Here is a 123,506-nt window from a genome sequence, read left to right on the forward strand (position 1 = left end):
AATCTGGTTTTATGGTTTTTCATGAAGGAGTCGGAGGCGGCGCCTAAAGCTCGATCAGTTGGGTTTAAAAACATTTTTATCTAATCTAAGAAATCTTCAAAAATACATAAATAATCAGAAATAGACACTTATTTCCCTGATAAGTTGGAAACTGTCGTGATTGGTCCTTCCGTCCACCACTTTGGCTCGCAGCATGAAGGGACATTTGGCATGACTCCAAATGTTTTTTAAGCTCTCCTGACCTTTTGTCCGATCCCAAAACAAAGATTTACAACTTCCAGCAGGTCGACAAGCAACTCAAAAGGACGATCACTGCTTCCTGTCCGGGATGAAAACCGTCCCTTAATTAACCACTGACATTCAGAGCCCGTATTAGTGCGGTGGACGTGAAGCAGCCACTGATGGAAGAAGGAGGAGGACGCCCCCTGCAGGGATCCGAAGGAGGACCCTGACCCTGCTCTTCCTCTCTACGAGCACGAGACATGACTGCCTAGCTGTCTTTGAGGTTAGCGACGCCTCACCTGGCTCCGTAGACGTAGAAGCAGTAGATGTGGAAGGTGAGCAGGGCGACCATGTCGGAGAGCAGCGAGAGGGCAAAGGTCAGACCCAGGCAGGCGGAGAGGCCTCCGTACCACAGGATCCCCTCGATGAAGGGAGACATGAGGTGGATGTAGCCTGCAAGGACAACTCAAGGTCAAAGACGATGTCATTTCTTTCATGTTCAGATGAAGAACCTTTCTGTGCTACGTAAAGCTCCGAGGACGTCGTGCTTCATGCGCTGGGACTCACTGATCCACAGGTGAATGTGGTAGAGAAAGAAGCGACCCAGGACTTGGTCCAGGGCCCGGTTCATCTTCAGCCCTGCAGGAGCTCCCATCAGCCACTGCAGCAGCTCCTCCAGCTCTTTAGCCACATGCTGAGGAAGAATGAGACGAGTTCAGCAAGACGATAAAGAACGTTTTTTTTTATCTCAGCTGATAAAACACACACGCACACACACACACACACACACTCACGTCGGCTGCAGGCACCAGTGCGTTGGCTAACGTGCTGATGTGGTTGTCTCTGTAGAGCCACCAGACGAGCAGCATGCCGAGCGCCACGTCGACCAAGAAGGAAACCACGATGTTGGCTTTTCTGTGAATCACACACAAACATGAAGAGCAGGGAAAAAAGAAACACAAAGAAAAGGTCTCTGCTGCTTTTCAAACGTTTACCTCATGAACTCGGCGTGTCCTGCGGCTGGTTTGGTCGAGCTCAGTGTCCTCATGTGTTCGGTCCTGTAGCTGAGCTGGACGCAGGTGGACAGCTTACCGGACAGGAAGCGGAGCGGATAAAGACTGAAGATCCTGAAGATGAAATAGGGTTCATATTTAACATTATTCTGGAGCTTCGTGAGATGCTGCTGCTGCTCTTTGTTCCTCTCACCGCAGGTCACAGATCCAGGTCCATATGGAGAGCAGCCAGCTGATGAGCACGCAGAGCGGGACGGTGGCCTGTTTGAGCAGCTCCACGATGATGCTGGCCTCTCGACCGTCGGACTGCCAGTGCGTCGACTTCAGCGGCCCGTCATCGTATCTGTCCAGGAAGAAGAGCGGCTGGCTGCCGGCCACCGTCTGGAACACCTGCACCAACGAAGAAGAGGAGTTGACAGAGGACAAATAGGACGACCGATGACCTGAGTGACCTCATTCTAAGGCACTCGGTCATTTACCCCCTTCAGTCTAAATGAACAGCTTTCACACAGAACTTGTTTTTTCTCCTCCTCGTACCTGTCTGAGCTCAGATGGCGTTTCAGTTTTGGGGTCTGGAACGCCATTCTCGACGGGGTGAAGCTGCGACAGCATCACCTTCCTCTGCTCGTAGTGGACAAAGATCACCTTCTCCTCCTCCTCCTCCTCCTCTTCCCGCTCTTCTTTTTCCCCTTCAACCAGTTCTCCCTCCTCCTCCACCTTCTGTTTCTTCTTCTTCTTCTTTAAACCGTCCGGCTGAGACGACTTCCCGTCTGGTTGTAACAGAAAAATCAGTTTTTAAATCATCTGTCAACGTTTCCAACACAAAGTCCTCCTTTATGAAGCATTTAAACACTATAATCTGAGCAGTTTTTCACATTTCCAGGTCTTCTGTATAAACCCAGTGAATAGAAGTCTGAGGCTCTCTGACCCCGGTTGAGGATCTGGCAGGTGAAGCCCGTCTTGCCCAGCTGGCGTTTGATCTGGAGCCAGCGCTCCTGAGGGAAGATGGTGCTGAGGTCTCTGAGGAAGCTCTCCATCCCCTCCTGACCCTCTTTAGGTAAACTCCATGAACCCAGCACCGACAGCTCCACCCCACTCTGAGCCTGCATCTGGGGAAGAAGAAGAGGAGGAGGAGGAGGAGGGGGGGGGGGGGACAGATGTTCAACTTCTACTCTTTCGTCCGGGCTTCAACTTTTTACATTTTTGGTGAAAGCTGCAGAAACTTTTGCACGAGTTCTTCTGTTTCAGAGAATCGATACAGACAGACTTAATTTAACCCTTTAATACTACCATAGAGAGCACAAAGGTGTGTCCCTCACCTGTTGGATGTACTGTTTGACCTGTCCAGGAATGAACGGGTAGTGGATCACAGCCAACACCACGGCCGAGTCGTGACCGGAGATCCAGCGTCCGACCAGCAGCCCGCTGTCCGCCCGGTTACAGCACTGAGGGAAGAAGATCTTCAGCACCATGACTTCACTGCAGCTCAGCGCTCAGCCTCCAGCAGCTCCGAAATACCTGAAGAAAACAGACGAGGACTAAACAAACCCCCCAAAATACAAAGTTAGTCTGTTTCCACATCTGCAGGACAGAACAGAAAGTCACCTGGTGCGAATTATGAACAAATCCAACAACCTCATGGTCTGTTTCTCAACGTTAGCTGACTATAAAACTGAACACACAAACGATAAAACATAAAGAATAAATGTTTCATTTGTTCGTTTTTGTTTTTTAAAGTCGATTTCAGACTTTAATTTGGTGTTTTTCAAACAGAGTCTGGTGAACAAAAGGAACAGTCGGTTGACCTCCTTTAATGCCCTTCACGTATCGAGCTTGCAGCCCGTTGCTATGGCAACAGGAAAAGCCCCAGGCCGAATGTCATTGATGGCTGTGATTTCAACCAGAAGGAAAGTAGGTTAGCTGTAGAGTTGGTTAAAAAAAAAAGAGATTAAATGGTTTTTTTTTAAATACGACAAACACGGTTGGTTATATCCGGAACCTGTTGTCAAGTTCATCGCAGGTATTTCACCCTCAAAGTTTTTCAAATCAACCCGGATTATTAAAAAAACAACGAAATAATTCAGTGGAGAATAAACTCGTTAAAAAGACGAGAGATGACACAAAATAAAAGCGTGTAAAATAAATTCTATACCTGAAATATTAAATCTGTCACAAGCTTTCTTCTTTCATTTATTCCGCCGAGTTGGGTGAAGCTACATGTAGAGAGCGAGCGGCGCCATGTTTTTTGTTGACAGTCCGTCATATTAAATGTTCCGGGTAGAAAAAGGAGAAAAACTATTTTTCCGTTTATGTGACTTCAAAATAAAACACATGTCATTTTACTTTGGAAGATTGCACATCAAATATAAACAATTTTCGACCAGTATTATATTTATAATATTTATCATCCATTAACTTGATTTATGTGATTGTTTAAGCATTATCACTTAACATTAATACAATAATTTAATTAAAATTAGGTTAACTAAGCGTTAATACATTCATGCAATCAACATTACCGAGGATAAATATGTGATTCTTATTCAGAGGTTTTCTAACTGAAAATATTAAAGTCAGTGCTAATTTAAGATTAATAATAAATTCATAATGACACATATACGAATCCCTAACAACTATAAAAAAAATCTATAATAACCTGTGTGTTACTCACCAGTGTGTGTGTCTTTGCTGTCAGAGTTTATGTTAAATGAGGAGTTGGCCCAACTGTTAAACATTTATCTCCTCCTGCAGTGACACAGCAAGAAAAGAGCGGCAAGAAGAAAAAAACCCTCCAGACTGAAAACTGCTGCTTTTATTAAACTGAATGTTTTAATGTCTTTCTTTCCACATTGACAGACGCTGCTGTAAATAAAACACATGACAGCTCTGAATGTCTTGTTTTTGCTTCACTGAATGATTTTTAAAATGTGCTGACTATTTCACAGTTTATGGTATTGACAGGCCTTTTATAATGAATGTTAATACTTCAGGCAACCCCAATGTAATAAGTGTTTGAAAAATACATCTTCAATAATGCTGCAGTTTACACATGCGTCAGATTATGTGGACAGTAAATGCCTCCTTTTACCATTTTCATTACATTTGACTTGGTTTATTTTTTACATTTCAGCTTAATAATAGGGATTTAATGTTTACTGCTTAATTTACATTTTATAAAAAACATTCAATTCAATACAGTCCAATGTGATGCTTGTACACGATTCCAATTGTATTTTTAGTGTTTAACATTAATTTACTTTCTAAAGTTTGTCTTCACTATCACTATAAAATGTCTTCTATAGCCTACATCGCTCTCATGTTATTATATATATTTTCTATTTGTTTATTTGTATATTGGTGTATTTATAGGTTTTATTTTTGCTTGATGTTGGGTGCTCTTTTATGACTTTTGGTGAGTTTGAAGAAAGAAAAAAAAACGACATTACCCAGTTGGTGTAGCGAGTAAGACCGCGGTGCATTCTGGGTAGCGACACGGTAAACAGAAGCACGTTGTAGCTGGATGAGTTGTGAGCGGATCCAAACCGCTGACAGAGAAAAGATCCAACATGTCGGATGTCTTACGAGCTTTTCAGGCGTCTTTCTTCGCGATGTCTCGTCTGGTTTCGTTTCCCTGGGCGGTGAGTATGACCGAGTTTGATCCTGGCTGGCAGAAACTTCACGCCAAACTCCGTTAAAAAAAAAGTGACTATTGGGGATTTTGTGCGTTACTGCAGAACATGCTGATGGTAGATTATGAGTGACAACTTGTCACCAGTCTGTGGACCTTTCGGCGTAATTCGGCACACATTTGACCCCCATTCAACACCAATAATACAGTGTACAGTATAATACAGTTTATGAGTGGTTCATGTCTGATTTTCAGTTTTTAGAAAAAGACCTCGAAACCAACAAATCATCAGACTTCATTTTAGCCATCCTGAAACAGGTAAGCAGGCCTGCAGAGGAGCAAACAGTGTATTTCATGTATTCATTGTGCACTCTTGATTTCAACAACCAACACTTTTTTTTTTGTTTCCTGTTTTTGACAGACTTGTCTTCACGCTCTGTGTCAGAAGTTTCCTCCATCAGTCAGATTCAGGAGGTTGTTCCTGTCAGAGATTATCAAACGGGTCAGTAATCTGTGTGTGTGTCATGTAACAGCAAAGGCTGCTGGGTATTTATTCATCTGTACAACCAAAGTGTTTCCTCATTTTAATTGAGGAAGGGGGATACTCATATTATAAAAGGAAAGCAGGCCCATCCATAGCCGACTAGTTAAAGAATGAAAGCCTCTTCTTGTGTGGACTCTGTGCAGCAGGAGGCTGCAGGCTGCGATCCTCTGGACGAGCTGTACGACGCGCTGGCTGAGGTGGTGGGAGCCGAAGAGACGACGGAGTGCTACAAGAGCTACTTACTGGTACCAAACACACTCACACCGGTCACTCAAAACTACAACCAGGAGCAGCGTGGAAGACTGAGTTCCTTTTTTAGCTTTCCAAAATAAATCTGTGAAACCTGCTGTAGAAAAAGTCAAACACTGATTTAGTTTAATTAACCCATGAAGAAAGGAGTGGGAAGAAGAATAAACTCGGATGAAAACGGGAAACCCGACTGGAGTCCCTCTGACCCGGACGTTAACTTTTCCTTGATGTTTTTTCCTCGTGCAGCCGAGCGGTGGCGCCGTCAGTCTGCTGGAGAACGTGGCTCTGATCTCACAGGGGACCACCGGCCTGGTGACCTGGGAGGCAGCTCTCTACCTGGCTGAGTGGGCTCTGGATCACCGGCAGGCCTTCACCGACAGGTATATAAACCCCCCCGTCTCTGTGCCCTCCAGGATCAGCCCGTCTCGTCTGACCTTCTCTTTCCTCTCGTTGTGTTTTCAGGACGGTTCTGGAGCTGGGTAGCGGCGTGGGCTTGACCGGCATCACCGTGTGTCGCTCCTGCAGCCCGGACAGATTCATCTTCAGCGACTGTCACCCCAGCGTGCTGCAGAAGCTGCGAAGCAACGTCGAGCTGAACGGTCTGACGGAGCGGACGGCTCCCGCTGTCAGCGTGGAGGAGCTGGACTGGGCGGCAGTGACGGAGGACGAGTTACAACGGATCGGCGCCGACACCGTCATCGCTGCAGGTCGGATCTCTGCTAATGAAATCACATGAATGAACTGTTACAGCTGTACTTAAACAACTGTGAGTCACTCTTCTGACTGACGTGACTCCTCCCCCCCCGTGGTGCAGACGTGGTGTACGACCCCGACACTGTGGGGATTCTGGTGAAGCTGCTGTCGAAGATCCTGAGGTGTTCGTCTCGTGCGGTCCTCCCTCAGGTCCTCATCTGCTCCACCATCAGGAACCAGGAGACCTACGGGGGCTTCAAGCAGCAGCTCGGTAAGAGAGCACAGTTTGCTCTGAAACAAACGAGTCCTTTCACATATTCGAGGTGTCGCCTGTAACGGATCTTCTTCAGGTTTCATTTCTCACCCGTCTTGTTTTTAAGCCCATCTTCAGGATACAAACGTTGTGACTGTTGGATGGTGTTAACGCTCCGTTTGTTTTAACGCCGACAGAGGATGCAGGAATCAGCCACCGTGTGATGGCCGAGGCCGTCAGCCACGTGTTTCCTTACAACAGAGACTCTGCCATAGAGCTGATTCAGCTGCACACGTGACTCGGCTGGAGAACAATAAAGATTTTTATTTACAAATGTACACAGTAACAAAGTGTCTTTTTTTTATACATTCAGTGTGTGCTTTGAAGTGGGAATGAAAAGGTTTACTGCCGTGTTTCACTTTCTACACGTTTGAAAAAATCTGGACGTCCCCGCTTCCAAACATCCCAAATATTCTGTCTCGATGTGTCTGCTGTCGTTTCCTTTTAGTTTGTCCAAAACAAAAACAAGCTGCAGAAAAACATGGATGGTTAAAAACACGGATGGTTTTGGTCTGAGAGTTTCGGAGCGATCCGTTCGTGTTTTCCCTCAGGGAGCTGTGATCAGAGGCAGGACGTTCTGGTCCCAGTTGTCGTCCCAGCACTGCCCTCTGCTGGCGCGGAGGCTCTTCCTGAAGGCGCCCAGTCTGCCGTCTGAACTGGGAAACTCTGACAGGAGGGACTGGAAACCCCCCCAAAAAAAGACAAATCCACAGTTATGAAACGAGCATCACATCTCCTCGTCCTGTAACGGGCGCACGGAGGGCGTTCGGGGGTTCCACTCACCTTGAGCTGGTCGGCGAGCTCCTGGGAGTCTCTGAAGGTCAGTCCGTTCTCCTCGTGCTTCACCAGCTCGTGTAAACTGACACCAACACAACATCTGTTACTCCTGAGTCACGTTTAAACAACAAGTGTGACGCAAAGTGTCCGCCTTCGACAGTGATGATGAATATGAAACATCAAACACTGCCCATCGTGTGTGTGTGTGTGTGTGTGTGTGTGTGTGTGTGTGTGTGTGTGTGTGTGTGTGTGTGTGTGTGTGTGTGTGTGTGTGTGTGTGTGTGTGTGTGTGTGTGTGTGTGTGTGTGTGTGTGTGTGTGTGTGTGTACGTGTACATATAATGTGAATGAGACTCCGCGTTCGATGCTCACCAGTTGAAGTTGATGGCGCAGACGGGCAGGCAGCAGCCGAACATGTCGACCACCTTCATGGGCAGATCCAGACCGCTGGACGACATGTGGAGACAAACACCCAGGTCCGCTGAACCTGAACACACACACACACGCGCACACACACACACACACTGAATCTTTTGATACTGCACCGTACCAGCCTCCTTTCAATGTTTTAAGTGTGACCTCAGCTTCCTCTCTTCACAGCAGCAGACCAACACGTGTGTTGAAATGAACACACAGGAGGAGCAGGTCGTGTGTAACGTTGACCTTTAACCTTACCTAATAAAACTGGATAGTCCTCGGCCTCCAGCCACGGAGTGCAGATCTTCACATGTCGTAAACTCAGAGAGTCAATCAGCTTCATGTAGTGTTCCTTCTGAGGACCTTTACCTGCAACACCAAAGGAGACGCACTCCGGTGAAGACAGAGGAGCAGCTCAGACGTCAGACGCGTAGACGGAGGAGGACGCCTTACCTGTGATCACGCACACGAGAGACGGTAAAGAAGCTCCTCCTTCGATGAAGCCTTCGTACTCTGTTAAAAGGACAAACGGGCGAGCGGTGAAGAAACACAAAAACACGTTTCACCCTCGTCGATGGAAATCAGAGGAAACGGGTTTAAAACCCTCTCTCACCTTCGAGAGCCTTCAGGAGGACGGAGAAATCTTCATCCTCTGCGGGGAGAAAAGAAAGACGTGCGTGTGTTTAGAACCACTGGAGCCTGAGATGATGGCGGCTCAGATTCAGTGTTTGACTCGTTCAGGTCGTCTAAGGAGCGAAAGCTGAGCGGCTTCCTCTCACCTGTCCAGCTGGTGCTGCTGAGCAGCAGCGCCGGTCGCTCCGCCCTTAGAGTCACCGTGTCACCTGTGAGGTCACGAGCCGAGAACACCGTCCTCTCCACCTGAACGTCCCCTTCATCAGAGCTGAAAACAAAAACAGAGTTACAGATAACTGGAGGACACGAAAGATCCCGCTAACAGAGAAATGCACGACTTTAGAAAGTGGACGGAGCCGAAGGTCGGTCCTCTGTACGTGGCGTGTGTAACTAACCGCTAGGCCACTGCTGCCACTTGATTAACTGATGTGTGTGTATCATTGCTTTTCTCACCTTTCACTCTGGAACTGAGGATACGTGTCGGCCAGTCTCATGAAGAGCTCGTGCTGCAGCTTCACAGGAGTCTCTCTAAAGATGGCGGCCGGTCTGTCGTACAGCGTCGTCGCCCTGCAGAGACAAAAGACGGTCAAGAACGTCTCTGCAGGTGAAAGACATTCACTCATTGACAGCTGGATAAAAACATCATGCAAAATGAGGATACACATTTCTTTATAGCCATCACAAGCCTCAAGTGCTGAACAGAACATACTTGATGCCCCAGTTTTCCTGCAGGTCGTCCTTCATGGCGTTGGTAACACACAGGTTGTGAGCGGCCAGAGGTCCGAAGAAGTGTTCATACCTGGAAGAAAACAAAATAAAACCCTCCTCACTTTATATGACCAGCAACACTGACAAAAGACCGACAGATCTGATCTAAGATCTATCTGATTTAAGATTTCTCTTAAAAAAAAGAATCATTTACGATCCAAGGACGAAGTCGAGACAAACATTGATTTTGGATTAAAAATGATAAAAAAATGTTTGTTATAAGAGGTCATAAAAAGTTCAGTTAACCGACCACTTTGCTACCCGGACCAGCGGGTGTCTCTGTCCGTGACTCAGAGCCATGATGGTGTAGCCGTAGTTGTGCCAGTCGATGATGAATCTGCTGCCTCGCAGGACGCTAACGAGCCACGCGACTGCGATGCTGGGCAGTCCCGGAGGATTCTGGGACATAAACATGATCATAAGTCTCATGCACTCCTTTTTGAATGTGTCCGAGGATGAAGCTGAAGTCGTCTTTGTGAAGTTACCTGCATCAGAATGTGAGACTGAGTGTCCATCCTCAGCAGCACAAAGAGAAGCTGCAGCACCTGAAGGATCACCTTCGTCACATATGTGAGGAGTCTCGGCCCCCCTGAAAGAAACAACGCCGTCAGTTTCCTGTCACCAAACAGACACAGTGTGTACGTGTGTGTGTGTGTGTGTGTGTGTGTGTGTGTGATTACAAACCTCGAAGACCTTTCACTTCTGTTATAGGAAGGATCCGTATTTTCTCTTGTCTCAGGACGTCGGGATGAGGTCTGGAATCTTAAATGAGGAGGAAAAAAACACACGTTTCATTTCACAGCTCATCGGAAGCAGGACTTTTCTGGATGAATGATCTCCTCTTTTTTTGACTACAGAAAGTAAAGTGCTGCTAAAGCAGTAATGATCATCTGTAAGAGACACATTAGAATCCATGTAAATAACTAAAAAGGATTGTGCAGCTGCTTCAGCTTCAACAAATCTCAGCAGCAAGATTCTTAACTAGAACTCACATTACTCCATGTTAGTTTAATGTTGTCTCAGCCCATTTAACCCTTTACATCACTACACATCCACTCCACTCTGCTCATTTTCTGTTTTAGTTTCAACACTTTAACCTGAAAGAGGGAACGATTATAATTACAATTAGAAATATTCCCGCTTCATTCTCACCATGAAAGCCGACAAAAGTCACATTAAATCCGTGTTTGCTGAGGGACAAGGAGTGATACTGCATCCGAGGGCTGCGACCGATGTCCCCCAGCACCAGCACGCACACGCGCCGCTCGGTCTCAGCATCCCTGCGCCGTAACCATAGCAACGCGAGGACGGCAACAAGAGTCAGAAACACAAGCGGCCACGTGACGCCCGAACCCGAGAGGAAACACGCCGTTAAAACGGACGAAATAAGTGTGAATACAGCCAGGAGAGCCGTGCGCGTGCAGTGCGCCGCCATGTTTGTTTGGGATTTGTGATGACGTGGCTCGATCAGAGGGGGGCGGGGCTACAGATTTAAAGGGGACTCACGCTGTAAGATGCGTTCAGGTACTACTGATGTAAAAAACTGTAATCATGGCTGAATTAAAGTTCAAATATGTGAGATATCTACTGTATTAAATCGTAAAATGATCTTATAAATCTTACTATATTATCACATATTAAGGAATCACGTGTTGAAGTGCTGGCTGGTTCTGGTGCAATGGTTTGTTTTCATTTTGACCAGAGAAGGTCTGAGATTAACAGGTGTTGCAGAGATGGTTCAGATAGAAGTGATTGTACCCGAGCTAAAAAGCCTCTGCATGTTTCTAATAAGCTCCAGCAGCAGAAAGCTGCTCAAACTAGGATCAATGTTGGAGATGCTTTTGAAACATGGAGAGAGGTTAGAACGCAGAAAGCTTTACAGACCCATGCAGAGCTGGCTAAACACTGAAGCTACAGTGTCCACCACATGCAGAGCTGGCTAAACACTGAAGCTACAGTGTCCACCACATGCTGAGCTGGCTAAACACTGAAGCTACAGTGTCCACCACATGCAGAGCTGGCTAAACACTGAAGCTACAGTGTCCAACACATGCAGAGCTGGCTAAACACTGAAGCTACAGTGTCCACCACATGCAGAGCTGGCTAAACACTGAAGCTACAGTGTCCAACACATGCAGAGCTGGCTAAACACTGAAGCTGCAGTGTAAGCGACACTACAACCTGTCGATGTTACAGATCCGCTTCAGTGTTCCATAGACATGTTTAATTACCTAGCCTGGTATCTTAAATTTAAACTATAAAATACGGGGAAAAAAATGTTGGAAAATAAGTTGCTCTTTTAACAGATAATTGGTTTGGTAACTGATGAGAGTTTAGGTTTCAAAATAATGTAAAATTTAACAGCGCGAGAAAGTTGAGTTTGTAGTGTATCTTTAACGACCTTTTTTTTTTTTTTTAAATGTTAAGAAACAAATGTGAAAATGTGGATCAATGCATTTTCTTGTGTTTTTGACACTTTAAAGGGGTTATATGTGACTAATGAGGCATGTGAGAGGAGTGTGAATGTGTGAACTTTAAAATAAGCCAACTGAATTAAAAAATGACTTTTTTTTCTTAGTCAGGACCCGAAGGACTGACCATATTGTGATTTTACTTGATTTCGTAATTGTAACCCTTCTGACGTCACAGCTGTTTCCTCCCCTATCCCCTTCTCTCCTCCTGTTGTTTAGAGGACAGCCCATCGTCCCAGCAGCACTCTTCTCTCCCCCTCGTGTTTCTGTCGGAGGATAAAAGCTTCCCGGAGCCTCCAGGCTGGGACTATCCGCGTGAGAAGATGCGGGCAGCGGCGCACGCGCTGGCCGCAGTGCTGGCTCTGTTTGCCGCAGTGTCCGGCTCGCAGGCGGAGGTGATCGATGACATCCTGAGCAGCCTCAACAGGGGAGCATCCTTCCTGGAGCGACAGCACGAGCACATCAACCTGGACGGGGTGGTGGGCTTCCTCATGCTGCAGGGTAAGTAAACAAGTCTGCAGAGGAGACGAGACAAACACCCGTTTGTTGTCGGGGTTTGGTGCAGCTGCACTGGGTCAGCTATTCACTCAGGATACGAGACTACTAATCCTGGAACATTTGGAGGGGAATCAAATGCATTAAGGATGAAAAAGGATAACTAAACAACTTTAATTTAATCTGCTGAAAAGTAGATTTTATTTTGAGTTTGTATTAAAGCTTACATCACATTTGAATGAATCTGAACATTTGCTGAAACATATCACAGGTATAAAAACAAGCTGTCATCATCTGCACTTTTCTTGGTCTGAAGAAGCTTTTAGTGTTTTACAACACATGGTCAATGATTTGTACAGAAACGTGATCTGCAATGTTCAGTTGTTTTTGTTTCTTTTGTCAGTGGAGTCTGTCCGTAATGTTTCTGGTCTCAATTTATTTGTTTGATTTTAACAAAAACAAAAACTCAGCTGAACTGAAGGAAGCAGTTCGGACGTGGCCTCACACCGACCCGGTCAGCTGGGCTCAGAGGACCACCGCCGTCGCTCTGGTCAAGCGTCTCGACCAAAGCTTCGAGAAGGCCGTCACCGCCCTGCAGCAGAACGACCCCAAATACTACAGAGGTGAGAAAGGAGTGTCATGTCCGCCGTGCTCTTAGTGCACGACACATGTGGATGTCTCAGCAGCGTGTTGTTTCTCACACCCAGCCGGTGGACCCGCTGGTGGGCGGGTGGTTTGTTTGCACGCCCCCTGTGGAGAGGCTGCAGTCCTGGAGGCCGGCGTCCCCACTTAGACTTGTGGATGTCTTTCTCGTCCAATTTCCAACTCGATCCTCTGTTTTTTTTTCTTCTTCTCAGCAGCTTCTAAATGTTTCCTCTTTCTTTTTTCTCCGTCATGTGACTGGCAGAGTTTGAGCCCCTGCTGTCGTGGAGTTTCTGGTTGATCCCTCAGACGTGGAGCGCCACAGACCCGAGCCTGGTCTACTCCTCCACCATGACCACCGAGTGCTACGACGAGCAGCTCAGTGACAAGTGTCTGACCCTGCTGCTGGGAACCTGGTACGAAACAAACCGGCGACACGCTTTAATCATGACGTGAAACACACCGAGGTTCACGGATGCAAACAAATGAAAATCTTTGTTTTAGTCGACAAACGTCAGAAAAGGCTGGTAGAAAAAGCTGCAAACGTCTGGATAAGACGAGCTCTCGAGGGCTGTCACTTTTGTACCATCATAGATGACAGCCAGGTTTTTCCTGTCCTCTCATTGGACGAGGTTGTTGTGGCTGTGTGCAACTGGACGGGATCTGCAGACACTACTAAAGCAAGTCATTAGAATGAAAAGAGAAGGACGTTTTGATCTGTAGTTTTATCAAAAAGAACATCATTTTTTTAAAGTCCCAGGGGATCATTAACGTTTTCATCCATCCTAAAAGTTTAGTCCTCAGTCAACAGAAATATTCAAAGTGGACTTTTGTGTCCAACGTTTCAGTGTAAAGGAAACTGTCTGTGTGTGTGTGTGTGTGTGTGTGTGTGTGTGTGTGTGTGTGTGTGTGTGTGTGTGTGTGTGTGTGTGTGTGTGTGTGTGTGTGTGTGTGTGTGTGTGTGTGTGTGTGTGTGTGTGTGTGTGTGTGTGTGTGTGTGTGTGTGTGTGTGTGTGTGTTTTCAGGAAGATGAACGGGACGCCCTGCATTGTCACCAAACCCTGCCGGGACACCATGACCCAGTTCGGTTGTCCACATTACTCTCTGTCTCACCAGCTGCTCTACTTCATGATCGGAAAAATGGTGAGACGTGCGACTTTATCATCACAAATGACACAACCAGCGAGGGGCCGATTCAGCGCTCAGCGGTTTAGAGACAGCACGGACAAGTGTCATAACCATTCTCACATGCACTTGCACTAGTTCAGCAGGAGCGAGTCACTGCTTTGTGTTTTGCTTGCGATCAGAAAGGATGCACCAACCTGCTGAAAGGCGACACGCGGCCGTCCCGAGCCAACATGACCGAACGAAGCTACGAGAAGATCTTCTGCTCCAACATGATGAAGACCAACCAGGACATCATCAGAGACGGCCTGAGCGAGCAGACGGTGGACATCTTCATCGAGAACAGTGAGTCCAGTGTCTCTCAGTCCACCCTGCACAGATTTGACTCAGGCTTGTTGAGAAGCTTCATCAGAGTGGTGAACACGACCTGAGCCGCTCTGCTTTCTGTCAACAGTCCTCATTTGTGGATTGGCTGGTTTCTCTGACTTCTACAAAGCTGATTGGCTGCAGCACATCCTCAGGCTGCAGGATGAGGAAGTGGGCTGCTTTGGGAGAGACAGTAAGTGACTGAACACAGGTAATCGTACCGGTGTCAAACAACAGTTCAATGCCTTTGAATCAAAGATGTTTACTTTGCAACTTTCAAGTTTTAGGTCTGATATTTGATCTCAAAATGTCTCTGAATCTGGTCCAACTGTCCGAGTCGTTTCTCTCTGTGTGGCTCAGAGTTCATATCTATTATCTAACTCTAAAACTGAATTGAAAAAAAGAGTTAGGTTACGTGGTTTTTCCTGACACTTGAGACTGAAAAAAAGCTGGACTTTCTCCTCTTCTGCTGTTATTGTTTTTTCCTTCAGAGAGCATCATCTCTCAGATCATTGGAGACGAGCTGCTGGAGCAGCTGCAGCCTCACCGCAGAGTGAAGCGGAGGGAGAAAATACTACCAGGTCAGTTTGTGTGACGATGCTTCCTCCGCCGAGGGCGTCGCACTGCGTCGTGTTTTTACATCGGTCGTCTCGTCTCCTCTCTCCTCTCACAGACGGCTGCTCCAGTCACATGACCGCTGTGGCTGTCGGCGCTCTGGGAGGTTACCTGAACTACTACCTGGCAGAGCAGGACATCACGAAGCGGCCGCTCTCCTGAACGCCCTCACCTGCTCTCCTCCCCCCCCGTCCCCCCCCCCCCCCCCCCTCCTCCTCCTCACAGGTGCTTTCCTCTGATAAACACTTCCACAGGTAGAGATGCTCTTCACGGCTCAACTTGTCACTTTATGAACACGGTCGTAAGATGATGAAAATGCTGAATAAACTCGGGGATGTGGCGGCTTGACAACAGATTAGACTTTTTCTTCTTCTTCCGGAGCGTGGTCACACAGAGGGAACTCCTCTCCGTCGACGTTCGGTTAGCGTTTCCGCTGACGTTTTGGAAAGTAGTGATCAGATTTATCCTACGAATCTCAGAGAGGAGGAAGAGGAGATGATTGATGATCTGAAAGGTCATTTATCGATTTAGACTTTTACTGCAGGGTCTAAACATGCTTAAAAACTAAACTTTCTATCAGTCCCACTCAGTCTGATTAATGAACCCCTGAAGCTTCAAAGTAAAAGACCTGCATATTGTTTGTTTTCCTCCAAAAATAACCGTCTGTATTTTATTTAAATTATTGCTTTTTACAAACATTTTATCTACTGAGAGGAAACACATGCATGAACTTTGTAAGCATGTAAATAGTCGAACATATAAAAGATCATCATGTATTTTATGTTAGCAGAATAAACAAGCAAACAAAACAAAAAAGTGTTAGTTTGTTTTTGTTCGACCTTTTTCTCTTCGATGACATTTAGTCACAAATCCTGTCAGAAGTGAAGCTTTGGTTTAAATGAGTCCGAGAAACAGAAAAAGATTATGTAAGATCTGTTTGTGCCAAACCCCCGCCAGCTCGACTTCAAAATAAAAGCCTCCCCCTGGGATGTCTGTGTGTGTGTGTGTGTGTGTGTGTGTGTGAGAGAGAGAGAGAGTCCAAAATCTGCCCAAATGAAGTCAGGAGCTGGAAGCCCTTTTGATTCCCAGGAATTTAAAGCTTGCACAGCAGGCTTTACTCAAAATACATCTGTCTGTGTGTGTGTGTGTGTGTGTGTGTGTGAGTGTGAGTGTGAGTGTGTGTGTGTGTGTGTGTGTGTGAGTGTGAGTGTGTGTGTGTGTGTGTGTGTGTCCAGTCCACAATCCTTCATTTAAAAGCACATCAGGGGCTGGATGTGCAAACGTCTGAGTGACACCTGTGTGATGATGTCACTTGTTCCAGCCAATGACCTCGTAGAACAGCGCCTTCAGCAGCCGAGCCTCGTAGGTGACGGTGTTCTTGCCGATGTGGATGTGGACCTCCTCCAGAGGCTGCTCGATGATGGCCGGTACCTCCTTACCGTACGCTGCGGACCGAAGGAACAAATCACAGAAGAGTGAACAGTCCGTACCGTGTGACCTTTCATTTGTTCCTTAATGAGCTCGTCATCATCTGGACAGATATCAGCAAAGTTGATGAACATCTGATCCGAATACACTGATTGATTTTGATCGTGGAAGGAGATTTGACTCTTTCCCAAGTTAGACAGGGAGCAGGAGTTTGCTTGTTTTTGTTGGATGATGGACTCCCCTGCTGTACCTCACCCCCATGATTTGGGGATGATTGTGTGTGTGTGTAAGTGTGTGTGTGTGTACGTGTGTGTGTGTGTGTGTGTGTGCAGCTCACCCTCGCAGTGCTCCAGGAACTGAATAGACTCCTGGACCACGGCGTCCCGCAGCATGACCATGTGTTTGGACATGTTCTCCAGCAGAGACAGGAAACAGCGCTTGGCGTAGAACCAGGTGTCTGTTCCCAACTGCACACACACGAGAGAACACACACACACACACACACACGCACACAAAAGAACACAAACAACCAAGAGTTACAATATTATACAGAATAGCATCCTTAAAAGACCTTGTGATTTAACCCAGTTAGAAAATGAATGACACGGTATGGCATAAAAAAAGCAGCGGATAAGATGAAGATTAGAGATTCTATATTTATCTGAACAGATTATTCAATCGACTGGCTCGTTGTAGAAAACATTCTTTCCTTCTGTTTGAGCGAGTTCAGTGTGTTTGGTCAGATTTAGAGAAGTTGGCGTGACTGTGGACGAGGCTCTGCGCTGCATGAGGGGAGGAAACAGTCAGGAGCGACGGCTTGTGTTCTCAGCTGGAGCTCAGTGGACTCAGCTGGAGCCGGGCTTCACTGTTGTGACTGGATCGGATCAAAAGGTTTCCAAAAAAAAAAAGTCTCCTCAGCGGGAGACTCCTGAAGGGCTCGGATGAGTATTTTTGGTTCAACTCGTGATCTTTTAATGCCAACCACCTCCCATATTCAGAGGTTCTTTACAGAAACATCTGTCCGCTGCCCTTCGAATGCCACGACGACTGAACTTCAAACTATGACTTTATCCTTCAGACGCTGTGAAAACATCTTTTAAACATCTTTGTCACCTTCTTGTTGTAGGGCTCCAGGCTCTTGATGACACGAGTGACGCCAAACTCGTAGTTCCCCTTCGCACAGTACAGCGTCCTGAAAGAGACGTCAGAGGGACACAGTGCTGTTTGTTTGGAGTGGGACGGTATCAGACACGTATCAGTGTTAGGTGGAGCACATGCAGGTGAAGCTAATGAATGCTGCAGGAGAGGTCGAGAGCCCCACGTGTTGCACACAACATCAGAGCAGCTGTTTGAATCTGCAGAAATGAGACGACGCGACACAGACGAGAAAAACACTAAAAATGTCGTTTGCAGTGGAGAAAAACGATATTTCAACAAACTGTGTTTGACACGATACCGAAGGACGTCTTTGCTCTTTCATTGGCTTCATTCACCTCTGCTTGTTTCTTCAGTGTCATCTCGTCTCAAAAGCTGTGGGTACGCAGATTCATAAAACAGCAACGAGGTGAAGCTCGACCTCGGCGAGGAGCTCAGAGCGCTCTCTGCCGTTCTTTGTGAAATAGATAGATACTTTATTGATCCCGAAGGAAATTCAAGTTTCCTGAGTCGTAAATAAAACAAACTGTGTGACCGAGTGTTGACGTGAAGGAAAGCAGAATGTTTATATTTATAAATGTTTGCACAGACACTCCCATGCTGATGCTCCTCCTTCTTCTGTGTTCATCAGGCTCTCAGAGACTCTGTGTCGTTTGCATACACATGCTCTTCCACCAGCCTGAACACTGGGTCGTGTTTAAATTCACGACGAGGTGCAGAGCAAAGCAAAACAACAGCAGGCTATATAAAGCTTTACCCACAATCCTCTGCTGTGATTATCCTGGCCCTGGATCTGCTTATTCGACGGTGTGGAACTCACCCGATCACCAGGTTGACGATGCAGAGATGGAAGACCTTCTTCTCGGGGTCATCGTAGGAGATCTGCTCCTCCTCTTTTTCGATCTTTTTCATCAGCTCCTCGGCCTGTTGGCGGAGAGACAAGACGACGAGTGTCAACCACGGGGGGGGGGGGGGGGGGACGAGTGTGCCGCTCACTTAAAGGCAGAGAGAGCGCCTCAGTGTTATCACAGTACCTCTTCATTCTGACTCGTCATGATGTAGGACACACACAGGTTGGCCAGGACCACAGCGCTCACGTTCAGGATCTACAGCAGCAAACACACACACACACACACACACACACACATTTAGAATCACATCGTTAACCCTTTCTTCTCTTAGCTCACAACGATGTTTGAACACTGGATAAGAAAAATAAAAAATGACAGAAAAAAAGAATCCTTTGGAGGAAGGAACCAAGGCTGCATGCAAGTGTCCTAGAACATCTTAAAGAAAAGTTTGGGTGTTTAACTGAGCCACAGAGAGCTCGATTGGTTTATTATAGTTCTTTTAACTGTGTTTATTTAGACGTTGTCCTTCCTTGTGTTGTCTTTTGAGTGATCCTTGTTGGACGATAAAGAATCTGAATCTGAACCAAGTTAGCACATTTTTCGTGGCTTTCAGTTGGCAACACTTCAAGGTCTCAGCCGAGCAGATGATGCCGTACGTTTGTCTCGAAACGTCAACATTTTAGACTCCAGAAAAAACAGCACTGCAAACAAGTGAAAAAGGGAATCGAAAACAATCCGCACAGCGTGAGAGAGAAGACTTCAGAAAGAATCAACACAGAGCGGTCGAGTCTCCGTTTTTACCGAAGGTTTGCACTTGCAGGGACATTCCTGAATGTTGCACTGCTCCACCTGGACAGAAAAGGCAAACTGTTCAGACCTGCCCTCACTCTCTCTCTCTCTCTCTCTCTCTCTCTCTCGCTCTCTCTCTCTCGCTCTCTCCCTGTGGCCGACACAGAGGGCGGGGCCGTGAGGTACTCACGTTGTCGTAGTGTTTCTTGACGATGGGCTCGTAGAAGCCGATGGCCTCCTTGTACTTGTTCTGCATGAAGAGCACGTGGGCGACGTTCAGCTTCCAGGTGTCGTCGTCGTTACAAACCTCCACCGACTTACGGAAGATCTTCTCCACCATCTGGAAGTTCTCCCGGTTCCAGTAGATCTTCGCCTGAGCCATGAGGACCACGATGTACCTGGAAAAGTCAAACCAGAGGTTACTTAAAGGAAGAGACACGAGGAGAGGAGGGAGAGGATCGTTGATTTTAAAGATGTTATTTGTGAGGACGATGCTCGGCCAGCCGTGAGGTTGTGCCAAAGGTCTGTACAGGTATCCTGCAGCTCTCTACCGTCCCATCAATTAAGACATAAAATGGCCCAAAAATATCTAAATCTGGAGAGCGTGCACAAACGGCAAAGACAGAATAAAAAGATCTAAACTTTTAAAACAGTAAAAACTGAAGTGGAGAAAAAACTAATAAGAATGTGAATGATGTTAATGTGTGTGTTTTTGTTTGCGTGTGTCCTCACTTCTCCTGCATCAGGTCGTACTCCTGCAAAGCTTTTTTCTGCACCTCATCGTCTCGGACCAGCCGAGCGTCCTGGACCTTCAAGGAAACGCACAAAGATGACGATAATCAGTCAATAATCAGCCAACGTCCGTGTTCTTCTGCGTAATAATACAAGTAACCGAGATTCACCTTCTCAAAGAATGTGCTCTAAGATTTTTAGGGTTTTTTTTGTTATCAGGAGAAATGCTTCCCACGCACACAGGTGCTAACGTGGGAGGAAGTCAGACATGTGACCTGGCACCTCTCCAGCTTCCACACTTGACTTGGATGTGGAGACCATCTCGTTCCCTACAGAGTCAGACTGAACAGAACCAGCAGGCCTTTCATTGAATCAAAGAGAAGGAATCTACCTGCTTGGCCAGTTTGCGTAACTGCTCTGTCAGTTTGCCGTTCATCTCATCGAACTTCCTGAAGGCCTGAGAGGCAAACAAAGAGGAGATCAAACACGGGACATGTTGTGGCTCTTATCATTCAGCTGCTTGGTGCAGAGACAACGACGACAACACACGACAAAAACCATGAGCTGGAGTTTTCTGTACCTCCTCTGGAGCCGTCTGGCAGGTCAACAAGGCATCAAGGAACTCGTACATGTACTGCAAGAGGGAGACAAACACAGACGAATAAGGACGCAGCCATCGGACACGTTCCATGATTAATGAGTACATGTGTGCGAGAGAGTAGGCGAGAATATTCATGGTGGAAATGTGAGAGAGCGCAGAGCTCGTTACCGGGGTGAGGAACTTGTAGGTGAGATGAGCGTTCTCTGCCAGGACGTCAGCCGCCAGGTCAAAGTACTGAGAGAGAGAGAGAGAGAGAGAGAGCGAGAGAACGAGCGAGAGATTCCAGCAGTGTTATTAATGCCATTTTAATTAAAGCACGACACATGACTGCAAATCCTTTTGAACACACTCGTACTCCCCGTGTGGACGCTCTGTGTTTTACCGTATGGTGGAAAATGCTGACACAGCGACACAGAAGGGTTTCATAATTTTGAACGAGAACAACATGTTGATAAATCTCTGTCTAATAAAAAAAGCTCCGGGAGGTTCAAATGAACATTAATCATCAACCTGGGAGTAAAAAAAAAAAAAAAGCTTCTTTCTTTGGACGCTGACGTCGTCACAGTCAATCACGGGGCTGAGACGGACAGCCGGCCACACGATCTACGGACAAGTTAGAGTCGTCGATTAACCTAATGAGCATGTGTTTGGACTGTGGGAGAGAACATGCAGACTCCACAGAGAGAGGCTCCTGTCAGACGGAGACTCAAACCAGGAAGCTCCTCGCTGTGAGGAAACAGCGCTAACATACTGCTCATCATGTTAGCATATTGTTATGGTTCCCTCCAGCTGCAGGTGTGCAGTGTGTTTGTGTGGACTGCTGTGTTTGTACCTCGTGTTTGCAGTAGAGCAGCAGCAGGTTCCCAAAGGTGATAGGAGGGAAGGAGGGCTGCTGCAGGAGGAAGGCCAGCTTCTCAAAGCCCTCAGACGGCTTCGTGTCCATGTTCACCAGAGCCTGGTTGTGGAGGGTCACCGGGTCAAGCTCCTGAAAAACAGAGAACACAAATCAGGGTTTTCAATGATTTTCCATTCTTTGTATTCCAGTTTCAAATTTGGCACTGAATGTGTTTTGTTATGAAACATAATTATGTAAAACTGTAATTTATAAAAACATGTCATACTTCTCTTAAAGGTGATGTTAGAAGCATCGAAATTCAAGCTAAAAAAAATTTGACACCTACAAGATGCAGTGAGTATTAAATACCACAAGGGGGCAGTAGTTGTACACGTCCCTCATGTTTTTTTTTTCCTGGTTTAAATGACATCCTGACCCATTGGGTGGCAATTACAGACTGGACCAAGGACAGTGCCCCCGTCTGCACATGAATTTTAATGAAGCAGATTCAAGACGATAAAACCATCATCATTATGTCCGTGTAAGCCTTCACACCTCCGCCTCTAATATCCTATTCATCTGTGTTATCTGCAGGCTGTCGGAGGGGGCACGTCCAGACAGCGCTCATTCTCTTCACACACATAGCCGGGGGGACGTGGAGACTCCAGCTGCGCGCGCACACACACACGCACACGCACACGCACACGCACACGCACACGCACACGCACACACACACACACACACACACACACACACACACACACACACACACACACACACACACACACACACACTGGAAGTGAAGTGGTGCTGATGCTTACCTCCTCTGATCGGGGGGGCATGTCTGTCAAAGCTTCCTGAGCTCCTTTCACTGCACGACAGCAAAGAACACAGTTTTTGTTTTCATCTTTCATGGTGATGCTGTGTTTGTTTGTTTGTTTGTTTGTTTGTTTTTATGAACAAAACAAACCTCCAAATGATTTTGAATCAATAATCAACTCTTAGAAGGTGCTCTGAAGAGTTTCCAGTAAACACAAATGTTATCACACTTTCAACACAATCTTTGCATCCCTGTGGTCTAACAAGTGTGCCCCATGTATTTCCCTCTTCTCATAGAATGTGCCAGACCTGGTTCATAAACCTCCACAAGGACCCTTCAGACTGACGATCATTTGCTCCAAAGATTTCCTAAATTAGGATGTAGCTCGATCTGTTTTTCAAGAAGCCTGGGCTCTTTTTTTTTTATTTTATTTTTTTACATAATTTGGGGAATAAATGGAACAATGGGTGTTTAGACTTTAGGAGCATACTTTGGTAAATCTTTGCAATTCACTGTTGAGTTCTCTGAACGACTGTTGATAGCAGGCAGGAAATGAGTGAGAGAAACAGAAAGAGAGTAAATTAGAGGGACAATTTGGGGACATTGCAGCCTTATGGTTAAGTCCCTTGACCGCTTGGATATCAGGACGCTCCTTTAAACTGCTTTCAAGCTTTACATGAGAGATCAACTCTGCAGCCTCGGTTTGATCTCGTAAAGGAGTCGGGGAAGGAGGGAGGAAGAGCCCGCTTTTGAAGATAAAAGGCGTTACAAGTTCCTCTCCAGGAGATTTTCATCTCTCCTTCTGTCTCTCTAACTACATTAAAGAAAGCTGGAGGAATTCAGCTCTGTGAGAGTGATCTGATTCACAACAGAATCACATAAGCTGTGGTGGTGTGAGCCGAGGAGATGCATATTAACCTGAGCCATATTGTTACTGTTGTGATTCTGTAAGTTTGTGGAGGGAATATGGCGCCCTAATCCATTTTTTTTCCTGCATTTTTGTGACTTGAAGTTTGGCTGTGAGACACTGAGTGAACTTCTTACGGTTCTTCAGTTGGTACTCGATGGCAGCTTTGAGGTTGAAGGCTTCGATCAGGGCGGTCTGATGAAGTACCAGAGTGTTCCCCACGCTGTGGACGTCGATGCCCTCAGTCGTCATCCCCACGCTCAGCTCTAGAAGGTCGGATATAAAAAAAATAAAAAAAAAGATTGCAAGTTCGATCAATAACGTAGCACCAAATGATCCCTCTGATTCAGAGATGAAGGTTTTTGGCTCATCACACGTCAAACAGACATGTGATGAGCGTGGTGCACTGAGGTGTGCTTTTACCTGGATGCTCCCTGATGCCTCGTTCGATGATCTCGCCGATGTATTTGAGCGCCTGAGCGTAATTCTTCAGGTTGTAGTAACACAAGGCGATGTTGTACGACAACGCTGACGGAGAAAACAGACCAAAAACAAGTCGAGCAGTCATGATCCCACACCTCACTGCATTTTTAAAACGTAACTTTGTTTTCATATTTTCACAAAAACAGATTTTTTTAAACATGTATAAAGAATAATGACGGATGTTTTCAGTTCTGCACGACGGAGTGAAAAGCATGAAAGCACCCGTGTGTGTACCTGGCACATATCCCAGCACTTGCATGGCAGACCTGAACTTCTTGCAGGCTTCTTCATGCTTGCCGTCCTGGTAGAGCAAACAGCCCATGTTGTGGATGTAGTCGGCGTCCTCCTGAGGAAGCTGCTCCAGCAGCGACTGCACACAAACAACAAAAAGGTGCCGTTTCGTCTCTGCACATAGAAACGCTGTCATTTTGTGTAAATGAAGAGACAATGTGAGGGAGCTCGTCACCTTGGCAGCAGAGTAATCTTCCTCACAGTATTTGATACATGCCTGCAGCTTGATCATCTGAGGGTGAGAGAGAGAGAGAGAGAGAGAGAGAGAGAGAGAGAGAGAGAGAGAGAGAGAGAGAGAGAGAGAGAGAGAGAGAGAGAGAGATTAATCGTTCATTCTTTCTGTTAACTGAGATGTGTTCCTTGTTGCTGAGCCTTTCAGAGTGTATCGTGTATTTAAGGCCCTGATGCACGTGTTAGAGAAGGTGTGTTGAATAACAGCTCCCAGTGATTGGAAATGTGAAACAGATGGAGGGAACACAGTGAATAAAATCAATGTATATTGGTGTGAGTTTTTTCTAAATTGCCAATTGGAAGCACTTGCAGGACAGCTGGATTCGAATGCTTTATTTCCTCCATGAAACAAAGGGAAAAGTTAGCGTTTTGATGAGACACCATGTGTTTGAGTTTGTGCTGTACCTTGGAGTGACTGTTGGGGTTGTTCAGCATGAAGGAGGCTTTGATGGCTTCGGGATATGCACCCACTTTGTACAGGGACTGAGCATAGTACACCTTGTACTCCTCCACCTCCGGGTGCAGCTGGGTGAGCTGCTCGTAGCACTCTGCAGAGTTGGAGAAATCCTGGATGTGGTAGTAGCAGAAGCCCAGCAGGGATAACGCCGCCCTGGACTGGAACACAGTTACAAGAAAGAGAGATTTAAGGCATTTGAAATGTTTGTAAAATAGAGACCTGATGTAAACACAGGAAGAGGAAAGTAAAATCTCCCCCCCCTGTGAAAAGTAGCAAGGACACCTAAACTGAAATGATCAATAATAATAATAATAATATGATAACAATAAATGTCATTTGTAGTGCTCTTTTATAAAATGACTGTTTTTATGTCACAGGATAAAGGACCATCTGAACACTGTATGCACAGGTTTCGCTGCCCAATATTTCTGATCAATGATAGATTGTAAGAAAGTAAGGAAGTCTTTATTTATAAAACACTTCACGTTCACACAAAAAAAACGAAAACATGCAAAAAAGTAGGCATAAGGAAGGTTAATTGATTACATGAAGGATTGTCTGTACAGGTGGGTTTTTAGATTGTGTTGATGTTTATTGTCTGTGGCCTGGACTCGCTTTAAATAAAGATCTTGTATCTCAAAGAGAATATTCCTCCGGTGACATTTAGAAAAAAGCTGTCATGACTTCATACATGACTCATTATTATTATTGTGTTAAACCAGACTCACCTTGGTGTGTTTCTGAAGCTGGCCGTTCAGGATGTGAATAGCTTCCACGTACTGACTTTCTTTAATCTAAAAGACACGTTACAATTCATTTTGGTTTCGTTAACATTGATGTTACACATATTGAAATAATTTTTAAACAAACCAGCAGGAAAAACACAACATACTATATATGTTGTGTATATATGATCATCTATGTGTTAAACTGTGATAGACAGACAGACAGATAGATAGATATTTAAAAGAGAAAAGTGTTTGAACATTACGGGAATATACAAGGTTGTTTACGATACAAATAGCATCAAAAAGTAATATTTATTTATTTAAGAAAGCTGTTTGACATGAGGCTGATAACTAAAGCAGTTTCATCCAGCGTTGACAGATCTAGCGGTGCTAGCTGTACGCAGCTAGCCTAGCCTAGCCTCGACACAAACTAACGTCTTCTCACCAGTCTGTAGATTGTCGCTGTGTATTCTCCGTCTTTTATCGCCGTCATGGTTTCAAATGAGCGACGCTGACGGTAAAGAAAGAAAAAAAAACCCCTCTCGAGATGTTGTGTGTTTTATCAACTCATAAAAATAAAGCATCCAGCTAGCTTCTGTTTGGTGAGGAGCATAGGAGCCGTTCCTTAGCAACAGAGCAAACCGGAAATGAAGGATTTGACAGACGTTCGAAAGAGCCAATCATCTGAGAGAATCCGTCTACACGACACCAACCTTCATCAAGAATATTGTTTTCTTTCTTTGCTAATCTTTATTGCTTCTTTTTTTTTAATTCTAAATTCATGTTGATACAGCCACAGATATATATATACAAACACATACATGTTTAAATACATATATCTATAAATACAGGGTCAAAGACAAAGCCTCTCACAATGCTGTGATATACAAACTTTAACAATAATAGTATCAATAATATAGTATGCATAATAATAGCTATAATTAATGATGGTATAAAACAATGGTATTAATGAAGAGAATATAATATATGTTTGTGTGTGTTCAATACAGACTAAAGTAAAAACTTTCTTATCATCTTCGGTCTTTTTTTTTTTTTTTTTTTTCCCACCACACAAGTAGTCTCAACCAGACTACTTTACCAGTGATCTCATGTTTGTAGAATCCATGATGTGACTTTATCCAATGGTCATAGAAAAGGACACACACACACGCACACACACACAGTGGTTAAAACAGATGAAACCAACGAGGTGCTGGAGCTTCGCCTCAAACCTAAACCACAGTGAGCTGACCACCGGGCCTCTATAATGAGGGGAAGAGGGTAGAATTTGAGTGTGTATGCGTGAGTGTGTAATGTCTGTAAGTGTGTGTGTGTGTGTGTGTGTGTGTGTGTGTGGTATGTGTGTATATACATGTGGATGCATGCTTGTGAGCAGTAGGGGTGTGTGTGTGTTTTTCTCTCTCTCTTCTCTTTCATGCCTTCCTCTGCCTTGTGTTAAACACTTTGTGGAAGAGGAGCTACAAAACAACAGGTATACACTATTTTTACACAGGTATGTGCAGAGCGCATGTTTTTATTAACTTATTTGAACTCCAACGTTGAGCGCATGCTTTTAAATACAAACTTTAACTTTGTTTTCCAGCAAATAATCTGTTTTCAAATTTATTTACATCCTAACCAAGACAAAGTTTCTTATCTATAAATCTCATATTAGTGAGGAATATATTTTTTTGTCTGTTGCTGCTTTAAAGAAAAGCACGTCAGGATCCATATTGCATAAATGCATGGGCAATACAAGTGTTAATGCTTGAGATGAAAGTGAATCGGACTCTTTATTAATGCTGAGCATGAATCTGAATAAGGCATCTGACTTTTCAATATTGAATGACTCTGAGAAGTCTCCTCCATGGGCCTTCGCTTTACTGCAGAGCCAAACTTACTTCATGGTGTTCACACTGACCTGGAACCGGATGATGACATTTAGTGTTGTTCAAAATTATGCCAATTTATTAGAGAAAATCTGAAGAGGAGAAGGACACGTGCATATGAAAAATGTGATTTGGCTTTTTTTTTTTTTTTTTTTTTTAGCTTTAAGACTGTGGAAAGAGTCAGCAATCAGAGAGAGAGAGAGAGAGAGAGAGAGAGAGAGAGAGAGAGAGAGAGAGAGAGAGAGAGAGAGAGAGAGAGAGAGAGAGAGAGAGAGAGAGAGAGAGAGAGAGAGAGAGAGAGAGAGAGAGAGAGAGAGAGAGAGAGAGAGAGAGAGAAATAGCATGCAGGAAAGGAGCCACAGGTTGGGTCCGAACCTGGAGGACTAGAGCCCCAGCACATGAAGCTACCGTCGCCCTGTTATTCCTCCTGCACTGACAGAAGTTGTTTTCATGCTTCTATATAATAATTTATTTGCTGTTGTTCTATGGAAAGCACCCTCTGAACTTTTGAAAAGTGCTGAAAATGTGTTGTTTTTGTTATTCTTATAAAATCATTAAAACTGAACAAGAGAAAAAAAGTGTACTTGAATGAGTGAAAATCATTCCGGCGTTTTCAACATATCCCGTCGGATCCTGGGTGAAGGAACGAGGCTGACACGATTCTTTTATTTCACTTTTACACATCTCAAGAAAAACAACTTCCTTGTCCATCACTCTGTACTTTCTAACTTTTTTTTTTTGTCAGAGGCTCTCAGCTCGAGGTCCACTGATTCCAACCTGAGACAATCATCTTTAAGAACAATTTATGAACTGTTGGTGTCAATGCGGATGAATCCACAGTCTGTGCTGCGGTGATTGTTTTCATTGAGGGTGGTGTACATAGGTTGTGTGTTTGTGGTAGGAACATGTTACCCAGTGCAGCAGTGTGGCTTGTTGTGTTGTTAAGAGTTTCTTTGGAAAACATTGGCACCGTCTCGCAGAAGGGAAGAACATAAATCAAGCTCTCCAAACCCAGCTGACACTCACAGTCAAAAGGCTTTCCTTATGTTGACGCCAAGGTTTAAATTTCTTTTTATGTTATGGTATCAGGAAACAGTGGTTGGTGTTTTTATGGTTTGGCTATGAGAGCTTGATTATGCTGAAGAAAGATTGGGATTACAGTGGTTTGAGTTTCTAGGGGGATTCAGTCAATATTTGGGGTTTATATATCCAGCAGACTTCTTATGTCTCATGCTGCTCATTGCTTACAGTCCAATTGGCTGTTTTCGAATGCAGTTTTATGGAGTCACAGTCAGTTCCTGTATTGCCATTTAATTGTCTCTGTAATAGGTCGTGATTGTCAATCTTATCAAATGTGACACTTAAGATCTACGTTTGCAAGCTCTCTCACTTTTTGCAGTCATGTACATATCTGCAAACAAACTAATCCTACAGATGGACGTCAGAGAAATGTTCCGTTCTGCAGAGACCGTTATGAATCGACATTTTGAATGTTTTTACAGGACCGACATTGATCGCACTGTTGCCTCACAGCAAGAAGGTTCCTGGTTTGAACCTCCGTCAGACAGGCACTTTCAATGTAGAGGTTACATAAACTCCTTGTGCATCGACGGGTTCTCTCTGGGTACTCCAGCTTCCTCCCACAGTCCAGATATTCTCGTTTGGTTAATGATTGCCTGAAGGTGTGAATGTGGATGTTTTGTCTCTGGAATATATGTCAGCCCTGTGATTGACTGTCGACCTGTCCAAAGTGTAATCCCCCTCTCTCGCCCATTAACAGCTGGGATCAGCTACGGATGGATGGATGAAACTGATCCCAATGACTAATCTCTTTCATTTGAAAAAGTCAAAAAAACAAGATGTTCAAAACATTAAAAAAAAAACATTTTGGTTGCATGGTCATGCTCTGTGAGATCTAAAATCTAAAATTCTAATGTTTGGTACACATGAGTCCCAGCTGGAGCCAACTAACAGGCTCATCTCTTTAATATATGAGATTTACTCAGACTCTCATGTCAAAGATGATGTGTTGTGTAGTCTACTGCAGCTTCTGTGTTATTGTGGTGTGTGTGCATCTCGGGAACAAATATGAAGTTGCAGAGGGAGTTTTGAAGGGGAGAGCTGCAGAGACATGCCGTGCACAGTGTTCCAAGTCTGTCTCTGTCAGTTCTTCAGGTGCCTCCGCTGCTCGGACTCATTCCTTAATGTGAGCCGACTGCAAGAGCTGAGAGTTTAGCCTCCGGGCATCTTCTCCTGTTCCACCCTTTGACACGCCCGGAAGACTTCGAAGTTTAACTCTGTAAAGTTAGATTTCCTTTCTCTCTGCTTTATTAGGAGTGATTGCCACAGCAGCAGCAAAGCTGTCCAAGATTTAACGTCCACCCGAGGAACAGTTTAATCGCAGCAGCATGCAGAGTCAAGACTGTACAAAACAATAGACTGCAGTAAAAGATAGAACTCAGAGGATAGCATGCACTTCATGAAGTCACCTCTTCAGAAGGTTAAAGGTCAAGCAAACACACAATCCTGGTACTTTACCACGACTGTCTCTCACTTGTTACTGGGACTTAAAAAATGTCTTACCTCATCCATGCTCCGCCCCCAGGTGCTGGTCTGATCATGGCCTCCAAGCTGAGCGTGCTGTTGCTGCTGTTACTGGCTGTTGCCACAGTAACCGTGCAGGCCCAAAGGCGACGCCCGACATCGACATCGACGTCGACTTCAACATCAACTACCACGGACGAGTGGAACTACAGGGATGGCTGTGAGCACCCAGATTACTTTTTGTTTTCTTCGGGTCAAAAGGTCAAGTTCAGTCAAGTTATCAAAAAACGAAACATAAGACGAACCACGTCTGCTAAATGAGAAACAAAATCCACTTTGGACGTGATCACAGGCTGACGCGGTAGAAAAACTGTTCTCCTGCCTCACCTCACCTGGAGCCTTCTTTCAAACACGACATGTGTAATTATTAATTTAATGACTGTACTCTGTGTCTGTCCCAGCTGAGAAGGTGAACATGCGTAACGTGGCCAACCTGACTCAGGTTCTGGACAACTGGAGGTTCGACATCCTGAGCCAGATGAGAGGACTCCTGCAGAACGACCACCAGTCTCTGCTGCCCGACTACGCCAGGTGGGAACTGTAGATTATTACATTTGTAAAGTTGTCATTAATGAGCAAAGATTTGATTGTAATATCTGTGCACAGAAAACTTTGATAAACTTTGACTGACAAACTTACAACCTGAGCCACCTGCAAACCTTATGTCTGCAATATGTGAAATACAATTTAGCAAATGAAGCTGCAACTGCACATAAAAACTGAACTGACATCTGAAGAAATCTACACGTTGGAGTGATTAATAAGAAAACTCCAAAAAGTGGAAGCCAAGGTGAAAATGAGAAAAAAAAAGTGTATTCCTTTAATATGAAGCTTCTCCTGTGGCAACTGCGTTACGTTGGACCATAACAACGTCTCGTCCGCTAAACAGTGGCGAGGAGCAGGAAACCCCAGACTTCCCTGTGGAAAGATAATTTGCAGTTTCTTTTCTGACGACTCGGGTCACAAGTGTGTGTTCCCAACAAAGCTGGACTTTATTTTGAGTTTGAAGGATAAGCCAAATTCCTGTGGGGACTCTCCCCACCCAGGCTGTTTTATTTCACTCATCTGGAATATCCTGCTCATTCCAAAACACACAGAGACTAAACGAAAGCCTCTCTAAACTCAGCTGACCACAGTGTCTCTTTTTCACTTCAGAAGCCTCATTGAAACCACTCCTGTTCAACCTTCTGTTTGTCTTCAGGATCCAGCCGCTCTCGGAGGCTTTAGACGACCTCTACAAAGAGTTCAACGCCCTCAAAGCTCACCTGGGCGACCTGACCGAGAAGTTTTCTGCCATAGAAACCTTCATTGATGAGCTCAAGGCAGGAGGAGCCAACAACGCCAACGCCAACGCCGGTCCAGCTACCAATCCAGCGCCGGCCACCGTGCCCAGACAGGCCGGGAGGAGGGTCATTAGGAAGAAGGCCCCGGCTTCCTCCTAACCAGCCAACGATGTGCTTTTTCTTTCCTGACATTCGCCTCTTTTTTTCCCCTCCTCTGTTTTGAATTTCAACTGATTGGACTGAAACTAATCCTCTTTGGATATGGTTAAAGTCCTGTTTGGTACAATGTTTTTTTTTTCATTCAGGCAATTTAAAGTTGATAAGTTTAAAAATACATCAAATTAAGATTGAAAATACTGGTTGTGTTGATGGCACAGTGGTTGGTGTGCACGCTCCTCGTACAGTGTGTGTGGTCCCTCCAGGCAGGAAGCTCGGGTTTGAATACGACCTGTGGCTCCTTTCCTGCACGTCATTCCTTACTCTTTCTCTCTCTCCCTGATTTAGACAGAGCCTCAAAAACTCCAAAAATAAATCCCCAAAAAATTGATTTGCAAAAGATTGGAAATGTGCAGAAAAAAAACACGTCACTAGTCAGGAAAGATGTAAACTGTATCTACCACCGTGTCCGAGCAGCACGCCCGCTGTCCACACTGAAACCATCAAATATTTTATTCTTCGCTCTGTATATTTCAGTTCTCCTGTTTGTTCTGTTCAGCTGAGCTGAATAGAAATGTTTTGATCCTAATCTTCAGAATCTATTACTTATAAAAAATTAAAAAGGCTTGTTGGTTTTGGGATTTTACTGCTGCGCTACATGATTCCCTAATAAACTCACTTAATGCATTCACAATTACTGTCTCTGTTGTTGTTTTCTCCAAACAGCTGCAGATGGTTCATGACGCCGACATTTTTGAATTTCAAAATCAGGTCCTGGAGCCTTTTTCACATGTTTAATTAATTCCAGCATTCTGTCAGATTAGTGGCGTTAGCCTGTTATAATAATAAAAAAAACATTTTGATGGTAACTGAAAAACAAAAATGAAATGAAACATGAAATATAATCTGTTGTCTGAGACGTCAAATCAAAACAAAGTGTCAAAAAGAAAGTCAACCTCTTGAGTATCTGGGTCTCTGAGCTCTGACCCAATTTGTATTGCATAAGAGCTACTGAGAGAAATATCAGCAATCCCATATAGTGTAACATAATGAGTGTAATCTGTGACTGCTCTCAATCCTGACGCAGAGAGGATGTGGGACAGATCACACACACAGGGAAAAACAGGCTGAATAGATAGTCAAGATAAACATGACCAAGAAAAAAATGTTTTGATTAACAAAGTAAAATACGTCATCAAGAAAAAACTGCAGTTCCTCAAATGGCCACTTGAGGCTGGGTTCAACAGGTAATCAATCCCCATCAGGCCCCATATTAACATCTCTAACTTTACAGCACAAATCAACAAGTGTAGACATGATAGTTTGTGGACTCAACGAGGTCTCATGGTGAGGTCGCGTCCCATGCTAAGAGGCTAATCCTCAAAGGTAAGGTGTCCAGGTTCAAGTCCGACCTGCAACTCCTTCCCCTCTCTCTCTCCTGATGTCCTACAGTATTCAGCTTGAATTTCCTTCGGGATCAATAAAGTATCTATCTATCTATCTATCTATCTATCTATCTATCTATCTATCTATCTATCTATCTATCTATCTATCTATCTATCTATCTATCTATCTATCTATCTATCTATCTATCTATCTATCAGTATCCACTGTCCTGTCATGAAACTCTCAAATTTAATTAAAAATATACTAAAAATACTTGTATATTGTTGAGTTTTGTTGAAGTCAAACTCCCTTTGGCTTTATTGTTTTCAGATCTGTGTTCACATAAACTTTAGAGGCTGATCCTTTTCAACTCTGTAGCACTTTGAGATTTAGAAAAATGTAAAGTGGTTTACAAATGAAATGTATCATTATTATTATTATTTTTCAAAAGTGTTTAAAACGTATTCCCCCCCCCCCATGACTCCGCTCACTCTACAACTGTAATCCCGACCACCAAGTTTGGGAAGCTAGCGGTCCCCGTCTGCTGAGTGAGAACTGATGTTCAAAGTCTTCAAAGAATAAGGAACTGATTCGTCTTCAGGCTGCATATCTTGAATGGAGATCAGTCGTTCAGAACGCTAAGCGTCGAGAGGCGTTGGGCTGACGTTTACGTGACGGCTGCTTATCTAAACCGAGGCGTCCGTATCCTCTCAGCTCACTGACAAACCGTCAAGAACATCAGGCGTTAAAGTCGACATGAAGGCGGCTGGTCAGAAGAAAGATCCAGACCCAGGACTCGCTTGTCGTGGTGTAACTGTGTTATTGGTTCGCCTCACTCGACCAGTTCGTGAGTGGATTCTCCGGCCTCGGCTCTCCGGCTGTCCTCGCCACATTTCTGAGTCAGAGGGGAACTCGGATCAATAACAAATTTCATGCTCCCTGGTGTCAGCGACACGCCGCGCTGGTGGCATTATGAGGGAAGGAGAACCACTCAGATTTTTTTTTTTTAAAAATGTTCATGATGGTTTCTGTGATGACACAGCTGAGATAAAAGATGATTTTTTTTTCTGATTTCTGAAGCTGATTAAACTCGTTTGTTTCTTGTTCCCACACAAACCATGAAATCATTCCTCTCCTCTCCTCTCTCTCTCTGTGACGATTTTAAAAACACCCGACCTACGACCTTTCATTTGAAAGACAGTCATATGTCATTTTTTTTTGTCACAAACTCCTTCCAATCAGATGCGGCTATTGATTTCACAATACATCACTCAAGGTCTCTCGATCCGGAGGTCAGTGGAAGGTCTCACCTCCATCTGAGGGAGCTGACCTCCGTAATTCAGCCGTGGCCTCGAGTCTTAACTCGACCGGCTTCATCCTGAATCGACTGCCACAACGAGACAGTGAAAGATGCTTCCCATGACGGATTAAGAATTTGTGAACTTTTGACAGAAAATGACAAATGGTTGTTCTGCAAGGTTGAATCTTATATGTTAACCGTCTTAAATTAAGCAGGATGAGCTGATGGAGCCGAGTGTTATCTGTGCACGGAGAGAGGAGAGATAACGCTCTCGATGTTTAGTCTAGCTTGGCACAAGCACTTCATGCAGATCAGAATAACGTGACAGTTTGTATTTCTCTTAATCTTCAGAATAGGATTAAGTGATTTGCGTACAATTAATATTGTATACGCAGAATATTTCAACATGAGAGCTGCATGAATCTTCTGCAGCACAATGTCGACACAAACATTAAAGGGATACTTCACCCATTTACATGAAGCTTTGATAAAAAAATGTTATGTTAAATGTTTTGAAGTTTTCTTCATGTGATGCAATATGACGCTTTTTGCATCACATGAAGAAAACTTTCAAGCAAAGAAAAACAAATTTTTCTCGTCTCAGGGCAAAATGAGGGTTGGATTCATGACCATTCAACACTACTACCATGTTTCTAATGATACACAGCTTCATATAAATGGGTGAAGTATCCCTTTAACTAATAAAATGGACATTAGCAGCAGCTCTGGTGTAAAATGATGCCATGCATTATGTAGCATGTTTATTTTAAAATGTTTAAAATCTAAAACTGCAGGTTGAACTTACCTGTAATGAGGATCAGAACGTGTACGTGCACTATAACTTCAAGTTGAAATTCAAATTCTGATGAAACTCATTTTCCATCATTTGCACATAATAATAATAATACATTATATTTGAGGGTGCCTTTTAAAAAACCCAAAGACACCTTACATGCAAGGTTTCAAAAAGACAATGAAACATAAACATAAAAAGGTAATAAAAATAAAAATATCCCAGGACGTTGTCTCTATACTGGGCTGAAGATGCTACATTACTGAACCCTGTTATTTTGCCTTTGGGTGGTTGGCTTCTTAAAACCGTTGCTCCTCTGCTTGTCAACAAATGCACCTTCGTCTGTTAGGTGTAGGAGTGGAGGAAGCTGTTACTTTATTATTACACCTCATGGATGTCTCATGGATTCATCCAGGCCCAAGAGCACGCTCGAAGAATTGATTTTTTTTTCACTCCTGAGGTTGATGTTTGGGTTAAATAACCGTAAAGCTAAACAGATGCTACAGGGTGAATCAGTGGCACCGGACAGCTGAGAAAGTTTTGTTGTGCAGCCCGTCTGCGGACGCCTCGTTGCAGCGGCTGTGGGTTTGAAACCGACTCCAGCCCCGTTCATGGTTTGGGTGTGTTTATGGGTTGTGTTGACGGGAAGAAAACTATTGAATGATGTATTCTTTACAGGTTGTCATGACGGCAGAATAAGAATGAAGTTGTATTCCTATAAAAGGCTTCATGCATCTTCAGTCACAGGAAGTGCGCCGTCTGAAGGGGAGTTTATGATGTATACAGTATTTCAGCGGCTGGCTGTAAAAGAACTGAGCACGCTCTCAGTCTTACCCGTCTGCAGGAAACAGCGAGATTGCATCGTTTCTCCTGGAGACGTATCCTGATGGAGCCGTTTGCATTTCCAGGAATCAAGAACAGATCCGTTAGCTGACGAGTCGACAGACCACATATAGCTTGAAGGTGAGAATTTCTCAGCAGATTGCAGTATGACTTAGCAGGGGAAAAAAAAAAAAACAGCAGGTGAAGGATGAGAGTGAACTTTGTTAAACTCAAGGGGGAGAATATTGCCTTAGAGGTCAATTTGTCAGCTTCGGGGAACGCCGTCCTCTGTGTGCAGGCGGACGGAAAAGTCAACACGGACATCTTTTTTTCCCCCCTAACGTCTGAAAGTTTCACTTAAAATAAGGCATCAGATGAAGAAATTCATTTTCTTTCATCCTGTTTGTCGACCTCTCTCTGTCAGACAGTGTGTGTGAGAGAGAGAGAGAGAGAGAGAGAGAGAGAGAGAGAGAGAGAGAGAGAGAGAGAGAGAGAGAGAGAGAGAGAGAGAGAGAGAGAGGATGCTGCAGCTCTTGGCTGGCGTTTAAATCAGAGTCTAAATCTGCAGTCCAGGGGGACGGATGTAGAGAGCCGTCCCCCCACCCCCCCGTAATTTTAAGATCTTAATCTGTTCGAGTTGGAAAACGCTCGACAAACTGTTTGCAGAGAAACTGTCTCGATATCCCTCCACGCCGACTCAAAGTGGCATCTCTGCTCTCCTGAAACGTAACACAAAGGGGATAAGCGACGCTGATAAACAAGCTATTCCTGATACAGCTCTCGTCTCATCCCTGCAGCAGGGAAGTCGTTAAACATCCGCTGAATAGATGAAGGAAGAAGGGCTCAGTATGCATGACAGTCAACGTTCAGTTCAACACGTCAGGGGCTTTTTTTTTTTAATTTACGTTTGAAACCTGAAGACATTTTAGGCCCAGGCTGCAAGATAATTGCACGACTGAGCATCTTAAAGCTCCGCTGTTTCCAAAACGATGTCATCACGTCACGCTCAGCTTTCAAGAGGAAAGCAAACACGAGGAGTAGAAAAGAAGACTTAGTTAGACCACAGCTTAGCGTTGAAGTCAAGACCACACTAACCGAGACCAGGGTGCTTCGACACCGAGTCAAGACTACAAATGAGAAAACGCACCCCTGAAAATACCTCGTGAATTTCAAGAGGACTTCTCGGGGCGCCTGCTGCAGGAGAAACTCTGCAGTCAGAGAAATATCCGGAGTTTTCTGCAAGTGTGAAAGTCCTTTTTATAAGTCATTGAAAGCTCTTAAATAGGCGTATTTTCTCCCAGCACTGGAGAGCAGCCCTGCAGCGTCCGCGGGCAATCACTTCCAACTACTTTACCTCATGACAGCACGAGTGCTTTCAACTCGTTTTTAGGTATCTTCTCTATTCTGATGTTGTGTGAAAGGTGGAAAAACGTACGTACAAGAAAAGTGTTGTCTGAACTCTAACTGCAGAAGATAATAAGAGCTTGATGAAAGGAAGCAGCCTGTGCAAACAGAGAGTTGTAAATTTCACCCGTGAGTCCGCGCTGCGTCGCTGACACCCGCACAGACTGTCGTGGAATGCAAAACGAAAGTGCGACTCGTCCCGCCTCTGACGCCGCGCAGCTGCTTCCCCTTAAGTTGCTGTCAGTGAAGATCAGAGAAGAGAGAGAGAGAGGAAGAAAAAAAAGACTCGCCAGCATACAAATGATAAGAGCAGATGTGGATGCTAATACGTTTGTAATGAGGTTGTGTGGATGGAGGTCATTTATGATCGTCTATTTCTATAAAGCTGTTTTATTTACACAAAACTTGCCATATTAAATCAATAGTTGTCATTCTTTCGTGACATCTTTATGTTTGTTTTGTTTCCGCTCTGCACAAACATCTTTTAAGATGCTCAGACGTGAACTCGTCTGTGTCGAGGTCCAGAAAGCTTTTATCATCATCGCTGTGTGGAATCAAACTTTAACCCCGTGACCTTGACGTAAAAATATTTTGGGCTGTAAATTTAGGATCCTAATTGGGATTGCCCTCAAGTGGCCACCAAAGGAACTGCAGTTTTTTTTTTTATTGTACCGTCATGTTTCGGTCCTAAGTTCTGAGGTACCAGGCGGGGAGTGAGACACGTGCGAGATCCACCGGATATTTTAATCCTTCTCTGGGTTAACGTCGGGGAGGATTAAACCATTTGGACGGCCCATTCATTGTGCAATGAATTTATTTCCCTGGAGAGTCTCCGTGTTAGAGGGCACAGTGGACTGGCTTTGATCTTGCTACATTCACTGTAATCAGGAATAAAAAGAAGGAACACCCTGAAGCTCCTCCTCCTGTTTGTTTTGGCATCTGCTGCTTCATATTCAGCGCCGTGACACTGAGGACGATTATTCACGAGAAACGACTCTTCAGATCAGGAGCGATAAAATCCCACGGCTTCTCGTTTGCCTGCAGACAACACAGAGAAATATTTATCTGACAAACTGGAAAGTAATTAAATGTTGTATAACGGCCTGGTTCGCTCATAATTGTCATCCTGCAGCGACTTGGAGCGGATTCCTTTCAACCTGCTCGAACACGACGAGAGCCGGAGAAAAGTTTGAATTACGGAACATTTACACTTATTTGCATTTTTGTTTTGCCAAAAGGAAAAAAAAAAAGATTTCTTCAGCTTCGTTAAACAGCGATGCAGCGTAATAACGACAGACTTGATTAAACCTGATGAAGCGAGAGGAATTTCACGAGATCCATGTCATGAATACATTTTGCAAACATAAAACAGGCAGCGCTTTGACTCATTTAACATCAACTCAACATTTAACATCACAAACAAACTGTCACACTTGACTGAATTCATGTTTGCATTTCTAATAACAAAAATCTTTTGATTTTAATTTACTTTATGAATCCCTGAGGAGACATTCGGGTTCACACTGGTTATTGAGCGACTCACACACACACACACACACACACACACACACGCACACACACATGCACAAACAGAACTTGTTTGTCGTGCATCAGTGGAGACACGGGGAGCATGTCAGAGCTGTAAGCTCTTCAGTGCCTTGCCCAAGGGCACCTCGGCAGCACTCAGGAAGTGTACTGGCACCTCTCCAGCTACCAGACCAACTTCCATACGTTAGTCTGTACCCAAACCCGATCCAAGTCCTACAAGTCCAACGGAGGCGTCTTGGCCAAAACGTTGAACACATCGCAAAGACTCGAGGCGACGACCGAGCTGCACGTACGTTCTGCGCCTGCAGGAGAGGAAGTAACTCTCCATGCCAGCAGGCGGCGCTATAGGTCACTGTTATGATGCGAAACAGTCAGTCTCAGATGGCTTCCCATTGGCACTCATTGTTGCTAGGTTACCATTTGAACTTCTGCTCCTCTCAGTAATGATCGTGATGTCTGTTATAAATGCGTCATGTTTTCTTTTAATCGAGGAAAAATCTCCAAGAAAACACGACTGCATCGTAAGCATCGTGTCCTGGCATCATCAGACGCTCTCCACCTGGATACTGTTCCCTCAGTCAGATTAGTTTCTCCTCCGCCGATGTTTTATGGGAAAAGACGACACCAGAGGACCTGCCAATTCGTGATTTTAATTTCGGGATTTGGATTGGGAGGGAGAAGTGAAGACCTGTTTTTGTGTTTGTTTGTCGGCTGCAAACACCGACCCTTTACTGTAAACTGTGAAACCTCTGGCTCAACCTGTGGTGTTCTCACACACGCACAAAATATCCAGAAATAAGACAGATTAAAAGAGAATAAAATAGAGAATATTAAAAGTGGTTCTGTTTATGCAGAGCGACACTGATACACAATCAGATCAGCAGCAGATTTGTTTGGAGTTCATCGACAAGCATTTCAATTCCAAAACTGTTTCAATCGTCGTGTCCTCAGCTTTGTTTTTTTTTTTCTCTGTTGTTGTTTTCTGATAACGAAGCAGACCCCCCCCCCCCCCCCCCCCCCCCCCCCCTCCTCCCCCCTCCTCACTTCTCACTCATGCAAACAAACCGAGGCAGGCAGAGTAATCCCTCCTCCATCTCCCTGTCATGGCTTCTAATCCAAGTCCCAGATGCCCCGGGCTCCTCAGCCAACTTGATGTGTTTGTGTGAGTGTGAGTGTGTGTCGCCGTCGCTGCAGCTCTGCACACACACAAACAGAGGGATTCTGTTTGGAGACAAAGCAGGAAACAGCTGGAATCTGTGAGTGTCTTGTTAATTTGTTTGGAGACTCTGCAGACTTTTTTTTTTTTTTTGGATGCTGGAAGTCACGAACAGCAGAAGGAGCTGCAGCGGCTAATTGCTACTTTGGAGGCTGGACTGGTAAATGAGTTGGCTCGCGGTCAGGTGAGAGGAGATGAATCATGATGCAGGAAAAAAAAAAAGTAATGCAATAAGTGCCGCAGATTTTCTGTTGCATGCAGGATGAGTTCAGACTGGAGTTCATGTTTACAGAGGGAAGGAGAGCTATCTGTGCACGTTACACAAATGTGCAAGGTTTGTAGAAAACAATAATCTGTGTAAACAAACAGCAGGGACACAGGACGTCGGGAGCAGCTCCCCTAACATCCGTTTAAGAACTTCCACCGAACAAACGGAGCGGACGTTTCTGCTCTGTGTGCCTTTGAGACAAATAACGTTTTTTTAATTAAATCTGAATTACATTGAACATCTAAACTACAGTTTACCTCCTTTTACGGGATATGAAGATGAGGCCCCACACTTTGAGGTGTTTCTTCTGTTTTAAAACACAATCAAAGACCTTCCTGTCACGACCAAGCAGCAGTCACTCACTCACATCTACTAACACCCGAGTCCTGAGCAAAGGCACCCAGGTCTCCACTGAGCCTTCACACACCCTGCACCCTCACTACACCGTGCTGCCTTCAGGGCCCTCAGGTACAGGGCGCTCCCACTGAGCCTTCACACACCCTGCACCCTCACTACACTCTGCTGCCTTCAGGGCCCTCAGGTACAGCACCCTCACTACACTCTGCTGCCTTCAGGGCCCTCAGGTACAGCACCCTCACTACACTCTGCTGCCTTCAGGGCCCTCAGGTACAGCACCCTCACTACACTCTGCTGCCTTCAGGGCCCTCAGGTACAGCACCCTCACTACACTCTGCTGCCTTCAGGGCCCTCAGGTACAGCACCCTCACTACACTCTGCTGCCTTCAGGGCCCTCAGGTACAGCACCCTCACTACACTCTGCTGCCTTCAGGGCCCTCAGGTACAGCACCCTCACTACACTCTGCTGCCTTCAGGGCCCTCAGGTACAGCACCCTCACTACACTCTGCTGCCTTCAGGGCCCTCAGGTACAGGGCCAGCTCCAGCTTCCTCCCCACATGGCTGACAGTGACTGTGATCACTTTTTTGACCTATTTGTTCTTAATCTACCATTGCTTTTTTTTTTGTTGGTGACTGTTTTTGTTGTTCATTAATTATTCCTGTGGCTCTTGCTTTATTATTTTTGTGCAGCTTTGACTATATTTTGTTTAAATTTATTTTTCTCTTCCCCAACTTTAAAACCAGTCAATCCCGCTACAATCTATTATTGTTTTTAAGCTATTTATTAGGGACTTCATGACCATCAGAATTTTAATGTGTGAATGGTATATGATGTGTCTTATGTTTCTGTACTGGCGCTTTCCCCGCAACGAAGTTCCTACCGGATAAATAAAGTTTATTTGATTTGATTTGAACCTGTTGTCACCCTCGATTTCAAAATCTGAGCTGAATATTCTTACAGCTCCATCCATCCATCCATCCATCCATCCATCCATCCAACAGGCCTGAAGACACACTTCTGTCTGTAAAACCTGCACATCACAAGCTTCATGTACTAACATGAGCCTCTCCCTCATCATGTCAAAAACATTTCAAACTAAACGCTGGGTCTGCATGAATGCTAGATGGACCACATGTGAACGCTGTTTGTGAAAGAGCGGGACAGATTTATCTAGACCTTTTTGTGCTCTCATGACAGGACTTGATGAACATACTGTATCGACGGTCTTGTTTGAATTTTAAAACTGTATTTTTAAGATAAAAAGGAGAAGAAGAAGGAGATCACAGATGGGCTGCAGCGGGCAGGTAAAGGTGTCTGAGGTTATTATAGGGCGGTCACGGTCCAGCGCTTTCTATCAGGGCCACAGTTAAGGCATTATTAGACAATGTGTGTGTGTGTGTGTGTGTGTGTGTGTGTGTGTGTGTTTGTGTGAAGCAGGTGAGAGAAGGGAGAATCAAATTGACAAGGGAAATTTTCCGCTTCAGGCGTCACCTACTTGTTCATCAAAGTGTCTGTAATCAAACCGCCTCCAGCTGAAAATGGAGCTGCCATCGTCTTCTGGCTCCTAATCACGCTAACCAGGCCGACTGTCGGCGCAATTTGGCTTCTTCAGAGTCCCGACATCCTTGCACGTTCGTGTCCTCTAGGATCTCCTGTGACAGAAAAAGTCGTCCTGGTGAAAAGACAGCCTGCGCCCGGATGTCATCGGAGCTCCTGTAAATGTCAGCGGAGCCATCAGCGGGGGCTGCTCCTGATGAGCAACACAAGACGAAGGGCCGAACGTGATGCACGTGGTTATTTTTCACTAACATTTTCAGGTGTCTGCCTCCTCTGTGTGTGTGTGCGTGTGTGTGTGCGTGTGTGTGTGCGTGTGTGTAGCCTCACCTCTGTCGCCTGACATTTCTCCCGAGTGTCCTCTGAAGGGGCGTCTTGTCACGTTGTGTTTTTTTTTTTCTTCCAGGATTTGAAAAGCAGAGCTGTCACTTCAGGCGAAGCTTCTGAAAAAAATCTCGGCAATTATTTCTTTCTTTCAAATACCAAAGTGTTGAAGGCTGCTCAGAGGTCTTTTCAAAATCCAAACTTTGAGATTTAGTAGCCTACTTCATGTAAATGGAGGAGTGCATAAATGTAGGAAAACAACATCCAGACATAGATCCAGACCCGGTGACAGAAAAGTATTAAAGTATATTTATCTGTTATTGTTCTCCGCTCGAGTTTTTGCTTCATAATCACATTTTCTGACAACTTCTACTTTTGCCACCTGAACTTTATCAGGTATTTCTTTACTTTTTTACTACTTCCTAACCCTTTAAAAAAGGTGAATACATGCAAGAGTAAATCTATCTCCAATTACGTTTTCTCAGTGTGTTAATCTGACTTCGAGAAATTTGACTTTGCATGAATTTATTTTGACGAACATGTCAACTTTGTACTTCGAAAGTCCAGTTTGAGTTGGACAAACGTAATAAATTTCTCTTTTTCACATATTTTGTGTCTGTTTGCTCATCACATGATGATTCTAGTGTGCAGATTTTAAAACTTCATAATACAGGTCTAAACTGGAGGCATCCAGTTTGACTATTTTTGGTAGCCTAAAATAAAGAACGACAGCAGGAGGGTATCTCTTTTTTTCAGACGACGAGCCCATCTATTATTATTCAAGCTCAATAAATCCCAGAAGTGTCAATGAGCGTGTAGTGTCAGCTGTCAGCACTTCGTCCGGTGATTCACTCTGTGTTTAACTTTGAACTCACAAGGTCGGACGGTAATTGATCTGCCAGGGATTCACTGCCTTTGATTTAAGGCTGTCCTCACACGCCGCACATTTCCCTCTGCCGGGAGACACCGGAGAAAGTAAATAAAATACCACCGCTGAGGAGGGGAAACTGTCTCTAACTGTGTAAACAACAACGAGGAGGAAAAAAAAACATGTCAGGAAGGAGAGAATTGGGATTTCACTGGAAGTATACTTACCTTCATTCGTTTTAAAGGTCCGTCTCCCGAGGGATTGTTTCTGTCTGCGAGCCTCTCAGCTTTGTTTGGAGCGTCTCAGCGGGCCGGATTTATTTCAGTCCAATAACTGAAGCTGAAGAGTCCTAGGTCCTAAGTATTAAATTGGCCTAACTGGGAACAACATAAATCCCAGTTTGTGATCAATAAACCTCCCTGTTTGTTAACCAACAACTGAAATATTGAGAATACTGTTCCTATTTCTGTAACATTTCCTCCCTTATAATGCAGCAACCGTTAAAATGCTTCTGCACCTTTGGACTTCTGTTCTCCTCTTTTTTTTTGTTCCTGTAAGAAAAGAAGCAAATATTAAATAATTAATGATAATATACAAAGACCTTTATGGTTAAAAAAGGCCAATCAGACAACCATGATAGGAGCAAATATCTCTGAAAGCCACATATCCTTTAATAAATCAGTTTATTCTATAACAGCTAATTAAAATGCATTCTTATTCTACAAATCATTTAAGGTGGGAACAATCCTTCCTTATAAGGAATTCATTGGTGTGGTGTTCCCCATGGTTTGTTCTGGGTCCTCATTTTGTTAATTTTTTTTTTTTTTTTTTTTTTTTACAGATAAACATTTCAATAGGTGGAAACTGAATCCCAAAGGGAAGTGGTTAAAAAAACCAAAAAACAGCTGTTGAGGCTTCAATCAAATCTGCAAATCGAGAGAAAAATTCAGCCAGATTATGTGCCAAATAAAAAACTATATAAAAGGAATTTCTATTGTTTTTATACTTAGCTTTGTTCTCTCATCAATTTTAAATGTGGACTCCATAGAAGCATTTTTTTTCTTACAGTCCAGCCTGGGGTTTATTCAACGTGTTGTTTCATTTATCATATAGAAACAACAAAAAGAGCGATTTTATGAATGAAGCTCAGAGTTCTTTTGAAGTCAGTGTGTCTGTGTGTGATCAGACAGAGTTCAACTCTTCCAACCAGCTGCTCACGGAGGAGCCTGTGACTGTCATCTGATGCCAACCATGACAGATGCATGCACACACACACACACACACACACACACACACACACACACACCGGAGCAGCTACCTGTTATTCACGCTTAATGTGCCGTATGACTGCATAAACAGCTGACTCTACTTTAAGCCTAACCAGAGAGAATGATGACCACAGTGTCACAATAAAAAACATACAGAGCACACATGCAGACACACACTTATGTATACGCTAACACACACACACACACACACACACACACACACACATACACGCACACACTAAACACATTAAAAACTTGCTTCATTCATAGGCCAGTCACGAAGACAGAGCAGACGGTGGAGGCTGGAACCAGTGTTTAGCCCTCTGTGTGTGTGTGTGTGTGTGTGGGTGTGTGTGTGTGTGTGTGTTGGCCCTGGACTAAGAGCCATGTGGGGCCTCACAGACTGTGGGACGGCAGCCCGTACAGAGGCCTGTCTGGATGTCTGGATGTGTAAAGTCCACTCTCTGAATTTACTGAGATTTGGATTTTTCCTCTTTCGTCCTCCTCTTAGCTTAGCACAAAATGTGTCTCCTTTATTAGCATAAATGAAGCTCCTTCCGCCCGCCCACGTTGCTGGCTCACACCTCTCTGATCTGGTCATTGGGGGGGCGGTTTGTGCTTGGAAGTCGACATGTGCAGGTGTTCATCTTTGGTCCATATTTCTTCCAATTAGAACCAGTTCTGAGCTCAGTGTGGACCGCTCAGCCCGCCAAACTATAATCTATTAAATCTGCAGATGAGCCTCACTCCTGGGTGTCTGTGAAGCTGTACACTACGCTGATAGAGAGCCTCTCCACTCTTGGAACATATGGTTCAGGAATACTCAGTGTGAGTCACTTAAAGGATTACAGACGCTGCTGTCTTCCTCACATGAAGAACAGTTTAATAACTACGAACTCTTAAACGTCTAAATCTTCATGATTATCCACAATTTCTCAGATGGTCATGAAACAATTTGACGTTGTTCATTTTTAGTACCCAGAATGCACAGGGGGCACGTAAAAAGGGAGCGTGCCCAACTGTTGTGCATGGAGGAGTCTGGATCGCAAAACTTCATCTGAGTTCTTTTCTCCGTTTCTTTTTTTTGCACGCTGCGGCTCGTGCAAAGACTCGGCTGATGGGAAGGTTTTAATCTGGATAGAATGATCCAGCTCGCCGACTGCCTCGAGATTAATCCAGGCTTCAGGTAAGAGGATGGCCCAGGTTCAAGTCCGACCTGTGGCTCCTCTCCCGACACATATTGAAAATGTGTCATGGCACACCTGCAGCCTGCCAGGTGGTCATTTCGGTCGATGATGGACAGGTGAGAGCTCTCAGAGGAAACCCAACAGATGCTTTAATAAAGAGCCTCTGCAGGGTGAAAGCTTTGATGAGACCACACACTCACACACATAATTACACACACACACACACGGGCATGATGTCACTCACTTCATCTATAAAAGGATACTTAAAGAGGGCCAGGTGCTCCCAGTCACCCTCCACCACCTGTGTCACTGCTGAGACCAGATGCTTCCTGCTGCAAGAGGCTCTCTGTGCCTGTGTGTGTGTGTGTGTGTGTGAGCGAGTGTGTGTGTGTGTGTGTGAGACAGCAGGAACTCTACTCACCTAGAAATCATGTCCCTTTATAACTGTGCCCATGAGGTCTGAAAGTGTGTGTGTGCGTGTGCGTGTGCGTGTGTGTGTGTGTGTGTGTGTGTGTGTGTGTCGGGCAGTGGGAGGTGATTCATTAATGTGGAAGGATTTCTCAGTTTCACGGCTCGGTGATGATCGGCTGAAAAACAAAAAAAAACACGCTGAGCAGAGAAATCGAAGAAAGGTAAACACAAAATAACAATCAAATCTTTGACTCGAGATGACGCCACAGAGTAACTAAAAAATGTTTCTGATGCATTTTATATTTTTATCTATTTTCATGTTTGCACTGTGTGATTTTCTTCTGCTCTCCTGCTTTGATCTTTTTTAATTGGTTTAAAACGATTAACGATGAGTTTTTATCTCACACACTTTAAATGTGTGTGTGTTTGCAGAATGAGCGACGTGGTTGAGTTGATTGACAGGTGGGCGTGATGATGCTGTTTACCTAGAAAGCTTAAGGCCCGCCTCCTTGCCTGTTTCTTGATTGATGAAAAAGCTCAGGCTTCACGATGCCTCTTGAGGATAAAATAGTTGACATCACAGAGAGTACAGATTTCGTCCAATCAGAGTTCACCGTTCCTTTACATTTGTGCATGTCCTCTCTCTAATTGTTCCATTAATCTGAGCTGTATCGTCTGCTGTCTTTGAAGCTTCTTTATTAAACCTGCACAAAGAGTCGTTGGCCTTGTTCAGATCTGGAGAGTAAAACTTGAATCCACAGCACGCAAACAAAACATCTTCTGGAGTCGCACTTTCAGGTATCGAGGCTTTTTAACAAAGTGGTTTTTCTCCAAAAAGAGACGTTATTGTTCATCTTGCATGTTTGACCTTTTAAATGCTAAACCGCCTTGTTTTGCTTGCTGGTTATCTTCAGGCGTAATATCAGCTAAGTGCTGCCTGCGACCTTTGTTCTTATGGAAATAAAGCACCTGGCGCTGTCATTAGCTGCAGTATGCATGCATTATAAAGGTGTCTGAATATTGTTGTTTTCGTGTCGTGCTGTGCGAGGGAATCCCTCACCGACGTCACAGAGGCTGTGATGGACGTCAGCACGGTACAGCTGGAGGAAGGGGCTCGACCTGCCCCCCTGCTGGCTGCCTTTTTCCCCTCCTGCAGCTCGATTCCCTGCAGACCGTGGATCAGTCTGCAGCGTAGCGATCTTTGTTAGTGTTCAGGTGGGTTTGAATCAGGACAAGGCATGCTGCGTGCTTTATTTTAAAATGTCAGTCTGTCTTTTAAACTCAGCAGTCAGAGGCAGAAAATCTCGACACCCATGTGGAAATTCATTGATTCGAGGAGCCTCCAGCTGGACGTACACCTGGGTGTCGGGTTATATTTTACTTACAGTTTGAAGATCCAAACTGGTGAATACAGTCCTCAGGACTTTCAAGCAGAAACACCAACAAAATATATCCTAAAGCCCTGAATTTCAAGTTTTACTTGAGTTAAAGTTTTAGCAAAAAAAAACATTCTGGAGGAATTCTCGATTTGTCAAAATGACGAGCGTTTCTCACGCACAGATGTACGACTTTGTCCGTACGGGTTTTTATAAAGTCAAGATGGCACGTGATCCAAAGTCCGAAGTGTGGCAGCTAACGAGAGAAACCGACCTGCAACAGTCAAAACGACTGACGTAAAGAAAAACATGCAGACAGGATGCAAATTCAAAAACACAAATCTGAAACATGAGCAATGATAGAAACGCTGTGGAAGTTTCCCCTTGTTGGCCAAACACAAAACAGAAGTGGACTGGCTCCTCAGTTTTATGCAAAGTAATAATATTTTCAGATGGTCAGAATAATAACGTCTTAATACTGTAGTTTCATGAACTGCTCACCTGTCACGATGCTCCGAGAAAATAACGCAGCGAGCAGGTTCGAGTCTGTCGCCGTTTGAGCTCAGAGTGGAGCTTGATGTACTTAAGGAAAGAAATGGATGGTGTGTGTGTGTGTGTGTGTGTGTGTGTGTGTTTACTGTATTCAAGTAAAGGATATGTGTGTGCGTGCGTCTTCAGACAAAGTGGAGGTCACTGGTTCATTGGACATCTCGACCCTAATTTGATTAATTTTGCCCTTGTTGCACTCGAAGGTCTTATCTCAACAAAGTGAAATGGGAGGTGGCAGGATACACACACACACACACAGACACACACACACTTAGCTTACATACTCTGTTTGCTGAAGGACGCCTGAAATGAAGTATGAGTGTCAGCTGTAAGCGTGTGTGTGTGTGTGTGTGTGTGTGTGTGTGTGTGTGTGTGTGTGTTTCAGCCCTGCAAACAATCAACCTGTCTCTAATGTGGTGTGTTTCTTGCTGATAATTTCTCGAGTTATAGAAACGCTAGAACGACGACATCCACTGATTGTTTTTTTATGCTTCTATCCACCAGGGTTTAATGAAGTCTGAGTCCACATTGAATCCAGGTATGTGGTCTTGTTGGACATGATGCGACTCATTGGACATGTCTTCAAAGCGTAGAAATAAATCTGTATTTTGACTGTATTAGACCTTTTTGGGTGGGCTGCATGTGTGAAGCTAACAGATTTATTTTTAACCCGGGACACCTGGTCGCTCTCTGAGAAGTCTGGGTGTTTGAGGAATATAAACAGAGATCCTGGAAACACGGCTGCATGGAACCACATGTTTATATCTCTCCCTCGTAAGTCCAAAGCAAATCACCCCTGCTTGGACTCATCCGCCCCCCCCCTCCTTCATTACTCTCCCTCCTCCATTAGCCAGTCCCTTCAGCTTCAGTCCCGAGGAATAACTCAGCCACCAGCCCGCGGTAATATCACTCAAACCATCGATTCGAGAGTCGGAGAGGGATAGAATGAACTTCTTCAAACGCAGACAGGGACCGAGTCGTTTGATGTACATTTGTTAGAGGGACACTGAGGTCCTGCAGAGGCGAGTTAAAGTCACACAGAGCGAATTTTGATTCTTGCAAAATTCCCAAGCAAAACCAAATGACTTTCTCAGACGCTGAGAAATGAAGCCAATGCAAACGCGATTAAAAAAAAAAAAAAACTGCAGTTCCTCAAGTGGCCACTAGTTTGGTTTTAGCACATATGAGTGTCTGTGACCACGCCCCCTCTCTGGAAGGGCTCGGGTGTACTCGGTGCTTTCTCGCTCCATGTCCTATTGTTTACGGTGAGAAGGCAGAACAAACACCTAGCTGTGGGAGTGTCACCCACCTGGGGGAGGGGCTACTGCCCTTTGTGATGTCATGAAGGGAAAATCTCCAAACAGCCTGTTTGAGCACATTTTTTTTGAAAAGTGGAGCAGGCAGAGGACGGAGAGGATGGACTTTTCTCATCGTTGGGAGGTTTGTAGACAGAGTGGGGAAACATGTTTGTGTTTAGCTTTTTTTCCTCCAGAACATCTAAAACAAACTTGTGTTTTTAACTTCTCTGTCTCTGCAGTCTGAAATAATCCGTCCACCTGTCTCTCTCTCTCTCCTCTACTGGATCCATTAGCTCCTAAATCACGGGAGCTTTTTGTCAGACACAAACAACGTCGTTCGTAAGGATGCAGCGAGAAGCCGGGAGGGAACTGGAGACTTGAGATTAAACTCAAGATTAACTATCTGATCCCTCCCGCAAAAAAAACAAAACATGTTCCCCTTCTGTCACTTGACTGTCAGTTTAAAGTCTTTCACGCTGACATGTCGCAGAAGGAAAAGCAGAAAACACAGATAAAGACGGTAGAAAATCGAGCTCCTCCAGCTAATGAAACCACGTCCGTCCAATCAGCAGTAGAGATCTCTGAAGGCTGATAGCAAAGGCAGTAATTGAAATTGACCAATTGGCCGTATGGTTGGTTAAAACACGCCACAACAGCTCAGACAATGTCGTCATGGAAGAGAGAGCTGAGACCTGCTGCAGATTGAAACACCTCACAGAAAGAATGAAATATGGGGTTACAAAGGGCCCTTTGTGATGTCATGAAGGGAAAATCTCCAAATGGCCTGTTTGAGCAGTTTAGCAGACTTCTTGATGACACAAACTCGCAGATCTCATATGTCTGACGGACTAGTGTGGTGGGGGGGATTTTTACACACCTGATGGCAATCCTCTACTAAAGAACTCGACACATCATCAGAGTGAGCCAGAGTCGAGGTCGACGTAGTGTGACGGGTGCACACACACACACACACACACACCCCCCACCCGTCCTAAAGCATCGCCTGCTTTATCACTGATTTAGCCACAAAAAAAAAAAAGAACATCAGCGTGTTTTAAAGAAGCTCTGAAAGTAGAGATCGGGACTGCAAACTGTTTTATTTTGGCCCCCTGCTGGACAGACGAAAGAATGCAGCTTTTTAAAGCGTTTCTCAGAAAATACCTCCTTGAACACAGACTTGGAGGAGAGAGGAAAAGTGATGAACTGTCAGTTAAAAAAGCGCCCTCCTCTACGTCAAAAAGCAGAGCGTTGAACGCAGACGGACTGAATAAAACATCGACTCACCGAGCAGTCGGACCGGATCAGACGCGTGTGCTCTCTCTGCGCCGTTTTCCCCAGGTGGGGATTTATGGTGCGCCTCCTCCTTCTTCACATCCCTTTGACACTTTCATTACAAAGTAAAATATCACTGAAATTGGACATTTCCTTCTGCAGGAGAGAGTGAGGTGAGCGGGACGGGTGAGCTTTTCAATAACAAGGTCCACCTTGACGCCTGACTAATCCTGACATATGACAGAGAGGGCTCTCAGAAAAGAAGGATGGACCGGCGTCACGCTGAGGTCCCCGGCGGGGCGTTTTGGATTCGTCAATTGGCCGAGACCCCTCGGCGTTAATGGTCTCTGTGAATTTCAATCGAAGCTCAAAGGATTAGGAATGAGCTGAGACTTTTTCAAGTGAGGTTTTCACGGCGCTGCAGAGACTCACGGAAACCTTCAGGGCTCGAACTGAAGCTTTAAAAACTTTTAAAAAAAGACTCCCAAATACACAACATTTACAATTTAAGGAAAGGAGCAATTTTAGAGGCAAAGAGAAGATTTTACAATCAGTTTGAAAAAAAAGAAGCAGAGTTTCATTACAACAAGGTACATGTACAGTATGGCTGCGGCCCTGTGGGAACACAAACTCCATGGAATTGACTGAAACGAGCTTTCTTCCTTGCAATAAGGCCAAAAGGGAAAGCTGGTTTGTGTTTGTCGTTTCTTTCACTTTAGTTTTCTGGAGCAAAGACACAGAAGAAGTTTTTTGAAACAGGATGGGGTCAGTGGTGAAGGTGAGGACGTCTGTTGTGCTCCGGGTTGATCCTCTATCTCTGCAGAGCCCTGGGAGAGGAGACAGATTGAAGAAGAGAGCAGGAGGACGATCTATCTGCCTTCTTCCACTTCCTGCTGTCGCTCGCTCGTCTGTCACTTTTTTCCCCCCTCTCTCTCCCTCTACCCCTGCAGCTGCAACCATCAATCACACCTGACTCCACTGTAATGGCCGACTTTTTTTTTGTGTGTGCGCCGAGTGGAGACGTACAACTTTGGCCTTGATGTCCGAGTTTCAGAATCAGATTTAAATATGATCTGCAGCACTTCCTCTTTTATTTGCAGGCTGGTTTGGAAACAATGCGGGGAGTAAATGACTTACTTTCTGATCCTCCAAACTTAAGTATCTGATCATAGCATAAAAAAACACTGAATACTTGTTGCTGATATTTGAGGTTCAGTGATTTCTGTCCCGCCTGCACCCGAACTGGCCCTTCAGGGATCTCATTGTCGAGCTGAATAGATGAGTCGCGTCTGAGCGAGTCGAGACGAGACGGGGCGGCAGGTGCTGAAGCCGTTTAAGTTACCCGTTCCACCTGGGAGAAAGCTCATCTGTATCCCATGAAAGCAGGAGCAGGTGTGAAATTAAATCACGACTTTGGTGATTCGAAGTACAAGCGCAGGCCTGTTGTGCTGCTCGACCCCTCTGAAGGGAGTCTGCGTGGCTGGATTGATTGCCGGAGTTGCAGAGACGGCGCGGCGGCTTGCATCACGACACAATCATCTTGTAATGTGACAGGTTAAACGGGGAGACTCTTCACGTCGTGCCCGGAGGCAGAAATCACAAAAGCAATCACTGTTTCGACACAAAAGATAACGTGGACTCACCCTGATCACAACCCGAAGGATCACAACGTCAAAAAGAACATAAATGTTACAATTTAAAGTGCGAAAAGATGTGCGTCCCCCTGCTGGCCACAGCATGGTACTGCAGCATCTTCTTTCCCTTGATTATTTTTACAGTCAGTACGTTATTGAGTGTTTGTGCACAGTGTTTAAGCATATAAAATATACGTCATTAAAGTTTCAAGACTTAGGCAATCAACCAATCAATGGTTGTAACAGTATCGTGACGTGCACCGCTGATTGTTTGAGCCAGTGGCTCTAAAGTGGTCTAGCTTCAGGACCCGCCACCAACTCCAAAATGTTGGTTTTCAACCAATCAGATTTAATCATGACCAAAATGGGCAGTTTGGACCTCAGATGGTACAGAACGTGACAACTGAAGGAAACACCGATATCCCCAACCTTTCAGCTGAGAGACAACCGACTCTACCGGTGACGCCGAGTATTCGTACGAAAGTTCGTACGAAAGAATGTGTCATTGAAATCCACTGAAACACAACTCTAATAACTTGTGTTTTCAGACTTTAAGCCAATTAAAGTGAGTGAATTCAACTTTATCCAACATCTGTTTCCTTGTCTGTTCAGTGTCGAGCCACAGCAGGCAGCTGATTGGTTGATATTTGTTGATAGCAAACTGCTTCCATATAACTTCCTCAACCTGGGGCCTGAATATCCGTGCATAAGCCCCCAAGTCCCAATTTTTTTTTAAATAAATACATTTATTATGATTTAAATCCTGATTCAGTGGCCTCCTCCACCTGGACGAAAAAATAAACATTTTGAGAGAGACGTAATTTGTAATTTGAGGGAAAACATTTGGCATAAAACCAGTGGAAGATAACGGCGTGAGATAATGAAAATACTGGCATCGGCCTTCGGGAAGTCATTTTGGTGGAACCGTGATACGGCTGGCTGCTGGAGACAGATACACAGAGAGAAAGTCCCATTAGATTAGGAGAGAGGAGCATGAAGAGGAGGTTCAGCAGAGGGTATAATGAGCTGCAGGTCAGCACACAGCCACAGTTCTTCACCGAGGGGAAATCAGGGAAAAAAGGGGATGAGCCGGGGTGTTAGCTTCACACACACACACACACACACACACACACACACATGCACATTGAGTAGTCATAGTGTGTGCTGACAGACACACAGATGGACTGATATTCATGCATGCACACAGCTCCTCTGCAGCTTATTGAAGTCAGTGGCTGGTCACAGAGAGGATTAACAAGTCGACTGACTGCCATCGCTCTGTTTCTCTTTTTAAATCCTATTCTCTTAAAACAAAAAAAAAACAACAGTCAGGGTCACAATCTGTTTCTGAGAGTGAACACTTCCCAACTGTATCTAAAAATTTAAATCTGCACGAAAAGTTCCTCCAGTCGCTAGAAGGCAGAAGAACTCCAGAGACGCAGAAACTGGGAACGTGTCACTCTTGCTTTCCTGATTTTTTGCCCAGTTGATTTGTTCTGTATAGTTTAGCTGGTCCCACCCTCTTATATGCATGAAAGCTGTCAAACGTCCAACATTCATGCCGTAGTAAAACTAGCCTGGATGTGCTAGTGCTACACAAGCATTCCTGTAATGCATCGATCAATTACTTTTTATTATTTTCTATCACGTCCGCTCTCATTAGGAAAGAAATCAGCGGATGTCTCGCCAAGACTTGGCTCAAAGCAGCGACTTCCTTCAAGGGGAGAATAATGAATCCAATGTGCCAGAAACTGAAATACCTCCAGCGGCCACCTGAGGCCGGCTGCAAAAGCCGGTCAGTCATCATTAAGAGCTTTTTAAAAAGCCAAACTTGACTCAACAGGTCTTAAATCATGACACCTGAAGGAGGGGATGTTTGAACTTTTCTTTCGACCTCGCTCCAGAAACCAACCTGTTTGCAGCGAGTAATGTTATTGATGCATCAGCAGAAATAAGCACATCTGGCCTGTTAGCCTGCAAGAGGTACATCATTCATTGATTTATGTTCAGGAGGCGGAGTCTTCTCTGCCTTTCCCGAACATGTCTGTCGTCACGAGAGGACGACTTCCTGGTTTGTTTTGTTCACCCGCTGCACGAATTTAGCTGCCGAAACTTGATTTTGTGACAGGAGACAAGCTAGCTTCTTTAACCGGGTAAATAAACAACTCCAGCCTGCAACCATCACAAACACTTATTTTATTCTCAAGGAAACAATCTAATCGCTTTTTCTAAAAGGTCACATATTGACTTTGCCAGAGGCGCAGACTGTATAGCTTTAATCAAAAGGATTTTGCCAACCAGATCCAGCTCTTGTCCAAGTATGGTCACTTCTGGCTCTAAAAAAAAAACCAAGATATCTGCACGGCTGAAATGCCAATCTCCAGGTATGAAAGAGTCAACAGACTAATGGGTTCTGTCACGGTGGCTGTGTCCATTATTTAGCCTGGATCTGGATGGCTCCTTAATGAAACATTTGGGTCACATTGAAGAACTTGCAGCTCTTTTTCCGGAGGTCTATTCAGCTCCTGGGTTCACGAGGTTAAAGAGTCCGAGTCCAACCAGCACGCAGAGGTCCACAGCAGTAATCCGATTGCATAAAAGACATCTGCATTTCACATGCCAAACACCTCTGTCAGCAATCCATCCGGAGGGAATTTGCATAAATGTTATTTACCGGCCCAAATAAACACCTTACCTCTCCTTCAGACCCCCCCCCCCACACACACACACACACACAAATCCCCCACCCAGCCGCCTCTTCACGCACCCATCCAGACACTTAATTGGAAAAACACAACCAGGAGGAATCTGCTGAGCGTGGAATTGATTCGCAGGTTATTTTTGCTGCAAACTGTTGTTCGTTTTTTTTATTTTATTTTTTTGTAATGCTGCTGAGAGTGAGAAGGGGTATCGAGGGCCAACAAGTTGACCAACAACACGACACTACAGAGGGATTCAGATCATTGACTCGAGTGCTGGAGCTGCATCCATAATGTACTATGAGTATATTTAAAAATTACTAGCACACTTAGTTGACGAGAGAACTGTTTCAGAAAGAAGTGATTGTACCCGAGCTAAAAAGCCTCTGCATGTTTCTAATAAGCTCCAGCAGCAGAAAGCTGCTCAAACTAGGATCAATGTTGGAGATGCTTTTGAAACATGGAGAGAGGTTAGAACGCAGAAAGCTTTACAGACCCATGCAGAGCTGGCTAAACACTGAAGCTACAGTGTGCACCAACATGGTGACCTGTGTGAGCATCCACTCTAGGGAGGAGGGGGCGGAGCCAGACAATGTTTAGAATTTAGACTGCAGTACCCATTTTAAACAGTAGGGGTCAGAGTCACATGTTGCTCATTGTCCCTCCCAAACAAATTGGCTGATTAATCGTTTATTGAAATAATTGTTGCAGTTCTGTATGTGTGGGGTTTTGTACAAGTTAATATGGAGTAAAGTTTTAAAACGGGGCTTGTCTGGATAGAGATGGTTATCTTCTTATAAACAGTTTTAAACGTATCACTGTGGGTGCAGGTGGGGTTTAGCGGCGTCAGTGTCGAGTCATGAAACGTGGTGTCAAAGAGCTGAACTGCTGACTTTGATGAAATACAACAACCTCTTTAGATCACAGACTGCAGTCAATTTTAGCCAAGGTCGCTGTGAGCCGCTGACAGCTCTCAAATATCAGCTCAGTACAGACTGTTTGCCTGCTGATACCTCTGTGTGTGTGTGTGTGTGTGTGTGTGTGTAGGTGTGTGTGTGTGTGTGTGTGTGTGTGTGAGTCAGGAGCAGTGAGTGAGTTTCCTTCACCTCTGTCTGCAGCAGTGTGTCCAGATGTTGATCACTTCCTGCCGGAGGTGTTAATCTGGGATGAAGACGGCCTTTGTGACGGGCTGCATTTTTTTCCCATGAGCCCCTTCACCTCGGCGCTGCCTTCGCTTTTTCACAATAAAAGAATAAAGGATAAGAAGTTATTTTAGCTCATGACAGCACAGTCAATACTGATTAAGTAGTTTGTTGTTGAATGGTGAATTCACAGACTTTAAGTAGGACGCCAGCTTTGTGATCAGTCATGGGTTAAATGGAGCATATTGACCATCTTTAGTTTATGGATCCAGAGGTGACCACATTCAGACAAGAGAGCAGTTGTGACCCTCCTCTGATAACTGTGATATTTAATAACCATGCAAGAGTTTGATTTGGGCAAATATCCAATGTGGGTTTTTTTTCCCCTTCTGTTATTTTTGGTTTATGATTCGGCTGATCTCATATTTGTTGTTTCATTTTGTGTATTTCTGCAGCATCGTTCGTACACGGAGTCAAAGTGCTTAACTTTAGTTCAAAACAACGCACGGGAGAAATTAACAACACAAATAATCAGCGGCGTCTCTCGGGGAATGTGGTGCTCGTGATCGGGCATCTTTATCTCAGACTCAGTTTGTTTGTTTATCTGTGTGTGTGTGTGTGTGTGTGTGTGTGTGTGTGTGTGTGTGTGTGTAATCCATAGAGTGGAGTCATTTTCCCCTCTAATGAGTATGTGTGTATAAACTGAGTCCTAATAGGATCAGTAGAGTCCTATAACAGCCCACTGTACACATTGAGGAATAGTTGGAGGGAATTCACGCTTTCCCTTTACACACACACACACACACACACCTACACACACACACACACACACACGCCCAGTCGTTCCAAAACCTTAGAGTTGACCTATTCTTCTGATCCCTTTTTTAAACTCACATATAGTCTAACAATGCTGTATGCTGACAGTGAATGCTGGAAAGTTCCGGGTCATGAGGTAAACGCATGTTGGCGTAATACCAGGTGGAGTCTGCAGAGGGCGCTAAACATCCTGTTCTGACAGCTCACACGATAGCTCTTCGATATATGAAACCAACAATTTCACGAGATGGCGTCAAGCCTCTACGTAAGCCGGCGAAACCTCCTACAAACTCTCTCCTTCCAGCACTGGAGAGCAGCTCACCCCTGGCAGCCCTGCAGCGTTCTGCCACAGTGGAACGCTTCCAGAGAGCTGGCCAATCAGAAACAGACAGAGGCTACAAGAAGGGTTTCCACTGATTTCACTTATCAGATAAATGCAAAGGTGTCACGATGTAGCAGGTAGGAAACAGGAGAGGGAGGACCCAATTGCAGAAAATAATTTATTTAAACTAAACAGGTAAAAACTTACACGAAACAAAATCCAAAAAAACCCACGTTAAGCAAAAACGAAGAAAATCCAAAAACGAGGAGCAGAGAGTATCGAAACAAGCAGCACAGGTACATGAGACAAACGACAGAAGACAAAGACATAAGACATGAACTAAAACAAGATATTACAAAATAAAACAGGAAACACTTAAAACAAGACGAGGAAACATTAAACACCAAACTAAGAACTTGAAAACACAAGTAGCAGGAAAACAAGTCTACAAGGAAAACAAGCCTACAAGGATACAGGGAAACACACGAAGAACTAAACCACTCTAGGAATCACACATACACAGAACAGGAGGGAAATAATGAAAACAAGATTAAATACAGAAACAAAACAAAACCAAACCATGACAAAAGGTCTAAAGGTTTCACAAGACTGGCAACTTTAAAGGTGAAACAGAGGATAATTAAGGATCTTAACCTAAACATACTTTAGATTCCATTCACAGATTTCGTAGAAAACTGGATAAAACTGAAAACCAATTTCAGTTTTTGTATTGCCAGAACATGCAATGAGCATAAACTTCTCTGGTCATCTTCCAAGCCCGAGCGTTTGAAACTCAAAAGGAGGATTTTTAGAGGCGCTGTCCTTTAATTGTTCCGTGAAGTCAGAAGTCCTCAGTGTGGAGCAACAAACGTTCTGCGTCGAGTCGGAGACGCTGCAGAAACTGAAACAAATCCTAAACAGTAAGCTGCTTGTTTGTTGCCCCTGACATTAAAATCCTGAGTGCGCACTTGAAGATGAGCGAGCTGTGGTGTGTAGCAGCAGCAGTGTTGTTGTTGTTGTTGTTGTTGTTGTTGTGTATCGAGTTACATCGTGATCTACTGGCTGTTGCCGAGATTTAATTCTGACGGCAAACAAAGCCGGGGCGAACCCACAGATGGTCCCATATTTCCAATGGGAAATCTCGTCAGGGGCATCCATCCAACAACACTGTAAAAAAAAAAAAACGAGTGAGCGAGTGTGTGTGTGTGTGTTTGTGCAGGTGTGTGTGTGTCTGTGTGTGTTTTCAAGCCGGAGAGAGAGGATTTAATCGTCACACAGACTAAGTGATTCATAGCTCTATTTCTGGAGCTTAAAAGCAAACAAAGAACAAGCTGACGTAAAAGTTTACACTGTGTCTGCTTGAAGAGTAAATGTTTGTTTGGCTGTTAATTAGATCTTTTTTTTTTATTTCTGTGTCATAATTGGAAAGATTCACCACGTCACGTGACTTTTCTCGGCAAGTTTTCTCTCAGTGTTTGACGTGGCACTACGTCAGAATGAGAATGTATTCATGTCTTTCTGCATTGTGAGGACGTCTGTTGCAAACCAAATAAAGATTTTACAATTCAAAAACAAACTACGATGAAAGCAAAGCATTATGGGGGTTTACGGAGCTGAGTGTTTAGATTTCGTCCTCAGGTGGAAAACAATCATAAACGGGATAAAACATGGACGTTATCTCAGTGTCTTCGCTCCCCATTAGACGTTATGAAGCCCAGCGATGGTGGTCGCCATATTGGAAACGTATTGATGAAGAAACTCTCAATCAATCAAGAAACAGAAAAAGAGGTGGAGCTTAAGGTGGGTCTTATGTCTGCAACTACAGCCCGCCCACCTGTCAATCAACTGAGGTGCTCCAATATGAAAGTGTATGCATGGCACTTATTTTATTTTTATTTTATTTTACAGGGACAATGCATATCAAAAATTAAGTAAATATACCAGAGTTAGCCAAAAGGCTTAACCCTTAAAGTTGGACATTTTTATAAAGGTTCATATTGGGGATTTAATGGTTTTTGCAGCCTGCCTCAAGTGGACACTTAAGGAACTGCAGTTATTGCACTTTGCATTGAAACAATGGACGACGTCACTTTTTCTTTTTTTACAAAACCCACAGTGTATTTTATTTGACAACACTGATTCATCAAAATATGACACATCAAAGTCTTTTTGAGGGAATGAGGAAGTTCTTAAAAACCATTATGGAGATGTCTACTCACCACGACTCAGCGACGGAAGTTACCTGATCAATAGTCAAACTGCTGAGCCTTAAAGAAACAGATAAAGAGGACAACATGTCTGATAGGAAAACACACCTCTTCTTTCATCCCAGTCTGGACTTGGACTCCAAACGTGTTTCCCTCCAAGCAGCGTGATTATCCATCCCGAGAGTGTCATGTTTTTGTCTTTTTCAGTTCAGTGTATTTTCATAGTTTAGATTTCTAGTTCTTGTTTTAGTAGCTCTGATTTCCCCTGTGTGTGTTATTAATGTTTCCTAGTTTAGTCTTTAGTGTTTCCTGTCTTATTGTATATATACAGTCTGGAATCTTCCGCGTTTGATGATTTACTTTGTATTAGATGGATGGATGGATGGATGGATGGATGGATAGACAGATGGATAGATGGATGGATAGATACTTTATTGATCCCGAGGGAAATTCAAATTCAAGAATTGGTATTATTGTCCTGATTGTCCTCACCTGTGTCTTATTGGTCTCTGTGTTTCTTCCCTTCAGTGTCAGATCATTGTTGCGTGTACCAGATGCGTATCAGAGGGTTTCCTTGCGCATTTTCACGACCTTTGTTTGGACACTTTTTTGTAAGTGTATTTAATAAATAGGGTTCTTATTCTGCCCTTGGCTCCGCCTCCTTAGTTTTTGACTGAATGTGACAGAGTGCTCATGTCGTCACAGTTAAACAGTTTGTCTGCAGATAAATCCAACAGCTTTATCTCACATTCATCAACGCACTGTTTTCTGCTTTCTGTTTATTGACCCTCCTGAAGTGCTTTGTCACACCGAATCCGACCCAGCTGACATACATCACACACGCAACATACACACAGGCATGGACGGGCTGTATTGATCCGGGGGTTGGGGGCCATAAAGTAGGAGGTGATAGATCGGTATGGTGGGCGGCTCTGCCTTGTCGCTGCTGATTTTCCTGCCTGGAGATGTGAGCTCTCTGCGCGCTGATCGATAAAAAAACGGACGGACGGTTTTAACATGTATTCATCAAGGGGGGGGGGGGGGGGGGGGGGGGGGGGGGGTGAACACACACTCACACACACACACACACACACACACATACACAGCAGAGAGGTGTGTTCTGTTCTATCAGGTGCTGGACAGTTTGTGCTGCAGGTTTGGTCGTTGTGAAGTGGGGTTTCCTTAAAATCAACAAATCTGTTTTAACGCTCAACCTCAAAAAGCTTTCCTGCAAAAAAAATGCTGCGGATGAAAAGTGGAAGTATGAGAAGAGACCAGCGTGTCAAACAGCTGTAGATGAGTTTGTTCGGAAGCCCGACTTTTCCTTATTTTCTCAAGATATCCACCAAAGCCCAGCCAATGCGTCCAAAACCACAGGATTCTACCAAATCCATTTTGTTTCACATTTACAATTTGGAAATTAATGGAAAGTTTGTTTTGATCCTGGTTAGGAATGACATGCCTCATTGTGTTGATCTACATCTTGTTTTTATCACTTGTGCACGCGCACTTTCATGCCTGTGCTCATGATTATTTTATGGAGACTCACATTATTTAGTGAGATGTTTGAGCCTTTGTTAAGCACAGACACATCAAGCACACTTGTCTGGTGTCTGAAAGATGCTCTATAAACTTGCCTTTGTCGTCGTTGACGGAAGTTAGACATTAGTTTTGCACAACAGCAGCACCTTTTACAACAAACAGTTTCTATTAGCAGCGTTCTTTCTTTCTTTTTATACGAGCAGTCCTATGACGCACACGGGCGAGAGAGAGAGAGAGAGAGAGAGAGAGAGAGAGAGAGAGAGAGAGAGATCACGTTTCCTCAGTGAGCATCCAGCTCACCATCAGTCGGTTCTCTTCTCTCGGTGATGCTGAAAGATGTCGCATGAGATGCTGAGGTAGGAGGAGGACGTTTTTTCTGCTCTCTCTCTCTCTCTCTCTCTCTCGGGGAGTCCTGAACACCTGTCACTTCTCTCACCTGGAGACAAACTCGCACAAAGAAGAGAACAGAGGCAAGGCAGAGACGCGCGTAATTTCTCTGTGCGTCTTCCCCCGCGCCATGCCTCCTCTCCTGCTCCTCCTCTGACCACCTCCTGTCTCTTCCTTCTTGGATGAACTTTCTCGCCGTTTGCGGGGACGCGGCTGAGACCATGAAGACGACGCGGAAATGTCGCGCGCTGCTGTCAGTGGGTCTGAACCTCGTGGCCCTGTTCTTCTCCACCACCGCCTTCATCACCACGTACTGGTGCGAGGGCACCCAGCGGGTCCCCAAGCCCAACTGCAGCAAGCAGAGGCGACACAACTGCATCGACTATGGCGTGAACGAGACGGACCCGAGCAAGGTGCACTACAGCTGGGAGACCGGGGACGACCGCTTCCTCTTCCGCCGCTTTCACACCGGCATCTGGTACTCCTGCGAGGAGAACATCCACGAGGCAGGTGGGCACATCAGTCCTGGAGTCTTTACTGTCACTGAGCAGGAGTTATTTCGCTGTTAGAGGCGGCAGAATGCGCAAACGTTTTAGTTTGAAAGATGTGACAACAAGTTGTGTCCCGGACACTTTTAGAGCCAGTTTGACTGTCACCACGGAAAAAGAGATTTACTTTGAGTACTTCAGCCTCGTTCTCTGAATATATTTGTGTCTTGTCCCCAGATATTTCTGTCTTAAATCCCTTCAATCAGAGCTCCTCTGGTTGAATCCCTCTTGAATGACAACAGGTCATCCGGGTCATTTTTACGCACGTAACAAAGAGACGCAGCTTTGTGCGTAAAATTGACATAACTTCAATTTTTATTGGCTGGTTAACAGGTGTGTGTGTGTGTGTGTGTGTGTTGGGATTTGGTCGATGTGAATCTAAAATGTTCTCTACACAGGAACACACTTAAATCAAACATAATTAAACCTCTTGCTTGTCATGAGAGAACAGCAGGTCACCATCAAGCTGATAAGCGAACATTTATTCGGCAGCTGATCTAATTTTTTCTCTCTCTTTAGATTCATTTCCTGAAATATGAAGATTCACTGCTTGTATTCCAGATTCTTACATTTCTGAGGGATTAAAGAACTTAAACACCAACTTTAATGACAGACTGAAGGATGAACTGTTTGGAACAAAAATGTCACTTTGACCATTTTACAAATGTTTCTTAAAACTCTCCCTAAAGGTACGAGGAAATGTTCGACACAGGTGGAGGAGTTCACATTGAAGCAGAAGTTGTCACATTCATCATTTAACGGCTCAACGAGCAACAGATTGCACCAAATATTTGGGAAACTATGACTGAATGATGCTTAAGACCGGTTACTCTGCACTGCCAGTGAGGTCAGGAGAGGATCCAATTCAGCGATTGGATTTTTTATTTTTATTAACTACGTCGTCCAGTTTGAAATCATTTCCTGATTCACGTCTCCTGTCGTTTACCTCGCGTGAGGATCATAAAGTTCTCTCAGTGAGACAATAAGAAACTAGCTTATAATGTCGCTCCTGATTATCTTCCTGACCCCATTTATTCCAATGTGTCACCTGATGGTTGGTTTTTACAGATTACAGAATTCTGCATCTGAACCGACTGTCTGTGATTTCTGCGTTCTGTTCAAGCGTGTTTTCCACAGAGCTTTCATTCTAAAAAAAAACAACAACAACAAAGACGAAAAAGACAAACAGATTGAAATAATCCTCAGGTCAAGGTTATGTGTGTGTTCAGAGGGTTTCTGGGTTCGTTGCTGCTCGGTGCCGAGTCCAGCCTTGAACTGATTTTTGTCCTTGGAGTAAATTACTTTGAAAGCAAAAACAAAAACAAAAGGCCGGAGAGATTTATGACTGTGCGGCAAAAATGTCACACACAGAAGGTAACTCGGAGTACAAAGACGTTTATGAAATCAACTCTTAAAAACTACGACAGATTAACAAGAAGACATTTTGTTCTGAGAGACTGAAGACGCCTTCATTAACAGCTTCTTGTTTTTTTTTATTTCTTGCCCACAACATCAATGTCAGAGCGCTTCTTGACTGTTGCTAGGTTACAAAAAGTTGGCTCCATAACTTCAGTGACTGTAACGTCTGTGTTCAATATCTCCTTTAACTTAATATTTGCTTTTTAATCAGGCAAACATCACCATGGAAACATGAAATATTAATGAAAGGGGGATTGTCTCCCGGCGTGAGCAACAACTACACACCTGGAAATTGTTCAGGAGACTTTTTTTTTTTCTGCTCCGAGAGAAGTCGATAAAGTTGATATCAGAAGACCCACCCCTTCATGCTTTTGATTGGTCAGTGAGGGAGAAGTTGCCATGGCGAGCAGTTTAAGCTACTTTCAAGTGAGAGGACTGAGAGCTCAGTGATAAACTGGAGGTGAAAATCTTCCCTGAAATCACATATTTAAAATGAACATCTCTCATAACTCCAGTGTGTCCTGTGTGAATGTGTGTGTGAGTCCTGACTGTCTCCAGTGAGGGAGAAGCTGGAGTCCTGCTGGCTGTGTTGTTGTCAGGGCTGTGTTTACACGGACGGGACGGCTGGCTCCTCCCCCTTCTGTATAAAAGCTGTTTGAGTCAAGAAGAAGAAGATACTCACTGATTATTTGGATGTCGTGTAGATCACACAGTTAACATGTGAAGCTATATGAACTAACTAAAGAGCGCTAATGCTAGCCTGCTAACACAACCCTGCAGGACTCGGGCAGCTGTAGCCAATAGGACGCTTGCACTGAACTCCTTCGTGTGACAGCGAGAGGAGGCGGGGACAAACTAACCCTAACCCTTTGTTTTGGTTTCATGCTGGTGCTCAAATGGATGAATTTAAACACACAGGAGTTGCGGTGGTGATTTTGTTAGAAGAGCCAAATGCAACAAGTAAAAGTAGGAGATAAAAGATTTTATTTTATTTTTTATTATGGCTTCAAAATATCCACAGAACATATTTTCTGCGGTCGTTTTACTGCAAACAATGTTTGTTAAATCTGCTGTTGATTTCAAAGAGCTTGTTGTGTATTTGCACAGTTCAGCGTCGTCTCTGTCCTGTAAACTCCGGATTAAAGGCCTTCAGTGGTGAACAATGAAGGATTTCATGCTTAAATCCACACAGGCGTCGTCACATGTGTTGCTACAGATTCGACCTCTTGCTCAAAGCTGCGTGTTCGAATTCAGCGAGTGCCGTGAACTCTCAGCGAACTCCTTTTTGGTGAATGCTCCGACAGCAGACCTTCACGTGACTGAAGCGTTCTGGTCTCGTGTGGTTTCACTTTCACTTTCCTTCATCTCACCGTGAAGCCCACAGAGCGTTCGGTGACTTGAATCAATAATTTGCACACAGAGAATAAAATATGAATACAAACAAACCTGCGGACGTCCAAATGAGCTTTCTGGGCCTGAATCCAAATAAAAAGTTCTGTTCATTTAAGACTCTCCATCACGTGCTGCACGTTGATTCAGATCGTAAATTTACGCCTTCAAACCTGGAAGTACGACTTTAATCTCGTAATATTTGGAATCTCATCTTTCGGAGACTTTAAGTGTTCGACTAAGATTTATAGCAACTTTCTTGTTTTATGACATTGATCTCTTAAAATTCACAACTTGAAGCTCTCAAATTTAATCCCGATAATTTATGACTTCGATCTTGTAAATGTACAACTTTCATCGTGTCACATTACGACCGTCCTCTCGTAAATTTAAGACCTTATACTCATAAGTAATAACTGATGATGATCTTAAAAAAAAAAAAAATCCCCTCTCATTGTTTCCACCTAGTTAAGAGTTGGTAACGAGGCTCGACTCAGCCGAGCAGGTAACAGCTGACGACCCTCCCGGCTCCACCCACATGCGACCTTCAAGCACCTGACAGAGCAGACGGGACTGATGCTGCATTCAGGTGCTCCTCAGAAAGCGTCGTGAAGTCGTTCTTTGGACTTCGGTGTGTTCACGTGCTTTCAGTTTGGAAAGTCGTTACAACAAACAAACATGGATGCCACGAAGAAGATGTGCGGAATTTTTCTGCAACAATCTTCAAGGAAACATTTTGATCGTGTGATGATGAATATGACATCATGCATGCAGGCAAAAACATCTTTGCCTAGTTTCCCAGTTGTTGTTTCCCACCTGTGCGTTTTTGTCTTCTTTCTGAGTAGAGAGCATTTTCAGCAGCAGGGGAGCTGAAATAAAAACATACTGGAAAAAAAAAAAATCCCAGGGCAGTGTCGATCCAACAGCTGCTGCAGACACTTCATAGAAGAGCTGCAGAGTGCACAGCCGGAGCTAAGTGGACACGGGGCTTAAGAGACATGCAAACACGACAGGCAGGGTGTAAGCAAAGAGGGAGGGGCCGCCACGCTGATGATCCAAAATACACATATATTTGCTAGTAATTGCATTTAAATTACTTGCACTTCAGCCGCTTTGTCGTGAAAATAAGACACTCTGCAAATGTGCCAAAGTGCCTCTTCATAAATGGAGTCGAGGGAAGGGTGGTCATTCGGTGTTCTGGAGGAGAAACAAAATGATAATTCACCTCAGGCGCTGAGACAACAGGGATTTAATGAGTCTCCTTTCAGCGTGCTCCTTCATGTCGAAGCGGAGAACGTTTGAACGTTCCTCACCGTGCACGCAGACGGACAGGAGGGGATCCAGTTGTGTTTCCACTCTGTATGTAGACGCAGCGATCAGGCCACCTGGGCCGCCGATGTTTAAAATGGAAGACATGCTGCCGTGGTCACTTCTTCCAGGCTTACTAATTCATTACATCACTTCAGTCTGGCACAACTGCTCAAGAGACGCCATAAGCTGAGCAGTAATGAGAACAGAGGCTGGCGCTCCAAGAACAGGCTTTAGTCTGCAGAGTTCACTTTGACATCAGACGGAGCTTCCTGTAAACTCGTCAAAGTTTCCTCTCTGCAGCCTCTTTCGTTTCACTGCAACAAGAACTGAACATGTTCTTCACTGAGTTTATGAAAATGATCACAATGAAACACATCATTTACAGAACCGACGTCTTGCAGGACGCTCGTCATACTGGTCTCTGATTGGTCGACACGTGCTGCTGTGTTAAAGGGGTTTGATGACGTCTTGCTGTGTATGTATGTATGTTTGATCTGGCTGCAGGATGCATGCAAGGCCACAGATTTCAAAGTTATGGTATGCTAGCTGTTGTTTCACAGAAACCATTCATATTCATTACAGCTGCAATTAGCCCTGAATAACCTCCGATCACACTTTTAATGGACTGCAGAGCTGCTGGCTGCAGAGACCGATGAACAAGTGGGGCGAAAGTGAGAGTTGAGAATTTAAAAGAAACGTGAAAACCACCTGAAGCATCTTTAAATGACTCCATTACCAGCTCAGAGACTGGGCGCGTGATCATTTGGGCTTTTTTGGTTAATTGTCATCTTTGAGGACTGTTTTTTCTGATATGTGCGGCAGGTAGGAGTGAGAATACTGATTGTGCTGTTAGTTAATCCTATCGGCAGGTCACGGACGAGCCCGCTCCCTCTTTAATTACATTTTAGATTCATGTCCTCATCAGACGCCGAGCGGCTCACCTTTCAGCTGTGGCACACTTTTTTTTTTTTTACTGCAGCCCAACAAGTCATGAACACACTCTTCAGCTTCCTGCACCTCCCTCGAGTTCTAACCTTGGAAATATGAATCACGTCAGCCTCAGAAGAGTTCCTCTGCAGAACTGTTTGAACAGTGTGCAGAATTTATAAGAGGGGAGTGACTGACTAACTTTTAAGCAGCTGTAATCAGCCGGGCTGGGAATCTTTACGTGTCTCATTTTAGTTTCAGTTATTGAGGTAACGATTCGATTTAGAGCAGATTTATGATTCAAAACTATTCTGGATTTTCTTGATCGATGGACTAAAGGTTTTTATACTTCAAGATCTACTACAGTCATCTGTGAGACTGGCTGATTTTGTTGTTGCTCTATTTGGCCTACTACTGAGTTAAAAAGCTAAAATAAATAAATAAATTAAAGGTCTAATAAATGAAGTCCAGCCGTGTTTTGCTCTGTGCTGTGAGTGTAACTGAACTGGGACTGAATCCTGTTTGCAGCTCGTTCTGAATGAATGCGAGCGAGTCAGTCGTCATCATATAGAAGAAAAAAAAAAGCTTTCACGTATGAATCGAGCTTGTGTGTGTTTTTTCAATCCTTCATCATGCTGCTCTAACTGAGAGCTGGCTGTGCTGGGTCACCTGAGCGGGAACTATTAGAGGGTCAGGTTTTAATCTCACTGAGGGGGACTCAGAGAGCACACACGACAAGACAGATGTGGCGACATCTCGTGTCCTCCATCACTTTCAAGCGGACACTTATAGGAAGATTTAGGAAGGAGCTGGCGCTGTACGTCCGGTTTCTCAAACACCTTTTAGATATCAAAGTGGAGATTCAAATACATTTCTGCAACCATGCAAACATCCTGTGTTATGGCAACAAAGCCTCCCTGAGTTTTGTACATGTTTCAGCGTCCACTAAGCTGAATGAGGAGCATACAGTAGATCGAGGCAGTCCTCCTGAAATGATCTGGATATTCTTCAGAGTGCATGTGTGAAATCCACTAAAGAGACTTTTCTGAGCTTCTTGAAGGTTTTATGTATTTTGTTTTCCAAAGCTTAATATTCTGTGAGTTTCCTCTGAGCACTTAATAATCTGATTTGTAAGATGGGTGGCTGATCGTGAGAGGAGTTTTCACTGTAGATTCAAGTTTCAGTTCAGGGCTCTTTAAGCCTCAAAGACTTAAATCATCTTCAGTGTCTGGGAGCAAACAGTGTCTTCATCTGTTGTTGGGTGGGTGGAGGTTTGGGGAGGTGAAGGGGTTCTCTGAGGATGCTGGTGGTCATGCTGGTTATGGATGGGCCTCTTCGCTGCCCGAGACACGGCACAGTCTGAGTTATAGCTCGCGTTGTGGCTGCTGATCTGTGACCTGCAGGGTCCCACCGAGCTCTGATCAACTGTCTGCAGCCCGGCCGAGTGTGCAGGAGAGCAGAGATGATGCTGCAGAAACACTGAGGACATGAATACTGCACGGATATTATGTGAGGCACCCCGGGGTTGTCCACTATGGAGTGCAATTTTCTCTTGTCCTTGGAACGAGGGACCATCGTCACGTGATTCGACATTTCTTTCATGGCTGAATTTCAGTACAAAGCTGTGAACGTGTTGGTCTTGAATTTGCTCTGCCGTCCCACACATGAAAAATTCTTCATTGAGAAATAACTTCAAATGACTTGCATGACTATTTCAGCGCAGGATGATTTTGGCTGTTTAGATTCTTTGATGTCAGTGAATGATAATCTCTGTATCACTTTACTGTTTGTTTGACGTGGTGACACTAATGCTCATTTTCTCCTTTACCTCCCCTTCTATGCCTCCCTGTCATCCTCATCCTCTCATTAATCACCTCATTCTTCCTCTTCCTCCACATGTATTCCTCTTCCTCATTCTTTTTCTCACACCTCCTCTCGACTTCATTCCCTGTTCATTTCACCTTTCGTTCTTTACCTCGATATTTCCTCCATACCGTACGTCTCTCTCTCTCTCTCTCTCTCTCTCTCTCTCTCTCTCTCTCTCTCTCGCCCTCCTCTCTCAGGTGAGAAGTGTCGGAGCTTCATTGATCTCGCCCCGGCGTCGGAGAGAGGTGAGTAATGATGGTCATTAGGCTTTGCCGCCACTCCCTGCCGCTCCCCACCTGTTCTACAGGCCCAGAGAAAGCATGAGAAAAAAACAAAGATGGTCTGTTTTTCCAACATTATTCAGCTTCATGTATCTGCTAAGAATAAATTACATGTTTAGTGACAGCGTCTTCATTTTTGTACAAACGTTTTATTTTCAAATATACGACTCCCGAGGCTCATCGAGACTGAACGACGGGAGAATTCAATGGATTGTTTTGTTGTTTGACTCAAAGACTTAAAAAAAAAAGTGGACAAAGAAAATGTAGTTTTACCACTTGGATTGTGTACCATGATATTAAAGGGGACATATTACGAAAATCCACTTTTACATTGTTTTTGAACATTTATGTGGGTAACCTGAGTGTCTATCAACCCACAAAATTTGAAATAAATCCATCCAGTCCTTTGTTTGTGGTCTGCAGAAGTTTTACCACACAGAGAAAAATGCTCCATTTCAATTTTTTTTGTGACATCACAAGTTTGATGCTCGTAGGAAAACATCCTCCCCTCCCCAGTTTTCTTCACCTCCAGCCGAGAACAAAACTTTTACGCAGGTCGGCCATTTTTATCTGTCTCTACAGAGGAGGGATGTCTACAGGGAAAACTCAGGGGGCGGGGCTCATTGCATTTAAAGAGACACACACACCAAAACGGAGCGTTCTGAGAAATCTGGTTTCTAGACTTTGTAAAAGAATAAATTTATCAATTCAATATGTTGATCTTTCACGGTGTTGTAACATACATATACCAAAGATAAGAAGAGATAGAAGTTGTTTAAAGAGGGAACTCTTTCACCTGCACATACCTGGCCGGTCTGTTTTTTGGAGGAACACTTTTTTTTGGGGGGGTGGGGACATTTCTGACTCTGTCTTCGATAATTTAGAAAAAAATCTAGCAGCTCTTTATCTGAAGCTTCCTGAGGCTCTCACTGTGAATATATTGACAGAGGAGGCAGGAGAATGAAAGTGACATTTATTAATTGATATGAAACAAGCTCAGTCTTGTCTGGTGTTGTGTCACTTGTGATTTATGGAAGTAATAGAAGCCTGTAAGCTCACAAAAATGAGGCCAGCGCTGTGTGTGTGTTCACAGCCAAAATTTTGAACTTGGCAGACTTTGAACTAATTTTGTAAAGTTGTAGCATAGAAATGAGATTTCTTTACATCAGCGATGCACTGAACAAGAACAGAGATTAACCTTATCAGAGGAACAGAAACTCTGTAAATCTTAGTTTGTCATTGTCGTTAAAAGCCGATATTTTTACTTTCATGAATTTAAAGATTTCCTCTCGTGCCAGCCTGTACAGTCAATACCTTTTTTAATCATAAAGGGCATGTACATTTTGTTCTGCTCAAATGATGTCATTACTGAGCTCAGACAAAAGATTAAAAAATTCAGGACTTCTGATTAATTTGAATCTTTTAACCTTTTTTACATTAATAAAAAAGAAAACAATTACAAAGGAAAATCAGGAGGAGAATTCGACTCTATCTCAAGGTAAAACATATTTAATAAGCTGGTCGGGTTTTAATAAAACACACAGAGCTCGACCTGTTAATCAACCAGCTGTTATATTAGCACATCAAGTGACATCGGCTGATTTTATCTCTGATTTGCGCCGATATTATCGACGTATTCGCCGGTCAAACAGCATTGTATTACATCAGCATTTCTTTGTCACCAGCAGAGGGCGCCATATTGATTACAGCAATCAATATCACGGTGACAAGCGGTGATGCACGTACAGTACATGTACGTTTACTTTCCAGTTGAGTAGTAATCTTTTTTCACAAGTGTTTATAACTGCATTTTTAAGGGGTTAAACGCGATGAATGTATCTACATCTCGACAAATCGAAGATATCGGCTGATATATCAGCATTTCTTCTCGTCCTAATATCGATATCTTCCCAAAAAACCCATATTGGTCAGGCTCTACAAAGTATTCCGTTTTCCTCATTTGTCTTCATGAATTTTATTAATACAGTCTTACAGTTTTAGGTTGATCAGTTACTTATAAAACAATTGGTATTCCAGTGGCAATAAAGAAAGAGAAGCCCAGAGCAGATAGCACCCTCTGCTGGACGAAAAAAAGTATTGCAAGTTCTTTTTTTGTTGAATTGATTTAAATGACCCATATTTATATCGATTTGTTCATGAGTTGCAAGGTAAGAAGCTTCCTTTGGACAGGAGCTTCAATTAGCTTTAAGGCCCATTCGCTAATATTGATGTTAACTGGGAGAAGGCCTTACTGTAGTTAAATGACTGTAACACGATGAAATAATTAAAAAAAAAACTAGCTAATGTCAAGTTAGCCACAAACTCATAACTTCTAGTAAGTAAGAAGAGGTTGGATGCTGACGTTAGCATTTCCCTCACAGTAGCTAATGTTGTGTTAGCTTAGCTTGAGTGCTACCAATCATCTGGAACATGATGTTAGTGATCTTTTCATGAGTTTTTTTTTGTGTGCATCGTCTCTTTTATAAGAAGACTCATTATGCAGAGCACGCATCAGGTGCTTGTTAATGAGGGCACATCTCAGTTACCTCTTCCTCATATTCTTCTTACTGCAGTCAGGAAGGAGCAGGTTAGCTCCAACAGAGCGGGGTGTTTAAACATCCTGCGGCTCATAAAAGGAATATTTTAACGTCCTGAAGAAAAAGGAATATTTTGGTGCATGTGGGCGTAGCCTCTAATTTGCTGTTTCATGCAGAGCAGGTAGTTAATAATGGAAGTTCTGTGATGGTTTCATCTGTTGATACCATCTGGAAGGAGAGCATGATGCTGCACGTAGCAGTGGTAGATGATATGATGTATTGAGCAGAGCGACCTTGCTTCTCATACAAGGATACGATATGTAAATCTGGCTTCCTTTAAGCCCGACGTGCCCACTGCGGAGTATCCGAAAAAACACAGCTGCCTCTCAGTCAGATCTGAGTTATGTGTGAACAAACACTCGGACCTCTGTGTCCATGGCTCGCTGACTGTTGTCTGTGGATCAGATACAGTTTAAAAATACAGCTTTAGAAATCCACCAGCGGAGCAGAGAATCACCCCCAAACAAGCTCTTAACAAATTTTCAAGTATTTGAAATGATTGATGAAATCTTTGGCATGTCATATTCTGATCTATAATCTCCACTTCATGTTTCTTTTAGTACTCCCTATATTGTCTCTTTTTCACTCTGTAAAGCACTTTTTATTGCTCTTACATGAACCTGCCTCCTCTTGCAGTGGCGACTCATTTCCACTTTTTTATTCATCAGATTTTTCTGTTAAGTTTTGGCTTCTTCCTGTGTGTGAATGTTTCACGTACAACTGTTGACGCCCCGCTCCACTGACACACAAACGGAAAGGAGCACGCAGAGTAATTAAAGGTGTAATTATGAGAGACGAGATGCGGATCGACGAGCTCCTTCCTTCCCGTTAGCGGTGCTGCAGGTTAAATCGCCTCAGTTTGATTAAGTCTGCGCTGCTGTCTTCCTGATACATATTCATATGACGTGAAATCATTTTGGTCGTTATTGTCGCATGGTGAGTTTCCCTAGCAGGCGTTTTGAAATGTAAATCCACGGCGGCTGGAGAAATCTGTCGCTAACAAGGAGCCAGAAGGATGTTTGGGTGAAACAGCGACGAGCAAGAAACTCTCAAAATTTATCGAATTTTAAAACATCAAACTTCTAATGGTGAATGGACTGACTTACTCCACAGATCACATTCACACACTGATAGCAGATGCTGCCATGTGAAATGTCCATCAGAAGTAACTTTAATCGATTATGGCGAGGCTTTTGACAAGTGGAGAGAGGTTAGAAGGCAGAAAGGTTTCAAGGTTCCCGCATGCCAGGAGGTCAACTCTCTTCAGATTCTTCAATTTGGGCCTGCAGTTCCCATTTTAAAGTCTCGTTGTCAGAGCTACAAAGTACTCCTTTAATGGCAATCCATCCAATGGTGGAGATGTTTCAGCGTGGACCGAAGTGTTGGGAGAGATGCCGCGAGTGCGCTGAAAAAAGAAAAACAACCTAATGAGAAAACGCTGCTGAGTTTCCTGTTTGTCTCCGTGAAAAAGGTTTCAGGTGTTGAGACTCTGCAGGTTTGTAGTTTCTCCTTCAGACGGCCTGATCCGAGCTGCCGTGCCATTTATTTTGCAACCTCGACATCGTAAAGTGGTTATTGTTTGTTTTTATCGCTCGTGCTTCCAGAGGGGTGTCTTCGTGATGTCTTCTGATTTGTTTCTGTCTCCGGTCGTCTCGTATCAGCTGTCGTTGGGACGTCTGGCGTTAAAAACACCACGTTGGAAACTTGTGTTTTAACTTTCTACATAAAGACTGATACTCTATCCTTTATCTCCCAGTGCAATGCATAAGCTAACACTTCTATTGACTGGGATATCTGTCTGACAAATGAAGACACAGCTGCATCACTTACTGACGTTACATAAATAAATAATGACATTTATCTCTGTAGGTGTAGAAATTCAGTTTCTGTGTTTACCTCCCGTTTATTTATGTTCAGGAAGATTGGCTAAAACTCCTTTGGTTTAGTTTTAGCACAAAGCTGATTTGATAAATTTACTTATATATATTATTATTATTATTATTATATATTATATTTACATTATTTAACCCACATTATCTGTAAATTCTGTACTGACCTTTGTACAGAGATCTCTTATCTGCACTTCTGGTGAGATCCCAAACCTTGTGTCACTACTCCTACACTTGTCTATGTTTAATGACAATAATGTTGAATCTTATATTGATTTAAGTTTTTAAAATTTTTCAACCCATAGAAATTCTTGTAACCTGTAAAATGTGATGCTATGTTTTTGTGCCTGTAGTTTTTTAAGGCACGTCTGCTCTGATACATGCCAGATGTGCGTGGCCACTTTGTACATTGCGACTTCATGGGCACGTTGGTGGCTGTGGCTCAGTTGGTAGAGTGGGTCGTGTCTCAACCTGAAGGTTGGGGGTTCGATCCCCAGCTCGTGCAGACACATGTCCTATCTGTCCTTGCTTGTTGCTCATGCTGCTTTGTCGGTGGTGCATGAATGATGATTGACTACCTATGATGGTCACATACCGACGACAGCCAAGAAAAGTGCTATTCAAGCTCGAGTCCTTTTACCTTTTACTTTGTGCTACACAGCCACACTTTCCCTTTTGCCAAAATGTTTAATGTCAGTGTTTTTTCTTTTCGTCCACTTTTGCCACTGTTGATTAAAGCTTAATGGTTTCATTTCCTCCTTACATCTTCACCTCAACACCCCCACCCCCAGACATGTCAGGACACCTATGAGACCTACCGCTCACTTCCTTTATAGCTCAAATGAAAATGAAGCTGTGCCAAAAGTCACACTCGTTTTAATGTTGTTCTCAATCTCAATCATTTGCTCTTTATAGAAACGTTTAACTGCACTATTTCCCCACTCTTTCTACCATAACAATCAGTTATTACTCTCAATATTTTTTGCACAAGCATAATATGGGAATGAAGTTTGCCTTGGTAAGTCTACGGTGAACTTTGACGATAAATTAACAAGCAGTTGTGTCTGTTCAGGGTGCAAGCAGTCTCCCTTAAATGAATGATGCACAACTCGGCGTCGGAGTTTGTACTTCCAACTCATCTACATCCCCGGCAGAGCGGAGCGGGGCAGATAATCCCGTTTAATGCTGCTGTTGTGAGCCTCAGTGATTCAAGAGCAGCTCCTTGCTCCTTTCAGAAATTATGAAGAGCAACCGGAGAGAGAGAGAGAAGTCTGGAAGTGAGAGAGGATCCCGAGGGCCATTTCTGTTGCGGTGTGTCGGCTCGTCTCTGCTTTTAAAAATGTTCACATTTCCAAAGCGTGAAGAAGGACAGTGGAGTTGTAAAACTTGTTCATCATCCTACATAACGTCTCTCTCTGCTGTGATGGGATTTTTCCCCCCGCTGGTGTCATGACTCGAGGGCTCCGCCGGCAGAGTAAAGAGGCTATCAGTACATGTCAGACATCACCGTGCCTTTGTCCCGTGGGTCCATCAAAAGCAAATAATTCACCTTGTTTTAAGCCCACAGTGTCACATCCTGCCAGTGTAGAAACATGAATCATCATTCTCCAAAGATTCATCAGGTTATCAAACACCCGAAGAATGAATAAAGGCTCAATTAGTGCAGGAATGTCATGTTGTGCCTGCAGGTCAGAAATGCAACAAAAATAGGAATAATATCCAGAGATAGGATCTGTATCTCTCTGCATGACTCAGGAAAAAATATAATCAGAGTCAGAGGAGCCTTATCCGACAAGTGCATGCTATATTTAGTGTGATGCATTTCCTCTTTTGGAACCAATCCCAGTCTTATGGTGTCCTCTGAATGATCCCTCAAGCAGACTCTCTCTGTTAGATGTTAATATGGAGACGTGTTCATTTTAAACCCAGTCGTGAACGTTGCACAGAGGCTGTTTTATTTTGAATGGAGGTCCTTGATGTGAAGGCGTGAAAATGAAGAAGCTGTTTGGGTGTACTGATGCAACGTTATCGTACAGTTTTCACATTACTGTATGATAATTGAAGGGAAAATGATTGTACTTCAATGTTTGTGTTTCCCATCAACATCAACTTTTACCATTTTAAAAGGAAAGCTTAGAATGAATTTTCAGGTACAGTGCTACCATTAAACTTGCCTGTAAAGTTACAACAGACAAACATACTATTAGATTAGTTTTTTTAATTTCCTGTTCCTGTTTCATTTCTTTGGAAGGGCTCAGCAGATTAAGTGTTAAACTGGTTTGTGTGTTGTGTTTCCAGGTGTGTTGTGGTTGTCAGTGGTGTCAGAAGTGCTCTACATTCTGCTGCTGGTGGTCGGCTTCAGCCTGATGTGTCTCGAGCTTTTCCACTCCAGCAACGTCATCGACGGACTCAAACTGAACGCCTTCGCCGCCGTCTTCACCGTCCTATCTGGTAAGGTAGACTCAAAACCAAAACCTCTCTTTTTTATATCTTATTTATTTTCCGTTTCTCTTCAGACCGTTGTACCCTCTCTGAAAAACAAAAAAATCAGGTCCTTGATTTTGGACAGTTTGGAAATACTTGACGACACTGATTTCTGGCTACTTAATACATTTACTACACGACAGCCGAGAATCTGTAGAATATGACCTTTGACATTACTTTGTCATGCTTCAGATGAACAAAGTGAGGTTCCACCACTGTAAATATTTTATCCTTAAAGATCCTTATAAAAAAGGCTGAAATTAGGGAATTCCAGATGCCTCTGTGGAGTGATGGTGAGTGGCATGCCACTTCAGGATCCCCGGCATGCCTGTGATGTGCACTTAATTTTGTTGGCATGGCAACACAATTTCAGTTACATCTACTGTGGCCATGGTGGTGGAAAAAGAGCGGTGCTGGTGGAAGCGACAAGTGGTAGATCGTGCTGGCTGCCTGTTGGTTTGCAAAGAAGATGCAGCATGGCATGCCAGGTACAAAACCGGTGTTAACGAAGTGGCATGCCACATGGCAGTTTTTGATCTTGTTGTTGTTGCTGCTTTGAGCTACAGATCTGCTGCTGGCAGGTTGGTGTCAGATGCAGGGATTAAAAACTGCTTAAACATATTTAGGAAAAGGCAGGCGCCGAATATAATAGCATAAAACTGTTCAAATGTTTGAGATCGATTACTCGACACTCCTCAATAACAATTAGCTGGAAGTACTAAGCATGCTCTTAATGAAGGAGATATAATTCAATACTTTAACTTTATTGGAACATATTATCACCGCTGTTTTTGTACTTGACCTGAAATGTCCTCCCTCACTGTGAAAGTAGGTGAAGCTTTGCAAGAAATGTTCCTGAGAGTAAAACAGATTGTGTAATCTCTGTGGGATCAGGATAAAAAATTATAATCGTACATTTAGAAATAGTCTAAAAATGGCTGCGGGGTGAACGGAGACTGATGCAGATTTGTGATTTGTGTTGTTTTTGTTTTTTTTTTTTGGGGGGGGGGGGGGGGGGGAGTGGTTATCCCCTGGAAGCCTTCATAGTGTGTCATGCCAGGGATTTTTCTCCCAAGTCATGTTAAACCTCTTACACAAGAAGTTGGCACTGTGTCACCCCCCCCCCCCCACACACACACACACACACACACTTACACACCCTGCCCAGCCTCTCTAAGGATGTTCCCAACAGACAAGTGAGTCTATTAAAAGCAATGATTGAAAACGTCTTTTTCCCCCCGTCACAGCACAAGTCATTGATTTGATCTGATTGAGATCTTATCAGTTGTATTCAGTAAGGACGAACATTTATTGTAACTGAGGTACAATTAAGGGCTATTTGTACTTCACTTGAGTATTTACATTCTACTTTGTGCATATTTCGCATTTTACGCTCCTGCACTCATCTGTCATTGTGCTTCAGTATTTAAACTATTTGCTTTGCTCTTCTACCTGTTTTTCCCTAAAAACGTTTTCTTTCACCTGTGCTCTCTGACAGTCCTACCTCTACAAATTCTTTATTTATATGGGGGGGGGAGGGGAAGTAGTGTGAGTCCCCAGAATGTGACAGTGAAAACATGTTTTTTTTTCTTTTGTTCTTACGACGTTGGTAAAAGATGTTCTCATTAACTTGCACACACAGAAACACTATTCCTAAAAATCGGTGTCGTCAGGCTCAAGGAGAAATGAGGCTCTTTTATCGTGAACTGTAAATCTGGAGCAGCTGAGTTTTATTTCCACCTCAGTGAGACTGACCATAAACATGCACACGTGGCTATAACCCGTCACACACACACACACACACACACACACATCTTCCCAGTGTTGTCTGCGGTTGATGGTGTGGATGTGATGTACTGTATGACCTCTGCATTGACGTCATTCCTCTCTCATTGACTCATTTACAATGTGGCCTTTTGATTTACCGTACATTTATGAGTGATTACATCCCTATCTATAATTGATCGGATGTCTTATAACTGGAAAGGTAAATCAATTGGAGCTGCATAATGACTAATTAGAATGGTTACATGTGTTCTGATTTATAACAGATTTTATGTTGAGCTGCATTTCGGAGGTGATTTGATTTCCTGCTGTTTCGTTAATGGTAATTATCATGGCAGATCATCTTTTACGCTTATGTAAGAACAAGAAAATGTCCTGCAGGTGAGGCTGCGAATATTTAAGAGACTTAGAACAGACACCTTCTTTTTTTAAGTTAAAGTGAATAAGCAATGATGAAAACAACCCCATATGTAACTCTGACCCCTAGTGTTTAAAATAGGTACTGCAGTTATTACGTTTGCAGAAATCTGTCTCCCCCCCACATGTGGTGGACACTGTAGCTTCAGTGTTTAGCCAGCTCTGCATGTGGTGGACACTGTAGCTTCAGTGTTTAGCCAGCTCTGCATGTGGTGGACAGTGTAGCTTCAGTGTTTAGCCAGCTCTGCATGTGGTGGACACTGTAGCTTCAGTGTTTAGCCAGCTCTGCATGTGGTGGACACTGTAGCTTCAGTGTTTAGCCAGCTCTGCATGTGGTGCACACTGTAGCTTCAGTGTTTAGCCAGCTCTGCATGGGTCTGTAAAGCTTTCTGCGTTCTAACCTCTCTCCATGTTTCAAAGGCATCTCCAACATTGATCCTAGTTTGAGCAGCTTTCTGCTGCTGGAGCTTATTAGAAACATGCAGAGGCTTTTTAACTCGGGTACAATCACTTCTATCTATCGAAGAGTGTTGAAAGATAGTCCACGTAATAAGCTCCTTTGTGTGTTTCAGGTCTTCTAGGCATGGTGGCCCACATGATGTACACACAAGTGTTCCAGATTACAGTCAGTCTAGGGCCCGAAGACTGGAGACCCCACAGCTGGGACTATGGCTGGTCCTTCTGGTGAGTGTACACACACACACACACACACGCACACGCACACACAAACGGGGTGACCTGGAAATATCAGACTAAAGCAAATCTGCAAGAACTGATAAATTGCAAGACGTATTTTCCTACTTTGAGCTGCATACCTGTATAAAAGATAATATAACAATAAAACATATTATTATTATTATTACTTCTAACCAGTTTAATTCTGTTGATGTTACCCTCATTCATTACAAAAGCGCCTCGTTGAGGAATCACAAAGTGGCGATGGGGTGAGTCACATCGACAGTGAACTCGAGTCATTCGCGTATCGATATGTCGTCAGTATGTTTTGACCACTTCGCTGCTGTAAAGCGATGCTGCATCAGAAAGGAAAAAAAACAAAACACTTTCACTTGTTTAACAATGAAAGAACACTTCATTATTCTGCGTTGCAAACAAACCAACTGTCTGTCTCGTTAAGTCGTGTTTCTGGAGACGTATTTTGTGGCAGTGTTTTCTGCACTCGGCGTACGTACGGCGATGATGAGGTATATACGGGGAGCGACCGGGCTGTTGCCTCGGAGATAATTAGCCAAGACAAGACGCACCTTGACCTTCTCTGCTCTCTGCTGGAAGGTAAAGCCACGCTGCTGCTGCTGCTGCAGCTGCAGCTGTCTGGGTTCATGTTGCTCATTTGTGGATCAAGGACGGAGAATCTCACAGAAGAACGATGTCTAGACGACTTAATAAATCACCCGTATCAGTCGCAGGTATCGGACACAGTCGCTGTCGCAGGGTTTCTGATTAGACAACCTGATTTCCTTCAGCTTGTAGCCCACTTGTTAAAACGCTTGTTGTTTACATATCCAATGTCTCGGTCTCGGTCGCTGAACGGACTGACGAGCGAAACAAAAAGGAGAAGCTTTAAAGTCCGGTTCATCCTTGACTCGGGCTGCAGGTTATCTGCTAATGAAGATCACGTGTTACTCTCACAGCTGCTATATGGTGTGATGGTTTTTTAAGCAGCTGTTCCCGAGGTCGTCCGTGTCATTTATTTGTTTTATGTCAGTAGGGATGTGTTTCAGGTAGCAAAGACAGCTTCATGTTTGGATTATATGACTGTTAGATGCCACTAACCTGAGGGATATTTGGTACATTCAACCTAACAGGAGCTTTTCTCCTGTCAGTCACTCAAGAGACGTGCTCTCACTTTTTTTTAAAATGTAGGAATAATTCAGGATCGTCAAATTGGAGTAATCCCAGGAAGAATTAATTAAACTTTACCAAAAATGGAGGGAAATCTCCTCCAGGGGCTTTCATAAGTATGCATGTGATCTTTTCAGGGGGAATGAATGAGTAATACGGCCTCTCACGAGCCGAGACAAATAAAAGAGAGAGAGAGAGAGACACAGTTATGAAAGTTTAAACCAAAGCCGGATCACACAAGCTGTGCATGTTGGCTTCCTGAAGATCCTGCATCCCCAAACTCGAGACTTGGTTTGGATGTTTTTCTTCATCATTTCCACTCTGGCTGACGGGCATTTTCCTCTCACAACCTTCATGTGAGAGATTTGGAAAATGAGGGTAAAACAGGTTTCAGGGCCACTCTCATTTTAACTTCACATTAATTTTTTTTCAAACAGTCGTTTCATCACCATCATTTTTTGCACATAATTTGATCTGAGATCTGATTTAAACAGGAATCTGTTTTATGATGAACTGTACATTTTGATTCTACCTGCAAAAAAAAAAAAATAGAGTCACGAATAATAATGGCCTATTATTCAGCTGACACACATTTTGTAGCAACAGAGCTGTTGGCCGTGTTTATCTGTTTGATATAGTGCTGCTGAGTCGTACTTCATGATTCATCGTTGTGCCTCCTTTCACTTCCTATAGAACAACATCGGCTGCATGTTATGAACAGATAAAGTAAATATGAGTAATGGCTAAGATTAAGATTAAACCACATAATCACAGCATAGTGAAGGTTCCTGTTTTTTTTTTTTAAGATAAGGAGTGATGGATTGAATCAGTCATTTGTTTTTCCTCTTGGTTTGCTTTTTCTCCCTGCTTGACATTGTCCTGGACGTGCAGCGTTTGACTCCGCTGCTTGGTGGGGCCGTTAGCTTCATTAGCTTTATTAACTAGCTGATATAACAGCCTATTCCCTTCAGAGCTGAGACGCTCTCTCAATTAGCGGCTCATCAGTTATGTGTCTCCGCTTACATTAGCTGGAAGAAAGCCCACGGCTGAAGAGCTCGGGGTATTGAGTGAATCACCACAGATGTTTCTCCGAGTGGTTTCAGTTCAATAACTGTCTCATTTCTCCATCTGGCCGCTTCACGAAGCTCCCAGCGTATCTGCCCTGCCAGGATATGACCATAAGGTTTATCTTGTCCACTCTCCAGCCAGCATTTTGTTCCACAGGAAGATCTCTTAACGACTGTCTTCTAGATTATAATGGATGTTTTAAGTATCAACTGAAAAGAATAGAGAAACTACATTTCAAGGATTATTTCGAGGATAAGGGGAAGAGCGCTAAACGGTTTGTTTGTTGGTTCACGCTGATTGATTTGAAACCAAGACGATGCATTAAAGGAGAGATGGTGCACGTTGCTTACGTAGGGACCACGCCGCAGCTGTTGATTTTTTTTTTATTGGTTAAAACCTACATACATACTCTCTTCTCCTAGCTCTGGAGACTCGACGTCCCCTGACAGCCCTGCAGCGTTCTGCCCTTTACAGAAGGTTTTAAAGCGAGCTGGCCAATCAGAAGAGCGTGTGCACGTGGGGAGGCGGGCCTTAAAGAGAAAGCAGCAGAAGCGTCTCAGACAGAGGCTGGAATTAGTTTTTTTTTTTTTTTTTTTCGGCACCACTTTAAAATGAGTAATGAGTTGTTGTTTTGAGCTGTAAATCATGCAAAGCCCCTCTAAAGGTTTCACAGTCTGACAACATGAAAGGTGACAATCTGCACCATGTGAGGTCTGATCTATGAGGCTGAACTTGGCCTGTGGTCAGACCCTCGAGGAAGTTGCCACGTTGATATTCTGTGAATTCTCTGCAGGGTTTTTCCCCGAACGTGCTAATTTGGTCGTGCCGTCGTACGTAAACAAACTAATTAACACAATATTGATCCCCTTGGAGCTGCATGTGGTAAAATCAACAGAGTATCGGTTGACTGTGTATTTATTATCTTTGTAATGTTTAGTCATTAAGACCTATGTTTTTATCGCAGACAGCTGTGCTGATCCGTTGTAATCATTTCTCTTTGGAGAACTTGGAGGAGACTTTACACTGAATCCAATGATTATCAAAGACTCGTCTTCTTGTGGCTGTTTAACAATCCCTCCATGCAGAAAGCTGTTTGCCTTTCAATTAGCTACTTCCTGATGCCTTATTGTGTTCAATCTATTGCCCATGCAATCTCTGTTTGTGTTCCTTATTTTCCTCCAACCAGAGTGTCTGCCACTGATGCGTCTCAGTGACGATCTAAGTCAGTGAAATGAGAGCAGTGCCAATCAATAACATGTAGATAAACATCCTCTGTGCATATATATATCACACACGTTCAGTGGGAGGTGATTATTTCCTGGCAATGTACTTTTCTAAATGTGTTTTTATTTACTTTGTGACGTCTCTTCTCGAAGTTGCCGTCAATAAACTTCACTCACTTTATTCAGTTTTTACACATTTCATTTGGCATCCTCACACACGGACAGCTTGTTCAGCCAAGAGAGCTTTTATGGAGATTTGTCCCCAAGTAACAAAATATTACGGTTTGCATTGCCACAATGCAAACCCCCCCCCCCCCCCCCCCCCCCCTCCAAAAAAAAAAAACAGCTTCTACATCAGGCATTTAAAATGTACACCATCGCAGAAAAAGCCCCCAAATCCTGGAGACGCTGGGGAATGACATACGCAAAACCTGCCGGCTGCCCCGTTACAGTAACGGCGCCTCACTTCCCATTTGCAGGAGAAAACTGCGAAGGTCACCAAAGTCATTCGATTACAGTGTTTATGAACAATGCTGTACTAATAATCTATCAAGAACATGCAAATAAGTGAGAACTTTGATCTGATGGTGGAGAGCTTAGAGAGAGGAAAAACAAATTCCTGCACAAAATGTTTCAGTTTGAACATCTCTTTGCTTTTTTTCCTCCCTCAAACCAGCATGGCCTGGGGTTCCTTCACCTGCTGCATGGCCGCCTCCGTCACCACCCTCAACTCCTACACGAAGACGGTGATCGAGTTCCGGCACAAACGGAAGCTGTTCGAGCAGGGCCTGCGCGAGGAGCAGAACTACCTGGACCAGGAGGCCTTCCACTACTTTCGGGACCGCTCCCTCCAGTCCATCTCCAGCAGCGTGGAGGTCTACCCAGGCCACGGAGGAACCAGAGGCGGGCTGGTCGTCGGGGGCCCAGGTCCCGGTCCGGGAACAGGTCCCGGTCCAGGGCCCGGAAGGGGAAAGAGAGCCACGTCAGCCTCCATAGACCTGGGGGAGAACACAGACTCGCTGGGGGAGGAGCAGTGTTGAGGGCCCACGGGAGACGTTAAAAGCTGAACTGCTCCTTTAGGTCTGAACTGGGTCTCGCACCAAAAAAACAAGAAAGCACAGCAGCCCTTACTTTGTGTTTAAAGATCTCTAACTTGACAAGGAGAGACGGCGTGGAAGCTTCTTTGAAATATATCAATATAAAGCAAAGAGACTGAGATTTGTGATTTTGAGGGAGGTCTGACAGACAGAAGGAGTCAGATGTTTCCCTGCAGATGTTTAGGTGCTATGTGTAGTATTTTACCATCTTTATAATATATTCTGTTACACTGTGGCAAAAATTGGAAATTGTAAAAAATGGTGAATGCCATTGTTGCATGCAATGCATTTGTTAAAAGTTGCCGAGTTTGAGCAGGGGATTTTTTATGGTGTTAAAACAAAAACCTACATTTAGCCCTTTTCTAATTATAGCTCAGTAAAAAGTCGATGGTAACACTGAAGAGAGAGGTTAGAACGCAGAAAGCTTTACAGACCCATGCAGAGCTGGCTAAACACTGAAGCTACAGTGTGCACCACATGCAGAGCTGGCTAAACACTGAAGCTACAGTGTCCACCACATGCAGAGCTGGCTAAACACTGAAGCTACAGTGTCCACCACATGCAGAGCTGGCTAAACACTGAAGCTACAGTGTCCACCACATGCAGCGCTGGCTAAACACTGAAGCTACAGTGTGCACCACATGCCTCGTGTGCTTTTATGACTCTGATGAACAAACAGACTGATCTAAAGTAACGAGGAAGACAGGAAACCGCCAGACTTGCACAAAAACCAAATACTACACATAGCACTTCAGTGTGTCCAGTCCCTGCCGTATTTATGACGCTGAATGTGAAATCTAGTGTTAAGAGTCTTATTAAAACTACATGAGATGAGATAATCCTACAGTGTTACAGCAGCAAAGCAGGAGTTACAATGTGGCGATTCCCGTCGTTGGGCTTCACAACGCCTCTTCAGAAACCAATGGGTGATGTCACTGTGATGTCATCCGTCTTTATAAAACTCAATGAACACAAAAGGCTTTCGCTCCTGTCCCAAACTTCATCGCTATCCGTCTCCTTTTAAGCGTAATTGTTGTTGGAAGGGCTGCATGTTAAACAGATTCCTCGTCCTCACTGACGGCCCCATCACTTAGAGGTCAGAGGTCAGTCCTATCACAGAGAGGTAATGTGCTGCACGGGCAGTGTCCTTTGGGAGAGCTGCTGCAGGGAACCGTTTACCTCTGACCTCTTTGTAAATTAGCTGCATGAATGGTCCCCGTGTGAGTCTCATGGGGACACGAACTGCACCGAGGAAATAAATCCTTCCAGTCAGTGAGTGCTGAAATTCAGCGCATGACACCCATAGATCAAAGCTGAACGGACCCTGTAGCGTATTTTTCTTTTCAACTATGACGCCGTTAATATATCAAAATAAAATCAAAGAAAGTCCCTCTCTGTGGTCGTTCCTTCAAGAAGAGGTGGACGTGGATTTGTGCTCTGATATGGTTGCTTCCAGGTCGGAATAAACAAGATACTCAAAGTTCATTCAGGTGAAAACATTACAGAATTTAAACTTTGATACGATAGCAGTAAAATCCATCGAGGGTCAAAGTATCGATAACATATTTTGGTCCCTTGACTGAATGCTAATTTAGTTTAAGTCACTAGTACCATAGTTTTGAAAACGATTATCAGTGCCTCAATGTACGCACAACAACAATAGTGAAATTCCTCTTTGTTACGCAGCATGAGCACCGCGAGATCTAATCAAAAGTTCTGAAATTACTAACTCTAGTTTGTGTTTTAAAGTTACGAACAGAACGGGGAAAAAGATAGCAAGGACCACATTTTCTTCTTTCTTTCTTTCTTCTGCAATTTAAAAAGATTTATTAAGCGACTTTCAGAGAACATTATCAGACCCAAACAAACCCCCCCCCCCCATCCTGTCAGTTTGAACTCAGAGCTCAGAACAACAAATCCAGGGGGAATTTCACTTTGCTCTGTTTTTTTTTTTAAAGTCATGACTTCAAGACATATTTACAAAGCGTATTTCTGCTTCATCAATATTTAGGATGACGTATATTAGGCCTTTAAGAATCGTTTTGTGCTGAAACTGAGCTCAGTCAAGAGAATCTTCAGGAAAAGTTTTGGAGGGAAAATAAAAGTCTAAAGTTAAATTAGGGATCACGACGTTTCTATACAGAGGAATCAGCTGAAATGTGTAGAGCGTAATAACTATTGAAAGTCATTTAAATTCCACAAATTAGTTACATTGCAGCAAACACTTTCATTTGTGGAAATCAGCCGGAAATGGAAATGAACAAACTTAATTAAAAGTTAGTTTAGCTTATATGGGCCAATTCTATTTCATGCATTTTACAGAAACAATACCAGTGCGGTGAGAAATACACTCATCAGAAGACTCATGTCAGGAGTTTTGTGTGACGTGTTTATCGTCAGGTATTGTCGACATGCTGGACAGAAAGCCGATCTCCTGCTGATTCTGAGGTCGCTTCACTTTCTTCTGGGTGCTTTTCAATGTTCATCTGAGCCTGGGAAACATTCTGTGCGTTACGTAACACGTGGCAGATTGTGAACAGCAGGGATTAAATTGGCTCAGAGTTTCAGTAAGAGTTCAGGGGAGGTTTTGGGGTAGACATAATCCAAACACAAATCTTTGTGCTGCCTGTCTGTAAACTGGTGGTTAGTGATGGGTTGTGAATCTTCTGTACACACATGCCGGTGACTGAACTGAAAAATGCTGTCTGAATGTATTTAATACACGTATTTATCTATGTACTACCCATTCTGTTTCTTGTCTTTTGTCTGACTGGATTCAATATGATTTCTTGAAGCACATCAAGAAGAGAAGTAACGCTAAAGAGGACATGTTCTCCCTCTTTTTCCATCTTTTCAAACAGCGCCCCCCTGTGGTCAAAATGAAACCTCTGGGCTGTGCTTTGGTCCAAATATAACATGAATCCAGCTCTCTCAGAATGCTTCGTTTTGGTGTGCGTGTCTCTTTAAATGCCATGACCCCGCCCCCCTCAGTTCTCCCCACTCCTTCGCAAGCGACCAAAAAAAAAAAAAAAAAAAAATGGCCGACCTGGGCAAAAGTTTTGCTCCAGGCTGGGGGTGGAGATCCCAGGGGAGGGGAGGGGATTTTTTTTTTTTAACCAGAATCCCACTGTGACATCACAAGGAGAGCACATTTAAAACGGAGCATTTTTCTCTGTGTTGTCAGACTTACGCAGACCACAAACTAAGGACTGGATGGATTTATGTCACATTTTTTTGGGGTCTGTAGACACTCAGGTTACCCAAATAAATGTTCAAAAACACTGAAAAAGTGGATTTTTCACAACAAGTCCCCTTTAACTTCTGCAATGATTAGTCTTTAACACACTGTACGGATGATTAAATAACTGAAATGACCCTTAAATCACTCTCTCCTTTGGGATACACACAGCCAGTTTTCAACTCAAGCCTAAGGTCATTTTTACCCTGAAAGTCAATCCCTATACAGATAGCATCATAAGCTAAAATTTGTAAGAAACATGCGAGTAACAGTTCACCAATTTCAATGTGTGGATTGAACCATTTTGTCAGCATGAGTTATAGCTTTCCAGGGATGAGTCGAACTTGATGGGAACCTGCAGTTATGGATTCCTTCCCCCTCCCATCACTTAGCCGTGCCAGCTAGATTCCCTCTGATCTATAATATGTCCACAGACGGACCTGATGGATGGACTCTGAGCTGTAATGGCCAGTAGAGATGCAGAGTGGGAAGATTAGCGGAGCAGTCAAACCCTCCGTTTCACTGCATCGACATGTTGTAAATGGAGATCAGGGATTTATATCAAAGGGGAGACACAGAGGGAGGCTCGGTACGTTCTCCATGACAACATACAGTGACACACAGGAGTGTGAAACTGAAGGCTGCAGGAGGCTCTCTTTGTTCAAGAAACAGGAGATGCAACATGACACTTTTTTTGTTTTAGACAATGGAGTCAGATTTGAGCAAATACATTTCAATATCATTCTGCTGCACTTAATATGAAACTCAAAACAGCATAGCATACTTTATTCACACTTAACTTCCAGTTCAACCAAATGATTCCCGATCTTCACAGAACCAGGTACATCTTTGTCAAATGGACTATCAATTCAGCCACTAAATTATCATAGCAATAGTCAATACACAAATTGACTGATACATCCAGGTGACCTACTTCAAAGGCCAATGAGTAACCGTCGCACTTGGAGTAGGATTGCACAATTAATCGCAATTTTGTAGTTATCCGGGCATGAGCACTTTGAAAAAAAACACTTTGCAGAAGTCTGAATTCATCTTGATAATTTACTTTTTGTGAACTAGCAGTGCCTCGTTGCATGTCCATGCTTTCACACATTTCTGATGCAGTCAGGTGGCTCGTGGTTGATTCAGCCCGACTTCAGAGTCAGTCCTATACGACTCAAAAATCACTAAACATGCTGGAGAACAACTTGAAAAGATGAAAACTTGTTTACTTTCTTCTTCTGCTCATCCAAGATAATTGATCAGTGCAGCATATTCCAGTTATAGTTGAGTCAGAGGTGATACATGATGCTCTCGTGCAGCCTCCAAATAATGACAAGCACCTCTAGTTTGGTACTAAATGAGGTACAGCTAAGGCTCAGTCCTTGGAGAATACATTAGATGCACATTTCTCCTCCTGGGCTTAATGGGGCTTGATGACGGTAATGCTTCATCTCAAGGTGGACCTGCATTTTTCAGTCAGTACAAACAGGCTCACTTCATAAGCTGTTTTATTAACGACAACCCTGTTTTTAACTCGAGTTTTTAATCCGCTGAACAGACGTTGGATATAAGTCATTCGGTTTTGTTTGCTGTGATTCTGGCGTTCGTAAGACAAACAAATTGTAAACAGAAACAAAGAAACAGCTATTTGTTTCCATCACGAAACAGCAGGCATTTATAACGGGACAACTCATTTCCAAATGGACGTCCCAGCGATCAATACCTTTTTATTCTCATGAATTGAACTCGTCATCCTTCACCTTAGTCTCCCCACTTCTCAGTTTAATCATTGTATGATGAGCGCAGGAGCTGAGACTTCAAAACCTAAGGTGCAATGTTTGATATCAGTGCTTTGATTTCATTTCAGCCTTCTCTGCAATTAAGAAAAACTACAAACGAGACACGGACTGAAACTAAAATTGATCAGCTCGGAGGATCTAGATTCAGGGAAGGTTGAAAACATTGTAAAAAATGTAAAAAAAATTGCAATGTGTTGTTTACAAACAATAGGCTATATATCTACGTTTTATAAGGAACCAACTAAAGTACTGTAGATAAGGAGTTTTAGCTTCTCCTTATAGATACAAATACCATTTTACCTCCCTGTATCCCAACTTGGTACTTTTGAATACTGAGTAATCCTCCCTTGCTCCTGAGATTATGAACGTTTTAATTTTAATTGGTTATTGGTTATAAGAGCATTAACCAGAGTCGCTGCTTGTTAGCTCTCAGGGGCTACAGGGCTAACCTCGTGTGCACTAGCTAACTAAGCTAAGGCTAACCAGTAACTATAGTTTTCTGCCTCTCACTCTACTCTTCTGTTTACTTCCTGTTGGCATTTTGTCAACCATTATCTACAATTTAGTTTCTTAACGTGTCACTGAAGAGACACTAAAGCTCTAACATGATGCTAACCAAGTGTTAGCTCACATGCAGCTAACAGAGCTCAATGCATAAAGCGATTACCGGATTGATGCTCCGCAGGGACTCTGCTTTTTAAAGCTAAGTGTTTTCATCGTTAAAAGTTAATTGAATCTATCATCACGTCCAATAAAGTTGATGAAAGGCCTTGTATAACATTTATTTCTTGTGTTAACAGTGAGCAAATGAGGTACGTCTCGCCAGAGCTAGTTCTCGCCAAAAAAACAAGAAATCGACCCAACGCCATCAAATCTTTATTAGCTGAAAAATGTGTTATTGTCTGAATATGTGTGTGCTGTCACAGCCCTCTGAGACTACAGTAAAGCTTCTCTATCGCACAGCCAGCAGAGAAAAACAGCAGTTTAACGCAGCTTTGAGACCGTCTTCATGAATCCCAGGAGATGTTTTTCAAAGTCAGAGAGCGCGGCCAAGAAGCTTGTTCATTAAAAGTGGGACTTTTTACAAGACTCTCTCTGGTACTTATCAACTGTAAAACCTCCCGCTGGGTGTGTGGCTTTTATGAGAGAGGGGACAGCAGTATATCACCTGACTTTAAACTCAACCTCAGGGACGACATGCCTTTGGAAAGCTTACATGTTTTGCTGTGATTTGAGGCCCGCTCCGGGTTTATTGTCATTGACAGTTTATTTTGTTCTTGCACAACAACAGGTTGCCACAGACACCAGAGACCGATCCATAAATAACCTCAGTGTTCTTGTTCACATGTGAAAATAAAAGGACTTCGGTGTTTGGGGCGGGTGTGCCGCTCTGCGTTATTAAACGGAAAACGCTGACCGCTGTTCAAGACGATGGATGGGTCAAGGACAGACTTTCACCAAGACCCGAGCTGGGATAGAAGTCACGTTTATAGAATTAACTTTGAATTATTGTTGGTAGGTTAAAAATATCCACGCTTATCTAATCACTGTTGAGTGTAATGTAAGCTTTTCTGGGGCTCTTGGAAAACCTCGCTGATGCAAGAGTCAGTAAAACTTCATCCTCTTTCTTTGCTGTGTTCATTGATTTGGTTAGGAGTCAACCCTGATCCCGACACTGGACAAGTTTGCCTCATCTCCCCCGGCCTGTCTCTAAAGATTTTAAATTTGTGTATTTTACCCACCAGTCTCAAATTTTGGGTTCAAACTTGGATTTTACATCTCAAAGACATTTGGATAAAGTGTTCAAGTCAGGCTATCACAGCCACTCTCAACATAAATTGTTGACCCTCCCTGGCCAACAGTCTAGAAACTTCAGAGCGCTGAAAGGCTTACTGGCTACTTAACTGGACTATTGCTGCAACGTTGCATCAGGGAGCAACCCTTTGATGCCTTAACTGTTGTATTATTTAACCACACAAGAGTATGAAAGGTCAAATATTGACGGCGGTGGATTCAGAGAAATAAAATCCTTTTTTTTTCCCCGACGTAATTTAATGCTTTGATGATCATGTCTTTGCCACTAGGGGGCGGCGGGGGGGAAATCGTTTAACGCTGATAAATCAACCATCACCACCTTGGGCTGCCTTGAGCCTTTTGGCAAACAGCTCAAATGCACCCACCTGTCTCTACAGTCAAGAGACTCCCTTCGAATCTTTTCACTTAAAGTACAGATTTGCAAAGTTAAATAGATGGTGTGATGTTAAACACGCGGAAGTTTGTGAAAGGCTATTTCAGTTATATCTTCGCATTAAGCTGTCAAACCAACTTCCTGTTTCTGCAGGATCTGTGTGTGCGGCGTACATCCATCAACACACATCAACACACACGCCAAACAAACAGCTGAACTGGGTCCAACCGCCAGTGGAAACTTCTGCATTGGTTTCATTTTTCAACACCGGACGGCAAGTCATGAATAAAGAACAGTTAAGAACTTTTTTTTTTGTAATTAACCAATCAAGTCTGAAGAATGACGCTGATCTTCATCATCCACGACGCTGCCAGTGAATCTCCTTAAACTACTTCCTGCAGTATAGTAGTTACTATCACAGTGCAACCAAGTGCAGACTTTAGAGATTAAATGTGATAAATTAAAACGGGTCTTTCTCTACGTGAAACAAAACAAAAAAACAGGAGTTTGTTAATCAGAGTCTTCTGTCAGCCTGTGACATGAACAAATAACACACACTCCCTTCAGAGCCAAATGAATCGATTGCTCACACACAAGGAGTGACTGTAAGCCTGTGTGTGTGTGTGTGTGTGTGTGTGTGTGTTTCCTTCAACCTTTGAGTGTCATATCTTGACACTGACTAGATTTCCGATAGTGATTACATTTTGTGAAGTCCTTGTATTCTACAGATAAGGGGAAATTTAATACATTACACCAGGGCCCCGACAAGTACAGACAAATAGTGTGTGTGTGTGTGTGTGTGTGTGTGTGTGTGTGTTTATTCTGACTGCTTGATTGTCATTTGTAAACAAACCCAGCTGATTGTGTTGAGCCTCTCAGACAGCTGTCTGAATACGTGATCAGGGTGTTTGTGTGAATCTACTGCAGTCTGTTGGATACAGAAAAAAAAATATTAATAACGAGCTCTGCAACAACAAGTCACTATTTTATCTGTAACGTAATGAGCTTTCACAATAGACCCATCTCAACGGTCTGAATTAATCAACAATAAATACAAACATGTATTCCAACAAGCGCCGCGTATTCACTCGTGTACGTTTTGCTCGCTCTCACAGCATTTTGAGCTCGCCGTCGGAGAAATCGTGGCGAACTGAGAGGTGAAAGAGAATGCTTGATTTATTTTTGGATTGATCAGAGTGATGGTTCAGTGTTTGTGATCAACAGGTCTTTGAGACGCTCCCGCCGCAGTGAAAGAAAGTCCAGAACGATTCGATAAAAAGAGCTTGAAATTATTTATGAATTATCTTCTCGGCTCAACATCGATCGAGTTTGCTGAATCTGTCTGGAGGTTCTGTTTTAATTCTTATCTGACTGTGCTTCACTCGATATCGTTGACTCACACCAAAACAAGAAGAACACGAAGTTCAAATCATACAAACTTGATTTTGCTAACACCAAACCTTTGAAGTGTACTTGAAGTTGTAGTTTTAATTTAACAGTTGATTTTATGACCTCGAAGCCTAAAGTTTGACATTTCACCCGTCGCCATCTTGGTTTTTTGGAGAACCAAAGTGACCATATTTGGACAACAGATTGGCTGTGGAGTCTGGAGAGAGGCCAGCTGCTTTAAATGTTTAGTTTTAAATTCAACAGTATGACAGTCGACGCTCCACGCTTGCTCATTAGCTGGCTCGGAAAATAGTAAACAGTTTTTATTTCATTGAAGAAGCAGCTTGTAAAGAACTGCTTCTTCACATCACTGCCAGCCACCATCTTCTCATGGGGGGAAAAAAAAAAAGCCATCAACACTCGCACGCCACCATACATGAGATGATAATAAGACGTGTCTTCCAAAAACACGAACACGAGGTGAACATTCAGGAAGTGAACTGACCTTACAGGAAGCAGAGCTGCAACAGCCTGAGCAAACAGATCCGAGCTGAACAGAAGTGTAGACGATATTTACCAAAACACAAAAAGAAACATCTTGTTTTCTCTGCACAACGCAAACCTTTTATAATACGCTGATTTATGTTTAACAGGGAGGAAGAGAAACTGCACGACATTAAGTGTCACGTTGTAAATGTTGTTCAGCTGAACCTTCATCTGATCAGCTCTGTATCCGACTGTAAAGTCTCCCGGGGCTCAGTATGAAATGTCACTTAAATATCACGAACATCAGTTCCCACTGACCATAATACTCCCCGTGAGCCCGGCCTCTCGTACGAGCGGATGATGAAGTGCGGCAAACTGAGCGAGCAACAGCTGGCATACAGATATTAAAGTGATCAGTTTCCACCCCTGAAAACACGGAGACATCACAGACGCCCACACAGCCTCAGACTTGATGGATTTCATGGCGAGTGATTTCGATAAAAACAGACAAGGGTTCAACTCGAGGGGCACGCATGTCACCTCCAGCTGATTCTGAAGGTGAACGACTTAAAATCTGTTTAATTATTTCTTTAATTTGTGTTCGATAATTAATCATCTTCTCGTTTCCTCCGAGCTCTCTTTTGGTGCATCGAGTTAAGTGAGCTTTTACTGACCTCTTGTGGCAGATTATTGTCATTACACCCTCCTGCTTCAAACCTGGAATCATGAAACTTGGGCCAGATGCATTCCTGACTTTGATGTTGGTTTTTTTTGAGTGTTTTAAAAATGTTAAAATGACACATTAGGTCAAAGTTCAAACTGCAAATCCACAGTGAAGGTCCTGTCTGAGATATCTCAAAGACATCCTCTGATATTAGATAATCCAATGCTCTCCCTGGTGTGTGCATGTCTACAACTGCTGGATGTATGAATGTTGTATTTTGTTCCCTCGTTCCCTGTAGGAAGAAGGGTGTTTACTTTATGTCAACCGATGGTCATACATAGACCCTGCTGGAGCTGTTGAAGCTATTTTTTCAAGTGGATCCTCGTTGTCTCGCTCCTGGAGACTCAGACTTGAAGTGTCATTGTAGAGCATTGAACGGCACTCTGACAGGACTGAGTGAAAGAATTCAACCTGCAACCTCAGTGTATTCACAAACTGTTCCATTTGTTTTGTCAAAGCACATCAATGACGTTAATACTGTTTTCTTCTAAGGTAAAAATGATTCGATAAGTTAGAGATTGATTCAATATAGAGGATCACTTAAGGATACCTCTGCTTCTGTGTGCTCATTGTGCTTTGAAGACTTTAGCCAAATGAGCTAAAGTCAACATCCAGCCGGCCTCTTCTTATCCTATTATGGTTGGGCCTTCTCCACTGGATATTTGGAATTTGAATATCCACCTCAGGCTTCACTTCACCTCATGTAAGGCTGTTTGAAGTGAACTGCTGTGTTCCTGGCAGCTCTAGTTCACAATAATCGAATCCTTCATAAATATGGAATAAGAGCGCTGCTTTATTTTTGTGATGTAGTTTTAAGGACATTTTAAATACTTAACAAAAAAATACTTTAAGTCTAGAGTAAATGAGAGACATTATAAACATGTGAAGCACAAGTACTGATTGTTTTAATGATTTACTTTTTCTATGAACAACATTCAATGCTGAAGTGATGTTTTTGAGGTCTATTGCAGCTGTTGCACCAGCTGCATGTCCATTTCAGAGTCTGAGGAGTTTTCACACTTGCTCTGTTTCTCTTGGCTCACCTTAAGCTTGGGTTTAAAGTCTGCAGAGAGCAGCTCCTTCGGGATCCTCTGCTCTCTCTGCCTCCTCAGCAGCGCCAGGATCTCCTTCCTCTGCTCCGCCATGGCTTCATACCGCCGCCTGTCCTCCTGTCTCTGCCGGGGAGTGTGGACACTCAGCCCGGGCTGCTGCTGCTGCTGGACCGGGAGCTTGGGGCCGCCGGCGGTGGTGCTGCTTCCTCGCGGCCGGGACACAGGCAGCCTCTGACGGATATCTGTGGACACGAGGCGGGACTCCAGCGGAGGTAGGAGCGACTGCGAGCTCCAGAAATGCCTTGCGTGGGACACATCCTCCGGAGAAGAGCCCTCAAACACGGTGAAGAACTTATTAATCTCCTCCTGGTCACACATTGAAAACTTTTAACACGTGAAAATGACCTCCGGTGCAGAGAGTGAAAAGAGAACACGGTGAGCGTCTGATACAGTCACCATGGAAACGAAGCTGCTACGGCAAGCCAGCGAGACCAAGACACCTTCCGCAAATATTTCATTACCAATTAACTTGCAAACGGGTCATTGACCGTAAAGGTAAACCGGATGGAGTTATTCCTCGTAATTAACATTAATTTAAAGAAATATATGTGTAGCGCTAATTTAGAAAATTTTATAAAACTTTATACAGTAAAAGGGACAATATAGGTCGTATTGATGAATGCAATGTAATGAATGCATTAATATAGCCTATAGTGTTTTAGCTAGTGCATGTGGTTGGTGAAGACAAGGAAACTTGGGTTATATGACGTTATCCTACAGTAAAAATGAACATTCTAGCACAGTACAATGAATTTCTAGTTAAAAAATGTCTTGTGGGCCACACTGTCTGAATTGTATTGCAGAAAAATGTAAATTCACATCTTTTAAGAGTAAACCATTTTATAGTTGTGTTCAATTCAAGGCTTTAATCCAAATGCAGAGCAATTAAACCTTCGTCTCTGTCTCGCTTTGTGTGATAGGTTAAAACTAAGTCGCCTGTATGGCTGTTGCCAACTTTGGACATGAGGCGGTTCTGCACGAGCTGTTCCACCCCCAGGTGTCGCAAGCAGGTATAAATAGCGAGGAGAGGAGGAAAAGACCTCAACCTTATCATCCTCATCTCTTCATCCACCTGACATGACAGTCTCACATCCCTGGAGTTGAGCCTGCATCCTGCACAGAGGGCTGACGTGCTGCACAGTGAGTACAGAGAGACTTCTGAAATTCTCTTTTAACACCTCAAACTAAAAAAAAAACCAAACAGTTTGTTCAGATGGCAGGTAGAAGATTGTATTAGTTTAACACAGGCATATCTGCAGAAATGACTTGTTTAATCAGACACAAAGGCAAGAACATGCAAAATAACTCTGTTGAGGAACTTTTAAGAGGCTTGTTCTTAACTTAAAGTAACATTTCTTTCACTTTTTGGACCCAAAGTCTTAAAAAGAATTCACTGTCAAAGAGTTTTACATGAAAATCAGATTTTTTTTTTTATCATTAAAGCCCAATTAAAAAAGTATTTTTGCTGCACACGGCTAAATGGAAGTGATGGAGGAAGGCAAAAAAAAAAAAAAACCCTCCAGGATGTTTTTCATTATTATTATTTTGGGATTTTGACTGACTTAAAGCATTCCCACTTCTCTGTAAAAATGTCAAAAATCCTCATTAGAGCTGCAGGATTTTAATTCCTGCCTGCATACCTGTTCTATTTAGCCTGTGTGCCGAGGGCCACACATGGATGCACCAAGTGACATGTCACAATTTTGGTGTAAACGGTAAGCTTGGCTGGACACATGAGCTGAACCTTATAAGGTAGTATGCCTGCTAAGTCCCTAGCATCCCTCTTTGGGATACCAAGCTTACCAGGAGCAAAAGGGTTAGCCAAACATGGGCATTCCAGCATGGCAACTCGGTTGTTTGATTATAGGGGTTATCTGTGTGCTGCTTTTCATGTTTTATTGCGTGCTGCTCTATGGGAGGTCAAAGCAGCCTTGTGACCCGCACGAAGAGGCAGAGCCAAGGATAAGTGAGTAAGTAGCTCATTGCAAAGTGAACAGGCCGTTATCATCAGGCAGTTCACTGAAACCAAATGTAAATGATGCCTGTGACACCTGGATGCAAAGATAAGAGTCTGAGTCATAGCAGGAGGAGGACAGAGGTACGTGCTGGGTTGTGTTCTCTGTGATGAGCTGTGTGTGCCTAATATATATATATATATATATATATATATATATATATATATATATATATATCTGCAGTTATGTAACACAGAGTATGTCTGATGGTTTCTCTTCCGCTTCATGAAATGTAACATTTTTGTTCTTTACTGCTTGTCAAAATGTGCTCAAGTTAAAGGTCTTTATTGGTCATGAGCAATTACGCAGTCAGAATCGGTGTTCTCAAGCTCCACCGGACCATTAAAAAAAAAAAAAAAAAAAATCCTTCCAGTGAAAAACAGGAGTCTAAGAATGAGATGTAAAATGGGCAGACGTGAGAATATAAGAAAAAATGAAATATAAAAAAAGACAGTTAGTGATGACAGGATTAATGACAAGAACTGGTAGGTTGGCTGTTCTTTTCCGTATATCCATCACCCGATATAAACGACTAATCAAAATAAATGCATCTATAATAACTCAAATGTTTTAAATAACAAACATCGTATTCGTCCTACGTGTTCGTTTAAATCAAATGAACATCAAGTAAATACAAGGGTTAATGTAGAAGACGATGATATGCTTTATTAATCCTGCGAGGGGACATTTTGATATCATCATAACTTTTTTTCTTCTGTTGTTGAACATGTTACACACACACACACACACACACACACACACACAGGATTCTGTTGACGTGCACTAATGGAGTCAGAGTGAGAGGGCTGCACACGGTGAGCAGCCCTGAGCTGAAGCCTCAGATGATAATAATAATCACATTTTACAAAACCATGTGAAAAGCTCCGACATACCGTCGATATACGACAGTTTATAGTTGAATTCTGCAGAAAATGTGACGACAGATGTGCGATCGTTTGGGTTTGTTTTGAACAGATTTAGTCAAAAAGAAAGAAAACAAAGTTTTAGTTTGATGATGCAGATAAATATCAACATTTAAAGAGTGGATATTATCTCATGTTACAGGCTGATTAATGTAGGACACAAAGTTCTATACCTGGGTTAATTAACACTGTGTGTGGTAGATCAGTGTTTTATTTTGTTGACTGTGTGTCCGTAGGTCAGAGGTCAACCCGACTCCCATCGACCCTCCAGAGGCCGACGCAGTCACCGCTGACGATCAGTGCCACAGCTCAACACCCTCGGAGCGAGCAGAGGTCGACTCAGACGCGGACGGCGAACCTCAGGTCGATTCCACCGCTGACGGTGACATCACAAACATGGCCGAAGAAGACAACAAATACCTCTTCCTGGAAAATGACTTCCGGAACAGCGGGGTGGCGCAGGCCGACTGGGCGGCCAAGAAGATGGTGTGGATCCCGTCGGAGAGGGAGGGCTTCGAGGCGGCCAGCGTGAAGGAGGAGAAGGGTGATGAGGTAACCGCACGCCCTGATGATGTCACCGTTAACGCATGACGCTGCGGCAGCTTAGCTGACTCTTAATTTCGACCCTGCCACTGACAAGAAGCAGCTCAACTTTCTTCTGTTGTTTTTTTGTATAGCAATGAAAAGAAAGATCTATAATGTCCCATTTTTAATGCTTTAATGGACGCAAAGTTTTGTGTACCAGCCTTTGCAGCCACCCTCTAGTGGACACTTGAGGAACTGCAGTTGATTGCACTTAACGCACTGGCATCATTTTATAACCTTGACAGGTCGCACTGGTTTTCTGCATGTTATAATTTATTTTCGGTGGCTTGCATCTTACTTTTCAATCTATCAGGATTCTTTCTGTCATGTCAGTCTGAGCTGTGAATGTGCCAAGTCGCCCCATTACAGCACAGCCTGTAGAGTCTGTCACAAACTGGCACCTGCAGACACTCGACTGATGTGAACACATGAAAGTGTTTCAGGTTTTTTCAACGCGTCATGACAAAGCGCTCTTTCTCGGCTGCAGGTGCTGGTCGAGCTGTCCAACAGTCAGAAGAAGACGGTGAGCAAAGACGACATCCAGAAAATGAACCCGCCGAAATTCAGCAAGGTGGAGGACATGGCTGCTCTCACCTTCCTCAATGAAGCGTCTGTCCTGCACAACCTGAAGGAGAGATACTTCTCCAGCCTGATCTACGTGAGTGACACACACACACACACACACACACACACACACACACACACACACACACACACACACACTTTGGTGATGTCACCAACGAAGGATTTACATACAGTAGTCGAACCTGATTGGCCAGATTTTGCTCGTACCGTCGACCCATCGTCAGCGCTCTGACCTTTCTGTTTCCTTTAAACTATCAGAGGGTCCTTACTCGATTTCAAAATAAAAGCACGGTAGAATTCAAACAGCAAGCGAAGGACTCAGTTTAAGAAAAATAATAATAATTTCAAAATAAAAGCCTAACAATTTTTATTTTTAAATGTGAAACAGCTGCATTTCAAACATGCGTTAGAAAATGTGTAACTAAAACCTTTAAAGGTTTGACAGCTGGACTTACATGTATTTAAAGAAATCAGACGGGTACTTTTTCCACCAACAATAATATTTCAGGCTTGGACTCTGGATGAAAGGACGATTAAATCTAAGCACTTTGATTCCTGAATGTAAACGGGGATGAAAGCAGGAACAGTGCATGTCCTATAAAGGTCAGCAGGTAAGACACGGCGTCTTACCTCTCCTTATGAAGTTCAGGTGGAAGAGTCCTTTGCTCCGACACTTCGGGCTCTTCATCCACTCAGGGTGAGATGAAAGGATCAAACAGCTTAGGTTTTGTATTTTTTCAGTCACTCTTACAAAGTCTAATAAGGAACGAGATGTGAAATTAAAACTACTGAGTGCCATGAGGATCACAGGAGGTTAAGACCTTCAGTCCCTCCAGTCCTTATATGAGCAGACGTGTTTGAGAAGCACACCGAAAAAAAAAATCACAAGCGCTCACAGGGAGAGGACACAGAGTCCAGCATTGTACAGAAACATTCATTCACATACATATTACGAAGAACTTTTGTGATAGCTTGATTCTGCATCAGAGCGCTGTGGAGTCAAAGTTTCCTCTTGGACAATAAAGTTCATCTCCTCTTAAAAATGTGACCGCAGCAGTGTGATTGGTTGAGAGAGGCTGTGGACGAATCTGATTGGTTGATTACTTAAAGAGTTAACGCCCACAATCAGCCGATCACCAGAGCTCGGGAGGGAGTGGAGGAGACGCAGCGGGTTGATAAATGAAGGAAAATGAATGAATGAGAGCTGACTGGTGGATATTACATGAACACTTCACCTGAGCGGTTTACAGTGCTGCTAAATCTGACGACTTTCCATTTCCTCTTGGTGACTTTTTTTTTTTTTTGTGTTAAAAGCTACCAGCGATGTTTTATTTTGAGAAGTGATTTCCTATTTCAATGTAAAAAGCAAGAATCAACAGAAGAGAGTTCATTTGTAGTTCTAAATATATTTTGTTTTTACTCACTTTTTTTCTCTCCCGCTTTGTTATTTCTCTCCTACTGTACAGCGTCCATTACGATTACATATTTATTGTCAATTATGCAAATTATGCAGCTTTTAGGACAGCCAATAGCAACACTGGTGATTTATTGAACACTTGGAGGGACATGAACATAATGCACAAAAATAAAAATGTACTTCAGTGCTGACCATGACACAAAGATTAAGATTTATTATTTATATATGTATATATATACATATATATTTTTTAATCAAAATAATGACAGAAAATTACAGCAAATGTCAAATATGATGCACAATCTTGTTGTTTAGGAATTGTTTAACAGAGACTATTAAATAAACAAACATCCTGTCCATGTGGGGCTTCAGACGTGTCTGTCCTATCTGTTTCTGTGCAGACGTACTCGGGTCTGTTCTGCGTGGTGGTGAACCCCTACAAGATGCTGCCCATCTACTCGGAGAAGATCATCGAGATGTACAAAGGCAAGAAACGCCACGAGGTGCCGCCGCACATCTACTCCATCACCGACAACGCCTACAGGAACATGATGCAAGGTAAGGTCACCATGTAGCCTGTTGCTACACACGTGTGTTAGTGTGCTCACCTAAACTGACCACTTCATACACAACATTATTACTCAGACAAAAAGGTTCAACCACATTACGCAAAGATCAGGCCAAAATATTGTTTCATCTAAATCAGAGGTTCCCAAACTCCTCAGCTCGCAACCCCCCCAATGTGCCGGTTGAGGGATGTCACGTAGCATGCCACCGCCAATTTAAAGAAGTCACAGTCAAGGATCATCGAAAACATGTTCCTCTCTGAAACCAGGGTGTCCGATTTTAAAAGTATGCACAAAATATGACGGATTAAAAAAAATACAGATTTATAAAAATGTTGTGCATTTGGAAAAACAACAAGAGATGTGTGGACTTGTATTGTAACTGTGAATAAATATAAGGCACCGGCTCAGCCAATAAAATAATCAATGTTTGTTTATGTATCTTAAAAATCCTTTTGTTTTTTTAAAGTTCAGGAAAGAAGCTTTTAGAACCAAAATATTCCTTCTTAAAAACTGTGTAGAAGCCCGGTGAGGTTTAGCACACACACACACACACACACACACACACACACACAAACACACACACACACACACACACACACACACACACACCCTCTCTGTCCGTCAGTGTCTAAATATGAGGAGAATGGTGTCAGAGAAAACCGTCTGCTAAGCCTCGGAGCGTGCCGGAGAGAGATGGAGACGGCACGCTCCGGATGGTCCACTCGTGACCTCAGACCGACTCCGTACTTTCCACTCAGCCTCCGAATGGCCATACATGGAGCAGGGAGACGAGATTACAGCGATGGAGCTGTTGCATCCAGCTGCTATTTTTAGACCAGATGACTGACGGAGGCTAATCTCCATCCGAACCGGATTTCAGAACTGTTTCTCGCTCCGCTGTCCGAGTGACGCGGCGCCGCTTTGGAGTTCATGTTTGGTCTGTTCGACCGACGAGGTTAGTTCAGTCAACATGTTACATCCCTTTAAACGTCCCCCTCTCTCTCTCTCTCTCTCTCTCTCTCTCCACAGACCGTGAGGATCAGTCTATCCTCTGCACGTGAGTTAAACCTCAAGGAGCACACACACACATGCACACACACACACACACACACACACACACACATTCAAAGTTTCCACCACTTAAGAGGACGTTACATTGGCTCATTTTCATTTCCTGTAGATTAACACTAATCTGAACCTCAAACCAAGTGGAAACACAAAACCTGACTCGTTGCATTGTCGAAGAAATGACTTCCCCTAACATTAAACTGTAGCTCACGACCTCTGATGACCTCTGACCTCCGCTCTGCCCCCCTAGAGGTGAGTCTGGAGCAGGGAAGACAGAAAACACCAAGAAGGTGATCCAGTACCTGGCTGTCGTCGCCTCCTCACACAAGGGAAAGAAGGAAGCGAATCCTGTAAGTAAAAAAAAACAAAAAAACAACCCTGACCTTAACTTTCAGAAAATGTGAAAGGTTAGCATCTAACACAGGAAGTCCTGAATATGGCGCCTACACGACTATAGGTTAAAACATACTGAGCTGTGGGCGGATTATTGGAGTAAACTTAGACGACAGCAGAATCCTAAAAACAGGCTTCAAAGCTGCCGCCCGCCGAGCTGCACGTGACCCCGAGAATCTTAAGCCGTCATGCCAGCAGACAACTTTTAGGAAATACTGAAGGAAATGGGAAAGTTGAGGGTTTTTAAAAAAATTGATTTTGTGTCCCTGTTTTCATCCGCAGGCACCACAGCCGCAGCAGCAAGCAGGATCTCTGGCCTATGTAAGAAAAAAACACGTTTACACAATAAGTAGGAAAAAGTCTGTGGATATTATGATGCATTTCCTACTTTAAGATATATATATTTTTTTATGCATAGAATAATCGACACACTGTTTAGTTGTCTAACCTTGTAATGACCTGCAGGGGGAGCTAGAGAAGCAGCTGCTGCAGGCGAATCCCATCCTGGAGGCGTTTGGAAACGCCAAAACCATCAAGAACGACAACTCCTCTCGATTTGTACGTTTCCAGCCGACGCTTCAGAAACGTTTGGACGCTGAAGTCAGTCCAAGTGTTTAACCGTGTTTTTGTCTCCGCAGGGAAAGTTCATCAAGCTCAACTTTGACGTGACCGGCTTCATCGTCGGAGCGAATATTGACACCTGTATCCTTTTCTTCACTCAGCTGTGATCATATGATTAGCTGCTAAGCTTGAAATGTGAAGTGACGCCAGGCGTGGTTATCTTCTTAACCCCGTCCTGACTCACTCAGACCTCCTGGAGAAGTCTCGCTGTATTCGTCAGGGCAACACGGAGAGAGCCTTCCACATCTTCTACTACATGGTGGCCGGCGCCAAAGACAAGATGAGGGGTGAGGAACGATCACACGAGGACGTAGATGTAAACACTTAACTTAAAGGAACAGTACGTGCATTTCCCCCCACCAGGGGGCTCTCAATCCAAACAACCACGCCACCACCCCGATGAAAACGACCTCCGAGTGAACCGGAGCGAAGATGAACGGGCGACGTCGACGAGCTGATGTATCCGAGTATCATTTGAGTGAAGTTTTTTTTTTTTTTTTTTTCATCACAGCAGCTTTCAGGAGCTGTAAGATGCAACATCCGGCGTTTCCATGGCAACGATAAACATAAATCCATCACGGCGGCTGATCCTTCTTCTCCTCTTTCCTAGCAACAGCACTTTGAGTGCTTGGAGTTTTTTTTTTGTAACACAGATCATGTGCTCATCTGTGTGTGTATGTGTGTGTGTCTGTGTGTGTGTGTGTGTGTGTGTGTGTGTGTGTGTGTGCGCAGAGGATCTCCTGCTGGAGGACTTCAGCAGCTATCGCTTCCTGGTGGCCGGTCACGTGGAGATCCCCGGGCAGGAGGACGACGAGATGTTTTTGGAGACTCTGGAGGCGATGGAGATCATGGGCTTCACCGAGGAGGAGAGAATAGGTACGGACCTGATCTGTCCATCTGGAGTATTGTTTCCTTCTCACGATGTGTGTAATGTCCCATTACCTTCCTCTTCCTCGTCCTCGTCTGCAGGGATGATGAAGGTGGTGTCCACTGTGCTGCAGCTCGGCAACATCAAGTTTGAGAAGGAGAGGAACAACGAGCAGGCGACCATGCCGGACAACACCGGTGACCATTTTCTCAAAACACCACCGACAGAAGAGCAGCCTGTGTGTGAACCCTCTCTGACCTTTTCTTCTTCTTCTTCTTCTTCATCTGTTAACCGCAGCTGCGCAGAAGGTGTGTCACCTGCAAGGCATCAACGTCACGGACTTCACCCGCGCCATCCTCACCCCGCGGATCAAAGTGGGACGGGAGGTGGTGCAGAAAGCGCAGACCAAGCAGCAGGTGAGGAAAAGCATCGATGAGGTCATGCATTGGTTGATGTTTCGGTTTTATCTCTTAACTCCATCCTCCTCCTCCTCCTCCTCCCCCTCCTCCTCCTCCTCCTCCTCCTCCTCCTCCTCCTCCTGCAGGCTGATTTTGCGATCGAGGCTCTGGCGAAGGCCATGTACGAGCGCCTGTTCCGTTGGATCCTTGCCCGAGTCAACAAGACGCTGGACAAGAGTAAGAGGCAGTCGTCCTCCTTCCTCGGCATCCTGGACATCGCCGGCTTTGAGATTTTCGAGGTGATTTCTCCTCCAATGAGTGTTTTTTTTTATTCTCTCACCGTACGGATGGTGTATCACTAATCACTGCAAAACGATTCCCCGCTCCAGGACAACTCCTTCGAGCAGCTCTGCATCAACTACACCAACGAGCGCCTGCAGCAGCTCTTCAACCACACCATGTTCATCCTGGAGCAGGAGGAGTACAAGAGGGAGGGCATCCAGTGGAGCTTCATCGACTTCGGCCTGGACCTGCAGCCCTGCATCGAGCTCATCGAGAGGCCGGTCAGCAGGAGCCGCAGCCACAAACACGAACTCTTAAACGTGATGTTGTGTGGTGTTCTGTGTTTGTTTGTAAAGCGAGCGCCTGTGTCTCCTTCAGAACAACCCTCCTGGCATCCTGGCCCTGCTGGACGAGGAGTGCTGGTTCCCCAAAGCCACCGACGTGTCCTTCGTGGAGAAGCTGCTGAACACTCACACCGGTCACGTTAAATTCTCCAAACCCAAACAACACAAAGACAAGCTCATGTTCAGCGTCCTGCACTACGCAGGGAAGGTGAGCGCTCACGTCTGGGCACGTGAACTCGCTTTGGTTGGTTGGAGATTTCTTTTACGTGTCTGACGTGACTTGGTTCTTCATTTCCAGGTGGATTACAACGCAGCGAGCTGGCTGACTAAAAACATGGATCCTCTGAACGACAACGTGACCGCGCTGCTCAACAACTCCTCCAGCAACTTCATCCAGGACCTGTGGAAAGACGGTCAGTCCTCCAGGACGAGGCGGCGTGTGCTCATTTCATCATGCATTCTATTCTTTATTCTCAAGCGTGTGTTCCACGTTTCTCTCCGTGTCAGCGGACCGCGTGGTGGGCCTGGAGACCATTACGAAAATGTCGGAGAGTTCGGCGCCGACCAAATCCAAGAAAGGAATGTTCCGCACGGTGGGGCAGCTGTATAAAGAGTCTCTGGGCAAACTGATGACCACTCTGCACAACACGCAGCCCAACTTTGTGCGCTGCATCATCCCGAACCACGAGAAGAGGGTGGGTGGTCTGAATGTGCACGTCTGCTCTAACAACATCTGGATCTGATCGATGCTAAGTTTGTGCTCCTGTGCTGCAGTCGGGGAAGATGGACGCCAACCTGGTTCTGGAGCAGCTCAGGTGTAACGGCGTGCTGGAGGGAATTCGAATCTGCAGACAAGGATTCCCCAACCGAATAGTGTTTCAGGAGTTTAGACAGAGGTAAAGCAACCCGCTGCAAGGCCTTTTTTTTATTTGATCAATTTATGCTCCGAGAGCTTCATCGACTCAGTTTAAGAAGTTTACTCAAAGTGCAAATCTTGCACGCGTTTGGAGAAACCAGAGAGGAGTTTGGTCGTGATAGAATCAATAAATCTAAGTATCTGTTTGAATATGATGCATCATGCATCACTTTTATGAGCGAAGGGGAAATGCAGCTTAACCAATTAAACTCCTGTTTTAGTCTTCAAATGAAACAGAGTGCTGTAGTTCACATTTGTAACCACTAGGAGGCAGCATAAACAACATACAAAGTTCATGTTTAAATCCATGAAATCGTTTTCCTCCGAATGTTTTTATTTCAAACTCAACAGTTTATTAATTTTAGAGTAAAAGTTTTTGAGACAAATGTGAGACGATGTTTTCACTCTGAATTTAACCTTTGACCTCATGTCATCACTACTTTACTTTCCTGCATTATTGGCATTTAAATCAGACTGTGAATTTAAAAGAGCCGTGTTTTTCTTCATCTCTTGATTTTATTGGATTTCTTTGTCGTGTCGTTGTTGAAGATCGTCAGCTGTGTGATCCTGAACTTCCCGTTTTTCCATGATTGTTTTTGTTTGTAGATACGAGATTCTGGCCGCCAACGCCATCCCGAAGGGCTTCATGGACGGGAAGCAGGCGTGCTCTCTGATGGTGAGCTGCAGGGAACGTCTTTGTGACCTCGATCAGATCTGATGCTTTCAGAGTGTTCAGAGGAAGATCCAGTGTGACACGGCTCGCCGCACTTTAGGAAAACTTTCATGAAAATGTTAAAATTCGACTTTTCTTTCCCCCTCCTTAAAGCACGCTTTCGTTTCCTCTCCTGCAGGTGAAGCACCTTGATCTGGACACCAACCTGTATCGTATCGGTCAGAGTAAGATGTTCTTTAGGACCGGAGTTCTGGCTCAGCTGGAGGAGGAGAGAGACATCAAACTCACCGTCGTCATCATCGCTTTCCAGGCTCAAGCTCGAGGCTTCCTCGCCCGAAAGTACGACAAAAACTCTCACGTTTATTTCTGTTTCGCTTTGCAAAAGTGACGAGAGCGTGTGGGATCACATGCAGGGTCGACAGCCTTGTTGCCATTAATGAAACTGATCAGAAGGTTACACACACATGATCTCACATCTGCTCTGTGTGTGTGTGTGTGTGTGTGTGTGTGTGTGTGCGTGTCTTCTTTCAGAGCTTTCAGTAAACGACAGCAGCAGCTGACCGCCATGAAGGTCATCCAGAGGAACTGTGCATGTTACCTCAAACTCAAGAACTGGCAGTGGTGGAGGCTCTTCACTAAGGTTACACACACACACACATTTACAATCTGAGTGTTTGTGTATTGTGCATTGGAAGCGTTGGTTCTAATCCCATGTGTGATGTGACTCTGTGCGGTCCAGGTGAAGCCCCTGCTGCAGGTCACCAGACAAGAAGAAGAAATGGGACAGAAAGACGAGGAGCTGAAAACGGCGAAGGAGGTGGCAGCAAAGACTGAAGCCGAGCTGAAGGACATCTCCCAGAAACACACCCAGGTGAGGAATCACTTTTAATCCCATCTTTTCATCAATCTGAAGGAAAAAGAAACAACAACTGAAGTCCGTGTCTGCAGCTGATGGAGGAGCGAGTGCAGCTGGAGGCGAAGCTTCATGCGGAGACGGAGATGTACGCCGAGGCCGAGGAGATGAGGGTGAGGCTGGAGGCCAAGAAGCAGGAGCTGGAGGAGGTGCTGCACGAGATGGAGTCGAGGCTGGAGGAGGAGGAGGATCGCAGCAACGCCCTGCAGCAGGAGAGGAAGGACATGGAGCAGCAGCTAACGGTGGACACACTCCCTTCTTTATCGTTTTTTTTTTCAATATTAGTGCAAGTAAACCTTAATTTAGGGATTTACTTGTTTAAAAGTGATTCTGAGTGTGAGACCTGTTTATCACCAAGCATGACGGATGGATCAGAGACAGGCCGAGATTTGTTCGTTTTCAGCATCTTCTCCAGCTTAAACCACATGTCATGTTTTTTTTCTGCAGCTCATGGAGGCTCACATAGCCGAGGAGGAGGACGCCAAGCAGAAGCTGCAGCTGGAGAAAGTTGCCGTGGAGGGAAAAGTGAAGAAACTGGAGGAGGACGTGTTGGTGATGGAGGACCAGAATAACAAACTGCAGAAGGTAAAAAAAAGAAAAAGAAAAGCAGCGCGTGCTAACTGGGTGCTAATATCAGTGTGTAACTTTAATTCTCTGGTTTCTGTTGTTTGCAGGAGCGACAGCTGCTGGAGGAGAGGATGGCCGATATCAGCTCGAACCTGACGGAGGAGGAAGAGAAATCCAAGAATCTGACCAAACTCAAAGCGAAACACGAGTCCATGATCTCTGATCTGGAGGGTCGGTCCACTTTCTCCTTTATCATCCAGCCACTTCGATGTATCTCAGTGAAAGTGTTGACCTCCCCCTGTGGTGTTTACAGTGCGTATGAAGAAGGAGGAGAAGGGACGTCAGGACATGGAGAAAGCCAAGAGGAAGGTGGAGGCGGAGCTTGCCGACCTCCAGGAGCAGCACGCCGACCTGCAGGGCCAGCTCGCCGACCTCCAAGCCAAGCTGGCTGCGAAGGAGGAGGAGCTGCAAGCCACGCAGAGCCGGTAGAAGAGATCCTCCTTCTGTAGAGTGCTTTAGTGGTAGTTTAGTTTTCCTTGGATCCACCCTGCTAATGGGACTTTTTTTTTTACGTCATGTGTCTGCAGCTTGGACGAGGAGAGCAGTCAGCGTGGGGCAGCGGTGAAGCGGGTTCGGGAGCTGGAGGTTACGATCTCAGAGCTGCAGGAGGACCTGGAGGCAGAGAGAGCGGCGAGGGCCAAGGTGGAGGCGGCTCGACGGGACCTGGGAGAGGAGCTGAACGCTCTACGCACCGAGCTGGAGGACAGTCTGGACACCACGGCCGCCCAGCAAGAGCTACGGTCTGTAAATCAAACGCATACGACACCTCTGATTGGTCGTTAGCGTTAGCGTTAGCAGCTTGAGGTATCATCTGCGTAGAGGCGGATTCTTTTAGTTACTTTGTCGGTTGTGTTTTGTGTTTGTTTTGATGGCAGGGCAAAGCGTGAGCAGGAGGTCGCCTCGCTGAAGAAAGCCATGGAGGATGAGGGGCGGAGCCACGAGGCCCAGATTCAGGACTTGAGACAAAAACACAGCCAGGCGGTGGAGGAGCTGAACGAGCAGCTGGAGCAGGCCAAAAGGGTAAAAAAAAAAAAAAAAAACCAGCGTCGACTCGTGCTCTTTAATTCGATGAATAAAAGATTTACAGTATTCATCACTTCATCCAGGTGAGAGCTGGTCTGGAGAAAGCGAAGCAGGCTCTGGAGAAGGAGTCCGCAGATTTGGGCGCCGACCTGAGATCCCTCGCCAGCGCCAAACAGGATGTGGAGCACAAGAAGAAGAAGGTGGAGGGTCAGCTCAACGAACTGCACTCCCGCTTCCAGGAGAGCGAGCGGCAGAGGACGGAGCTGGGGGAGAAAGTCTCCAAGATGACTGTGGGTCACGGGAAGAGGGCGGTTACGTTATTCTGAACCGAGTGCGAGAACAATCTAGAAAACCGACTTTTTTTTCCGTCTTTGTGCAGATGGAGCTGGAGAGCATGACGAGCGTGCTGAATGAGGCGGAGGGAAAGAACGTCAAGCTGAGTAAAGACGTATCCACTCTGAGCTCTCAGCTCCAGGACACACAGGTGAGGGACACGTCTCGTAAAGAGAGACAATCCGCACGTTTACAGATAACGGTGACGTCCAGTAATGGTTATCGACGGATGAGGAGGCGGAGCCTGAAGGAGAGGATGTGTAAGGACAGAAAATTGTAACATAAGACGAGTGCTTTTGCAGAAATGCCACAATCCCAGGTTTGTCAACACATCCATAAACAAATGCATCTAGACTTTCAGGTCTTAAAGTAAAAGCATCCAGCTGCATGAGGTGAGAAACACTAGAGTTTCAAAGTAAAAGCATCCAGCTGTATGAGGTGAGAAACGTTAGAGTTTCAAAGTAAAAGCATCCAGCTGCATGAGGTGAGAAACGTTAGAGTTTCAAAGTAAAAGCATCCAGCTGCATGAGGTGAGAAACATTAGAGTTTCAAAGTAAAAGCATCCAGCTGCATGAGGTGAGAAACCTTAGAGTTTCAAAGTAAAAGCATCCAGCTGCATGAGGTGAGAAACATTAGAGTTTCAAAGTAAAAGCATCCAGCTGCATGAGGTGAGAAACCTTAGAGTTTCAAAGTAAAAGCATCCAGCTGCATGAGGTGAGAAACGTTAGAGTTTCAAAGTAAAAGCATCCAGCTGCATGAGGTAAGAAACGTTAGAGTTTCAAAGTAAAAGCATCCAGCTGCATGAGGTGAGAAACGTTAGTTTCAAAGTAAAAGCCTCCAGCTGCATGAGGTGAGAAACGTTAGAGTTTCAAAGTAAAAGCATCCAATAAATGCATGCCCTTTTATACTGATTTTCTCAGTTAAAGGTTATCTTTGAGAGACGACGTGGTTGACCTGGTTTCTAAAAGCTGTGATTGAAAAAAAAAAGTATTTTACTGAATCTGGATCGTTTCAGAGAACAAGCACACACACGAGTGTACGAACTTTTAAGCTTCTTCAGTCGGGATCAAAGTCCGTCTTCTGCTCCTCCAGGAGCTGCTGTCAGAGGAGACCCGCCAGAAGCTGAACGTGCAGGGACGTCTGCGTCAGATGGAGGACGACAGGAACAGCCTGATGGAGCAGCTGGAAGAGGAGACGGAGGCCAAGCGGGGGGTGGAGAGGCAGGTCTCCAGCCTCAACATGCAGGTGAAGAACTTCACAAAGTCAGACGTGCTAAAAAGAAAGCTACAGGGAAAAAAAAAAAACGTTTTCAAGAACTCTACCTGAACATCTCCTCTCAGGTCTCTGACTACAAGAAGAAGCTGGAGGAGATGTCCGGCTCGGTGGAGATGCTGGAGGAGGGGAAGAAGCGTCTGCAGAGGGACCTGGAGGCGGCGAACAGCGAGTACGAGGAGAAGGCCTCCGCCTACGACAAGCTGGACAAGAGCCGCAGCCGCATGCAGCAGGAGCTGGAGGACGTCCTCATGGACCTGGACAGCCAGCGGCAGCTCGTCTCCAACCTGGAGAAGAAGCAGAAGAAGTTTGATCAGGTGAGCGCCACTCTCACATCTCACATGATTTCCCCTCACGCTCTCTTCATTTAACATCTCTCCTCCTGTGTGATCCAGATGTTGGCAGAAGAGCGCGCCGTGTCCAGTAAGTGTGCAGATGAGCGTGATCGAGCAGAGGCGGAGGCGAGGGAGAAGGAGACGCGGGTGTTGGCTCTGGCCAGAGCTCTGGATGAGAGTCAAGATGCTCTGGAGGAGGCGGAGAAGAGCATGAAGATGCTGAAAGCCGAGATGGAAGACCTGATCAGCTCCAAGGACGACGTGGGACGGAGTGTAAGAGGAAACGTCTGATGCGGAGAAGAAATCCAGGATCCGCTCCAGGTTCACGTGAATTCTAATCCGACTTTCCGTCCTTCCCTCCGTCAGGTGCACGACTTGGAGAAGGCAAAGCGAGGCCTGGAGGCCATCGTGGAGGAGATGAGAACTCAGATGGAGGAGCTGGAGGACGAGCTGCAGGTCGCCGAGGACGCCAAGCTGCGTCTGGAGGTCAACACTCAGGCGCTGAGAGCCCAGCACGAGAGGGAGCTGCACGCCCGCGACGAGATGGGAGAGGAGAAGAGGAAGCAGCTGATCAAACAGGTGCAGTAAAACTGCTTCTGTGCTCCTCACAGGACCGTGAGCGGTTTTGAAGCATTTTGTGGGTAGAATTGCTAATAATTGTGCAGATCAATAAGGTGTTCTAAAGTTCCCCTGCTGTCTCGGTCAGGTGCGTGAGCTGGAGTCGGAGCTGGAGGAGGAGAGGAAGCAGCGAGGTCAAGCGTCAGGCAGCAAGAAGAAGCTGGAGGGGGAGCTGAAGGACATGGAGGACCAGCTGGAGGCCACCAACAGGGGGCGGGACGAGGCCATCAAGCAGCTCCGCAAGATCCAGGTGAGCACAAACATGCGTGACAGAAACACAAGATGAATCTGAATCCCTTTACGACCTTCACTGCTCCTCACAGGGCCAGGTGAAGGACTTCCAGAGGGATCTGGAGGACTCACGTGCAGCCCACAAGGAGGTCCAGACCTCCGCCAGGGAGGCCGAGCGCAAATCCAAAGCGCTGGAGGCGGACATCGTCCAGCTGCATGAGGTGAGAAACCTTAGTTTCAAAGTAAAAGCATCCAGCTGCATGAGGTGAGAAACCTTAGAGTTTCAAAGTAAAAGCATCCAGCTGCATGAGGTGAGAAACATTAGAGTTTCAAAGTAAAAGCATCCAGCTGCATGAGGTGAGAAACATTAGAGTTTCAAAGTAAAACATCCAGCTGCATGAGGTGAGAAACCTTAGAGTTTCAAAGTAAAAGCATCCAGCTGCATGAGGTGAGAAACATTAGAGTTTCAAAGTAAAAGCGTGTCTTTTTGCATTTTGACGTCGACTCTCATGAACAACCTTTGACCTTTTGAGCTTTGCTGCATTTTTGTCCGTCCAGATGTTGGCGGCAGCGGAGCGAGCTCGTAAGCAGGCGGAGACAGAGAGAGACGAGCTGGCTGAAGAAATGGCCAATAATACTTCTGGAAAGTGAGTGTCAGGCATGATTAACATTTACATGTCATGTAATAATGGATAAAATGAGAGTTACACGTTAGGCTGGGTAGATTTGATTATTGAGTTTTATTTATTTATTTCCTCTCTTCTGTTCAGGTCGATGTTTTCCGATGAGAAGCGTCGTCTGGACGCTAAGATCAGCCAGCTGGAGGAGGAGCTGGAGGAGGAGCAGACCAACCTGGAGAGCGTGAACGACCGGCTGAGGAAGAGCCAGCAGCTGGTAGGTTCAGGATGGACCAGGGACAGAGGGTCTTTAATTCACCTCAGAGGGTTTAAACAAGGACTCGCAGTAAAGAGGGTCCAGAATTCAACAGTGAAGTCTCGAGTGGAAAGTTCCTGCAGTGCAAACACGGCTTTGTTTACACACTTTATGATCACGTCTCGGCGCAGGTGGAGCAGCTGGGCGCAGAGCTGACGGCAGAGAGATCCGCCTCTCAGAGCAAGGAGGGATCCCGGCAGCAGCTGGAGAGACAAAACCGGGACCTGAAAGCCAAACTGCAGGAGATGGAGGGACAGGGCCGCTCGAAGCTCAAATCCTCCATCGCCGCCCTGGAGGCCAAGCTGAGAGAGGCGGAGGAGCAGCTGGAGATCGAGAGCAGGTAAGTGTGCATGCTGCTGGTAAGGATCCAAATAAACAGGGAGAAGATGCAGGAAAGTGTGAATGACTTTTTGCAATGATGTTGCACAGAGAGCGTCAGGCGAACGGCAAGAATCTCCGTCAGAAGGAGAAGAAACTGAAGGATTTAAGCATCCAGGTGGAGGATGAGAGGAAGCAGGCGCAGCAGTACAAAGACCAGGTAACAACAAGAACATTCACACAGCACCTGAAGTCACACACACACACGTCTGTTTTTTTTTAAATGATGGCTTTGTTCCGCGGCAGGCCGAGAAGAGCAACGTGCGGGTGAAGCAGCTGAAGCACCAGCTGGAGGAGGCGGAGGAGGAGGCGCAGCGCATGGCCGCCGCTCGGAGGAAACTGCAGAGGGAGCTGGAGGAGGCGAGCGAGTCCAACGACGGCATGAGCAGGGAGATAAGTTCCCTCAAGAGCAAACTGAGGTAACGAGGGGGGGGGGGGGCAGAGGAAGTTGAATCCCGGGGCGGGAAAAGAAGACGTTTGACTTTAGCATCAACTGTGACGCCATTAGATGATTTGTGATTTTACATGTCCTCTTCCTCCTTTCATGTCCTGCTTCACACCTTTTCCTCAGACACTAATCTGCAAACTGTCCTCAAAGCATTCTGGGGAAAAAGCCTCCTCTTCCTCTGAGCTTTTTTTTTTTTTTTTCTTTAACTTTCATTTCTTCATCGCTGGCCTTTAAACGCATCGTTTTTAGCAGCTTCATCTAAATAAATCGAACGCTCGCTCTGCTCCCTGTTCTTCCTCTGTCCTGCGCCTCCTTCTGACCCTCCTCTTCCTCCTCTCTTCCTCTTCCTTCCTGGTGTGCCGGGTGTTCCCAGGCGTGGCAGCAGCAGCGGCGGCGGCGGGGATTCTGCATTCAGCAGCCCCAGCCCCCGGAGCAGCGGCAGCGGTGGCGGCGGCAGCCTGAGGAGTCTGAGCCTGGGAGGGAGCATCAGCAGGAGGAGCACCATCAAGGAGAACTCGGTGGAGCTGCAGGAGGAGGAGCCGCGCTCGCCGTCTCCTCGAGGCTGCAGCCCCCCTCTGGAGAACCAGGTGGAGGACTACATCCCCGACGAGTAGCGCAAAGATGAAACCTCAGCTGTGTCCAGGGGGCGGAGCCTTTTCCTGAATGCTTTTAATTTCAATTTTAAAGTTGTTTTTTTTTCACATGGCGGGGTATTTTAGACTAAAACTGATATTAAAACAAAAGTTTGTGCCTTAAAGCAAAAATGGAAACAAGCAGGCGATAAAAAGCTGAGAAAAGAAAACCGCTCAGACGATCAGTTTGATGTTTATAAATCACAGAACTCAACAACCTCCCTCCAAAACATCCGTAAACAAACCATTCAGACCGTACATGTAGCGTTTATTTATTTCCAACATTACTGAAACCCTGAAAAACATCGGGAGTAAAAAGATGTTATGAACACAGAGTTATTAAGGAGTAATAATCAGTTTACAAAAAAAGTCAACTCCATAAAATACCCAGCATGCAACATTTGATTTGTAGTGTCGACTCGTCTTGTAAAGTGATTTAGAAGACAGGAAGTCGACTTGCTGTGAGGTTAACATGAGGTATAATTTATGATTATTTATTAGACTTACATTTATTTATCTTGCAGGTAGTTTAACATCTTTGTTGTTGTAGTTTAGCATCCTTACAGCGCTCACATCAAACAGCTGGAGATCTTTGGCAGATTCACAGTCCTTAAAAATCATTTATCAGCAACTCAGTGCAACAACACTAAATCAAACATTGAGACACCCAGCAATGAAGTCCAAACTTTACCGTCTGTCAAAAGGGCGGGAAATGTTCTCAGTCTCTGCTCACATCAGAGAAACAGAGATATAAAATCAATTAGTAAAAACTGAGCGAGAACATTTTTAACGTCTTATTTTGGCGGGACATCAAAGAGTCTGAACAAAGCTGAAACCTTTTTAATTCGATCTCTCGACCCTGAGAGGAACCGACTGACACTATTCTGACCCTCTTCTCATTTCTCAGTCAGCCGGGTGCACCGAGTATTTAACAGAATTACCAATTTGTTTTTTGGAAACTGAATGTAAACGTGTATTAGTTACCCAGCTGTTGTGTGTTGGATGTCCAGATGACACGGTGTGATGTAAAGCTCACAGAAACACGATCACATATCATGACAGTGAGCCTGCTGAGTGAAGCGAGTGCCTTGAAATAAAAGAGATTGAATCCTCCCAACGTGTCCTCTCTCACTTCCTCCTCAAACAACCAAACCAAGTCTTTTTTATTCATTTACAGTTTTATTACTTTTCCAGACACACAAGGTAAACAAAGAGAAAAAAAAGTGTTACACCTCGAGTGTGAGCACGCACGTCTTCCTTTAGAGTCACAGAAGGCAAAACGAACGTTCTCGTCTCCCGTCTGTTAAACTCGCCCTGAGCAGAGAATGACCACCTACGTTAGCGACCCTACAGGTACAGTTTTATTTTTTTACAGAAACACACGACAAGTCCTTCCGTTACATTCTTCAACTTTTTAACATAAAACACGAGAAGCCTTCACTGAAGTTTTAAATCTCATGAACAGAGGACGGTTCCTATTTCTCTCCTGCAAAAACCCCCCAAAAAACCCCAGAAGAGTAAAAGCTGCGTTTCCACCACTGTGAATATTCAAATCTGAAGCCTGAGTGACGTCAGCAGGGGGCGCTGCAGGCTCATCGTCAGCTGAAAAAACTCAACAATCAGACATATTTTGTTTGGGTTTTTTGTAGCAGGCTGTAAACAGAAGAGCAGGAAAGCCAGCGAGCAGCAGAACTCATGACGCTGCTCGCACAGCAGAACGGATGAAGACGGAGAAGTTTTAAAAAGCTGGATACGGTTGGAAAGGGGAGAGGATTTCTACGTTTCCCCGTCTGTATTTCTCCCTCTCTCGTGCCGTTAAGAAATCAACACATGAAGTCTTTTCCTTCATGCTCTGTGTTCTGTCAATAAAATGTGCTTTAAATTCAGTCTTAACCACCGTTAGAGAAACCACACACAAAAACATCAAACCAATCAGGCGCGGCGGGGACAAACAGCACAAGTCCAGAAGGTTAGTTCAAGCTAAGTGCGAGTGCTGAAACAAGTTCTGGGTTTTTTCCGTCCCCGGAGTCTTCTCAGGAACGTTTCCCATCAGTGTCATCACTGTCCGTTTGATGTGCAAACACACCGTACCGTCACACGCCGAGGAGATCACGCGAGCGTCGAGGATTCAGGACGGTTTCTTCTTCTTCTTCTTCACAGCAGCAGTTTGGATCCCGCTCCGAAGTCTAAGCGCTTGGCCAGCCTTTAGAAACACAAAGAAGACACTCAGAGGGCTCGCGTGCATCTGCTGCTCCGGATTCAAATCAATCAGTCCACATGCGTGTGCTCGAAAAGAAAACGTCAAACATAGTTACAAACAGACGTGTGCGGAACAGTCCGGAAGAACATTTCTTTCCATGAAAACATGTTCATCCAGCAGAGCAGCAGCGAGCGCTCACCCCTTGTTGTACAGGCCGTTTGTGGGATGCGTCTCTGTCAAGCTGTTCTGGCCCGACGGCGCCCCCTGTCCACCAGCGTGTCCTCTGTTCGCCGTCTGCTCGTTGACGTAATCCCGACACGACGCCAGCTTCGACTCCAAGTTCTACGAGAAAACAGTCAAAAGGAATTTATTGGGTTTTCTCTGCCAGCATGGATGAGTCCGCGCGTGTTTCTTATGATCTCAAACTTCTAGAAATATGAAGAAATGTCCGTCTGAATCTTCATTTTGAGACCATCGGAGAATCAATGCAGGTTAAAAAAAAAAAAAAAAAGAAGCTTTTATTTTGAAATGTGTCGACAAACACTGATTTTTATTAGTTCTCTGCATCCTGCTGTGTTATGAACATGAACACTGCTTTTTCATCGGAGCGCCACGGTTCTCCTGATGTTAGGACGGAGAGGTTGACTCGCGTTCGGACCGTCAGCTCGACTACAGCAACTTTAAAAGATAGGTCATTGGAGCTGAATTATGGATCCTCGTTAAAGCATTTAAAGGTGGACTGATCCGTAGAAATCAGCCCAGATTTTGGATTTTAAGTCGAGTATAAACCGTAACATCTGAACAGCTTGGAAATGGCCTGAAATAAAACTTAAATCATCGTGCACACAGAAGAAAGAAACCGTGAAAGGAAGAAAGAGCAGTTCATACTAACATGCATCAAGTGCAAAATAAACCCAGACGCTCCCGAGCACAGGAAGCAGAGCGAAGCCCCCTGCAGCCTCTCATGATGCGAGTCAGCAGCTGATGAAACCGCACAAGGTCAAATCATCAGACAGTACTGGGTGTAGCGCTGGTCTTCCACCCGGCAACACTTCAAGACATTTAAAGGTGAGACAAATGTCCAACGTGGGAATAACGTCCTGAGCGTGCTGCCTTCCTGTGACCTCCATCAGTGTGAGCCGTTTGAAGGCGTTACAGTAAACGAGCGCGTTTTACATCAAAGCAGCTCTTTAGTCTCGTCTTATGCAAACTGTGTCCTTCAAAGACGGGACCATCAACAGCCAATGGGAGCGTTCAAAGCCAGCGACAAACAGGAAGCTGCAAACTACCAAACACGCTGAACAAGCTAAACCCCTGAGCTGCTGACAAACCGTCTTCAGACGTGAGAGGGAGAAAGACGTCTTAGCGGTACTTACTCCGACTTTTCTCAGCAGCTCGCTGACGATGTTCAGAGCCGAGATCCTCGCTGACGTGGTGAGAGGCGTCCCTAAGAGGCCTTCGCCTGCTGAAGAAAAGAACGATAATCAGCTGTCAGTGCAAAGAGCCTCAAGTGTCAACATGGAACACCAGCAGCACGTCCTCTCTCTCTCTCTCTCTCTCTCATGCACTGACCTCTGCTGATGGAGGGCGGCGGCGTGGAGAAGGCGCCTGCAGGTCTGGATGGCGTTGCGAGGGTGCCGGCTGCGGGGACGGGCTGGTTAGAGGTGGACGACACAGTTTTGTCCTCGGTTCTTTTGTCTGGAGGGGTGAGTGGGGGGGTGGGCAAACCGGCCGTGGAAGACGAGGAGGAGGAGGGTGAAGGCTCTTTGAGAGCAGCGCCGGTGAGAGACGGCTTTCTGTCCTGTACCTGCTGCTGCACAGCCAGCTCCTGCCTCAGGTCTGACACACACACACACACACACACACACACACACACACACACACACACACACACACACTTACTTCAGCACAGTATTTACACTGGGTCATGTCCAGAGATCATGTGACAGCACAAAGTCGTACCTCTGGCCTCGTCCTTCAGCCTCTGCACCGACTCCAGGAGGTTCTCCTTCTCGTCCAGCTCGCTCTCCAGGAAGGCGTTCCTCTCAATCACCTGGTTCATCCTCTGCTCAAAGTCTTCCAGGGACATGATGGTCGCCCTGACACACACACACACACAAAGAAAAGGTTGTTAGTACGATACCTCGCTCTTTTGGTTTTCTGCCCCTGCTTTCTCTCTGGGGTTTCATTTCTCGACAGTATTTTAGGGAACACAAAAGGTATGTGGAAACAAAAACAACTCTTCAAGCTGGTTTTTTATTACGAGGTCTGACCTCTTGGTTCTCTCCAGGTCGTCGTTGGCCTGCTCCAGCTCTCTGATGTATTTGTGAAGCTGGTCTCTGACGGCCGTGGTCTCAGCGAGGTCTCCCTCCAGCGTGGAGATCTGCCTGTAGGCCTCCGAGTGCTGCGTCTCGTACTTCTCCTGCACGAGGAGCAAAAAAAGGCAGCACAGTCAGGAGGAGGCAGGAACACAGAGCGGGGCTCAAATCTTTATAGATCACAAACATGCTCCAGTTTTTAAACTGGTGGTTGAGCAACTGTGACATTACCCCTTTGCTCCCAATGAATCAGAGAATTATTTCTGATCCCAACACATTTAGAAAAGGAGGCAAAGGAATGGCAACACAAATGGGACAGTTCTTATGGTAGAACTGCCATCCCCTCCAGATACAGGCAGTCATCAGCTGCCTCTCTGTGCCGTGAATCAATCCTCTGTGAGAGTGAGAGTGTGTGTGTGTGTGTGTGTGTGTGTGTGTGTGTGTGTGTGTGTGTGTGTGTGTGTGTGTGTGTGTCAGGGAAGAAGGATTCAGCACAGCCTGCATGAACCATAAAATGCTGCCGTTATCAGCTGCTGCGTATGGAAAGCCCCAGTCAAATGCCGATTATTCAGAAGGTTGAGTGATATCTAAAATAAGCGCGTAACCCCGATGCAGCCGCTCCACGCCGCTGGGTCCGCCCATAAAAAACATCCAGAGGCCGTAGCTGCTGTTTCAGATGCTTGTCGAAGCCTCCAGGCTGGATCAGGAGGACGCATTACACAACGCTGACATCTATGTCGGAGCAGTGGGACAAAGCAGCCTCACACAACAGTGAGCAGTGTTTTGATTTCCTTCGTGGTGTTCCTCTTGAAGGACCTGAGGGGAACGTTTCAAGCCTATCACAACCTATTTTCTGCAAATTACCTGCAATGTTTTGGAGTTATTTGTCAAAGTGGAGGATGCATGATGTTTAAAAAAAAATCTTCCTCTGTATTGAAACAACGATTAAAGTCCGCTGTACCTTGTAGCTTTCCAGCTCCATGCGGAGGCGGTTGTTCGCAGCAATGAGCTCACGGTTTCTAGTCTCACACTGTTTCAGCTCCGTCTCCAGCTCCACCTCGTAGTCCCGACTCATCTGCTGAAACTCCTGCAGCTCCTCCTGGGCTTCCTCTGCACTGTGTACACACACACACACACACACACGCACACGCACACGCACGCAGAATATAAATCCAATGTTTTCATCTGTGGATGCAATCTCTGCAGAACGTTTGATTTATTAGTTTGGATTTTCTGTAATCACTCCAACATTTGGAGGAAAACAATAACATGCTGCGTCAGATTGTTCTCAGCCATGTCCGAACATTTCCCAGCAAACCAGAGGAAGCTCCGGATCGTTTGAATTAAACACTAAAGTCTAAACATCACAAAACGTGTTTGTTCGGAAAACACATGGAGGGTCACATTATTTATCCTGCAGGAGTGTCGACAGTCTCTTATTACTGTCAACACAACTGCAGGGCAGAAAAAAAAAACCTTTTGAATTATTTTCATTCAGACACAATTAATAAAAATCCCCGAAAGATATTTTGCAGTTGGCACAAGACTTTACCTTATTCGAGCAAAACATCAAATCACATAACAGGAATAATTAAAAAAAACAATCATCTTTCAGATCTCCTAAGGCCCTAAAAAAATATTTTGAATCAATTTGCTACAAAGATGGTTCAATTTCCTGAACTCTTTTTTTTTTTTTACCGATTTCATCTTCGGCTTAAATTTCAAAACAACAAACCTTTTCATGATTTTTTTTTTTTTTGCTTAGCCCTAGTTTAGGTTTTTTTCTGCAAGGACAGCAACTTGTGATGGCATTTTTTAAATCCTCTAAAAATTAACCTGGGCATGCATTTTTTTTTTTTTTTTTTACCATTTAGTCAACTACTTTTTTTTTTTTACGAACAACGCTTCCTCGTAATAGGACTCTAAACTCAGCAAGTCTTGTGTAAACATTTCCTCCGAATTTCCAACACTCATTATCGAGATTCGATTTTCCAGTTTTTAAAACGACACATGAATCAAGGCAGGAGAGGAAGTTTATAAAAACAATACCACACACTTCCACAAGTAGATGTCCATTATGAAGATGAGCTGAAAGAAGCCCAAATTCCTGGATTATGCAATGAGGGGAAACAAAAGATTATCACTGCTGATAAACTAACCAAGACATGTTTGCTTATTTGGTTGCAACCCTGTCTGAATGTATGTGCAAAGTTACACCAGATGAGAAATAAGCAGATGCAGGAGGCAGTGACAATTATCATTATCATTATTATTCTTGTTAACTGTGGGACACACCTCTGTTGGTGTCTGGCACCCTGTTCCCTCCAGTACTCCAGCTCTTCTTCCAGGGACCCAAACTCTGGAGGCTCTGGATCCCCCATCTCAAGCCTGGAAAAGCTCAGGTGTCAGGTGAAGAGCTGATGGGTTTTTTTTTCCTGTGACAGCTTAACACTGAATCTGTGTGATTCAAACAATACAGGACAATTTAGGCAGAATTCCATCCAGAAGTAGGACAATTTACGTTTGTCTTATCTTTATCTCAAACTAAATCCCACAGTGATTCATTAGGACTTCAAAGCTAATTCGGCATAGGAGGGAAACTTCCCACACCACAGGTTTAAGGTTTATCTCCGTTTTTAAACATTTGGTCGTGACTCCAAACCATGATGTGATCGATGTGCTTCGGGAGCAATTATAGACATTTCGTCCCAAATATACTTTAAAATAACATTCCCACAGATTCCGAATGTATGCCGAATTAACCAATGTGTTGTATGTGTAGTGTATATATACTTAAATTACTCAAAATCAATTAATTTTAACTCAAGAAAGCTCAATAATAAAAAAAAATTGCCGAAATTCAACGGAGTTTGGTCGTAGCCAGCTGACCGTAAAAAAGGGAACTCACAAAAGATAAGATTATTTCTTTCTTAAATGTGGTTTACAATCCAGTAACGCCTGCTTTTATAAGTCTCATAGCGACAAAAAGTATTTAAAATAAAGAATAAGAGAGTTAAAAGGAGCAAATAAGTTAGCTGCTTTAGCTAACGGAGTTTAGCGTTAACCATTTAAATCCCAGCTGAGATAAACATTGCAACGGTAATTTATCGGTCAACGGTTGGCTCCCTTCGACGCCGGCTCGTTCACTTCGTCGTTGACTCCACTTTGCTCAGAAGTATAAAATATTAAATACAAAGTAAACCCGATTTAAGAAATGTTAAAGTAGACTTACCCGGAGTTCACAACCAACAAAGTTGAGACTGTCTTGGAAAGAAGTCGAACAATACACGCTGCCATTCATATTGTCCTGGGCCATTGACCAATCACAAGTTAGATGACAGCCTCGTTGCCTTTTGTTATTTGTCAATCGAATCCTAATGGGCGGGATCAGACTCTCTGTCCAATCAGAGCAGAGAAGCGATTCTTAACAGGGGGGAATCTGCCTGCAGCCTAGACCGGTGACCCCTCTATTATTAAGACTCTGGTCTAGACGTTTTGATGGATTAGCAGGGGAGGGTGTTGACTCGAGGGCGTCTTTAAATGAAGCTGTGTGGCCTATTTGTGAGATGACCTTAGATCAATCAAATCTCAATCAAAATGGTTCAGTTCAATGGTTGATCAATTCTTTTCTTTTTCTTTTACCGTTTTAATAGGAAAGTGTTTTTCTTTTTTGTTTCGTTTTCGTGCATGAAAATGGACATAAATTAGGTTAAAAGTATAAAGAAATACAAAAACAAGTATTGCAAAGTACAGTGAGTAAATAGATGCATGCAGCATGGTTTTTGTAGGACATATGGAAGACTACATCAGCTAAAAAAAAAGGTTTCTGTAAAGTAAATTATTTTAGAAAAGATTAAGATGAATTACTCAGCAGTCATTTTTCCCCCCTCAGACCTTAAAACAGTAAATAAAAGCAGTCTATTTGACATTCACTTGCTTCCTGTTCTGCATCTTGCAGGTGACATGATGTATCATTGATTTGAAGTTTGTGTTGAACATATGCCAGACTGCGGGGAGACACCTGACAGCAGCCTTAACTCCGATTGGGGGAATTTCACTTCCTGTCGGTGGGGTCAGAGGTCTGTCCTTTTCAGAGGGATTAACCGGTCCCATCTGATCCTGGTTAATCCACACGCACCATCACTGGGGCATAAAGCTGTTATACACACACTCCAATCCGATCTGCCCATGCTTCATATCTGAGCTACATGAATCTTTTCCGTAGATTACAAACATGTCCTTGAACCTCTGAGGGAATTTAGTCATAGGGAGAAAAAGTCAACATTTGGAAAAAAAAGAGAAATTAGAGATAAAATGATGCCGGAGTGATTCATCATAATATCTTACGTTCTCACTTATGCCATAAACCATTCAACAAAATATCACAAAACACACTTTCAGACAAAGTTCAGAATATTTTTGAGGATTACATGAGGTTTTATTTTTGGTTGGTACATGGGGAAACTTATCTACAGAAAGGATATGTCCAAACTTTTAAACATGTATAAACTTTGTCCTCCATGTTGTGTTTTTTTGTTGTAGTTGGGTTTTTTTTACCCACAAAGGAAGGTTAATTTGATCAATGTTTTACTCTAAATAGGAAATGTTATGGGTCCAGTTTGGGAAAGTGACATGATAAGGTATCTGGTCTGATGGCAACCTATGTTTTTATTCAAGTAAGATGACAGGATTAAAACACTGCAGCTTCACAGGTCAAACTAGGAGACACACAACAACACGAGTGGGATGCACTCATAAATATAATAAGAGGAGAATTTCTGCTGTGTTTTCAGGCCTAAAGAGATTTTGCAACGTAAATATGTGAAAGCATAAGTCTAATATTAATATTTCAAGTATTTTTACTTATGATCAACAAATCTCTTGAGAAGATGAAAAAACGATGAAAATAAATATGTCACATTTTAGTTTCTCTTTTTTAGCAGCTTGTAGGGAAAATAATTTCTCTAATCTCTAATTCTCTTAAAATTCAATGTTTGAGGAGACTTCTTTATTTTGTAAATTTTAAGCTGGATAAGAAACTTTTATAATGGCTGAAGCTGCTGCCACAGGGTAGGTGTCAGGTGAGGGGGTTAACATGACCGCCACATCTTTGACGTTTTGAAGAAAGCAAATGGATATTTCTCATCGTGCATGTTGAGGATGAGATCAGCACAGATATAAAAGGTATAGATTGTCCACTGTGGGCGCCAAAAACACAAATCTAAAGTTCCTCTCAGGAGCTTTAAGTTTGGATTACTTGCAGTTTAACGCAGGGTAACGTGCTCCTCTCTCGCTCTCTCTTTTGAAATGGTATTTTTGGGCCACC

General features: G+C 44.2%; 10 protein-coding genes across 12 annotated transcripts in view; 5 read left to right on the forward strand and 5 right to left on the reverse strand.

Annotated features, from left to right (window-relative positions):
• Positions 1-3,086, reverse strand: part of pigq (phosphatidylinositol glycan anchor biosynthesis, class Q) — a 6,867-nt gene extending 3,781 nt beyond the window's left edge. The window contains exons 1-9 of the mRNA XM_079366458.1: positions 2,831-3,086; positions 2,555-2,742; positions 2,164-2,344; positions 1,773-2,005; positions 1,429-1,625; positions 1,218-1,349; positions 1,017-1,137; positions 790-916; positions 522-675 (exon numbers count right to left, since the gene is read on the reverse strand). Of these exons, the coding sequence (XP_079222584.1) occupies positions 522-675; positions 790-916; positions 1,017-1,137; positions 1,218-1,349; positions 1,429-1,625; positions 1,773-2,005; positions 2,164-2,344; positions 2,555-2,707 (1,298 nt within the window). The 5' untranslated portion in view covers positions 2,708-2,742; positions 2,831-3,086. The remainder of the gene's footprint in view (positions 1-521; positions 676-789; positions 917-1,016; positions 1,138-1,217; positions 1,350-1,428; positions 1,626-1,772; positions 2,006-2,163; positions 2,345-2,554; positions 2,743-2,830) is intronic.
• Positions 3,087-4,619: 1,533 nt separating this feature from the next.
• On the forward strand, positions 4,620-7,169 carry eef2kmt (eukaryotic elongation factor 2 lysine methyltransferase). The gene is made up of 8 exons (XM_079365636.1): positions 4,620-4,873; positions 5,119-5,181; positions 5,285-5,365; positions 5,551-5,652; positions 5,903-6,036; positions 6,119-6,363; positions 6,471-6,620; positions 6,800-7,169. Exons 1-8 carry the CDS (start codon positions 4,802-4,804, stop codon positions 6,898-6,900), a joined length of 948 nt encoding a protein of 315 aa, XP_079221762.1. The 5' UTR covers positions 4,620-4,801; the 3' UTR covers positions 6,901-7,169.
• Positions 6,902-10,850, reverse strand: alg1 (ALG1 chitobiosyldiphosphodolichol beta-mannosyltransferase). The gene is made up of 13 exons (XM_079365634.1): positions 10,409-10,850; positions 9,941-10,018; positions 9,742-9,845; positions 9,507-9,655; positions 9,198-9,287; positions 8,942-9,055; positions 8,635-8,756; positions 8,469-8,507; positions 8,309-8,368; positions 8,114-8,224; positions 7,811-7,925; positions 7,446-7,521; positions 6,902-7,341 (listed from the first exon to the last, which is right to left on the reverse strand). The coding sequence occupies exons 1-13, from the start codon at positions 10,689-10,691 to the stop codon at positions 7,210-7,212; spliced, it is 1,473 nt and encodes a 490-aa protein (XP_079221760.1). The 5' UTR covers positions 10,692-10,850; the 3' UTR covers positions 6,902-7,209.
• Positions 10,851-11,498: 648 nt separating this feature from the next.
• cUnh16orf89 (chromosome Un C16orf89 homolog) lies at positions 11,499-15,467 on the forward strand. Its single transcript, XM_079365635.1, has 8 exons — positions 11,499-12,228; positions 12,693-12,845; positions 13,130-13,280; positions 13,890-14,007; positions 14,172-14,334; positions 14,444-14,548; positions 14,847-14,936; positions 15,029-15,467. The coding sequence occupies exons 1-8, from the start codon at positions 12,051-12,053 to the stop codon at positions 15,130-15,132; spliced, it is 1,062 nt and encodes a 353-aa protein (XP_079221761.1). The 5' UTR covers positions 11,499-12,050; the 3' UTR covers positions 15,133-15,467.
• Positions 15,468-15,729: 262 nt separating this feature from the next.
• On the reverse strand, positions 15,730-25,933 carry ift70 (intraflagellar transport 70). The gene is made up of 19 exons (XM_079365633.1): positions 25,724-25,933; positions 25,279-25,344; positions 24,499-24,708; positions 24,038-24,094; positions 23,806-23,941; positions 23,512-23,616; positions 23,226-23,354; positions 22,183-22,232; positions 21,359-21,511; positions 20,695-20,760; positions 20,506-20,559; positions 20,317-20,382; positions 19,926-20,002; positions 19,384-19,591; positions 18,588-18,659; positions 18,374-18,477; positions 17,512-17,590; positions 16,736-16,865; positions 15,730-16,415 (listed from the first exon to the last, which is right to left on the reverse strand). Exons 1-19 carry the CDS (start codon positions 25,769-25,771, stop codon positions 16,279-16,281), a joined length of 1,947 nt encoding a protein of 648 aa, XP_079221759.1. The 5' UTR covers positions 25,772-25,933; the 3' UTR covers positions 15,730-16,278.
• A 690-nt stretch (positions 25,934-26,623) lies between these two features.
• On the forward strand, positions 26,624-31,904 carry LOC306838467 (uncharacterized protein). Of its 2 annotated transcripts, none has more exons than XM_079366669.1 (4): positions 26,624-26,770; positions 29,773-29,931; positions 30,173-30,302; positions 30,973-31,904. In XM_079366669.1, exons 2-4 carry the CDS (start codon positions 29,787-29,789, stop codon positions 31,211-31,213), a joined length of 516 nt encoding a protein of 171 aa, XP_079222795.1. In that variant the 5' UTR covers positions 26,624-26,770; positions 29,773-29,786; the 3' UTR covers positions 31,214-31,904. The 2 variants fall into 2 exon arrangements, with proteins under 2 accessions (XP_079222795.1, XP_079222794.1); XM_079366668.1 differs by having other exon boundaries at positions 26,640-26,791.
• Positions 31,905-61,073: 29,169 nt separating this feature from the next.
• Positions 61,074-83,717, forward strand: gsg1l (gsg1-like). Its single transcript, XM_079367217.1, has 5 exons — positions 61,074-61,672; positions 68,820-68,867; positions 75,688-75,840; positions 78,648-78,759; positions 82,903-83,717. The coding sequence occupies exons 1-5, from the start codon at positions 61,345-61,347 to the stop codon at positions 83,264-83,266; spliced, it is 1,005 nt and encodes a 334-aa protein (XP_079223343.1). The 5' UTR covers positions 61,074-61,344; the 3' UTR covers positions 83,267-83,717.
• Positions 83,718-94,033: 10,316 nt separating this feature from the next.
• Positions 94,034-94,688, reverse strand: hoatz (HOATZ cilia and flagella associated protein). The gene has a single exon (XM_079367183.1). The coding sequence runs from the start codon at positions 94,578-94,580 to the stop codon at positions 94,113-94,115; it is 468 nt and encodes a 155-aa protein (XP_079223309.1). The 5' UTR covers positions 94,581-94,688; the 3' UTR covers positions 94,034-94,112.
• Positions 94,689-97,131: 2,443 nt separating this feature from the next.
• LOC306838830 (uncharacterized protein) lies at positions 97,132-115,157 on the forward strand. Its single transcript, XM_079367203.1, has 42 exons — positions 97,132-97,752; positions 98,273-98,443; positions 100,189-100,345; positions 101,386-101,413; positions 101,675-101,774; positions 102,100-102,138; positions 102,283-102,375; positions 102,456-102,519; positions 102,627-102,725; positions 103,171-103,314; positions 103,408-103,503; positions 103,604-103,722; positions 103,851-104,003; positions 104,094-104,267; positions 104,365-104,538; positions 104,629-104,743; positions 104,838-105,025; positions 105,105-105,226; positions 105,853-105,922; positions 106,098-106,258; positions 106,451-106,559; positions 106,659-106,790; positions 106,868-107,074; positions 107,280-107,417; positions 107,507-107,630; positions 107,713-107,884; positions 107,987-108,199; positions 108,335-108,479; positions 108,566-108,772; positions 108,862-108,966; positions 109,908-110,060; positions 110,156-110,404; positions 110,483-110,695; positions 110,789-111,001; positions 111,129-111,290; positions 111,364-111,492; positions 111,830-111,918; positions 112,042-112,165; positions 112,336-112,544; positions 112,634-112,742; positions 112,829-113,001; positions 113,404-115,157. Exons 1-42 carry the CDS (start codon positions 97,597-97,599, stop codon positions 113,642-113,644), a joined length of 6,039 nt encoding a protein of 2,012 aa, XP_079223329.1. The 5' UTR covers positions 97,132-97,596; the 3' UTR covers positions 113,645-115,157.
• LOC306838838 (nuclear distribution protein nudE homolog 1-B-like) lies at positions 114,822-121,531 on the reverse strand. 2 transcript variants are annotated; one of them, XM_079367216.1, is made up of 9 exons: positions 121,413-121,531; positions 120,476-120,637; positions 119,142-119,295; positions 118,136-118,284; positions 117,825-117,961; positions 117,435-117,701; positions 117,239-117,324; positions 116,062-116,204; positions 114,822-115,865 (listed from the first exon to the last, which is right to left on the reverse strand). In XM_079367216.1, exons 2-9 carry the CDS (start codon positions 120,559-120,561, stop codon positions 115,817-115,819), a joined length of 1,071 nt encoding a protein of 356 aa, XP_079223342.1. In that variant the 5' UTR covers positions 120,562-120,637; positions 121,413-121,531; the 3' UTR covers positions 114,822-115,816. The 2 variants fall into 2 exon arrangements, with proteins under 2 accessions (XP_079223342.1, XP_079223341.1); XM_079367215.1 differs by having other exon boundaries at positions 117,239-117,327; positions 121,413-121,529.
• Positions 121,532-123,506: the final 1,975 nt, after the last annotated feature.

This window comes from Symphodus melops (assembly GCF_947650265.1).
Source record: "Symphodus melops genome assembly, chromosome: 17".
Taxonomy (NCBI): domain Eukaryota; kingdom Metazoa; phylum Chordata; class Actinopteri; order Labriformes; family Labridae; genus Symphodus; species Symphodus melops.

Excerpts from the sequence above, each read along its gene's own strand:
- eef2kmt (XM_079365636.1), top strand. The coding sequence starts at position 4,802 with ATGTCGGATGTCTTACGAGCTTTTCAGGCGTCTTTCTTCGCGATGTCT. Across the intron at positions 4,874-5,118 it reads TGGTTTCGTTTCCCTGGGCG|TTTTTAGAAAAAGACCTCGA; the intron begins GTGAGTATGACC and ends TCTGATTTTCAG. Across the intron at positions 5,182-5,284 it reads TTTTAGCCATCCTGAAACAG|ACTTGTCTTCACGCTCTGTG; the intron begins GTAAGCAGGCCT and ends TGTTTTTGACAG.
- cUnh16orf89 (XM_079365635.1), top strand. The coding sequence starts at position 12,051 with ATGCGGGCAGCGGCGCACGCGCTGGCCGCAGTGCTGGCTCTGTTTGCC. Across the intron at positions 12,846-13,129 it reads CGACCCCAAATACTACAGAG|AGTTTGAGCCCCTGCTGTCG; the intron begins GTGAGAAAGGAG and ends TGTGACTGGCAG. Across the intron at positions 14,335-14,443 it reads GGACATCTTCATCGAGAACA|TCCTCATTTGTGGATTGGCT; the intron begins GTGAGTCCAGTG and ends TTCTGTCAACAG.
- LOC306838467 (XM_079366669.1), top strand. The coding sequence starts at position 29,787 with ATGGCCTCCAAGCTGAGCGTGCTGTTGCTGCTGTTACTGGCTGTTGCC. Across the intron at positions 29,932-30,172 it reads GTGGAACTACAGGGATGGCT|CTGAGAAGGTGAACATGCGT; the intron begins GTGAGCACCCAG and ends TGTCTGTCCCAG. Across the intron at positions 30,303-30,972 it reads CTGCTGCCCGACTACGCCAG|GATCCAGCCGCTCTCGGAGG; the intron begins GTGGGAACTGTA and ends GTTTGTCTTCAG.
- gsg1l (XM_079367217.1), top strand. The coding sequence starts at position 61,345 with ATGAACTTTCTCGCCGTTTGCGGGGACGCGGCTGAGACCATGAAGACG. Across the intron at positions 75,841-78,647 it reads CGTCTTCACCGTCCTATCTG|GTCTTCTAGGCATGGTGGCC; the intron begins GTAAGGTAGACT and ends TGTGTGTTTCAG. Across the intron at positions 78,760-82,902 it reads GACTATGGCTGGTCCTTCTG|CATGGCCTGGGGTTCCTTCA; the intron begins GTGAGTGTACAC and ends CCCTCAAACCAG.
- LOC306838838 (XM_079367215.1), bottom strand. The coding sequence starts at position 120,561 with ATGGGGGATCCAGAGCCTCCAGAGTTTGGGTCCCTGGAAGAAGAGCTG. Across the intron at positions 117,702-117,824 it reads GCTGAAGGACGAGGCCAGAG|ACCTGAGGCAGGAGCTGGCT; the intron begins GTACGACTTTGT and ends TGTGTGTGTCAG. Across the intron at positions 115,866-116,061 it reads AACGGCCTGTACAACAAGGG|GCTGGCCAAGCGCTTAGACT; the intron begins GTGAGCGCTCGC and ends GTGTTTCTAAAG.
- LOC306838830 (XM_079367203.1), top strand. The coding sequence starts at position 97,597 with ATGGCCGAAGAAGACAACAAATACCTCTTCCTGGAAAATGACTTCCGG. Across the intron at positions 111,919-112,041 it reads GCCAATAATACTTCTGGAAA|GTCGATGTTTTCCGATGAGA; the intron begins GTGAGTGTCAGG and ends TCTTCTGTTCAG. Across the intron at positions 112,545-112,633 it reads CAGCTGGAGATCGAGAGCAG|AGAGCGTCAGGCGAACGGCA; the intron begins GTAAGTGTGCAT and ends GATGTTGCACAG.
- hoatz (XM_079367183.1), bottom strand. The coding sequence starts at position 94,580 with ATGTGTGACCAGGAGGAGATTAATAAGTTCTTCACCGTGTTTGAGGGC.
- ift70 (XM_079365633.1), bottom strand. The coding sequence starts at position 25,771 with ATGACGGCGATAAAAGACGGAGAATACACAGCGACAATCTACAGACTG. Across the intron at positions 25,345-25,723 it reads CAGCGACAATCTACAGACTG|ATTAAAGAAAGTCAGTACGT; the intron begins GTGAGAAGACGT and ends CGTGTCTTTTAG. Across the intron at positions 23,355-23,511 it reads AGGCATCAGGGAGCATCCAG|AGCTGAGCGTGGGGATGACG; the intron begins GTAAAAGCACAC and ends CCGACCTTCTAG.
- alg1 (XM_079365634.1), bottom strand. The coding sequence starts at position 10,691 with ATGGCGGCGCACTGCACGCGCACGGCTCTCCTGGCTGTATTCACACTT. Across the intron at positions 9,846-9,940 it reads AGAAGTGAAAGGTCTTCGAG|GGGGGCCGAGACTCCTCACA; the intron begins GTTTGTAATCAC and ends TGTTTCTTTCAG. Across the intron at positions 7,522-7,810 it reads TGCGCCATCAACTTCAACTG|TTTACACGAGCTGGTGAAGC; the intron begins GTGAGCATCGAA and ends TGTTGGTGTCAG.